The 144,179-nt window shown below is 40.8% G+C and overlaps 3 protein-coding genes across 6 annotated transcripts; 1 reads left to right on the top strand and 2 right to left on the bottom strand.

Annotated features, from left to right (window-relative positions):
* Positions 1 to 11,586: 11,586 nt before the first annotated feature.
* On the bottom strand, positions 11,587 to 20,358 carry LOC147334626 (butyrophilin subfamily 3 member A2-like). Of its 4 annotated transcripts, XM_086273309.1 has the most exons (11): positions 20,202 to 20,358; positions 18,937 to 19,030; positions 16,043 to 16,384; positions 15,403 to 15,696; positions 15,184 to 15,309; positions 14,808 to 14,926; positions 13,731 to 13,826; positions 13,284 to 13,397; positions 12,739 to 12,897; positions 12,422 to 12,529; positions 11,587 to 12,327 (listed from the first exon to the last, which is right to left on the bottom strand). In XM_086273309.1, the coding sequence occupies exons 2-11, from the start codon at positions 19,022 to 19,024 to the stop codon at positions 12,175 to 12,177; spliced, it is 1,599 nt and encodes a 532-aa protein (XP_086129435.1). In that variant the 5' UTR covers positions 19,025 to 19,030; positions 20,202 to 20,358; the 3' UTR covers positions 11,587 to 12,174. The 4 variants fall into 4 exon arrangements, with proteins under 4 accessions (XP_086129435.1, XP_086129431.1, XP_086129442.1 ...); XM_086273305.1 differs by lacking the exon at positions 20,202 to 20,358 and having other exon boundaries at positions 18,937 to 19,042; XM_086273316.1 differs by lacking the exons at positions 18,937 to 19,030; positions 20,202 to 20,358 and adding an exon at positions 16,608 to 17,494.
* Positions 20,359 to 39,088: 18,730 nt separating this feature from the next.
* Positions 39,089 to 40,420, top strand: LOC147334625 (uncharacterized). The gene has a single exon (XM_086285972.1). The coding sequence runs from the start codon at positions 39,089 to 39,091 to the stop codon at positions 40,418 to 40,420; it is 1,332 nt and encodes a 443-aa protein (XP_086142098.1).
* A 10,062-nt stretch (positions 40,421 to 50,482) lies between these two features.
* On the bottom strand, positions 50,483 to 134,108 carry LOC147334624 (uncharacterized). The gene is made up of 33 exons (XM_086285971.1): positions 134,039 to 134,108; positions 128,171 to 128,206; positions 127,649 to 127,751; positions 124,938 to 125,279; positions 124,313 to 124,606; positions 124,085 to 124,216; positions 123,836 to 123,960; positions 116,568 to 116,657; positions 116,151 to 116,237; positions 115,211 to 115,279; positions 113,548 to 113,598; positions 112,349 to 112,417; positions 111,922 to 112,014; positions 109,586 to 109,654; positions 109,162 to 109,245; positions 104,225 to 104,314; positions 103,773 to 103,841; positions 103,346 to 103,444; positions 97,291 to 97,365; positions 96,898 to 96,990; positions 88,483 to 88,557; positions 86,373 to 86,465; positions 84,303 to 84,395; positions 77,743 to 77,817; positions 77,322 to 77,408; positions 75,678 to 75,776; positions 70,123 to 70,176; positions 69,915 to 69,968; positions 57,188 to 57,308; positions 56,438 to 56,526; positions 51,097 to 51,189; positions 50,778 to 50,882; positions 50,483 to 50,685 (listed from the first exon to the last, which is right to left on the bottom strand). Exons 3-33 carry the CDS (start codon positions 127,740 to 127,742, stop codon positions 50,548 to 50,550), a joined length of 3,201 nt encoding a protein of 1,066 aa, XP_086142097.1. The 5' UTR covers positions 127,743 to 127,751; positions 128,171 to 128,206; positions 134,039 to 134,108; the 3' UTR covers positions 50,483 to 50,547.
* Between the last annotated feature and the right edge of the window lie 10,071 nt (positions 134,109 to 144,179).

The raw sequence follows: 144,179 nt of genomic DNA, 5'->3' as shown, positions 1-144,179 counted from the left end.
TAAAACATCAGCACATAAAGACGCTGTCATAGCCGGTCAACGACGTTGATTAGCTGCGCATACATGAATGTGAATCGCATTTTTTGCTGGACTATGGGATAACGTGGCATCGTTCTAATCCCATACAGTGTGGTGGATTTTTGTGTGATATGTATCACTATGTAACTATATACACTATATATCTATGTGCACTGAACATATATATTTTAACTTTCATGTAGAGTCTTAAGCACAAGACATTTTGCTTCACCATGGTTTATTAAGGTTTTACAGTAACAGGGCAGTTAATGCTGTAGAGTTCGCCTGAATATGTCACTCTCCAGCTCCGGTAACTAACCTTCCCTAATACACATTCAACGTCTTGCAGCACAACCAAAGCAGTAACATTGTAACAGAGATACGATATAATCACACACACACACACACACACACGCACGCACACACACACACACACACACCCGCGCACATACTTTGAACTACACTGAAGTGTTTTAAGAACCTATGTAGTTATAAGATTATAATAATTAGGATTAATGTGTGACCTTTGACCATGTTGTGACCTATTGTCAGAAGGCAAAGCAAAGGGCTAACCTGAGGGTGTCCCTTTGGGCAGGGCCCTCAGCCAGAGCCCTGCCCGTACCGTGGCCTGTACCTGACCCCTGCAGCTCTGTTTGGGCATGTGGGAAAGTTACCCCCAGCACTTTTTCCCCTCTGCTGCTACTCTCTGTCCGTCTCTGTGTTGCTCTACTGTCTGTGCTTAAGGCTGTACACCCCGGGGTTTTGCTTTTCTTGCTTTCTGCTATGTAACTATCTTGCTAAATGTCTGTATGTATTTTTCCTGCTGTTCATATGATTCAGTGTATTAAACTCTGTTCCAAGAATTCATCTCCTTTAATTAAAGGATCTTTTAGCCTCTTTTAACAATGCAATTAGAGATGCGAGGGCTGCTTATTTTTCTCATCTGGTTGCAAAGTGCAGAGGTAATCCTAAGGTATTATTTGACACTATTACTGATATTATTACTTCTGCTCCACCTGCTGCCATTATTTCTTCTAATGAAGACTGTGAAACATTTCTTTCGTTCTTTCTAGAAAAAAATAATAATGTAAGGAAAAAATTGTCCCCATCAGCATCTGCATCGTCAGTTCCTGCGCCAGCTCGGCCTGTCATTTTAGAAAGCTTTTTACCCGTCTCACTATCAGAGATGGAAAAAATAGTTAATGCAACAAAAGCATCCTCCTGTTCACTTAATATTTTACCCACATCGTTATTCAAAAATGTCTTCCACTTTATTGGTCCCTGTGTGCTCACCATAGTTAACATCTGGTAAAGTCCCTGCTTATTTTAAAACTGCTTTTATACACTCCCTGTTAAAAAAGCCTATGCTGGACCCATCTCTCACTAGCAATTACAGACCAATCTCAAAAATACCGTTAATTGCTAAGATATTAGAGAAGGTTGTGGCTAAGCAGCTTACAGCAGTTTTAGACAAACATAATGTCATTCTACTGAAACAGCCCATCTTAGAGTTTCCAATGACATTCTGATGCAAAATGATGCAGAAAAGTGTTCTGTACTCCTGATGTTGGACCTCACGTCAGCCTTTGACACAGTTGACCGTTACATTTTGCTTAAAAGGCTGAAATACTGGGTTGGTGTATCTGGGTCTGCCTTAGAGTGGTTCTCCTCATAGCTCTATGAACTATACTTTTCTGTGGCGGTCTCTAAGTACAGGTCATCTTCCACGTCCCTGTCCTATGGTGTGTCACAAGGTTCTGTATTGGGGCCCTTATTGTTTTTAATATATCTACTTCCTCTCCAGCATATTTTGAGCCCCTTTGAGGACATTCGCTACCACTGCTACGCAGACGACATCCAGCTATATATATCTTTTAAACCTGAAGATGTTTCTAAGCTGCAGATTCTAAATGTGTGCTTAGAAACCATCAAAGGTTGGATGGCTGACAACTTCCTCCAACTTAATGAAGAAAAGACTCAAGTCCTTGTATGTGGTCACTAAAGCTCATAAAAACATTTGATACCTTTTCTTGCCCATATACAGAAGGAGGAGTCCAACAGAGATGGGGGGAAGAGGTGGTTGTTGCAGATTGGGGTCAGAGCAGAAGCAGAGATTGAATTGAAGTGACACTGGAATTGATACCATATTTTTAGAGAGGCAATTACAACAATGTTATCTGTAAATTGTAACAGGGAAACAGGAAGGGATGAAACCAAGGCACCAAGTTGCTTGAGGATCATTCAGCCAATATGTATTCTTTTGAATGTTGGCTGCCCAATAGTAAAACATCAAGTTGGGCAGAGCGAGACCCCCATTGAGCTTACCCTGTTGTAGTGAGGTCATACTAATACTGGGGGTCTTATTTGACCATATAAATGATGAAATCTGGGTCAGATATAAACCAGTGAAATAGGTAAAAACAGTGGCATACACTGAAAAGGATAGCGATATTAATCTTGCCAAGAAGTGATACAGGAAGGTTTGCCCACCTTTGAAAAGCCAACCTTACATAGGTCAGCAAAGGGTTAAAATTTAGTTTGCAAAGCTTTAAATGAACTGCTAAGATGCACTCCTAGATATCTAAAGCCTGAAGAAACTAGGTGAAAGTCAAAATTGGTTTGCCTAAGCTCCTGTGCAGCTGGGAAAAAATCCACTTTTTTTTATATTAATCTTGTACCCAGAGAAAGAGCCAATATATTTTAAAGTATTTTCATTATAGAAGTACACCTATGTTCTATACCACCACAAATAACCCCTTGAAACAGAGGTGAGGTTCTGAGAGTCACAGAGAGAAGTTCTATTGCTAAAGTGAAAAGTAAAGGTGAGAGTGGGAAAGCTTGACGTGTATAGAGTAAAATTGTTACCAAAACCAAATTTCCTCAAGACTGCAAAAAAATACCCCCATTCCACTCGATCAAATGCTTTATCGGCATCCAATGAGATTACCACCTCAGGAAGGGTGCTATTATTTTTGGAATATATTATAAGATAAGATAAGATAAGATAACCTTTATTAGTCCCACACGTGGGAAATTTGTTTTGTCACAGCAGGAAGTGGACAGTGCAAAAGTTATGAGGCAAAAATTAGAATACAATAAGAATAAATACAGTACACAACTGTACAGAATAGAATAAAATAAAATACTATATACAGTAGAATAAAATAAAATAAATATACAATAAGATAAAAATAGAATACAAATACAAATACTATATACAACTGAGTAAAAATACAACGATGACAGAAAGGATTATTGCACTTAGTATTATTGCATATGTATGGATGTGTGTGCTTGATCAGTTAAAGTCTTTATTATGGAGTCTGACAGCAGTGGGGAGGAAAGACCTGCGAAATCTCTCCGTCCCACACCGTGGGTGCCGCAGTCTCCCACTGAAGGAGCTGCTCAGTGCTGTCACAGTCTGCTGCATGGGGTGGGAGATGTTGTCCAACAGGGATGACAGCTTAGCCGCCGTTCTCCTGTCACTCACCACCTCCACTGGGTCCAGAGGGCATCCTAGAACAGAGCTGGCCCTTCGGATCACCCTGTTCAGTCTCTTCCTGTCCCCAGCAGAGATGCTGCCGCCCCAGCAGACCACACCATAAAAGATAGCAGAAGCCACAACAGAGTCATAGAAGGTCTTCAGGAGTGGGCCCTCCACTCCAAACGACCTGAGTCTCCGCAGCAGGTACAGCCTGCTCTGCCCTTTCCTGTAGAGGGCGTCTGAGTTATGAGTCCAGTCCAGTCTGTTGTTCAGATGAACACCAAGGTATCTGTAGCTGTCCACAGCCTCAATGTCCATACCTTGGATGTTCAGTGGTTGCAGTGGAGAATGCTTGTGCCTGCGGAAGTCTACCACCAGTTCTTTGGTTTTACTGGCGTTGATCTGGAGGTAGTTCAGCTGGCACCAGTCCACAAAGTCTTGGGTCAGACCTCTGTACTCCTTGTCGTCCCCATCAGTGATGAGGCCGACTATTGCAGAGTCATCAGAGAACTTCTGCAGGAAGCACTGGGTGGAATTGTGGGAGAAGTCTGCAGTGTAGATGGTGAAGAGGAACGGAGCCAGAACCGTTCCCTGTGGGGCCCCCGTACTGCAGACGACCCTGTCCGACACACAGCCCTGAGTCCTCACATACTGTGGTCGGTCGGTGAGGTAGTCCAGGATCCAGGTAGTGAGGTGATGGTCCACTCCAGAGTTCACCAGCTTGTCCTTTAGAACCGAGGGAAGAATGGTGTTGAAGGCACTGGAGAAATCAAAGAACATGATTCTCACAGTGCTTCCAGCGGTCTCCAGGTGAGCGAGGGAACGATGTAGGAGGTGAATGACGGCATCATCCGCTCCAATGCCAGGCTGGTAGGCAAACTGAAGTGGGTCCAGTGATGAGCTTATTAGGCGCCGAAGCTGAGCCAGGACCAACCGCTCCAGGGTCTTCATCAGGTGGGATGCCAGAGCCACCGGCCTGTAGCTGTTGAGGTCCTTGGGGCGTGAAGTCTTTGGCACTGGTACAACACAGGAGGTTTTCCAGAGCTGTGGGACTCTTCCCAACCTCAGGCTCAGGTTGAAGAGGTGCTCCATCACCCCACACAGTTGGTCCGCGCAGGACCTGACGACCCTCGAGCTGATGCCATTTGGACCCGCTGCCTTCTTGCCATTAATCCTCCTCAGTACCCTCCTAACCTGGGTGGTTGAGAGAGACAGGCTGGAGCCTTGTGTTGAGTGTGTATTGGATGCTGCAGTTGGGGGTGGGGGGGAGTGAGCAGGGTGAATAGAGGAGGTGTGAAGTGTCTGAGGTGGAACAGCAGCAGTGGGGGTGGGTGAGTCTGCAGCCGATGTTGCAGACTGCCTCATGGCTGAATCAAATCTGTTGAAGAAATGATTCAGTTCATTTGCCCATCTCACATCCCTCCCAGGCAGAGAGTTCTGCTGTTTGTGGCCCGAGATGGTTCTGAGGCCTCTCCAGACTTCACCAGCGTTGTTTTGTTGAAGCTGGTTCTCCATCTTCTGCCTGTAGCTCTCCTTCCCATTCCTTATCAGTCCCCTCAGCTCTCTCTGCACCCTTTTCAACTCCTCTTTGTCTCTGGATTTGAAGGCCCTCCTCTTCTGCTTGAGGACGGTTTTAATTTCTGGGGTAATCCAAGGTTTGTTGTTGGAGAAACACAGTACAGTCCTGGTAGGTACGGTGTTATCCACACAGAAGTTTATATAGTCAGTAATGCATGTAGTAAGGCTGTCGATGTCCTCTCCGTGGTCATCACAAATCACCTCCCACACAGTCGCCTCAAAACAATCCTTAAGAGCCTCCTCGCTCTCCTCTGACCATCTCTGTACTGTGCGGGTGGCTGGTGGCTCCCTGCGCACTAAGGGCTCATACACAGGGACAAGGTGCACCAGGTTGTGATCAGATCTGCCCAGGGGAGGGAAAGGTGATGAACTGTATGCCTCTTCTGCATTGGCATACAGTAAGTCCAGTGTTTTATTGACTCTGGTTGGGCAGGTCACATACTGGGTGAAGGTGGGCAGTGTGGAGTCCAGTGAGGCATGATTGAAGTCCCCTGATATTATGAGAAGGGCTCTCGGTGATTGTGTTTGCAGTCTGCTGACCACAGAGTGGAGAGAGTCACAGGCTGCATCCGCGTTGGCCGAGGGGGGGACATACGCTGTTATCGCGATAACATGCGAGAACTCCCGGGGCAGGTAGTACGGACGCATGCTAACGGCTAACAGCTCAATGTCTCTGCTGCAGAGTTGCTCTTTTACAGTGATGTGCCCAGGGTTACACCATCTGTCGTTCACAAATACTGCCAGTCCCCCTCCTTTCCTCTTACCGCTGTCTCTGGTCCTGTCCGCTCGCAGCAGCTGGAATCCCGGTAGTGTCACGCTTGTGTCCGGAGTTAGCGATGTTAGCCACGACTCCGTTAGCATCATGATGCTACATTGCCGGTACTCCCTCTGTGACCAGGTTAGCGACGTGAGCTCATCCATCTTATTGGGCAAAGATCTTACGTTTCCAATAATTACAGAAGGAAGAGATGGTCGATAACATCTCCTTCTCGGGCGACGGCGCTCCTTCCCAGCACGACACCCCCGTCTTTTCCTCCTCAGCTCGCTGGGAATATCGGGTCTGTCCGCCGGCAGTACCGCTGCAGGACGCAGCGCTAACAGCTGATCCTTACTGTAAACAAAGGATCTCTGCTCTGGGTCCCCAGACACGGGTGAAAAAAGTAGAAATAAACTGAGAAAAACGACCAGGACTAGCACAAAACGGTAGAACATGGTTGCAGAGTCTAATTACTAATACGTTAGTTATAAAAAAAAAATTACGAGAAAAAAGATGAGAAAGAAAGAAACTCAGAATGAGCAGAGCTGCTGTAACACACGGGGGGCGCTGGAAGTAGAAGGTACCGTATATATAAAAAAAGGAGTGTTTTACTTTAATAAAGCCTGTCTGTTCGTCTGATATAATAGAAGGGAGAACTCTTTCCAAACAGGTTGCTAGCAGTTTGAATAAGATTTTAAAGTCTACATTAAGAAGACTTATTGATCGATAGGAGCTACAACAGGTGGGGTCCTTTTTATCTTTATGCAGTAATGAGATAGAAGTGTGTTTTAGTGTCTGAGGGAGAGAGCCTTGTTTCAATGAATCTGCAAAAACTTGAATTTTGGCAGAGTTCATTTTGCTCAGCTTTCTTTGATTTAGATAGGTGAGATGAATAGGAAATAATTTGGCCTCTAAGGTAAGCTTTAAGTGTCTCTCAAAGTAGAGAATTTGAAACATCCTCCGGTCATTTGTAGTTAAAAAAAAATTATCAATTGCAGACGAGATATAGTAACAGAAAGCTGAATCAGAAAAGAGTAGAGAATTCAACATCTATGGATGCTGAGGTTCATAGCCAGGGGACAAAGCCATATCCAGGACTAATGGAGCATGATCAGATATAAAAATTGGAAGATATTCAGAGTTGCAAACTTTAGAAGCCATGGAGCCATTTATAAAAAAAACTAATGGATGTAAGAATATATGAATATTTGAAAAAAATAATATTTTCTGGCTTGGGGATAAACTCCCCCCCCCCCCCAAGGATCAATGTATCCATTTTGGGTCATAAAGGCTACGTCGGGTATTTTTGAAAACGGAGACTTTCCGTTTTCGTTTAAAAAAATAATCAACACGTAAACGCAGAAATGAAGGAAAACGCTGCTAGGAACATGCCAAAGCAACAGGTGGCGATATATTCCTAACTGTGTAGAAATGTTGGCCAATCAGAAGTCTAGAAGCCTCGGTGGGAAATAGTAAACAAGGATGGGGCATAGAAGCAGAACCGAGTCATATGTGTGGAGGGACAGTAACTGTGTGTGTATATATAAGCATTTAAACACTGCAGAGAGTACAATTAACAGTAACAGTATTGTAGAAATTCATTTCACCGAAACAATAACAGTGGTGCACAGTGTGACGTCAAAAAAGGCGCACACCTTTGACGCTGCGTTTTCTGAGTTTTCTCCGTTTTTCTCGTCCACACGTAAATGCAAAAACGGAGTTTTCAAAAATATCCACCCTGGCTGGAGTTTTTAAAAATCTCCGTTTTCAGTGACCAAAAACACCGTTTACGCGTGGACAAAAGGTGCAAACGCATAGAAAAATCTGCATTTTCAAAAATACCTGGGTACATGTGGACGTAGCCAAAGTATGAGAAAGCCCTGGACATAGCAGATGATGCTCTAGAGCCAGTGACAGATTTCTCAATAGCTGGGTCAATAACACAGTTTAAATCACCTCCGAAGATCAGGAGTCATCCTCAAAAGATTATTAGCAAACAGAGCGTTGTGAAAGTTTGGGGCATAGACGTTCACTAAAACAACTGGGTTATTCATGAGGGTCCCTACAACAATTACATATCCTCCATTTTTGTCAGCAATCAATGTAGAGAGAGAAAAATGTATTTTATTGCTAATTAAGATTGCCACTCATCTGGCTCTAGTATCAGTCTCCTGGAGAAAAGCTACATCTGCGTTGAGATGTTTTAAGTGACTGAGAACCCGAAATCTCTTTACCGGACCATTCAAGCCTTTCACATTCCAAGACAAAAATCTAACAGTACTATTGTTAGTGCTATAACCAGCCATATATATGTTTTAATGAAAACTGGTCTATGACAAGATGACCGTAACTAGGAGGGGAGAAAAAAAACGCAAACAAAACAACAAAAAGAGAAAAAGAAGTAGAAGAAGAAGAGAAAAAAACAAAAAGCCCACATAAAAGCAAAGCAAACAAACACAGGAACAATAACACAAGGTGTAACAACCACATTTGTGGGCCATAGTTTCCACCCACCCCATCTACTTGGTCCCATTTCTGAACTAAGGTGACCGCAGTATATCCCCACCAACTTCAACCTCCTAGCCCAAACTCGTGCTACATAGACACGCCAGACAACCTTAACATTGGAGCACTAAGTATATATTCCAGTAGTAGTAATAACAGTAAGACTTGATGATTAAACATAGGGGGTTACAAGTGGCCGCCCAACAGTCAGCAAAACAAGTCATAAAAAACAGCACAGGTTGTTTCCTTAACAAGAGCATCCGAGGACACACACCCTAATGTTCACATAGAAAGGTGCACACTGTACCTCTATAGTTTCCACTTTTCTTTACAACCTGCTCTTTATCTCTGCATGTCAGAGGTCAACTGAAACAAAGTCCACCTATATAAAAACACCCCATCAGACACACAGTATTTTCCTCATTACTTCACAACTGCTGCAGGGCATATCGTTTTAATGTTTTTCGGACCCTAGACAAGGCGGTGTGAGGTAGTTAGCACACAATTTGGCCATGTAGAAAGCATTTTTTGTTTGGAACACATCAGCAGAGAGGTAGAATTCATTGCTGCTCAAAAGAGTTTAATTTAATCAAACCTAATTTTACTTTTTTTAATTTTTTTCCAGTGTCCCTGCACTCCCCGTGCTCACTGCTCCTTCTCGTCCCACATTCCTCCTGAGGGAAAACAATAGAGGCAGCCATTACACACTTTATCCCAGCAGGCATACACTCACACTTTATGACTATGCTAGAAGACTGACGTGAAGTCAAACGCAATAATTCAGCGTCGGTGGAAGCTCCATCGCTCATCTAAATAGCTCCCCCGACGAGCCCAGATGAGGAGCAGATGGGTGGCAAAAAAACTGGAATTAATTTTATGTGACTGTTCATATTAAATCCAACAAAGAGTGAAAATCCAAAACCTGCTGCAAACTTTTGTATTAATGATCTCTCTCTCTCTCTCTCTGCGCGTGTGTGTGTGTGTGCCTTAGAAGTCAAAGTATACATTAGCCATGCTTAAAAAAACATCTGAACTTCATTTAGAGCTGAGATTCTAAGCTGTAAGCAGAAATCTTATGCTCAGCCAGAAGCATGTTTCCTCACTTTCACAATGGTAAGGTGTCAAATCCACAACCCCCAACAGATGGTTTGTCACACGCTCGGTTCAAACACTCAAAAAGCAGCACAACAGCAGGTTCAAGAAGGGCAAGTCCCCCTTTATTTGCACAGCCTCACACACCATAGATTTTTAAAGTTGTGGTGCACAGTGGTTTAGCAACAGATGTAACTTCTACTTTTGGTAAAGACCACTCCACCTGCATATTTCTTAAGAAATTAAGCATCTTTATTAAGCTATTTATAAATGTCTACACAATAATTAGACACCGTGTGCTCTGTGACATTATAGTCTTCTACTTCTGCTTCGATTGGTTTGCATTTTAAACTCCCAGCCTTACGGGTTGTTGTGAACGGCTTTTATTTCTAACATTTTGTGATGTAAAAATGAACCACACAGCTTTTTTATTTTCTGTGTGCTGGAATCACTTAAGACACGACTTATTAAAACAATTCTAAATGACAGTGTGATGGCCATAGCACTTTATGGGGGTCAAATATGTTAAGGATAATGTTTATCAATGTAAAATTGCAAAGAACTTTTGAATAGGATACAACATCTTGTAAACAGTTACCTCAGAACCTGTACTGTCAGATGTATGTATGTAAGGTAAAACTTTCCACAGTCCTTCCACTTAAGTAACTAAACACATAAAGTCACCCTTACCAATAATCGACTGCTCCTTGAAAAAGTAGCACAAACAGACAACTGAATCAGCAATGATAAGTAGAGCTACCCGAGGCCGATACATAAGCAGAAGAAAATTAAAAGTTGTTGTTTTTGTGGCTCAGAAATTAAAGGGAAATATGTTTAATAATTCAATGAGAGCCGCACCTTCAACACACGTACATTCAAATTTTGGAACAGACTAACATTGCTGTTGTTCAATAGTTTTTATCCACTCTCAAAAGTCATTTTACGGCTTTAATATTTCCAGCTGATAAGGAGACTTACGCCATTTCAAATGTGCGTCCAAAGGCTTTAAACATCTGCTTTGTCTGTAACAACAGTATGAAACTACAGAGCATTGTTTTTACTAAAATTCAACATTTTCAGATGAAAATTTCGCTGCTTTGTTTTCACTGTAACACCCACCTCAATGCCATGTTTAGGATATTCTTGGAGATTACATTTTTCATATTTATGCTTTTGGCACTGAGGGTATCTAATACGCATGTTGTCACTGTGTTTTGTACTACCAGCTGTGAGAGCTCTGCTTTCACTTTGAGCAGTCTGTTTTTATTTTGTTTCGTGAGTGTGTGTTTTTCAAACGAGATCCTCGTCAGTTTGATTTTGTTACCACAAACTTTGTGTGAAGTTCACAACAGAGGTAAAGAGATTTAAACACCCCAGTTTAAGGAGGCAGGCAGGGGTTGGACCACCTGCACATGACAGGTGAAGAAGAGAGTATCAGGGGAGATGTGCAACAGAAACAGAGAGAACTTATCACAAGATGATAAATGGCAGCTTTGTTGACAAGATTAAAAGACACGTCGATCAGAGTTCAGCAACATTGCAGTTTGATTAAATAAAAAGTTTTTAAACTACACAAGGTTTATTTTCTCCTCTGATAGTAATCATATTTAACATATCAGTGATGGAAGAAAGAAAGACTATAAAGAAATATAGTAAATGTGTGTCTAATTAAACTGTTCCTGTGAACCTTAAATCATCCTTAAATATGTTTGGTGTTACAAACTTGAAGAAGCACAGAAAAGATCATCAGACATTAATCTAATCAGTTTTCAGCCTTCATTCATATTGAAATGCTGAAATCTTCCCTGCCAGACCGAAGTGCAGCGTTTGATACCATTGGCCATAACATTTTATTACTGCTATTATTAAATGGAGAGTCCTCTTCACTCACACTGAGGTTAATTATGAAGCTCCACAGGCTGCAAAGACCAGTTCTGTTTACATTATACATGCTTTAGAAGCCATAGCATACATTTTCACTGCTATGCGGATTATACCCACTTTTATTGGTTAAACTGAGGTTATTGTAACGGGGTGTAAAACTCTTAGAAACACTATGGCTAACAAGATCCTTACTCTGGACGGCATTGTCTTGAGCCGTCTGTTGTAGTGATTTGGCAAATTATAAGTAAAATTAAGGCACACAACCCCATCGCACAACATCAACATTTATTTATATACAAAATAAAAATGCTTTTTTATGGAAAAGAATTGTAACTTCACATTTCATCACCAATTAGTTGGGTACGGGGTAAGGCCTCATCCTTATCCCGAAGTTATTCGTTTAATTTCTCAGGACCTTGGAAGAGTGTTAACTATACTAACTACAAAACACCTCCTGTTCTATAATCTGTGCTAAAGGATGAAAAACCAAAAATTACATCTGTAATGCAAATAGTCTAAACTTGGGAGTGGTCGCTGTGACTTATGTTAAAAAACAAATAATAATCACTTTTCCAAGTAAAATATAAAAAGAGATCTTGTTTTCAAGTTTTCACTCATGCACCCTCAGCTTTAAAACACACAGCAAAGTCTAATGTTTGTCCACATCATTGCAGTTAAACTATATTTGTGTTGCACCTCTAAATAATAAAGACTCCTTTTTGAACATCTTTTTATTTACATATTTTTAATTCAATAAAACCACAAAATTTTTAACTGACATAAAATGATATGAAATATATAAAATGTAATAATGCTCTTATTTAATTTATCCCTCAGAAAAGTTACTCTGATTATTTTACATGATCTTGTTTTTAAACAGCATCTGCTCTTCTCCAGTGTTGCTGATGAGGTCGATCTTCACGTCGTCTCCGATGCTCCACTTGACCATGTTCATCCACAGCAGGTCAGCATCAGTTTTAATTGGCTTGTTGACAGCGTCTTGCCGTAACTGTAAATGTAACCAATAAAAAGGTCACAGATGTCCAAGTTAAAAGTAACAATAAGAGAGACTGAACGAAAAATCTAGTAACACAGAGACTCACAAGGAGTGTCTTTCCAACTTTCAGTATAAAGTTTTCTTTAAATTCGTATGTGGCACTTTCTCTGTTGTTGATCTGTAGTTTTAACTTCCAACCTGACAAAAGTTTATTCTGTAAAAGGAAAACAAGAGAATAAAAAAGGGGGAAAATGAATGAGGCAATAATAAAGTTCAGTGTGTGTTAAATCCAAAGTGTTTATAAATGAGTGTGTTACGTCCACATAAGTGAAAAGGACCTTTTTAAAATATTTCTGAATACATGGAACACGTGGTTTGTGTTTAGGTAGTACTCATTGTTCATCAGCATGCAAGCAGCAGTACCTCACTGGAAGTGTTTTTCAGACAGATATAGCTGCTATTTCTCTCGACCTCGACCAACGTGATGTCACCTGTCTTTGAGCTGTGATTGGCTGAGCCGCTCTTATTCTGTTCCTCAAAACTGGTCTGAGATTTCTCAGGAGGTGGTTTGCTTGTGTCTGGCTGAGAGAGAGACGACATATGCAGATTAGTGTGTGCGAGAGGGAGAGATGGACAAGATATTTGAGCCTATGAGAAACAGTGTTTGATTCGATCTCCAGCTTTTATTCACTGTCCAGTTTTTCAAGAAGACGACACGACATTGGGTCTTGTCGTCTTCCTGTTTTTTCTTTGGATAACAGAAAGTTGAGTCTTTGTCTGTGTTTTTAATATAAATCTGTTTTTACACACTGAGTTTGGGTTTTTGTTTTCTTTTTAAGCATTAATAAAGTGTAAAATACATGTAAATGTGCTGCATGTTTGTTTGTTTATGGTTGAGGACAGAGCGAGGTCCCAGTAAATAAATGTGTTTGTCCTGAAGTGTTCAAAACAACAGTCTGTGTGTTTACTTCTTTCTTCATGTTGCTGATCTCTGCATCTTTCTTCTCCAGTTGCCGATGAACCTCTTTCAGTTTTTCATCTGCCTCCTTCAGCTTCTCAACTGCATGTTGGTTTTTCTCACACTAACAGACAAACAGATCAACACAACAGTTTAGCCTTAACTTAACTATGGGTGTGGTCGAACAGTGAGTGCTGCTGTCATTAGGAACATGAATGTTTCCAGCTGTAGCACATTGTGTCTGTTGTTTGGCAGTGTGTTTGTTCATCACTCATTTCAATGGATAATAAATCTGCTTTTGCCCGACTGGAGTTTGGATTGCTTTCTTTTGAGGACAAAATAGAAACTAATGCATACATGTAAATCTGTGCATTTGTTTGTTAGTGTTAGGACAAGGTTTCTGTTAATGAATATGAGTCAACATAATGGAAATGTGGATGTTTATCTGTGTGTTTACTTCTTTCTTCATGTTGCTGATCTCTGCATCTTTCTTCTCCAGTTGCCGATGAGCCTCTTTCAGCTTCTCCTCAGCTGCATGATGGTTTTTCTCACACTAACAGACAAACAGATCAACACAAATGTTCAGCCTGAAAAGCACACCAACATTTTTTGCATTTTTTAAATGTTTTACTCATGCTCATATTTTTTTTATAACATCTTTAAGGACTGTTAAACCATAGCAGTCTGAAAACCATTGAGGCACTTGTGTTTTGTTTCAAATCTCTCTTTCTTAAAAGAGCTCGCACAGAGAATCTGACCTCTAACTGACCCTAAACTAAGGTAACTGTATATGAGAGCAAGAATAAAATATTAAAATCAAACTGAAGACTGACTGAATTAATTTTATTATCTCTCATCTATAAAGTGTCAGTGCTTTTATCAAATGTTCTCTTTAGCTTATGACAAAATATGCAAACTTTAATAGTTTTCATTTAAGAAATTAACAATATGAACCCAGGACTGTGTTGTTGCAACTATGCTAACCACCATCCTGCCTCTATAGCTTAAACATGTTAACATTATGTAAGGTTTTAATTTAAAAGTGAATACATGTGATTTTAGTTGTATCTTTTGTGGATTTGTGGAAATATGGCTTTTTAGTTACAGAAGAACTCTGGACTCTTCTTCATGAGAAACTGTGGAGATTAAGAGTGATCAGTTGCTGAGTTTTGGGAAGTGCTCCAGACTTAAGAGAAAATAGAAAAAGTTCTGTTGTGAGATTCTGCATAACAAACTGCACAATGACACATGACAAAACAAAAGATGTGAATATCAGGACGGCAGAAAAATATCATCTGTTCTTATAACAGAAGATGGTAACTATTTCTCTGTCGTGTATAATTGCTCTAAAAGATTAATTTCACTGTTAGCTAACCCTGGACATGCTATTCATATATTCTTTTTATTTGTGCCATTTTCATTTTCTCTTTTCTTTCCACTCACACTCTTTCTTCCCCATATACATGTAATATCCTGCTTATTTTTCAAAATTTCCTGTCTGTTCATTTTCTTGTGTTTCGTTCATATCACTCACTGCAACGATGTCCTGTGACATGAGCTTATCTTGCTCTTGGTCTCTTTCAGTTTTGTCACTTTCAGGGCGGTTTGCTGCTTCTTGTTCTTTACATGCATCACAGTGAGCTCTCCTGACATCTGTTAAAAGCATAGACAAGATTACAATATGATGTTCTCTTGAGCTAAAATGATAACGCAGCATATAATCATCTCATTTTAAACTAAATGATGAAGTGCATATATTGTGCCTTATCTCATAACACACAATGATGTTTAGCTGCTTATAAAAAAAATAAGTGTAATTTACACAAATGTGTCTTTCTGTTGCTTCAAAACTTGTTAGAATAACTTGAGATATTAATTTAGACAGCATGGTGAATCAATTTGTGTCTTACTTGTTTTGTTTTGTCTCCAGATGAAAAAGACTCCAATCAAAATCAAGATGATGCTTACAGCCAAACTAACAGCCAAACCAATAACAATGGGAGCAGCAGAACAGGATGTGAGCTCAAAGAATTCATCTGAAACAATAAACACAGAATTACATGTTATTTCAACAGATTTTGATTTAGGCTGAAATTAAGCATATCATACATTTTATAACCGATATTTACCTGGAACATGTTTGTGTGTCTCTCTGCTCTTGCTGATTTGCTTCAGTTGGACTCTGCAGTTGATGTTGTTGCTGTGTCTCTTCTCCACAGTCACTCTGCTGCTGACAGTATAGAGGTCATCAGGACCTCTGAGGGTCTCTGTAGGTCCAGCAGAGAGGAGGTTTCCATCACCGTCCAACCACAGCAGCTCAGGCTCTGGATACCAGCCTGCAGACTCACACTGTAACACCACTCCTCCTCTATTTTCGCCAGTTCCCGATAAACTGATGAGAAGTGACCTGGCAGCATGTGATGCTGAATAAAATGAAGAGTTTAGAAAAGTTCTTAGTGGGTGAAAAAACACATATTATGGACAGTAATTCCCAATTATTAAATTATTATTATTAAAAAATTCTGATGCATTTGGTGTGTTGTTTCTAATGTTAATCATGAATAATAACATAATGCTAAATTAATAAACATTTCTGTGATAAAATATTTCCTCAACCTACAGAAATATGAACTTTCACTGGAACTAAATATGAAAATCTCACCATTTGCTCCTCATTGACAGTTCTACCAAAATCCTGTTGGCTGGATTTATGATTTATATCATATCATAATCCACTACACCATGAACATATGACGTGTATCTACTTACCAACCACAAGCTTAACAAAAGATTTTTTCCCCATTAAAGGAATGCTGCATTCATATGTTCCTTCATCAGAGAGTTTTACTTTGGAGAGTTTCAGTGAAATGTTTCCACGCTTCAGTTCATTGATGAACAGTGATGCTCTTCCCCTGTATGAAGGATTTCTTGTATTCACCAGATCCTGACCGGATCGCCACACATGGACAAATCTTGGGTTCAAGTCAGATCTTGTCCACTCCAATATCTCAGCTGTCACATCCTCTGCAGGCTCCATGTGACACGGTAAAATAACATCATCATCAACTAATGCAACTACTGGCTGATGTGGACCAACCACCTGAGACTCCGCTGTAGACAGGAGACAAAAGAAAGAATGAAAGAAAGATGCGTTTATTAATTTTTGTAGCCAGTTTGAATGTATATATATATATATATATATATATATATATATATATATATATATATATATATATATATGTATATATATATATATATATATATATATATATATATATATATATATATATATATATATATATATATATATATATGTACAGCAAGCTGTCCATACCTGAGGCCTTGGAAACTGCCAAGCAAAGACTCACAGCCTTGGCCAGCCACTTGAGGAGGTACACCAGAGAGATAGAAGGCAGGAGAATAAACCAGCTGTTCTCCACAGAACCAGCAAAGGTGTACTCTCAGTGGCAAGGGAACAATAAGAGAACAGCACCACCAAGGCTGGAGACGGAGCAATACTGGAAGAGCATATGGGAGAAGGACGCAACCCATAACGGCAATGCTCAGTGGCTAGTGGATCTGAGGGCAGACCACAGCGACCTCCCTGAACAGGGTCCATCACAGTGGCAGATATCCAAGAAAGGGTTTCCAGTATGAAGAGTTGGACAGCACCAGGGCCCGACATGGTTCACGCCTACTGGCTAAAGAAGCTGACTGCACTCCACGAGCGTCTGGCAGCACAAATGAACCAGCTGCTAGTTAACGAGAGACACCCAGAATGGCTAACCGAAGGTCGGACGGTCCTGATCCCCAAGGACCCCAAGAAGGGACCGGTTCCCTCCAACTACCGACCAATAACCTGCCTCAGTACTACATGGAAGCTCCTGTCAGGCATCATATCGGCTAAGATGAACAGGCACATGGGCCAATACATGAGCGGGACACAGAAAGGAATTGGCAAAAATACCAGAGGTGCAAAACACCAGCTACTGGTAGACAGAACAGTCAGCCGAGACTGCAAGACCAGACTGACCAACCTGTGCACTGCCTGGATTGATTACAGGAAGGCCTATGACTCAATGCCCCACAGCTGGATACTGGAATGCCTAGAATTGTACAAGATCAATGAGACCCTAAGAGCCTTCATCAGGAACTCAATGGGGATGTGGCGTACAACACTAAAGGCCAACTCCAAGCCCATAGCACAAGTCACCATCAAGTGCGGGATCTACCAAGGAGATGCTCTGTCCCCACTGCTGTTCTGCATAGGCCTGAACCCCCTCAGTGAGATCATTAACAAGACTGGCTACGGATACCGACTACGGAACGGAGCAGTTGTCAGCCACCTCCTGTACATGGATGACATCAAGCTGTATGCCAAGAGTGAACGAGACATCGATTCACTGATCCACACTACCAGGCTATACAGCAATGACATTGGAATGTCGTTCGGACTGGAGAAGTGTAGTCGGATGGTAACAAAGAGAGGGAAGGTAGTCAGAACTGAGGGGATTGAACTACCAGAAGGCAACATTGCAGACATAGAGGACAGTTACAAGTACCTGGGGATCCCGCAGGCAAATGGGAACCATGAAGAGGCCGCTAGAAAGGCTGCAACCACCAAGTACCTGCAGAGGGTCAGGCAAGTCCTGAGGAGTCAGCTGAATGGTAAGAACAAGATCCGGGCCATCAACATGTACGCCCTGCCCGTGATCAGGTACCCTGCTGGGGTAATAGGCTGGCCAAAGGAGGAGATAGAAGCCACTGACATAAAGACAAGAAAGCTCCTTACCATGCATGGAGGGTTTCACCCACAAGATCCATAGAGGCTGGGGTCTATCACACCAGGCAAGACCCCAGGTGCAGGCTGTGTAAAGATGCCCCAGAGACAATCCAGCATATAACAGCAGGGTGCAAGATGCTAGCAGGCAAGGCATACATGGAACGCCATAACCAGGTGGCTGGCATAGTGTACAGGAACATCTGTGCCGAGTATAACCTGGAAGTCCCGAGGTCAAAATGGGAGATGCCCCCAAGGGTGGTGGAGAATGACCGAGCTAAGATCCTGTGGGACTTCCAGATACAGACGGACAAAATGGTGGCGGCTAACCAACCGGACATAGTGGTGGTAGACAAACAGAAGAAGACGGCCGTAGTGATCGATGTAGCGGTTCCGAATGACAGCAATATCAGGAAGAAGGAACATGAGAAGCTGGAGAAATACCAAGGGCTCAGAGAAGAGCTCGAGAGGATGTGGAGGGTGAAGGTAACGGTGGTCCCCGTGGTAATCGGAGCACTAGGTGCGGTGACTCCCAAGCTAGGCGAGTGGCTCCAGCAGATCCCGGGAATAACATCGGAGATCTCTGTCCAGAAGAGCGCAGTCCTGGGAACAGCTAAGATACTGCGCAGGACCCTCAAGCTCCCAGGCCTCTGGTAGAGGACCCGAGCTTGAAGGATAAACCGCCCGCAGGGGCGTGCTGGGTGTTTTATATATATATATATATATATATATATATATATATATATATATATATATCGGCAACAAATCATCAAATCATGAAAATCAAAATATGAACAAAATATGTTTGTACCAAATGTAACATATTTAATGTTTTGTTTATATGCACTGTAAAAAAATATTATGCAAGCAACATCAAGCTTACCTCTATTTAAGTGTATTAGTAGATGGAAAACCAAAATACTGAAGACTTTAGGCGGAGAGAGGGAGAGCACATCTATCTGTGGAAGCATCTTCCTCTGAAAATACATCAGTGATACAAGATGTGATGCAAGAGGTCATAGAAATAATAAGAATTTGTTTATTTCATATCTAAAATCAACTTATTCAAGAGTAAAAACATATTTTACATGTTTAATATGTTTTAATATGTTAAGTACTGTCATGAGGTCATCAACATGCACTTAGCACTATTGTGTTCCATTAACTCCAGAGTTAAGACACCAGACATTTTGCTATTGATTAAAGTGGACACATTACTTTACCATGGTGCTAAATTGCAGCTTAGGGAATAACTTTTGGTCAGTGGCATCTTTATCTTTGACGTGAACTCTGCTGCTGATTGTTTTGATTGTGTAATGGGCTGCAAGGAAAGCTTAGCTATCAGATTATTACTTTTCATAGATAGATACTGTATTGATCCACAAGGGAAATTGGTTTGTTATAGCAGCAGGATAAATAATGAAAATAGTGCAATCTGCAATAAACAACAAATAAATACAAAGGGATCTAATCAAAATCTGTGTTCATAGATTACAAGTTCAGAAATGGGTAACCATACCTGATGTTTGCACATGTTCTCCTTTATTTCAAAAGATATCCCATAATAAAAGTATTTTAAAATGTATTATTTATTGTTTCCATCTCATAATTTTCTGTACATGGACAAAAGCTGGTCTCACCATAAATTCCATAAGATTTCCGTTTATGAAGTTGGAATCACAGCTGGTAAACTACAGCCAACAGAGACAGTTTGCTGTGAGTGTAGACTGTAAAGTGACTTTCTAGCTGCTGGACTGTGCAGAGCTGTTGTAAATTGGTGAAATATGAAACATTTACAATGTTTTCTTTATACAAAGTAGAATATTGTAAAAACAGAGAAAAAAAAAAACTTGGAAGAATAACTCTGCCCAGACCTCTACACTATACTTTTACTTTTAAAACTTTCTTTTCTGCTTTCATATCAAATATTTTAAACCTTAGTCATTCACTTGTAAAATGTTTATTTTTATTTACACAGATTTAATTATGTCAGTGAAATAAATTATACTATAATCAGACTTTATAACGAGACACCAGAAAAGCATTTAGAACTTAAAAACAGACAATTCGAAAGAGACTTACTCGTGGAAAGTTGTGTGAGACTACAAGGTGAGGGTGAAAATCATTAACCTTCTGACATTAACTTACTTTGGCTTATAAACTCCAGATCCATCATATATGCTCAGAGTTATGGAAAAAATAAATAGGCTCTTAAGATTCAGAGTTCTTGTTAATCAAAGTGTAATGCTGGAAAAATCTATTTAACATCCATTGTTGATTCTGGTTCAGTTGTACGCTGTCTCAAATGCTGACCTTTGAGCCTGTTATAAAATAATCAAGATGAAACCATATCCGTCTTCGCAGTGTTCAAAAAGAGGGAAGCTTTCACATGGTAAGTGTCATCTCAGCTATCATACTAAAGATGGCAGTACAGGACTGAAGCTTGTATTGAAAAAGGTTTCCTTACTCAAAACTTTTCTAAACAGTCCTCTTTGGTGATATCTGGTGACCAAAAATATTAAGAGCAGCTTGCGTCTACATCTTGAAATAAACTTCTTCTCTATGATTGCCCACTCTACAGAGTTGAGTTGCCAGCTTCTGTTTAATACCACGTGACATTTCTGTGAGCTATCAGGGTGAAGTTGTGGTGTTTTGAACGTGTATTTTATGAAAAAAGCAGAGAAAAATATTTTTGTTTTGTGCATGTAGATTTTTGTACACAAAGGTGTAGAAATGGTGCAAAATACATCAGCAGGCTATGGATGACATGCAAGAGTAAAAGACACACGATTTCAAAAATTTGACTAAAAAGAAAAAAATCCCTATCACAAACTGTAACACAGCCAAAATCAAAAGTCCTGAGTAGGGCATAAGTGTTTTGACAGTGTAGTAAACAGTAGTCCCACCCCTGTGGTTTATCTCTATTTGGCAAATATATTAAAGAAAAGCACAAAGGCTCAGCCAAGGCTGGAGGTGACCAATAGAACACTCACCAGGAACACAGATCAGCTCAGACTATGACCTTTTATTTTGAAATGAACCTGCTCCATAGCAGTGCACCTTAAGCACATAACTAAAACTGAAAGTTCAGAGTTTCTTTAAGTCACCCCGATGAGACAAAGTCCTGCTTTAAGTGCAGGTCTCTGTTTACAAGAACAGTTCTTTATAAACATAAATACAGCTTTTCTCACACTGTGCTGCTACATTTGGAGCTTTTAACAACTGACAGACATTTGTCATCTAGTATGTGCTCACGGTTTCACAGAGAAACAACAGTCTGACTGTCCACTAACATGTAGAAAAAAATCCCCCCCTTTTCTTTTTTTTTACCACAAATTGTAGTGTTTTGTTATAAGCTTCTTTTTTGTTTGTTCTCTGACTCAAAAACAACCCCCAAAACAAAACAAACAAATAGAAGAAGACTTACCACAGATAGACCCCAGAATCAGACACATTCATCCAAACTGTCAAAGTGAAACAAGTCATTGGAGCCGAGCAGGAAACAAAAACTCAATATTAATGAGTCACTGCAAACCAGACATTCCTGTCGGATCAGTTTCTAACGTTCATTGCTGTACATTCCTTGGTCTATCTATGAAATTTCCCACTCGTGGACTAATAAAGGTATCTTATCTTATCAGATAAACACAGGGGCGGTTGACCTTGATTGCATATAGCATCAGATCTGTTCAGATCATGTGTAAACCAAAGAGGTCCTCTGGTTTCAGCAGTTTCTTCTTACCTTCAACAAGGAGCTCATTCTGTCTGTAAACACAAAAGCTCTAAAAGTTTTGAATGTATTCTGATAACACTCTGTAGGGTGTAGAGCATGATCATGTTATAACTATTCATTAAAATCTGGCTTGAATTCACCGAGGTCTTCAAGGTCAACTTCATGATTTTTTGGTGGAAAACAGACAAAAAGCCTTAAAACTTGAAACTATGATTCTTAATAGTGTGCTGTGTAATGTCAACATTTTCAAAGCATAAAGATTTAATATATTGTAATGACCTGGCTGGGGTTGTTAGCCAGGTGCATTCTGGGTATTGTGTTGTCTGTGTTTTCTATCGTTCTGCTAGTTCCTATGTGTTTGATTCGCATGTTGTGTTAGTGTTATGTTAATGTAAGCCACAGTGAAGTTGATGTGTGTTCTGCGGAGTGGGTTGAATTGGCATGGTTGGCTGACACCGCGACTCTATGTGGTGGTAGCGTGAAAGGGGTTCGGTGTCAGCAGCGTTATGTTGATGTAGAAAAAGATGATAATAAATGACTGGTGTGAACCACTACTGCCTCCTGCTGGATCATTTGGGGATTATCAGTCTGCTGCTGAGATGCTCGGGGTCATGTGGTGTATGAGGCACAAGCGCTCTCCATTTGCTGTGAAGTTTAGCGATAGCTGCTAGCGCCCCGCTAGCCATTTTAGCTAGTGAGCAGTTTAGCCAGTTTAGCTCCACTAACCCACGGTCGTTACAATTGGTGTCAGAAGTGGGATTCATGAGTGTCTAGCAGACACTATGGAGCCGACCATAGGCGAATTAGAGCGTGTAATCCGAGACAACAGCTCGCTTCTGGAAAGCATGGCTGCCGAGACCCAGCGGAGAAGACCCGAGCTGGGGCGGCCAGAGGGCCACAGCGCGCCCCGGAACAGCCACCCCCTGCTCTCCCTGCGACGGGAGGGGATTCCTGGGGCCGCACCACAGCTTCCTGGCAGGACGGCTGCTAAGCTACAGCACTACACTGGGGCGACGCAGCTGGAGCCGTACCTGGCCCAAGTCACGCTGGCTGCCACTCACAACGGGTGGGGTCAAGAAGAGACTGCCACCCACCTGGCGCTTGCACTGGAGGGCCCAGCACTCCAGGTTCTGCTGGACTTGCCCCCAGAGGAGCAGCGCGACCTCCGGGCTTTGACCACGGCGCTCGGCAGACGGTTTGGACAGAGACCACCAGCCGAACAGAGCAGGGAGGAGCTGGCTTGCCGACGCGAGGGAGAGAGCCTGGGGTCCTTTGCTGCGGACGTCCGCCTCTATGCCCGACGGGGCTATCCGACATTCCCAGGAGCGGCACGAGAGGAGCTGGGTCTCCACGCCTTCCTGAGGGGCCTCACACCGGAGAGGCTGCGACAGCATGTCTGGCTGTCATCCCCCCGAGACCTGGAGGAGGCATTGAGGGAGGCTGAGGAGGTGCTGCGGGGCGAGCCAGTGACCCGACGATCGGCCAGGATGGTCGAGCGAGAGATGAACGCGTCCCAGTCGGATGAGGAGGCCAGACGAGCCCAATCACAGGCAGTTCCCCGTCGGAGGCGCCGGACGGACTGCTGTTATCGGTGCGGGGAACCCGGTCACCTCGTCTGGAACTGTCCCGCACCTAGTCCTCAGAGCCGAGTGACATCACCGACGGGAAACGGCCACGGGGTGGGACAGTGAGGGAACCCCCACCCCAATCGTTAAAACCTCTCCATGACACTCATCCCGTGGTGGGCCGCTGTGGGTCCACCCGTGGACTGTACCTGGACTGTATAGTTGATGGACGGTCTTGCCGGGCCCTGGTAGACACGGGGTCCACCATCTGCTTGCTGCGAAGGGGGGTGCTCCCGGAGACGGGTGGCTCATTGCCGAAAGACTGGACCCCTACTCACACAGCGTTGTACACTGTCACAGGAGAAAAGACTGTGATGCCGGGGAAAAAGACTCTGCAGGTGGTGGTGGGAACAAACAGTGTGAACCATGAGTTCTGGCTTGCCGACGAGTGCATTGTTGGACTGGACTTGCTGGCCCACTGGGGGGCAGGGGTCGATGTGCCGGGAGTTGCCATCCACCTTTGTGCTGAGACCGTGCAGCTTCAAGTGGGCCGCGGTAGCCAGGGACAGACCCCCACCCCACCAGCACCCCCAAAGCCCTTGCGCCCCGCAGCTCCATGTCACGAGGCACGGCCCAAGACTGCATTCACCATAGGGCAAGGACTGTGGCAGTTTAAGGTGATGCCTTTTGGACTATGCAATGCACCAGCCACATTCGAAAGGTTAATGGAAAGGGTCCTCAAAGACATTCCCCGTGCCCGCTGCGTGGTCTATTTGGATGACTTGCTGACTCATGCTAAGGACTTTGAACAGGCCGTGGCCAACCTACGAGAGGTTCTGACTGCCATCCGCGGGGCCGGACTAAAGCTGAACCCGGCCAAGTGCAACCTTCTTGCTCGCCAGGTGAAGTTCCTGGGACATGTGGTGAGCGAACAGGGGGTGGCTACTGACCCCGAGAAGGTGGTTGCTGTGGGGGACTGGCCTACCCCATCGAACGTCGCCGAGCTATGAAGCTTCCTGGGGCTGGCCTCCTATTACAGGAGGTTTGTAAAAGACTTTGCCACCGTCGCTAGCCCCTTGCATCAGTTGACAAACAAGGGTCAGCGGTTTGGTTGGACGGAGGGCTGTGCAACGGCTTTCGAGCAGCTGAAAACTGCCCTTGTGAGTGCCCCGGTCTTGGCGTATCCTGATCCCAGCCAGCCTTTCCTTTTGGACACCGATGCCAGCAACGTGGGGGTCGGAGCGGTGCTCTCCCAGAGGGGAGAGGCTGAGGAGCGAGTGGTGGCATACTACAGCTGCAGCCTCAGCCGGGCCGAGAGGAATTACTGTGTTACCCGGCGTGAGCTGTTGGCTGTGGTCCTGGCGGTTCGTCATTTCCGACCTTACCTCCTGGGCACTAAGTTCCTGCTCAGGACAGACCACGCCAGCCTAACCTGGATGCTGAACTTTCGCCAGCCAGAGGGTCAGGTGGCCCGGTGGCTGGAAATACTACAAGAGTACGACTTTGAGGCCCAGCACCGACCAGGGTGGCAACACGCCAACGCTGACGGCCTGTCCAGGCGCCCCTGTTCTGCGGATGAGTGCCGGTACTGCAGGCGCCTGGAGGAGCTGGACCGGGGTCCGACATCGGCAGCAGCAGAACCTGAGGGTGTGGATGAAGGGCAGGAACCTTTCACCGCGGCGGAGCTACAGCAGCACCAGGTGAGCGATCCAGCACTGGGGATGGTGAGGGACTGGATGGAGGCAGGGACACGGCCTGACTGGTCCGCCGTGTCTTCCCAAGGGCCCGAGACAAAGTCGCTGTACTCCCAGTGGAACAGCCTGGAGCTCCATGGCGGTGTAATCTACCGGCGGTGGCGAGCGCCAGACGGGGGAGGCAACATACTCCAGCTCCTGGTTCCCTGGGCCTTGTGGCCTGAGGTCCTCCGCTGGGTCCATGGGGCTGCAGGTACTGGCCATTTTGGGAATGGCAAGACATGCGACGGCTGAGACGGCGGTTCTACTGGCCGGGGTGTCGTCAGGACGTGGAGATCCACGTCCACTGCTGTGACGACTGCACAGCGCAAAAAGGTCCCAGCCAGCGCTCCCATGCTCCATTGCAGCAATACCTAGTTGGGGCGCCAATGGAGCGGATCGGAGTGGATATCCTGGGTCCTTTCCCTGTTACTGATGCCGGCAACCGGTATGTCCTGGTCGCGATGGATTATTTCTCAAAGTGGCCAGAGGCGTACGCGGTGCCGGATCAGAGTGCGGTGACGACGGCGCGGACTCTGGTGGATGAGATGTTCACGCGGTTTGGTGTACCGGAGGAGCTCCATAGCGACCAAGGGAGGAACTTTGAGAGCCAGGTGCTGGGAGAAGTGTGTCGGAGGCTGGGGGTGAGAAAAACGAGGACCACCCCCTCCATCCTCAGAGCGATGGTCTGGTTGAGCGGTTCAACCGCACGCTGGCCACCCAGCTGGCCATCCTGACCAGCCAACATCAGAGGGACTGGGACCAACACCAGCCCCTTGTTTTGAGGGCATATCGAACTGTAGTGCAGGAGTCAAGTCAGTGTACTCCTGCAGCGTTGATGTTCGGAAGGGAGCTCCGGACCCCGGTGGACTTGGTGTTCGGAGCGCCCCCGTTTTAGCTAGTGAGCAGTTTAGCCAGTTTAGCTCCACTAACCCACGGTCGTTACAATATCATATCAGATTTGACCTCTGACCTCTCCCTAAATCCAACAGATCACTCCGAAGGTCAGAGTAATGATAATGCTATATAGAGTGGAGCCCTCCAGTGGTCCACCACAGTGTCTTTCTGCTTCAAAAAAGCGATAGACGTGTTTTACTATCAATGTTGGATAATGGTATGTGTGTTCTTTTTTAGAAAAAAATAAAGGTCTTTATGCGTAAAAAAAAAAAAAAAAAAGACACACAAACACACTTTATTTTCAAAACTTCAAAAGTATTTTCTCTTAGAAAGCCACACCGCAATACAAACAAATTAAATATAAAAGCGAGGACCAAAACCGAATTACACTTTATTTTTGCCTTCAAGCTCATTTTTTTTTTATCCATGGCTGCGGTTGAATTACCCCTGCCCCGGAAGTAGTCATTGACGGAAAGCAAACTCAGCCCACCGAGGCACGCATGGTGTCGCTACCCAATCCATACCGGAAACTCGATCGGTACCACGCATGCGCAAATCTTACGTCACTTCCTCTCTTTGCCAGCATTGCGACATTCAATGTTTGAATGATACGGTTGAGTTGAGCTCCTAGCATTTCTCAACAGCTCTGCCTCCTTTTCGACTGCCCGGGATATTTAAACAATGGATAATCTGTATACAAACAAATTCCTGCTTTTCTCCTGAACAGAGAGCGTCCCCCGATTGAACAAAAGCCATTGAACAATGGCACCTAATTACAGACTTAATAATACTGACTTAGTAATGAGTCACATGAAGATTCATCAGCCAGATTAAGTATTTACTGTCAAGTGACAGTGATAGTGGACATCATCATCACTATTGCAACAATCCTCTCCTCACAGTCAAGGATAAACAGACTCGACTATTGCTAAATCAAATTTAACACACATTTGTAATGACGCTAATTCAATTTATAATAGGGTTCATTTGCTCGGTCAGCAGGTGGCGGCATCCTCGTACACTGGGGAGTAAACTGCCATTAAACAAAACAGAAGAAGAAGAAAACATCCGCACATGTGCGGTACGGATCGAGTAGACCCGATTTTTACGGTCCAACTTTGCACATGCGCAGAAAGGATTGGGGAGTCCTGATCTGTAACTATCTTTTTATTTTTCGTTTTTGTCTTCATTATATTGAAATGTTTCATTAATGCAAAAATTTTAAGAGGTACTTATTATTCTTTACATGTTAACAGATACTCTGACCCATAACGATCGTAAAATGCTTCAACCGGAAGTAGACACCTTTTGCACATGCGTGGTACTGATCGGGTTTCCTGTACGGATCGGGTAGTGACATATGGCATGGAGACTTAACGATAGCAGCTGCATTTACAACTAATTTGGAAATTGAGAGCGAAGGGGAGATGGATGCAAGTAGCAGATCACCCATGGACAATGCTCCGCAACGTCCCAGAAACGCCGCTCCCGCTGTGGTGAGTACACATCAGTAGTGCTGGTGTTTTCGTTTTGTGAAAAAGTGAAAAATTAGTATCGTTACATTACCATTCAGTTTGAGGGTTAAAACAGAAAATTATATTTTATCAAAGTCTAAGATGGCGCAGCCACATCCAGACACCTTCCTGACCGCTCCGCTCAGACTATGCGCCATTTTAGTTGTTTACTTTTTTTTGCTCTGTTTTACATCCTCAAATCCTCTAGTTTTATAGTCTACAACAGCAGATCACTTCGAAACATCGGTGACAAGGTTGCACATGTAATCTTGGACACTTTTAAACCCTATCCTATCCTGGCCGCCTGAGATACTAGGCAGCGCGGCGAATAACAATGGACAAGCCGCTCACCCGAGGCGTAGAACAAAGAAGTGCCAGGGGAAACGTGCTTGTGTTCGGAACTTTTTTTTTATACATTTCAATGTGTGTTGTACTTGTATAACTACACTCTAAGAACTAAAACTGATAATTATTTAAATATTTTGGTGCAACACTTTTACACTCAAAATTAATGAGTAAATGCAAAAACAATCACATCTCTTAAATACACCTTATTAATTGAGTAAATCCAACTAAAATGGAATAAGTTCTTATGAACAATTAAAGATGTTACAGTAACATACAAAATTGAGTAAATACAATTGAAAATGTAAGTTAAAACAACAGTAACCAAAAGTTCAAACTACATAAAATATTAATTAGAAAATGCTGAAATGCTTGGCACATTTAACCTACACCATTACAATTATTTGTTTTTAAATAATGGTTCAATTTACTTAATATTTTTAAATTAACTTAAGCAAAAACATTAATTACAATTAAGTGTTTATTTTAGATAGATAGATAGATATAGATATAGACACACACACACACACACACCCACAGGAAAAAAGAACCACGTCAGTTCAACATTGTTCACAATGATTTATTTTAAACAGCTTTTTTGTGAATCACACATTTAGCAGATTCCTTCTCTGAACACAGTGAGCTGAAATCTGTTCTACATTCAGTGGATAAAACTTGGATAAAATTTCAGTCACAACAGCCTCATATAATAAAATTGCATCCAAATTGGCATGCTTGATAAAACTCTGTAAAACTGGCATATTGATGCTAACAACAAGAAAAATGTACCTGCCATACAAAGAATAAAAGTGGCTCAAGTGAACGCAGTGCTTTACCTTTTCAGAAAAGGTCAAATGACAAAAATAAAATTAAGATCCCAAAAAAATATAAATCCTGAAAGAAAAAAAAAAAAAACTTTTGCACTGTGACATAGTTTTTGAACATCTTATTTTGATTCCAAAAAATTGGGAAGATTATAACTAAAGAGTGACCAAAAAACATCCATAATTTAAATAAAAAGGTTTCAAAAAAAAAAAAAACATACAGAAGATACTCTCCCATTTACACCTTAATGTGAATCTGGAAAGTTAATACAAAAACACAGTTTATGGTACAAACATTATTTATGAACAGGAATGTCAACACAATGTAATGCCGCAACTGAACCTTTTGATGAGCATTACATGTCACTTAACAAGTCTAACACTTTAAGAACAGCCCTGTGAAATTTTGTCTACAATGAACAGAGGTCATTTTTCAGTCTTTGAACCTTGACAGAAAGGTTTCCTGGATCCAGCTCCATGAACACTTTTTGAAATGCTTCAAATGTGCATTTGAAATTCTTGGGGTATTTCAGATCCAGAGCATAGCACAGTCCCAAAAGATAGCAACAGGCTTTGCTCAGATTCCCAAGTTTGCCCAGAACAGTAACGCCTTCAATAACAATACCCACATCAGTAGGTTCGCCTGACCTGTCTTGATTCTGCAGCAGGTAAATCTTCATCACCTCCTCAGCCAAAGCCTCTTCAACAAAGACAGCATCAGCACCGTCCTTTAAAAAGAGAAACAACTGTTTTCAGCTCACATATTTCCAAACATTGAAACAAAAAGTTTCATTTGTATGCCATCACCGGTACTCATAATATGTGGACACTGTGCTCCAAAATCTTTGAGCAAATGCTATTCTTTTGTATGCTTTGAAGTGTTTTTTTTTTCTTTAGAACAGTATCTTAAAACTTTTCTATGATCTCACAAGCTAAAATAAACTACTAATATTCCTAAAACAGATTTATTGCACCAACCTTAAACGTTTTGATTAAGGCACTTGGATCCTCTCCCAGATGGTCAATGAGACATTTGATGATGACTTCTCGTTTTTTCCTTGATGGAATTTCCACTCTGTAAAACAGGAAGTCTCAACTGAGGCAAAATTTGCACATTTAAAACATGACTTACCATTTCTAGCTTAAACATAACTATTTTTTTTTCTGTTGTTGACCTGTTTTCACACCCACCATCAAGATAAGAACACTTGTGGAGCTAAAATATTGAACAGAAACCTAAGAAAAGCCGTTTTTAGTGGAAGGGCCTCTTCAATGCTATGTTGGAACGTTTTTGTAGTTAGAAAATGCAATCTTCCTTACCGGAAGCAGAAGGTTTAACTGTGCCCTGTGGCGTTGTCCAGCAGCACCTTTCTTGGCTTGAAACAAGGACAGGAGTTTGGATGAATACAAGTCCAACGATGACATGAACTTTGGTTCAAGGTTCAGGGTCGTGATCCTATGAAACTCTGCACTGACCTGGATGGGAGAGGACAAAAAACCAAGGACAAAAAAATCTGAAGGCCAAAATTCTGATTCAATCAAAAAAAAATCTTTAAGTGGAACTACCATTTTTTGCAACCTGGACCTTATTTTCTAACATGCAAAAGATTAATTTACTCATCCAGACATAAATCCATATAAGTGAAGTTGTTCAGTATGCAGACTAAAGCCTTAACATAAAGTATTATCTTCCACTAAGCTTCTAAATTTTATGTTATGAATTGCTTGCACTATTTCCCTGTGAGATTGTATAATCTTGGAGGGAAGAGGCGGAGCCAGGTTGCCCTCTGAACCATCGTCTGCCAGGCAGCGATGCGAGAGGAACACACCTCTGAAGTGGCTCAAATACAGCAAAATGCCACTGTTTTGCACATGTCTCAACTCTGTATATATATATATATATATATATATATATATATATATACATATACACACATTTTTTTTAAACTATTTAATTTGTAAAAATGTGTATACACACACACACACACACACACACACACACGTAGAAAAACATTTAGTATACACATCCAGAAATGCATACACTATTATATATTGTACATATATTTATTAGTTTCAGATTGGCCATTCTTGTATTTTGCTCGTTTGTGTTGTTGTGTTTTGCACATCTCTGTTGCTTGTGGGGCTCGCACACAAGAATTTCACTCGCATGTGCTGTGCCAGTGTGCCTGCACATGTGATGTGACAATAAAAAGTGATTTGAAATATTCAGAATCGCGTCAGCGGCTTTACAGAGAAATCCTTTCAGCTCTTCTGGCAGCTCTGCTTCCTCCACCTTCCTGGAGATGACAAACGCTAGCAAGGCAGTGTTTTTAGTCACTGCAGCTGACTGAACAGTGCATTGATGTTGCTTGATCAGTGAACCTTGCTATCAGCTGGTCAAGTTTGGCGGGATGGGCCGGTCGCTGTCCAACGACCTTGGTCATTTTGGTGCCGAAAACTGAAGCGAGGCTCGGCTCTAGAGGGGGAACAGGCGGAAAACTCCGGTCTGTGAAGCCCTCTGTGAAGCTGTAGGTAGAGACCGGTGCTCTAATCTTCGCTGGCTCTGCTGCTGCCTCAGAGAGGTAGGTCATCACCGCCGGGAACTGAGGCCAGATGGGATCTGGGCAACGAGAGTGAGCGGAGCCATACCTTTCCGCTAGATCATCTGATGGGGGTGGAGCAGGCTGAGGGACGGAAAGTCCCTTCTCATCACCTGCCTCCTGGATGATGCCAGGCAGATCCAGGAGCAGCGCACCAACAACTGGGAGCGGCGTCCTCGCCGACATGTGAAGGCCAGGGGTGGATGAGCGTCCGCTCATAATGCTAATTCTAGTGGAATTATGCCTTCAAAAAGGTCGTGCAAAAGATCTGGAGGATACCCTGTGACAAAATGGAAATATTTTAATTTCCCTGTTAATGGACAACCTTTCTTCACACCACAAAAATGAACCGAGGAGGAATTTTCCTTTATGGTTTGGACATGTAGATCATAGTTCTCTTTTGTTCTTGGTGGAAAAGCTCCTGAACGAACTTATTTTTGCTGAAAGTCTGAATGGTCTCCAAGGCAAAATCTACAGATGTAATGTCCAGAAAAGCTTTCCACGAGTCCACTAAGAGAATGAGCGCCAAGATTGTCAGCACAAACACAAAAAACAGTGCCCCTGATATATCTACCAAGCTGTGAACAAAAAATCCCGTCTCTCTCTAATGTTATGAGATCCTTTAAAAGTGGCTCGAGAACAGTTCCATAGCTAAAAGTTTTAACATCACTTGCCTTACACAGGAGAGCCAATTGAATTGATGTTAGCTGTGATCTCAGTTCAGTTGGTATATCAGCAAGAACCCAGTACACAGCTGTGACTTTGTGTTTTTTTCTTGAAGTCCCAAGTGGATTACAAATTTCAAAGTCATCCACATAGAGAACAAGGGAAATACTTAAGTCCTCAATAGCACAAAGTTGGTTTTGCTTGAAATATTGTCCATCGTGGAAAGAAGATAACTGTGAAGTGTTCAAATGTCTAGTTAATATACTGTTAACATCTTCTTTACTCAGTAACAGCTGCAAGGACTGAAGAATAGGCACATACTGAAAAGTGGAATTCTTTTCTGGATCCAAACAGTATTCTACTGGTTCAATAACACAGAAGTTTTCCTTGAAATATTTCTGTCTCTTATATCGTGAAGCAAAGGGACCATCAGGACTAACGGCTGCACATAAAGGACTACAGTGAAATATTTTTTCAGCCAATTCACTGACAAAAGACTGATCAATATTGCAGTTATTCTTAATAAGAATATCACTTATTGACTTTGGAATATACTGAAGTGATAATGTGCAGATATAACTGAGCTGTTCCACCAAGTCATCCACACATTTACCAGAAACATTATAGATGCTTTCCAGTTTTAACAAGAGCACACCAACATTTTTCAAAATTTCATTTGTTGTTTCCCTTTCACAACCAAGTTCAATGGTGACATCCAAGTCCTCGTGATCTTCTAATTCCAGTGCTGGTAAGAAGATTTCATTAGATGTACTGACAGTTTGCTTTGAAATCAAGTTAGTTTTAAAGTGCTTCCATGAACAAAATCTGTGCTTTCGACTTCTGTCAGTCGCATAAGTCCCACAAATGTTTGTCTTAAACTCACAACCATCAAAAACACACTCTATGGTTTCATGGCTTTTCAAATGGGAATTTATATGTTGAAAATAGTCTTTTGTGTTTGGGTAAAAAGAGTCACAGATTTTACATCTAATAGTTGGAAGGACCTCACACTCTTCCGTTTCATGCGAACTGAGAGACCTAGACAAGTGTGAGCGTAAGGCACCCCATGTCTTAAAAGAGCAAGGACAATTCAAATGAAGACAGGGTATGGAATAGCCATGACCAAATGTACCATGTTTCACTCGATAATGTTTGAGTAGTGACACTTTTGATGACTCCTCATGTTTGCAGAGTTTACACTGCCATCTCATCGACTGTGACCTAAAAAATTGTGAGAAAATATGTCTCACAGTATGAAGATGACTAATGGTGTATAACCATATTTACGCAGTTTTTGTATGATTAACTGATTGAATAACCAATACTCACTACCAATTCAGGTGGAGGATACAACTTACAAATAAGTCAACATGGAACAAAGTACAATACTTAACCACATTGAAATAATCTGAATCACATCACAAAAGATAGTATGGTGACACTAGATGACAGACCATGAACTCATCAATATATTTACCGAACTGAAAAATTCTCAAAATTTAGATTTGGCATTTGTATGACTAAAATAACCCACCACAAAACCAGTATAAATATTTAGGTGGTATCACCATCCACTACTCAGCTTGTATAAAACAATATCATATCATTCCAAAATTTAACACATCAAGTCCTCTGAGTAAAATTACCTGCTTTACTTTGTAGTTGATGCAGATTTTTTTCTCCTGGTGGTGAAGATGGTGCTGAAAAAATACAAATCAAAACTTTATCATTACAAAACATGTCACTGAGTAATCTGCCATAACATCAATCTCTTATAAGAAATTTTAGCTTGGATTGAAATAAACATTTATTTATGCAAATTGGGAGTAACTATACTGGAAATGATGGTACTTTTGGCTTGACCCAAAGGACCAAAGCTTTTTTTTTTTTCATTATTTTCTGGGATCTGAAAGGAAGTAGGGCCCCGAGTCTAAATTTACTTAAGGCCCCATAGTACTTTGGACCGGCCCTGGATGAGGTAATCTGCTGACCCGGGCGGTCCTCTCAGCGTTCTCTCAAAAACTGGCCCTGTTCGGGACAAAGTTGAAAGCAGCGTCTTATATGCTCTGAAAGACCCCACATAGAACAAGAAAGCTAAGCAGCATGGTTGCTGCTACGAACTGTTCCGCGGGCAGGTCTTCTTAGTTACCAAAGCCATTGATGACGTCTGTTCATCTCCTCCTGAACAACCTGACAGAGTGAGTCAGGCCGCGTGACTACCGCAGCTCCCGCACCGCGACTCAACAGGGCCATTTTCTAGAAATGTCTGAGCACACCTGCTTTCACGTGGTTCCTAAAATGCCCCCGATTAAACGGTCAGGTCGCTGGTACCGGGACATTCCGGTCAAATTACCCGGAACGCAGATAGCGACTCAGAACGTAAAAGGATAAAAGGGCGCGGTTTCCCGCCGCCTTGACTGGAAGACGGGTTGAAAACTTAAATTAACGTGCACAAACACGCTGCGAAAAGTGAGCCACCATGACAAACGCTTTCTTCAGAACATGTTATAAAAGAACGGTGTGGATAAAGACAGCTAATGTAAGAATTGGTCACTTACCTGAAACCGTTACCAAGTCTGCAGTGGATGTGTGTCTGTCTCGTTCAACGTGCAGAAAATCTCCCATGAGGCCATGCTCCTCGCGCGCGCTACATGCCAAAGGTCATTAGTCTTACTCAAAGTTTTAAGTTAGTATTGGGGGACAAAATTATATTGATTTTGAACCATTAATAATTAAAGTTAAAGACAATGATAAGTATGAATACCAGTGTCTCAGTTATTTTGAGTACTTTCTATGAGATATATTGAGTAGATTTAAATAATGCACCCTGTGTTTCAAATACAGAATTTTTTCTTTTAAATAAACTTGAACAAAAGAGCTCAGTTCAACTCAAAAACTGGTGTTGAAAATTTAAGCATTCTTTTCAGTATTTTTAACTCAAGATAACACTTTTGTGATTTTCAAAGATTTAATCAAGGTCATCTAACTTAGAATTATAATGATATTTACTAAGCCCCTGAATAATTTTTCACATGCTATGTGACGTGTCGTGCCAAATTAGGCATCTCCGACACTGCGTTGGAATTACGCACGAATCCCAGTGATGTTTTTGTTTAGTGAAAAAGTGAAAAATTTGTATCGATACATTACCATTCACTTTGAGGGTTACAACAGAAAATTATATATTTGTTTTCACGTGATATCGGACGTGTCGTGCTGGGGACACTGACACTGGGACCCAAACACTATCCCACTGCTGGAGCTGCCGGCAGTGGCGGAAATCACAACTTTCTTCCGATTCCCAGCAACATGTTCATGTTCATCCTTCTAAAATAAATGTTTTTCTGGATCAAAGTGATCTTGTATTGTTATTTACACTATTTTTTTTTATTTTATTTTAGAACACAACAGGTTAATAAGCATTTAGTATAAGCAAAAAGTGAAAAACATTAAATACCATTATTTTACATTTAGTGTGCCTCAATAGTAATTGATCAAAATGAATGTTGGTGCCAATCTTTGGACCATCTAAAGGCCTAATTATAATAACAATCAAATAATACTTGAAATGTACACTGTAAAAAAAATAAAGTTCGAGCCCCAGCTCAGACAGTCTCAGTTGTTATGTCCTTGGGCAAGACACTTCACCTACTGCCTACTGGTGATGGCCAGAGGGGCCGATGGTGCGATATGGCAGCCTCGCTTCTGTCAGTCTGCCCCAGGGCAGCTGTGGCTACAACCAATGTGTGAATGTGAGAGTGAATGAATAGTGGAATTGTAAAGCACTTTTAGGATCTCGAAAAGCACTATATAAATGCAATCCATTATTATTATCATTTAAACCAACTGTTAACTGCATATTTCTGTACATTTAAGTATTATTATTCATACTGTTACCGTTAAAATGTTCCTAATTTAATGTTTAAAAGGACTTGAAAAAGGAAAAATCCCATGTAAAATTAGGGCAAAAACCTGTATTGTCATTACTGAAAATAACCGTATTTTTATGAGAAAGTTATTTTCTGTTATTTTACGGTATTATTTTGGTGCCCCAGCTGCCGGAATATTATCGGGGTTTTTTAGGATTTTTTTACAGTGTATTTTATGAAAAATATTTAAGTTTTTAGTGTTTTTTATGTTTAAAAAAACAGTGCGCTCATGTAAAGAAACTGGGATTTAAAGGGTTAAAACCCCGAACATATAAATCTTGATATGAATATTTTAGGCAGAAGTAGTAGACTGACTCATTTAACCTCCTAGGACCTGGCGTTCACATATGTGGACATCGCATGTTGGGTTATTTAGACTAAAATACTCAATTTTGCTCTACATGGGCCTAATATCCACTTACGAGGACATTATACTGCTACTTGTTTTTGCAGCTCATGGTCAGTACCAAACTTCTGTTCTGTTTGTCCTTGAGATGCTCTCTGGTAACACCACAGTGAGTCAGACTTAATGTTATTGAAGTCAAACTGCACAGGAAGAGGAAGTTTTCATCTGCAGTACCGAGCAGCTGTATTTCAGGCTTAGACATTAAACTGCAGGACAACATGATGGTTACACCTGTCGGCTTCACAATGTGTGAGTTCTCTTTTTTTACATATTTCTGTGTACTTGAATAAAACTTCCACAAACAGTTTTAACAGCATTAACATTGGAAACTTATTTAATTACAGTGTTTCTGTCAATCTGGTCTTTGTCATGTTTGTCAGTATGTTCACAGTTTGCATTAAATAAAACTCACTGAAGGTCTGACAGATTAAAATGTCATAATTTAATAAATATTCAGCAGGAGGTCGTGTGCAGAAGTTAATTTGTAACAGAGTTTATATTTGCAGTAACAAACTCTTTGGCTGATAATTCCTTTAATTTTTCAGTGTTACTTGTATTTATTCTGCTGGCCACACATGTTGAAAACAGGGGTAAGATGAGCAAGTTTCTCTCTTAAATCGAACGATTTTGTCTACAAACTTTTGTTTACTACAGAAATTATTGATTGTTCCTTTACTCTATACAGTAACTACATTTGATCTCTTTCTGGTTAAGATGCTGTGTTTCGCATCGTCCCAAAAAGACTGCAGTTCTTTGAACTGGAGTCTGTCTTCTTTCACTGTGAGGGTCTTGATGGAGCTTCTCAGTTAAAAGGGACACCTTCATTTCAGCGTGTGATGAGAGCTCACCAACACTACTGTGTGCGATTCATCGAGCCTATGCAACAGACAGCGGTGAATACTGGTGTGAGACTGGAGCAGGAGAGAAAAGCATCAGTGTCAACATAACAATAACTCGTATGTTTAACACTTGAGTGACTGAAATATTTTATTATGAAACGATGACGTCATTTATGACCTGATGGATTTATAAATGTAATTCAGAAACATTTTCTAGCATGAAAATGTTCTATTTACATCTATAGCTGTAGTGTTCTGAACTATTATTATTATTATTATTATTATTATTATTATTATTATTATTATTATTCATTGCAAACAGCATTTAACTTAATAATTTTAATGAATCATAATGATTCCATTCAAATGTTGCCACAATACTGATGAATCAAGACACAGTATTTGTTCAATGGTACTTACTATTAATAAAAATTAACATTAAAATGAGTGACTATCAATGAGTCCAAAATTTCGTTACCATGGCAGCTCTTAACTGAAAATGTACCACTTATTATTTCAGTGTTTTTCTTGTTTGGTTTGAAATGTTACAGATTTCTGTATCAGATAAAAAGTCTTGTTTTTCAGCTGGTTCTGTCGTCATAGAGAGTCCTGTTGTCTCCGCCGAAGAAGAAAACAATGTGACTCTGCACTGCAGGAACAAGACAAAGACTTCTAACCTCACATCTGATTTCTATAAAGACGGCTTCCTCATCGGGAACAGCTACACAGGAGAGATGACCATCCACAAAGTGTCCAGGTCTGATGAAGGACTCTACAAGTGTAAGATGTTTGTAGATGTCCACATATGTGGACATCAGATTTTGTTTTGTCAAAATACAACATTTTGCTCTAAAATATCCAGTTACGAAGACAGTATTACTGCCACTGTTCTACCGAAATTTTAAATTTTTAAATTTTTTCTAAGAAACAAAAATCAGGTAAAAAGAAATAAATAATTAAATCAGGTAATTCTTTGTTTTTACATTCATCAGGTCCCAATCAACCCAAATAGCAAAAAGAAATTAAAAATGCATGCCATGAAAGAGTTCAGGTCTTAGTTTGAGGTTAAAGGTTTATCTCAGTACTTCATCAGATTCATGCTTTAAGAATGATGAGAAAATAAAACAAACAAAGGAACACAGACTTGATGGTCAAAAGTTTATTCTGACAAAAAAAAAAAGAAAAAAAAAGTGTAAAGTCACTTTTAAAATAACAAATTGTTAGATCCTCCAGGAGTATGAGGAAGTAACAACAATAAGTATGGAGCTAAAAAACACACCCGAGAAGGATTCTTAAAACAATGTCCATCCATCCTTCTTCTGCTTATCCTGAGACGCGGGGTAAACAATGATTTAAAAATGTTAGGATGCCTGGGTCGTTGACCCAGGGTTTTTGAGTTTATTATATTATTTATACTTTCTAGTTTTTGGTTTCTTTGAGTTCTGTCTTATGGTTTATGTCTCTGTCTTCTCTAGCTGCTCTGTCTCCCCTGTCACCTGCATCCCCTTGTCTAGTTCGCGTCTATGTGTATCCTAAGTTCCTATATCCCCGTGTTCAGTCAGTGTCTGTGTCTGCCCTGGTCCCACGTCTCTGTTCCCTCTGTTACAGTGCGTGCGAGTCTGTGTCTTTGTTCAGTCTGTGTTATGTGTTTCCTGTTTTACTTTGAAGGTTTCTGTCTTTTCTCAGTGTGTTCACTTTACGCTTCTTTGGTCTCGTCAGTTCTGATTTGTCCCAGCTGTGTTTCCCTCCTGTTACTCATTTCCTGATTGCTCCCTCTGTGTATTTAAGCCCTGTGTTTCTCTGTGTCCGTGTCGCGATCTACTGTTTTCCTAGCTGTGTGTTCTGTCATTCCTCCAGTTTAAGTTTGTTTTGAGTTTTTTAGTTATGTTATATTTTTGAGTTCACGTCTGTCTCCGGAGTCTGCACCTTGGGTCCTATTCCTGCCTGCACACAGCCACACCTAACAGAAGATCGCGACCAGAACATGGACCCAGCAGACTCTTTTTCCTTTGAGTTCAACGGCGAGATGGAGCGGCTGGTGCGCCTGCTCGACCGCATCGCCCAGTCCCCGGATTTAAGGACCATGGCAGTGGGGCTGAGCACGGTGGAGGCCATCATTCGGCATAATCCCCGGCTTAGCCAGTTCGCTAAGGACACTGAGTTGGGGAACACCATAACTGCCTGGAGAGAGCAGGTCAGGGCTGGTGAGCTTGCTCTCTCCCTCACTACATCTTCCCCACCGCTGCCGCAGGACAACGCACACTCTGCCTCATCGCCACTGCAGACTTCCTCCCCTTCCTCACGCCAGCTGGGACCTTGTTCGCCTGTCCGTTCGCCTGCCTTTTTTCTGGTGGCTGTGTGGTCGGAGGATGAGGAGGAGGTCTCCGTTTCTCCACCGGTTCCTGTTTCCTCGTCTAAAAGGAAGCGACGCCACCGTCGCTCCTCTCCTCGGTCATCCGTTCAGCCTCACGCCTCGTCAGCTGGAGGGCCCGAGGAGCCCGTTCAGCCTCACGCCTCGTCAGCTGGAGGGCCCGAGGAGCCCGTTCAGCCTCACGCCTCGTCAGCTGGAGGGCCCGAGGAGCCCGTTCAGCTTCCTGTCTCCGCTGGAGGGTCCAAGGAACCGCTTCAGCCGTCTCTTCCTGCTGGGGGATCCGAGGGGCCCGTTCGGCTTCCTGTCTCCGCTGGAGGGTCCGAGGAACCGCTTCAGCCACCTGTCTCCGCTGGAGGGTCCGAGGGGCCCGTTCAGCCACCTGTCTCCGCTGGAGGGTCCGAGGGGCCCGTTCAGCCACCTGTCTCCGCTGGAGGGTCCGAGGGGCCCGTTCAGCCACCTGCCTCCGCTGGAGGGTCCGAGGGGCCCGTTCAGCCTCTTGCCTCGTCAGCTGGGGGTCCGGGAGGACCCAGCCAGCACGTCCCAGTGTCTGCTGATGGTTCTGGCGAGGCTGTTCATCCACCACCGGCTCTGCAGCTCCGCCTGGTCCAGTCTCCGAGTGTTCAGCTTTGTCTGCTCCTGAGGTCTCCAATCTGTCTGTTCCTGCACGTCCCGCACGGCCTGCTCGTCCTGCACGTCCCGCACGTCCTGTCCGGCCTGCTCATCCCGCACGTACTGCACGTCCCGCACGGCCTGCACATCCTGTCTGGCCTGCTCATCCCGCACGGCCTGCACGTCCTGTCTGGCCTGCTCATCCCGCACGGCCTGCACGTCCTGTCTGGCCTGCTCATCCCGCACGGCCTGCTCATCCTGCACGTACTGCACGTCCCGCACGGCCTGCACATCCTGTCTGGCCTGCTCATCCTGCACGTCCTGTCCGGCCGATGACTGGACATCGTTGCCGTCATGGACGGCCCTCTGAACTACGCCGCCGTCATGGACGGCCCCCTGAACTACGCCGCCACCGGTGCCTCCCACCCGGCCGGCCTCCTGACCTGTTTTCTGGGCTCTTGGACCATCAGCCTTCGGGCCGCCCCCCTGACCTGTCCGGGTTTGGACTGTTGTGCCGTCAGCCTCCGGGTCGGCCCCCTGAACTTTTTTGAGACTATTGCCTGGGCCTCTGCGCCTTCGTGTGCTCTTTTGTTTGTTTGCTTTTGGACTTTGCCTGGGCCTTGGTGCTGTTGTTTTGGACTTTGTTCCTGTGTTTTGTTCTGTTGCTCCGTTGTTTGTTCGTTTTTTTTTTTTTTTTTGTTTTTTTTTTGTTTTTTTTGTTTCTGGCTCCTTGTTTGGTTTGTTTCGAGCCCTCCATCCTGTTTCCCCCGCCGCCCACCCTGGTTGGGTTGTTTTTGTTTTTGATGTTTTGGTTTGGGCTGTCTGGAAGCCAGCCCTTAAGGGGGGGGGGGGGTACTGTTAGGATGCCTGGGTCGTCGACCCAGGGTTTTTGAGTTTATTATATTATTTATACTTTCTAGTTTTTGGTTTCTTTGAGTTCTGTCTTATGGTTTATGTCTCTGTCTTCTCTAGCTGCTCTGTCTCCCCTGTCACCTGCATCCCCTTGTCTAGTTCGCGTCTATGTGTATCCTAAGTTCCTATATCCCCGTGTTCAGTCAGTGTCTGTGTCTGCCCTGGTCCCACGTCTCTGTTCCCTCTGTTACAGTGCGTGCGAGTCTGTGTCTTTGTTCAGTCTGTGTTATGTGTTTCCTGTTTTACTTTGAAGGTTTCTGTCTTTTCTCAGTGTGTTCACTTTACGCTTCTTTGGTCTCGTCAGTTCTGATTTGCCCCAGCTGTGTTTCCCTCCTGTTACTCATTTCCTGATTGCTCCCTCTGTGTATTTAAGCCCTGTGTTTCTCTGTGTCCGTGTCGCGATCTACTGTTTTCCTAGCTGTGTGTTCTGTCATTCCTCCAGTTTAAGTTTGTTTTGAGTTTTTTAGTTATGTTATATTTTTGAGTACCTAATTAAAGCCTTTTTGAGTTCACGTCTGTCTCCGGAGTCTGCACCTTGGGTCCTATTCCTGCCTGCACACAGCCACACCTAACAAAAAATCTAAGTAGATGGCCAAGTTGCTATAACTAAAGAAAAGAAATTAAAGGATGTTGGAAAGAAAATTAATATTTTGCAAACAAACTAAAGAGCATCTAAGATGAGTGTAAGATGATGAATGTAAGGATTCCCAATCATGCTTCAGTAAGAAATGTAAACGTGATGCACATGTAGTAACCTGCTACATAGAACATGTAGAAAAGAGAGATAATAGCAGGTGATTGATTTGAGTGACAATGATTTACCTGTTTGAGATTTTCCTGTTTTCTAATCCTCGAGCTGGTTTACCAACTAAAAGACAGAAGAGAGATAAAAACAAATATCACAGTGTTATTTAGAGGAAAGAATCATTTTTGTGAACTTCCAGATTTGCAGTATATTTATCACACTTCACTAAAGCACCAGTCACAGCTCCACTTTATTTAAATTTAACTGGCCTGATGTAAATAAACAAAAACTCCAGAGAAAAAATTTAATTTACATTTAACTTTTCCCAACAATAGTTTAAACTCTTGTTTATAATTTCTCAGTTTTATTACGGCTGAGTTGTAAAATGTTTTAGTTTCTCATGACTGTTTTCATTGATGCGTCAAGTTGTTATTTCATTATGTGTGCCATGTAAAAAGAGATGATCTGTGCCAGTGGGAGCATGTAAATGTTAAACAGAGGGAGTCCCAAGATGGAACCTTGGGGAACTCCACATGTGATACTTGTCTGCTCGGATGTGAAGTTACCTATTGATACAAAGTATTTCCTGTTTTCTAAGTATATTTTGAACCAGTTTAGTACAGTTCCTGAAAGACCTGCCCAGTTCTCCAGTCGTTTGAGTAATATGTTGTGGTCAACTGTATCAAATGCTGCACTGAGATCCAGTAAAACTTAGACTGACATTTTTCCACTGTCTGTGTTCAGACATATGTCATTAAACACTTTTGTCAGAGCGGTTTCAGTGCTGTGGTTCTGTCTAAAACCTGACTGGAAGGCATCGTAGCAGTTATTCTGTTTTAAGAAGTAACTGAGCTGTTGAGAAACTGCTTTTTCAATGATCTTACTTAAAAATGGGAGATTTGAGATCGGCCTGTAGTTTTTCATTTGTGTCTTGTCAAGATTGTCCTTTTTCAGTATAGGTTTGATTACAGCAGTTTTTAGTGGTTCTGGAAACACACCTGATATTAAGGAAAAGTTGACGATCTGTAACAGGTCTGACTCTAAAGTCTTTGAGACCTTTTTGAAAAAAACTTGTTGGCAGGACATCTAAACAGCAAGAGGAGGCGTTCAGTTGACCTAAGATGTCCTCCAGGTCTTTGCTGTTAATCGGGTGAAACTGTTTCATGGTGTTTAAACAGTTTTTCGGTGGACACAGTACATATCCTGGATCTGCTGTTGATGTACCAACTGCTTGTCTAATCTTTTGGATTTTGTCTGTGAAGAATTTGGCAAAGTCATTGCAGGCCATGGTCGAATGAAGTTCAGCTGCCACTGACACAGGAGGGTTTGTTAGCCTGTCAACTGTAGAAAATAAGACCCGAGCATTATGGCTGTTTTTAGTGATGATGTCAGAGAAGTAGGACCTTCTTGCACTCCTCAGTTGTAAATTATAATTGTGAAGTTTCTCTTTATAGATGTCATAATGAACCTGGAGGTTTGTTTTTCTCCATCTGCGCTCAGCTTTCCTACACTCTCTTTTTTCATTTTTCACTAGTGTGGAGTTTCTCCATGGAGACTTTTTCCTTCCAGAGATAACCTTCACCTTAATGGGGGCAATAGTATCCATTACATTTAGCATTTTTGCATTAAAGCTATTGACGAGCTCATTGACTGAACCTTTGGACAGGTCAGGTGTTAATGGGAAGACCTGGTTAAAGATCTCACTACTGTCTTCAGTTATACACCGTTTTGTGATCACTGCTGTTGATATATTTGTGTGGGCTGAGATTTTACTTTCAAAGAAAACACAGTAATGATCAGACAGGCCCACATCAGACAGTAATGTTTGAAATGCTCAGGCTCTTGGAGATCAGTAGGTCAAGAGTGTGTCCTCTATTATGTGTGGCCTCTGTTACATGCTGAGTCAGCCCAAAGTTGCCCAGAGTGTTACTCAGGTCTTTAGTCCCTTTGTCCTGAGGGTTGTCCACATGAATGTTAAAATCCCCAACAATAATTACACAGTCAAAATCAACACAGATCACAGACAGCAGTTCACTGAGGTCATTAAAAAAATCTGTGCAGTATTTGGGAGGCCTGTAAACATTAAGAAACACAACTTTGGATGGGGCCTTCAGCTGTAAAGCCACATATTCAAAAGACTGAAAACTTCCAGGAGACAGCTGCTTACATTGAAATGATTCATTAAATAAGACAGCAACCCCTCCTCCTCTCCTGCTCACCCTGGCCTCACTGATAAAACTGTAGTTAGGAGGGGTCGTCTCGATGAGAACAGCTCCACTGTTACTTTGGTCCAACAAAGTTTCAGTTAAAAACATAAAATCAAGGCTGTGCTCAGTGATTAAATCATTAATTAAAAATGTTTTCCCAGCTAAAGATCTAACGTTTAATAAAGCCAACTTAAGTGTTTTAGAGGCATTACTTGTCCCCTCGTGTTTGGGAGCAGTCTGTGGCACACAAGGTATGTTTACTATATTTAAAGATCTTTTAGAGTGCATCTCTGTGTTTTGACCAGGCCACATGTCTCCTTCTGTCACCTAAAAGTACAGAGATTTTAAAACCTTCTAGTAAACAGGGTCCCAATGTGACTTCGATTGCTCTGTTGAGGGTGGGGCTCGGTGGCGAACCTTTGGCTGCTTTGGTGGGGGGTTTATGGGGGACAAAGAGGGATTGGGCCGGGGGGTAGATCTGAGCCCAGCATTGACCCGCTCCATCATCTCTTCAGTGAATTTCAGGTGTGGGGAGGAGGGAGAAAGGGAGGGGGAGGAGGGTGATGGGGGTGATGGCCTGTCAGGGGTTTGGGGGACTGGGGAAGATCCTGGTCCTGGTCGTTGGTGTTGTTGAGAGAGTTGGAGGCAAATAGGGACCCCTCTTCTTGCCTCTTCTTGCCTCAGATGTCTCTCCTTTCTGAGGCTCTTCCCGGGTGGGAGCAGATGAAGCTCCTCCTCAAGGTTTCTGCTGGGCTTTGTCTGTTCTTGGAGTACTGTTTGTTCCTCTTTATGAGATAACTCCTCGTTTATCTCAGCCTTGGCACCAAGCACAGATGGGTGACGTATGGAATAAAACAAGTTGGAGGTGAACAGTTTCACCCCTGACTTGTTAAAATTAAATCCATTTGCTTTAAACAGATGCCTGCGTTCCCAAAAAATATTAAAGTTGTTGATAAAATGCACTGAGTGGTCAGCACATGCTGATATAAGCCATTTATTCAGTGTAAACAACCTGCTGAATCTCTCGTCTCCTCCTCTGACCAGCGGTACAGGCCCACTGATGAATACAGCTGCATTCAGAGAGTTTACAGTGTTTAATAATCCAATAAAGTCCCGTTTCAGAACAGAACACAAGTCACACAGCAAGAATATCTGTTCAGTCAAATTAAATTGAGAAATTGAAATTGTGAGCAACTTCCACGTGTCCTTTATCAGACTGTGGGGCAGTAACCTTTGTTTTTTAAATGGATCCAGTTTGAAGATTAACAAATCTAATGTGCACATCAGACAAAAACACTGAGAGTGCGCTCAGTGACAAAATAATGAACTGGAATTAAAATGTTTATTTTACTGATCTGTGTGCTAAATATCCAAGTTAATATTTTTCAGCATTTGTCTTTTTTTGAAACATTTTTGCATTTTGCTTTTATGTTTCTATGTTTAGAAGGAAATTCAGCAGTATTATAACAGAGAGATGAAGTCCCTGATTTATGGACTTTTGTTTTTTCAGCTGATTGTTTAAGTCTGAATACTTTTTCTCCAAAAGTGAGACATGAAGAATTGGACCAGATTGGACCACCAGATTGGACACATGCTCTTCTATAAGACATGATATAACAATACAATCACAAACTTCATCAAAGAAAAATAATCAGTTTAACTAGAAGATCATCAGGGGGTCCTTGTGTCCCTCTTTGGGGGGTGTTGAAATCTCCCAATTCTTTGAATCTTTGGGCTGAAGGAAGGACAATACTCGGTGTATAAATGCTCAATCAACAATCATTTATTTCCATACAATTCAACACTTATGAGCATCTGAACCATCATGATGGGGAGACCTGCCTGCAGAGGGTCACAGCAAGTCTCAAACTGGTGACGGGTTACTCAGCTTTTTATACCCTCTAGTGGCCCCCACCCAGTCGTAAAAGCCTAAACATTCACATTCTTTCTCTCACGGCGCCTAAGTTATGACCTCGGCTCCCTGTCTTTCTGCTCTTCACAAAAGGAATGTGGTCTGTTTCTTCCATTATCTGGACAAGGTCCTCTGCACACAACATTCTCTTCATGATTCAGCAGTATGAAATGTCAAGAAACAGTGTAATACATTCAACAGTGTTGAGTAATACAGGTCAAACCAATAGATCGAATGATTTTCACACTCTTTTAAGTCAGAAGTGTAATGCAAACTAAAACTACATACTAATCACACACTCTATGTTAAAGGGTATAATATGATCTACAGCAGTTAACATAATTCAACTATTTTGATTACATATATAAGGTAACATATAATAACAGAATAATATCACAGGGGTTACTCCCACTGGGTTTAAATCTGGCACTCTCCACCATTTGACCTTAGAACTGAAGAAGCTTCTTGGATGAGAGGTGAAACGTCTTCAAGCAACTTAAAGAAGTCCAGACGCTTTTCTTTCCAAGCCAAGGTTATTATTGTTAACGAAAACTAACGAAATAAAGAAAACTAGAAGTGAAAAAACATTTTCGTTAACGGAAATAAAAATAAAAACAATAAAAGGAAAACTAACTAAAACTGTAATGAGCGTTCACAAAACTAACTGAAATTAACTGAATTTATAGCAAAACTGTGTTTAGTTTTCGTTGATGTGTGCGTGTCCTACAATAGTCAAGGGTGAAAATGAAGTTTAGTTTCCAGATTTTTTTCTTGCTGTCTCAGTATGCCAGCAGGTGGCAGTACGTTAGTCGAGTCGTCTGTGTTGCTGCTCCGTCCACGCGCAGAATCATGTCAGGAAAAGTCGGGAGAAAGCGCCAGAGTCCAATTTGGGATTACTTTGAATATGACTGTGTTTTGGACAAAGCAAGTGTCTTGTAGTGGAAAGAGACAAATTATGAGGGACATTTCTAAAGGGAAAAAAATCTCACAAACCTTAAAGTGCACTTGAAAAGCTCACACAAGAAGGCTAACCTAGCTTACCTTGAGAAGGTAAGGGAGCACACTCAACCCTCATCCCCAGAAAACAGAAGCTAACCCCAGGCAAGGCAGCGTGATGCATCCAGAGACAACAGGACGGGGATATCTACACAACTGTGTGAGTCAATTGCCTTCAAAAAGTTTATCAATTCACTTAAACCAAAATTACAAACACCCGGTGCTGCAAGAGTTAATATTCCCATTGGGGCCAAGATATACATTTTATAGTTGCCTGGTATCAATGGTTGTTCATCTGCCCTAATTTATTTATTTATTTAAAGAACCCATAGGTGGGAATGTGAGTTGTCTGTCTCTGCGTGTTAGCCCTGCGACAGACAGGCAACCTGTCCAGGGTGCAGGGTATGGTAGCTGGAATAGCAACATACCCAAGGATAAGCAGAAGAGAATGACTGATATGATGAAACTGGGATTTTGTTACACTTAATTATTGCAAACAACTAAAACTATAACTGAAACTAATCAAAACTAAACGGAAACTGAGGATTTTCCAAAAATAAAAACTAAACTAAACTAGCAAACAATTGGTAAAAAACTAATTAAAACTGATATAAAATTGAAAATCTGAAGTCAAAACTAAATAAAAATAAAAACTAATGAAAATTGCAAAACTATTAAAACCCTGTTCTAAGCTCCTTAGACTAGAAAGTAATATTAAATAAATTCTAACAACAGCTTATCAAGCCTAAAAGTGCTGCTGTTGTTCAGCCGCTGGTTTCCTCTTTCTGGCACGAAGTGAGCGATAATTAAACAAGAGAGACGGACCCGTGACAGAAAAGCCGATCAGTTTCATGACTGAAGTAGCAGCAGGAGAGGGAGGGGCAGAGAGGCAGTCGCTCCATATATCGATTGTTAAGCTTAACATGGGAATGCTTTACAAACATTCAGTGATGAACTTACACACTTGCTTTACTTCTCTCTGGGATAACTTCCTCGGAGATGAAAGGCTGGTTTGGTAGCGAGGCTACAAATACACACAGCCGCATTATCACTGAGCATACTGCTCTGACATGCTACAGTTATGAGCCGAGTTACGCCATGTCGCAAGTTTTGTGAGGTGCTTTTTTGATATTTAATGGATCGGATTACATTTTTTATTTCCCTCCGATATCCGATGCAGTAATTTAGGTCAGTATCGGACCGATACGGATACGTAATATCGGATCGGTCCATCTCTAGTTAGTATCATGTTCCAGATTTTATGCCACACACACACATACACCTTCCAAAAAGTTCAGCTTTTGTGTCATAAGTCCACAGAGTTTTTACCAAAAGTCTTGGGGATCATCAAGATGTTTTCTGGCAAAACTGAGAGAATTTTTTATGTTATCTCTGGCACTGCCCTTGAGCCTGCTGCACCACCCCTCCACTGCAAGTTAGCTATAGACCAAAAGTACTGGCCATACATACATTCAGAAGTTTGCATTTTTCATGGTGGAACTCAGACCTCATACTGCAGATGAGGCCATTCTTTTCTGTCATGAATGCCAAGCTCCATTTAACCAAATTTAAAGTGCTACATATTCTTTATCATACTATTTAAAATTGATTTTATATTAATGGATTGGATTTATATAGCGCTTTTCAAGGCACTCAAAGCGCTTTACAATACCACTATTCATTCACTCTCACATTCATACACTGGTGGAGGCAGCTACAGTTGTAGCCAAAGCGAGGCTGCCATATCGCACCATCGGCCCCTCTGGCCAACACCAGTAGGCAAGTAGGGTAAAGTGTCTTGCCCAAGGACACAACGACCAGGACAGAGAGCCCAGGGATCGAACCGGCGACCTTCTGGTTACAGATGTGATTCCCAACCTCCTGAGCCACGGTTGCTATTCTAAATAGTAGTTTGCAATAATTTCTTAGATAATCTGGACTGACTGGCAAAAATCAGGATGGTTTTGGATGAAATCTGAAAATGGTTAGCTGTATTTTGTTCAGAAGCCTGACTTTTTTATTCTAAAATTGCAATACTTTTTACAAGATTACACGAGAGGAAGCTCCACTGCAGTGGTCCCCAATCCCCGGGCCATGGACCGGTACCGGGGAGCAAGTGTTAGATTTGTATTGTTGATTGTCATTTATGCTTCGAAATATCTAGTCATATATGCTTAGAGTATATGCTTAGAGTATATGCAAGGTACTCTTTGTGTGTATGTAGACACCATATGTTAATGAACCAATGCATATTCCTGTAACAACAATAAAAGGAGTGCTATGGAGAACCTGGCTGAGAGTCCGACGGAGGTCAAGTGGGCGGAACGACATCTGGCTCTGGTCCGGTCTCCCTCATGCATGAGTAACACAAAGAACTTTGCCTACTTGGTGTTCAATGCTTTTGCTGTGTAGTTAAACTGTCTCGTTCCAGCGGTGGGCCTGTGCTAGACAGACCCAACAGCAAGAGTTGTGGCTCGGGTGTGAAATTGATGTTTCTCAGGGTTTTTATTGTTTTTAAACATTACCTTTTTAAATCGTTTTTATCGTTAACTCACTTTTCCTGGGTATTTAACCGCGTGTTATGAATAAATCTTTTTTTTTGGTACCAGTACTGGTTTTATTTTGTTGTATTCATCTGCAACACCTTAAAGGCCGGTCCATGAAAATATTGTATTGACATAAACTGGTCCATGGCACAAAAAAGGTTGGGGACCGCTGCTCCATTGTGTTGGTCGTAAGTTTAAAATGACTTGTCATGGATGAACTGAAATACCATGATTAATAGTGGGACTTCCCTCTGTCATGTAATTTGTCAGAAATGACTTTTTTTGATATTGGACAGTGGAAGTGCCTTATTGTTGGGTCTACTTTACATTATAAAGCACCTTTAGTCGACTGTTATTGTGATTTGGTGCTGTATACATAGAATCGAATTCCACAGTTTATATATGTATTTATTTATTCATTTAATTGGGGAATTGGGGGTGAATTGTTAATTCAATTAAATAATCTTTAGTAGGACTGTTACCACACACACACACAGTCTTATATACTGTTTATACTTTTTTGTTTCTGTACTACAGGCAGCAATAACATTTGACACTCGTGATGAATGAAGCTGGCAGAGAAGAAGAGAAAACTCTTTGAAGCAATTAACCACTACAATGATCAGGTGCCAGGAGAAGAGAAGGTGGAAAACAGACTTGGTGCAGTGGGAGGGGCGTGTGGCACAGACAGTCTGATATGGCCATTGGAGGCAGCAGTATGTAGCAATTTCTCTCCAAAGTTAGTCTGCATTATTGAAGAAAACTTATAATATGCTTACAACGCTAATGTTTACAAATGCTACAAAGATCATTTTTTAAAATAATAAAAAAAAAAACAGCCTGATGATTTTCAATAACAATCCAGCTTTTTTTCATGTGAAGTTTTCACTCATGTAGCTTCAGCTTAAAAAAAAATGTGATCTTCATCCAGGTCATTGGAGTTGAACTACTTTTGTGTTGCACCTCAAAGAATAGAGCAAACTTTTTGAAGATTTTACCTTTTTAATACGTTTTTAATTAAATGGCAAAACTGATTTAAAATTATGTGAAAAATATAAAATATAACAACATTATGTTCTTTCATTCATCAAAAACAAAAATCATTCTAGTGAATTTGCATGACGTAATCTTTTTTGTAAAAAGCATCACATTAGTTGGTGCTCTTCTTTAGTGTTGCTGATGAGGATGATCTTCATGTTGTCTCCACTATTCCAGCTGGGCATGTCCTTCCACAAGTGAGTGTTGTCAGTATACAGGCTTCTGCCTTTATTGAATCGCTGTAACTGTAAATGTAACCAATAAAAATGTCACACATGTCCAAGTGAAAAGCAATAATAATGGAGACTGAGAGAAAAATCTAGTAAAAAAGACTCACAGTGAGTCCTTCTCCAGCTTTCAGTGTAAAGTTTTCTTGAAATTTGTATGTGAAGAGTTCTCTGTCTTTGATCAGTTTTAGCTCCCAACCTGTCATCAATTTATCCTGTAAAAGGGAATCAAGAGAATGAAAAAAGGAAAAAGAATGAGACAATAATAAAGTTCAGTCTGTGTGAAATCCAAAGTGTTTATAAATGAATGTTCTTGTATCTACAAGGACCTTGTGTCAGAAATATTTTCAGAAATATTTCTGAATACACAAAACATGTTGTTTGTGTTTAGATAGTACTCATTGTTCATCAGCATGCAAGCAGCAGTACCTCACTGGAAGTGTTTCTCAGACAGATATAGTTGTAATTTCCGTTTTCCTCTTCCAAAATGATGTCACCTTTCTGTGGTTTGTTCATCTGCTGCTGAGAGTAACACAACAAATACAGATTAATGTGTGTGACAGATCAGAGATATAAAATATGTGGGGCTTATTAGAAACAGTGTTTTGCTAAATGCTGTTGAAAGATTTAACACACATTGAAAAAATAGATTAAGAAACGGGAAAATTAAAAAGAAATAAGTGTGTAACAAATTAAGACAGTGACATGACATAATGCTGAGAAACACGTCTTAGCACTGAAGAAACTTCTCGGATGAGAGGTGAGACGTGTTCAAGAAACTTAAAGAAGTCCAGGTTTTTTTCTTTCCAAGCTCCTTAGACTTTATTATGTGTTGTTTGTCTTAATATGAATCAAAGAATTAGTTAAATATTTCTCCTCCTGCTGGTAATATTTTTTTTATCTTCCTCTTTCAACTTCTCGTCATCTTCCTGTGTTTTAATCAAACTAACAGACAAACAGATCAACACGAAGGTTCAGCCTAAACATAATAATCTGTAATGTTAAACATAACAGTCTGAACATGTTTTCAAAACTGTTCACACATTTTCTACATCTTTCACATCTCTCTTCCTTAAAGAGTTCAAACAGGGAATCTGCTTTTTAACTGTGTCACAGCACTGGATCTGCAACCCAGTGTTTTAGTTTCATTCTTTCATCATTGTGTCTCTGTCATGGTGTTTAGTTTTCACTTCCAATGTGGCATTATGTTCATTCTAGTCAGTTGTTTCCACTTTCCCTGATCACCTCCTGTATGTATTTAAGTCCTCTGTCTTCCTTTTGAAGATATTTTAGCTTACTTTAGGATTTAGAAATGTTTTAGATAAAATGTATTGTAGAGACACTGACATTGCTCTGAATGTAATAAAGGCCTAAACGTGTCATAAAGTTAGGAGTAGACTTTTAGGAGACCCTCCCCCACCTTGGGCTGTGAAAGTAAAACAAAGATAAGCTATAGCTTAGTGGAAATTCTGCAAGGGATACCTGGGTGGAAGTCTCAGTGTTTGTAATCTGTTAACTATGCTTTGTCGAGGAGTCTGGTGTAGCTTGGGTAAGGGGAGATGGACTTTTATGACTGGCAGGAAGTCACATACGCAGAGACACATATACACATGCACACACACAGGGACACGCACACGCACTTACATGCTCGCACATATATACACAAACACAGAGTTTCAGTTTTATGGCACATCATATAGGGTTTACAATTGGGGGTCGATTCTATAAAACTGTGTGAAAAAGACAAAGGGTTGAGATTTGCAGAGGGACTGCCGGGCCATGTACATCTCCTTTCTAGAAGATGCATAAGTAATTGTGGATGAATAAAAGTTTGTGAAATAACAACTGAGTTCTGGTGTCGTCTCTGGAGGCCTGAGGAATCCCAGAACTGGGGTGAAACTGTTTTAAGGTGACACTTTGTTCAGTGTTAGGTTGACTGTTGTCCCTCCACATCTCACAATAGTTATCAGAGTTTAGTCTCACTTACCTTAGTTTATTCCAGGTTTAGGTGAATTTTTGTGAATATGTGTAAATATGACTGTGGATTTATTTATTATTACAGTATGCTAGCTGGAAAGACTTTGGGGAAAAAAAGCTTCTTATTTACATGAGAACTCTCAAGTCTCCTTCATGAGAAACAGCAGAGATGTAACAACATGCTTTACTAACAACAGACACCATTTTCATCATGGATTCAGCTTCATACTCAGCTTTCTTCATCCAACTTGTGTGTGTAAACATGTTTTGAAATTTGACTTAAGTTACGTATGAAAATTGCTGTTCAGTTTCCTACAGTGTGAGTGTTTGAGGTTAGGAACGGTCACACTGTGATATTTTTAATCCCTGCAACAAGAAACATTAATACAGATGTATATATTTAACAAAGCACGCAACTGATTACTAAACACAGTGATACATTTTTTTTGATCATAATAATAATAATAGCAGAGCATTTTGTTCCATGAAGAGTAATCAGTTGCTGAGTCCCTTATGGACTGGCCTCTGCCTCCTCAGCTTTTCAGAAAATGATGGCTGAAATCCTTAAAGACCTCCCAGGTGTCCAGAACTAAATGGGTGACCTTATTGTCTACAGTGCTTCTGAACATGAACATAAACTTAGTGCTGTTCTGCAGAAGCTCAGGGATGCTGGATTTGTGCTTAAAGAAAATAAATTTCATTTTATGAAGACATCCTTATGCTTCTTAGATCATGTTGTCACTGCTGAAGGCATTCTAGCTCATGATCTTCCTATGTTGATGCTGCTTTGAGATCTGGTACTTCACGTTTTTGCCAAACTTTGTGACTTTTGTAGCCCCTATGTGTGGCTGTGCCAGTGACAAGAACACTTTCACATGGACTTCAGATGCACAAGTGAGCTTTGAAGAGTTAAAAAAGTGGTTTCCACTCTCTCTAATTGCCTCCTGTGTGTATTTAGTCTGCGTGTTGTCATTCAGTCTTTTTCAGGATGTCTGTTCTTCTCACCCAGTCATGTACCTCTTGTCATATTTCTCATAGTTTCACAGTCTCGTCACAGCTTGTCAGTTTTTCCCAGTATATTTTTATTTTAGTTCCGACTGATGTTGATCTTGCCTTGTATTTATATTTCTTTTGTATCTGCCCAATAAAGGCTCGCCTTTTGTTCAAGCTCAAATTCTGTTCTCCCGTGTCTGCATTTGGGTCCTCCATTCACGCTCCATATGGTCTGCCGTGACAGTGACATTCCTACCACTAATGACTTTGCAAAAAGCGCATAAAAGCACACTCCAAAACAAAAACATTATACTCCAGAAACACTTTTGCAGATCTGATCAGCTGTTCATCACATTGGAATAAACTTCATAACACTGACAAAACAAACCATCACAGGTCCGTCATTAACTGCAGAAACCGGACGTGACGTCATTTTAAAGCTAGCAGTTTTTCAGCCCCTGTGGGGCCTTTGAAAATCTAGTGGTGCAATTGAAAGTCATGTTTGACTTTGTGCCTTTGTGTATAAACTTTTTTTTTCCTGGAACAGTTTATAAAAATTACTCTAAAAAATTAGATAATGGCGGCACTCGAAATAGCCTCTCCTCCACATTCTCCTCATGTCCTCAAGCGTTTTACAAACCCTGAAAAGTATGACTAACAAGTTAACTTTCCCATTTTAGTGACACCAACAACAAAGAACCCCTTACTGCTCAAGAGACAGAGAGTGAAAGTACAGTATAGATACGTTTTTTTTTGTTTTGTATTGTTTTTTAAAACATAAAACTCATTCTTTGAGCCAGGGGCAGCGCAACAGTGACTCTCTTAGACTGCTTTTAAGTGTTAATATTTTTGTTTTCCTCTGAGATATCTGTTCTGTCACTAGTTAGCTAACAAAAACTAATGCAAGTTTATTAGCAGCAACCAACCACCTAACCAACCCAGCGATGTCACATTGTGTACTTGCAAAAGATATAAACATGCTCTAAAAACGTTAAACTCTTATTTTTTTTTAAATCCAGCATTAAATTTATGTAAAATACAGTTGTTAGAGTAGGGTGTAAATGGTATAATGGTGTAAATTTGCCTAGATACATAATTGAGTTAGATTTCATTTATAGTCCACCAAATCACAGCAAAAATCCCCTTGTGGTATTTTATAATTAAGGTAAAGACCCTACAATAACAGAGATAAAACAAGCAACAACAACGTTTGCTTAGAGAGTTTTTGATATTCATCGGTTCTCAAATGTATTTTTATATCAGAGTTATTTTTGTTTTGTTTTTTGTTTGTTTTAGGCTAGAATAATGCAGTGTCAGGGTTTTGCATGTGAGAAAAATGGCTCTGTTTTAGCCTGGCTAAATTATGCTGAACGCAAAATCTGAGCAGGAGCAGGTTATTCCCTGACTTTTGGTTTAAAATCAGTTTGGAGCATCTTATTTTCACTGATTTGTATTTATAGCATGTTTACTGCTGCATAAAACTGCAGTCATTTGAACACAGGAAACACATTAAGCATACATGTTCAATCAAATTAATTTCACTAAGAAATCAATACGAGGTAAAAAGAGTCATACTTGTTCAAACTTGTCTAATCTCAACCCCAACGGGTCACAGCACAGGCCTGCCCCTCCCAATGTGATTTGGCGCTAATAAAATATAATAAAATAATAATAAATAAATAAATAAATAAAATATAATTCAGCCTGTAAGACAATAAGCTTTAATATTTAACCCTTTGAAGCCGGTCGGAGCGAGCACGCTCTTTTTTGCGTAACTATTTTTAAATCCCGGTAGCACTGCAACCACGTAAGCTAGCGCAATAATTTTTTTTGCATATGAAACCGGAGGAGTTGTACTTACATCTTATACTATCAGCTTGTACTCGGTCACAGTTTCCTTCCACATATAGCTTTGCAAAAACTGCATAAAAAGCACTTGCAGCAACAAAAACATAATATTCCAGAAACACGCTTTGCCGATCCGATCAGCTGTTTGTAACACGTCCTACATTGAAACAGACATCAGCGCGAACGATCGCATGTCCACCATTTCCTGCCCGAAACCGGAAGTGACGTCATTTTCGCGGAAAATGTAGTTTTTTACTTGTAGGCCTTAAGAGCCTATACTGGTGTTTTTATAAGTCATGTTTGACTTTATGCTTTTCTGAATAGTTGCTGGGATGCTTAGAACTTGAATTGCACTGCTGGAAATAATTTATTTTGATGCACCTGCTGTTTTCTCTGCAAATTTGCATCATAGGATTGTTTTTCGTTTTTCCTGCAGTATATAAAAATTGGTGTATCTCAAAAATAAAACTATGAAGACACTCAAAATAAATTTCCTGTTGTTGTAAACTATTTTTTGCAACTTTTTTGTATTTACAGTTTTGAGGGATAAGCCTAAATTTCTCTAACTAGAAATATATGTTAAAAAAGCAAAAACGATTTTCAATTTTTTTGTAGTTTATTGCACTTTTTTGCAATTTATGTAATTACTATGCACTTAATGCATACATATTATTAAAGTATGGGCTATAACAGTTGTATTGATGTATAGCAACTTGAAATGCTCCCAAAAATGGCACTACAGCATGTAAAAATATAAAGTAAGCTCTGGCGGACTTGGTTCTATGGTAGGTCTTAAAGGGTTAATAGTTTAAATGACAAGTGCCAAAATAATGTAACCAGCGGCCAGGTCTCTCTTGGAAATGAGATTTAAATCTCAATGAGACTTTTCACTTGGATAAATAAAGGATAGTAATAATAATAAAAATTTTAGGCAGAAACTTTCTTACTATACCTGATTGGGGAGGAGGGCTCCGACTTGCCCATCGTTACTTGCTCTTCCCTTTGTTTTGCCAGTGGTGTGCAGATGTTGAGAGGGGAAACCTAAGAGAAAACACACCTGTTGGCAATTGGTTTTTAACAGTTTTGTTTGTTTTTGTTTTTTGTGGTTAACTGTCTTTCTTTAAGATGCCTTCACTGCACACCTGGAGTCACATAGGACTGATCTAGCCATTTGATTGAATTAAATAACATTTGGTCATTTTAAACTCCATTTTCTCTTTAGTCTCCCATCTTTGTCTGAGCTTTGGTCATATAATTATAACATAGACTAAATTATTTCCATTATTTTAATAATAGGCTCCTTAATATCAATATCAATTGGTGTACTGTACAATACATTATATTATAATTGCATCACGGAGATGAAGTAGGTACATGTTAATTATGGATTTGACATCAACTATAAAAATATTACCATAATATTATTATGTTATAGTATATAACGTTTTAAAAAATATAATTTGCACCTTCTCTTTCATTGTATAGAATAGTTTGATTTACTTTACATTAAACTCAAAAAGCTATTTAGAGATGCTGCTTTAGCTCACTTGTATGAGCAAGCGACCACTTGCACTATGGCTAAAAGCTTGCTGCCTGTTTCCTCTTCCTCCACTTTCCTGTCACTCTTCACTGTACCTATCCAATAAAAGCCAGAAAAATGACAAAAAAAGGAATTCAGAGGGTTTATAATAGTGAAATGAACCTCCTGATCCCCGTGCTGTTCTTTCTTCATAGTCTCCTGTCTGTTGGCTTCTTCTCTCATTATATCTTACTGGAGCTTTGTCCCCATTTTCCATATCCTCCTCCTTGCTGGTCTTTTCCAACTAGAAGACAGAAGTAAGATGAAGATTAAGATCATAAAAATATAAAAGGGAACTGAATGACTGGTTGGGGGTGTGGCTACAAATTAATAATAACTAATAAATAAATACAGATTGTTTTATGAACATAGAATGTGAAAAAAGGGGTGAGTGAAGAAGTAAGAATTGATTTGGGTGACATAGATTATTCTCTTTTAGCTTTTCCTCAGTTTTCTTCATCTCCTCGAGCTGCGTTAACAAGTCGAAGAAAGAAGAGAGAGAAAAAGAAAGATTTTACATTTTCATTAATGATTCAATTCTAAAAGCCCCATGGTTTAATATTTTGTGAGTGGTTTATGCCATTTTTCAGGTCTGCTTATAGAAGGAAAATGATTAAATCACCCCAGACCAATCATATCAGCTGCTGTGCTACCAGCCAATTCACTTTAAACAAAGTCACAGAGAGGTAAACACTGAGTGTGTGTAGGTGTAGCAAATGTATTAAATGCTTATGAATCACACCAAAACACCCTTTTTAAAAATTAAATATTTTATCTTGTGTTTTAATCTCCTGCCTATGTGTTTTGAGTCTGTGTGTGTTCGTGCGGTTGTGTACTAGGTGATCACGCAGGCACTGCATGTGTGCCCGGTCACAGCTCCTTCCAGCATGGCCGGAGGAGAGCCAGCCTAGCAGACGCACAACACAGTGGTTGACAGTAAAGAGCCAAGAGATCCAGTGCTGGTTTCTGGCTTTTACTTAAACACCAGAACACAACACATTGACAGGTGTAACACACACAAACTGGTTACACAGGTCTGTGATCAGTGTCAGTAAGACAGTGATTACATGTGCGTTAAATCCAGTTTCTAAACTTGAAACCCCCCAAAAATACATGAATTAATTAATTTAAAAAAATTGTGGCCCCACATAATCGGAAAACTGATTATCACTTATTATTGTTGTCAATGTTTATAGAATAATAATGAATTTAAACATAACATAAACATTGTACATCTTTTACAAGAACACTCTTGACTGTCTTGATGCATGCTCAATCATCCAGGTAAGTAAACCCCAAAAAGTTGATTCTGTTCATCTGGACGTATTGTTTTCAGTGGGAGAAACGTTTTGTCACACATCCAAGTGACTTCTTCAGTCTCAGCTGACTGCAGGTTTCCCCAACCTTATAAACAGTACATTTGCATAATGACTGAAACCAGCCCACATGTCAAAGTTTCTGGCTTTGATGCTCAACCCGTTGATAGGAAGCTTTGAACATCACATCCAGAACAACTTAGATTTTGTTGAGAAGGTGAGCGACGTCATTATGGAGGCAGATGAAACAATGGTCTCGTACAATGTTACATCTGTTTTCACTAGCGTTCCAGTCAATGAGGCGTTGGAGGTATTTTGTAAGAGATTACAGGATGACCCCAACCTCAGGACGACTCTCAGCACAGAGTGGTCCAATCCGCCCTCTGCTTCTCCTTCTGGAGATTCTGCCTTGACCCGCTGTTTTTCACTTTTATGTCTGTAGCCCGTGATCCCATCTGCGTAACTATTTTTAAAGCAATGGCTGCAGAATTGCAACCAGATAGGCAAGAGCAACAGTATTTTTGCATATGAAAACAGAGGAGTTTTCCCAACTTATCATGCATTCAACTTGTCCCAGGTCAACTAATGGCTTTGCAAAAATCCTGTTAAAAGCACACGCAAAAGCAAAAATATTATAGTCCATAAACACGCCTTAACGATCTTATCAGCTGTTTCTACTGTATCATAGCACCTCCTGCTTTGGAATAACGTTTTTTATCAGACTTGTCCAGACATGTCCACCATTACCTGCAAAAAGGGAATTGACATCTCAAAAATAAAATTATGACAATACTCAAATTTCCTGTGGTTGGAAACTATTTTATGCAACTATTTTGCATTTACTGATTTGACAGATCTATCTCTGAAATTTAAAGTTCAGTAGTCAAGCACTATATTTAAATAAAAGTAATGTTATTACAAATCCCGCTCCCCTCTGCCCCCCATGACTGCATATTTACAGCAGTGTAATTTCATGGCTGATATGATGATTGTACATTTCTCTGCTGCTATTATGTCTGTTCAATATATGTAAGATCCTGCACAGCTTTTTCTCACTAATAACAATATTTCATAATCCTAACAATATTTCTTTTTTATATTCTCACATATATATTCTTGTATTTTATACCTTTAGATTATGTTTTATTATTTTATTTATTTATATTGTACAGTCTGGTGACAGTAAATGCACCAGAATTTGATTATGATGTGCACTAGCTGTTCTGAATTACAATAAAGTGGTAATTCTATTCTATTTTGTTCTATTCTATATTCATAAAGATATCAAATAAAAGCTATTTTATGTAAATATCAGGGAGGTGATGTAACATGGTTTTAACAATGTTATGTGTTGTGTTTTTGTGATTAATGATACAGAAACTGCAACAATGGAAGGCAAAACACATCTGTGTGATTCCACAATGTAATCACACACTTTCATTCATAAAAAGTTAATAAATTAGGTTCTATGTAGAATTAAAAGCCGGATATGACATAAATTCCAAAAGGAAGATCCCAAGAAAACAACTGTGTTGTGGATAGGCGTAGCTTTGGGTCACGTGGTGTCGGTAATAGTAATAGTGATTGCTATATCACCTGTTCACGTTTATTGTACAACACTGCATGAGACAACTTCCTTCTTTCCATATGAACTCCTGCATGGCAGAAAGATGCATACTAAACTGGACATGCTCCGTTTGCCTTCTACTGTGTCTCCACTGGATGACTTTGCACCTCATTCAGTTAAGAAATATAAGCTGAAGAGGCAACGTTACACTGATGCTAAGCGTAATGTACAGAAGCATTAAAGGAGAGTAAGGATCATGAAAACACATCATGCTGTTAAAGGACACCTCAGATTTCCTCCGCCTGTAACAGTAACAAAAACCAAAGGCTTCTTGCTGAGTGATGGAAAGATCTAGAATGACACTCGTCTTGTATGCTGTTCCTCAGTGACTGTCCCCAAGACTGCCATGTGTCATGTAGCCTGCCTCGCTGTCACAAAGACCATATTGTGCCATAATATTGGTGGTTGTTGTACTTTAGTTTAACAGAATGGATTTACTGCCAACAGTGCACTAAAAACTACATTAAAAACATAAATGGGAATAATAATGTATTTTTCATTTTGCATAGCAGTGCAAATAATTATAGGCTTATTCAGCCTTACTGTTTGTATTCAGAAGACCCTATGAAAAAGACATCGAGGGAACAGTTTACCCTGCCCGGGATAGGGTTACCGGGGCCTCGCCCTGGAGCCAGGCCCGGGGAGGGTGCCCGAGGGCGAGTGTCTGGTGGCCGGGCCTTAGTCCATGGGGCCCGGCCGGGCACAGCCCGAAGAGGAGACATGGGCCCATCCTCCCGCAGGAGGCGCCATAGGGGTCGGGTGCATTGTGTGTCGGGTGGCGGCCAGGAGCGGAGGCCCTGGCGGACTGACCCCCGGCTGCCAAGACTGGCAATAGGGACATGGAATGTCACCTCTCTGGTGGGGAAGGAGCCTGAGTTAGTGCGTGAGGTTGAGAGGTACTGGCTAGATATAGTCGGGCTCACCTCTACGCATGGCTTGGGCTCTGGAACCAGTCTCCTGGAGAGGGGCTGGACTCTGTCTCAGTCTGGAGTTGCCCCTGGTGAGAGGCGGCGGGCTGGGGTGGGTATTCTAATATCCCCTCGGCTTGCTGCCGGTTCGTTGGGGTTTTTCCCGGTGGACGAGAGGGTTTGTTCCCTGCGCCTTAGGGTCGGGGAACGGGTCCTGACTGTCATCTGTGCTTATGCGCCGAGTGGCAGTTCAGAGTACCCAGCCTTCTTAGAGTCCCTGGGGGGGGGGGGGGGGGGGGTGCTGGAAGGTGCTCCACCTGGAGACTCTGTTGTCCTGCTGGGAGACTTCAATGCTCACGTGGGTAACGACAGCGAGACCTGGAGGGGCGTGATTGGGAGGAACGGCCTCCCTGATCTGAACCCGAGCGGTGCTTTGTTATTGGACTTCTGTGCTAATCACAGTTTGGCCATAACGAACACCCTGTTCGAACATAAGAGTGTCCATAAGTGCACGTGGCACCAGGATGCTCTAGGCCGTAGGTCGATGATCGATTTTGTAATCGTATCACCAGACCTGCGACCATATGTTCTGGACACTCGGGTAAAGAGAGGGGCTGAGCTGTCAACTGATCACCACCTGGTGGTGAGTTGGATCAGGTGGCGGGGGAGGACACTGGACAGACCTGGTGCACCTAAACGCGTAGTGAGGGTGTGCTGGGAACGTCTAGCAGAGGCCCCAGTCCGCGAGATCTTCAACGCACACCTCCGGCAGAGCTTCGACAGCATTCCGAGGGAGACTGGGGACATCGAGTCCGAATGGACCATGTTCAGCGTCTCCATTGCCGAAGCTGCTGCATTGAGCTGCGGCCGCAGGGTGGTTGGTGCCTGCCGTGGTGGTAATCCCCGAACCAAATGGTGGACACCAGAGGTGAAGGGAGCCACCAGGCTGAAGAAGGAGTCCTATCAGGCTTGGTTAGCCTGTGGGACTCCGGAGGCAGCCGACAGGTATCGACAGGCCAAGCGGAATGCGGCTCGGGCAGTGGCTGAAGCAAAAACTCGGGTGTGGGAGGAGTTCAGAGAGGCCATGGAAAAAGACTTTCGGACTGCCTCGAAGAGATTCTGGCAAACCGTCAGGCGTCTCAGGAGGGGAAAGCGGTGCTCTACCTGCACTGTGTATAGTGCTGGCGGAGCGCTGTTGACGTCGACTGAGAAAATTGTCAGGCGGTGGAAGGAATACTTCGAGGACCTCCTTAATCCCACTGACACGTCTTCCGAGGAGGAAGCAGAGTCTGGGGATGAGGGGAATGACCCGCCAATTTCCGGGGGCGAGGTCACTGAGGCAGTTAAACAACTCCTTGGTGGCAGAGCCCCTGGTGTTGATGAGGTCCACCCCGAGTTCCTGAAGGCTCTGGACGTTGTAGGGCTGTCCTGGTTGACACGCCTTTGCAATGTTGCGTGGAGATCAGGGGCAGTACCTGTGGACTGGCAGACCGGGGTGGTGGTCCCCATCTTTAAGAAGGGGGACCGGAGGGTGTGTTCCAACTACAGGGGGATCACACTCCTCAGCCTCCCTGGGAAAGTCTATGCCAGGGTACTGGAAAGGAGAGTTCGTCCGCTAGTCGAACCTCGGATACAGGAGGAACAATGCGGTTTTCGTCCTGGTCGCGGAACACTGGACCAGCTCGTTATCCTCTCGAGGATACTTGAGGGTGCATGGGAGTTTGCCCAACCAGTCTACATGTGTTTTGTGGACTTGGAGAAGGCATTCGACCGTGTCCCTCGGGGTGTCCTGTGGGAGGTGCTGCGGGAGTATGGGGTGTCTGGCCCATTGCTACGGGCCATTCGATCCCTATACAACCGTTGCAAGAGCTTGGTTCGCATTGCCGGCAATAAGTCGGACTCGTTCCCGGTGGGTGATGGGCTCCGCCAGGGCTGCCCTTTGTCTCCGGTTCTGTTCATAATTTTTATGGACAGGATTTCTAGGCGCAGCCAAGGGGCGGAGGGCTTTCGCTTTGGTGGCCTCAGAATCTCATCTCTGATTTTTGCGGATGATGTGGTTCTGTTGGCTTCATCGGGTGAGGGCCTCCAGCTCGCACTGGAGCGGTTCGCAGCCGAGTGTGAAGCAGCGGGAATGAGGATCAGCACCTCCAAATCTGAGGCCATGGTTCTCAGCCGGAAAAGGGTGGAGTGCCCACTCCGGGTCGGGGATGAGTTCCTGCCCCAAGTGGAGGAGTTCAAGTATCTCGGGGTCTTGTTCGCGAGTGATGGGAGAAGGGAGCCGGAGATCGACAGATGGATTGGGGCTGCAGCTGCAGTAATGCGGACGCTGCACCGGTCCGTCGTGGTGAAGAGGGAGCTGAGTGTAAAAGCGAAGCTCTCAATTTACCGGTCGATCTACGTCCCTACCCTCACCTATGGCCACGAGCTGTGGGTAGTGACCGAAAGAACGAGATCGCGGATACAAGCGGCAGAAATGAGCTTCCTCCGAAGGGTGGCTGGCCTCTCCCTTAGAGATAGGGTGAGAAGTTCGGCCATCCGGGAGGGGCTCAGAGTAGAGCCGCTGCTGCTCCACATCGAAAGGAGTCAGCTGAGGTGGTTCGGGCATCTGACAAGGATGCCCCCTGGGCGCCTCCTGGGTGAGGTGTTCGAGGCATGTCCCACCGGGAGGAGGCCCCGGGGCAGACCCAGGACACGCTGGAGAGATTATATCTCTCGGCTGGCCTGGGAACGCCTTGGTATTCCCCCGGATAAGCTGGAGGAGGTGGCTGGGGAGAGGGAGGTCTGGGCCTCTTTGCTTAGGCTGCTGCCCCCGCGACCCGGCCTCGGATAAAGCGGATGAAAATGGATGGATGGATGGATGTTTGTATTATTCTGATCTTATGACTGTTGTTCATGATTTAAGTTACACGTGTATTGTTGGTTTGTTAAATGTTGAGTTTGCTACACTCTATTTTCTGATCATTTGTTTGCGATGAAGGCTCTTTCATAAAGAGGGAAGAGATTTTGTGTCCTGTAATGTTATACACCAAACTGCACCACTAGAGGGTGGTGTCATAAAAAAGTAGAAGACTAATGTCGTCCAGGAACATAGTTACAGATAGAGAACATAGTTAAGATAGAGAATTGATAAACACACATTGATAAACACACATTATGTGTTGGTTTCTTAAAGGGAAAGGCAGTATCATTAGAAGACATAGCATACATTTTCACTGCTATGCAGACGACACCCAGCTCTATCTGTCCATGAAGCCAGATAACACACACCAATTAGTTAAACTGCAGGAATGTCTTAAAGACATAAAGACCTGGATGGCTGCTAACTTTCTGTTTCTTGATTCAGATAAAACTGAGGTTATTGTACTCGGCCCTGAAAATGTTAGAAATCTAACCAGATTCTTACTCTGGATGGCATTACCTTGGCCTCCAGTAACGCTGTGAGGAACCTTGGAGTCATTTTTGACCAGGATATGTCCTTCTGTCACGGATCCGGTTCCGGGGACTCGGGGTCCGTGAGCAGTGTGGACTACTATTGTCATTATTATCATTATTATTATTATTATTATTATTATTGTTATTATGGTTGTTTCTGCTGTCCTGTGTTCCGTGTTTGTGTACTGTCAGGTGTTTATGGGTGTGTGTGTGAGGGTGCGGTCGTGGCAGGCACTTTCAGGCCTGATGGGTGTGGCCCTGCCAGCTGACTGGTCACACCCAGGAATCCACACACACCTGGCACCGATCAAGCCTCGTCAGGGGAACTTCAAAACAGTGTGGCTGAGAGCTCCTCGACGCTGGATCGTTGAGTGAATTCCCGTCAGTCTTAGATTAATGTGCAAGGTTAGTGCAAGTCTGCCGTTAGGTTTTGTACTCACGGCTGCCTTTTGTATGCGTGTTTCCTCAGGAGGAATTGTGGCGACCAGGAGGCAGCACACGGATAGTACACAGGGAATGGAGACAGAGCACGGGATAAGGAAGAAGACACGGAACAGGAGTCGGGATCGCACTGGGGATTTATTGTTGTCTGGGTTTACACCACTGTAAATAAACGAACTGCCTTCATCAAGTCCTGCATTTTGGGTCCTCATTCCTCAAATCCCCATGGTCTGCCACACAGACCGTGACACCTTCAATGCATGTATTAAACAAATATGTAAGACTGCTTTCTTCTATTTGCGCAACATCTCTAAATTTAGAAATATCCTGTCTCAGAGTGACGCTGAAAAACTGGTTCATGCATTTATTACTTCCAGGCTGGACTACTGCAATTCATTATTATCAGGATGTCCAAAAAACTCGCTGAAAAGCCTTCAGCTGATCCAAAATGCTGCAGCAAGAGTCCTGACAGGGACTAGAAAGAGAGAGCATATTTCTCTTGTTTTGGCTTCCTGTTAAATCCAGAATTGAATTCAAAATCCTGCTCCTCACATACAAGGTCTTAAATAATCAGGCCCCATCTTATCTTAATGACCTTGTAGTACCATATCACCCTATTAGAGCACTTCGCTCTAGTCTTGGCTGCCGGAGGATTCCCATGATGCATTGAGTTTTTCCTTTTCAGTCACCTTTCTCACTCACTATATGTTAATAGACCTCTCTGCATTAAATCATATCTGTTATTAACCTCTGTCTCTCTTCCACAGCATGTCTTTATCCTGTCTTCCTTCTCTCACCCCAACCAATCACAGCAGATGGCCCCGCCCCTCCCTGAGCCTGGATCTGCTGGAGGTTTCTTCCTGTTAAAAGGGAGTTTTTCCTTCCCACTGTCGCCAAAGTGCTTGCTCATTTTTGTTTGCTCATAGGGGCATATGATTGTTGGGTTTTTCTCTGTACGTACTATTGCAGGGTCTACCTTACAAAAAAATTGAATGTCCACAATTACCTGCAAAAAGTAGGTCAGTCTTCGTACTGGCCAAACCGCTCCACAGAGCGATGTCCTCTGCTCGTTACCTGAGCTTTACGAGAAGAGTCACGTATGAATGCTGTTTGTTAGTTGATCATCCTCCGGGAGGTGGTGAAAAAACTGACCCCTCCCACAGGTATCAGCACCCCCATGTGTATCTGGCTGCTGGTCTTCCTCACTGACAGAAGTCACTCAGTGAGAGTAGGAAACAGGATCTTAAGCTCCACCTGTCTCTCCATTGGCTCCCATCACAGCTGTTTACTGAGCCAACTCCAGTTCATGCTGCTGACACATGACTGCAGCGCTGCATCTTCATCTAATCGCATGATTAGGAACGCAGATGACACAACGGTTATGGGTTTCATTATGGACAACACAGATCTGTCCTATAGATGATGTGAAACAACCGGTGCGGTGTCAACAATCTAATCCTGAATGTCAAGAAGATCAAAGAGTTGATCATCAACCTCAGGACAAAACAGTCCAGTCATTTTCCACTAATGATTGACAACAGTGACAACAGTGGAGGTAGTCAGCAGTGTCAACTTTCTAGGGCTACAGATAACTAAGAAGTTAGACTGGTCACCAAACACATGAGCACTGGTTAAACAGTCTCAGCCGTGTCTGCAGTTCCTGTGTCAGATTAGAAGAGCACACTTTTCTCCTCCATCATCTTCACTTTCTACTGAGGCAGCATCAAAAGTGTGCTGAGAAGCTGTGTCTCCATCTGGTTTGACAGCTTCAAGGCCTCACAGACAATCATCGGGACTTCTCCTCCATCCACCCAGGATGTCGAGCACAAATGCTGTTTCAGCAGAGTCACATTACATCATCACAGACTCCGCCCACCCCCACCATGCACTGTTCTACCTTCTGCCCTCTGGAAAGAGGTTTAGCAGCATCAGGACCAGGACAGCCAGATGTCACAATAGTTTCATTCTCCAACCACCAGCACACCAACCACCCACCCTGACTGCCTCCCCTTAATAAAATATTTCATAATCCTAATATTATATTTCATTCCCTATATTCTTACACATTTATTATAGACTCTTTTTTATATTTTAAACATTTAGACTTCTTTTTATTGATTTATTTATATTCTACAATCTGATGATGAGCAAATGCACCAGAAATTCATTCTGATGTGCACCAACTATTCTGAATGACGATAAATTTAGTATTTTTGAAATTTTGATGAATGAAAATAGGTTTTGCTTACTTCACTTAACTGAGTCTTCATAGAATAAAGTTTTACAAGTTGAACAACTGACTATTTAAACATGAATCATTGACATAACAGACATCAAGTTTCTCCATGATGAAGCGCTTTGACCTCAACCACTCCTCAGTTACATGTTGAGCAACTTCTGGATTAGTTTTGATTGGATCATCTCCGCATCCTAAACCCAAACATAATCCACAACTGCTCTCGGAATCCTGTTGTCAGAGATCAGTTTGTGTTCTTCCTTTTTGTAAATGGAATTCATCACAGCTGTAAAAACTACGGTCACTAAACCTGGAAGACAGATTTAAAGTTTTGGTCCTCTAATATTAGTATGATTTCTATAGAGCAAAATATAAAGTTCAGTGATTATAAGATTAAAGGTTTATCACAGGACTTCATCAGATGCTGTTAGAATGATGAGAAAATAAAAGAAATGCAGGAACACAGACTGGCTGCTCAGAAGTTTATTCTGAAAGGAAAAAGAACCAAGTCTGTGTGAACATTTGCATTTGAATAAAGCACCAAATCCACACTTTTAAGCTTAAATTTCAAAACTTACATTAACTACTGATTTTATCTACTGTTCTGATTTTATCTGTTTTGATTTTATATACTGTTTTGTTTGTTTGTTTGTTTGTTAAGTGGGTTTAGAGCTCTGGGTAGCTCCCCAGCTGGGTCTAGAGAGTATTTTAAATTCAGGGAATTTAAAATAGAAAGTAGCTCGTCCACAGAAGGACTGGTAGCTCCCCTTACGATAAGGGTTCAGATCGCGCGAACAGGTGTGAATGTGAATGTGTGTGTTTAGTTAGTTAGTTTGTTTGCTTGTTTTAATCAATTTTAAAACATGCTTTTTATCTGTTTTTGTTTCTAATGTCTCTGTAAAGCACTTTGAATCACCTTGTTGTTGAATTGTGCTATACAAATAAATTTGCCTTGCCTTGAACTCCGAGTCACTTGTTAAAATAACCCCAAAGTAAGAGGAAGTAACAACAGTAAGTATGGAGATAAGAAATAAACATAACAGAGCAGAATTCTTAAATCGTAGTATTTAAATAGTAGATGGGTAAGTTGCTATGGCTAAAGGAAAAGAAATTCAAAAATGTTGGAAAGAAAATTAACCTTTAGCAAACAAACCAAAGGACATCTAAGGTGAGTGTAAGATGATGAATGTAAGGATTCCCAATAAATAGACTTTAGCTATTATTCAGGCGAACCTCCAGTGCACCTGACTCAAACAGCTTCTTCTCCACATAGTCTTCATATACAGGGGCTTGCAAAAGTATTCGGCCCCCTTGAACTTCTGCACATTTTGTCACATTACAGCCACAAACATGAATCAATTTTATTGGAATTCCACGTAAAGACCAACACAAATTGGTGTACAAGTGAGAAGTGGAACAAAAATCATACATGATTCCAAACATTTTTTACAAATAAATAACTGCAAAGTGGAGTGTGCGTAATTATTCAGCCCCCTTTGGTCTGAGTGCAGTCATTTGCCCATAGACATTGCCTGATGAGTGCTAATGACTAAATAGAGTGCACCTGTGTGTAATCTAATGTCAGTACAAATACAGCTGCTCTGTGACGGCCTCAGAGGTTGTCTAAGAAAATATTGGGAGCAACAACACCATGAAGTCCAAAGAACACACCAGACAGGTCAGGGATAAAGTTATTGAGAAATTTAAAGCAGGCTTAGGCTACAAAAAGATTTCCCAAGCCTTCAACATCCTACGGAGAACTGTTCAAGCGATCATTCAGAAATGGAAGGAGTATGGCACAAGTGTAAACCTACCAAGACAAGGCCGTCCACCTAAACTCACAGGCCGAACAAGGAGAGTGCTGATCAGAAATGCAGCCAAGAGGCCCATGGTGACTCTGGACGAGCTGCAGAGATCTACAGCTCAGGTGGGGGAAATCTGTCCATAGGACAACTATTAGTCGTGCACTGCACAAAGTTGGCCTTTATGGAAGAGTGGCAAGAAGAAAGCCATCATTAACAGAAAACCATAAGAAGTCCCGTTTGCAGTTTGCCACAAGCCATGTGGGGACACAGCAAACATGTGGAAGAAGGTGCTCTGGTCAGATGAGACCAAAATGGAACTTTTTGGCCAAAATGCAAAACACTTTGTGTGGCGGAAAACTAACACTGCACATTACTCTGAACACACCATCCCCACTGTCAAATATGGTGGTGGCAGCATTATGCTCTGGGGGTGCTTCTCTTCAGCAGGGACAGGGAAGCTGGTCAGAGTTGATGGGAAGATGGATGGAGCCAAATACAGGGCAGTCTTGGAAGAAAACCTCTTGGAGTCTGCAAAAGACTTGAGACTGGGGCGGAGGTTCACCTTCCAGTAGGACAACGACCCTAAACATAAAGCCAGGGCAACAATGGAATGGTTTAAAACAAAACATATCCATGTGTTAGAATGGCCCAGTCAAAGTCCAGATCTAAATCCAATCGAGAATCGGTGGCAACATCTGAAAATTGCTGTTCACAAACGCTGTCCATCTAATCTGACTGAGCTGGAGCCGTTTTGCAAAGAAGAATGGGCAAGAATTTCAGTCTGTAGATGTGCGAAGCTGGTAGAGACAAACCCTAAAAGACTGGCAGCTGTAACTGCAGCAAAAGGTGGTTCTACAAAGTATTGACTCAGGGGCTGAATAATTACGCACACTCCACTTTTCAGTTATTTGTAAAAAATGTTTGGAATCATGTATGATTTTCGTTCCACTTCTCACGTGTGCACCACTTTGTGTTGGTCTTTCACGTGGAATTCCAATAAAATTGATTCATATTTGTGGCTGTAATGTGACAAAATGTGGAACTGTGCCACTGTAATAGCAGATGATTGGGTGACAAAGATTTACCTCATTGACTGTTTCCTCAGTTTTCTTCTTCTTCTCCTCGAGCTGCTTTATCAACTAAAGGACAGAAGAGAGATGACGAAAAAGATCACAGCTATGAACTGAAATATGTGGGAAATTTATTTTTGTAAAAACATTCTAAATTTGGATTGAATACAAAGAGATAAAAGACAGATGACAGTAGCTAAACGCTTTGGGTGAAAAGATTTACCTCTTTGAGTTTTCTGTCAGTTTCCTCATTTCTCATCTTCTCAGCCCAGAGCATCTTTTCCAAATAGCAGAGAGAAATTAAAACACAAGTATATTTTTAATGGAAATATTCTTCTAATTACTTTTTCAAATTCCTAATTTATTTAGATTATTTTATTTTTTAATGTAGTAAAATAGATGTCATTCTTAATATAGATCACCAGTCAAAGGTTTTAGAACACATCTCATTTTTAAGTGATTAACTGATATTTAATGAGCTCCTTGATTATTATTAACACATGCTCTTTTTTGTCCATTTTATTTATTTAGTTTTTGATGGATGGATATTTATGGGCTTGTTGGTCGGTTTATGCTGGAATTTAAAATCATCTGCGTCAGTAAATACAAATTCCTTATTTACAAAAATAATCATCCAAAAACAGATTCAATTCCAATTTCTTTTTTACATTACAGTAATAAACAAAGTTGAATAAACAAATTCAGGAAGCTGATAAAGGAAAGATGAACCTTATCAACTTTAACTGGTCCCTCAAATTCTATATTTTCCCTCTCAGCTTCTCTTCTGTGTCACGTTTCTGGGTCTATTGACCCAGCGTTTTGAGTTTTAGTTTATTTGGATGTTATGTTTAAGTTCTTTAGGTTCTGAGCTCATTTGTTTATTTCAATTCCCCTTGTGTCTTCTACAGCTGTGTTTTAGTCTCCCTTTGCCCTTTATGTGTTCAAGCTGTATGTCTTATGATGTCAAGTGTATATTGTCATGTCTGAGTCGTGTGTTTCCTGTTTTATTTTGAAAGTCTGTGTCCTATGTCAGTGTAGTCAGCTTTGCTTCCTTTGTCTTATCATGTCAGTCTAGTGTCAGCTGTTTCCCCATGTGTTTCCACTCCCCCTAATCAATGTTCCCTCTAATTTTCTAATTTTTCATGTGTCTGAGTGAACACACAAACTCCCTGACCGATCCCTTGGACCACTGTGAGCGACATCAGACGTGTGCACTGTGGTCACGCCAGCATCGAATCCATCCAAGTTACATGGTTTATTAAAATAATCAAATTACAGCGTTTACATTTATGTTAGACTACTTTTAATTAACTGCTTTAGCCCACTTCCAATGAAAATGTAAAACAAATCTAGTCATTGACCTGTGCAGTAACAATAACTTGAACTCCAATTTTGAAAACCCAACTTTCTTTTTTTATATATAAAGCTCTGACTTGTATTGTGAGTCTGTGGTCTCGGAGAGAGTCCTGTAACTCTCTCTCTGCAAAATATAGTATATAATGACCAATGTTTGGCAATTAATTATATAGTTACCTCTTCAAAAAAGTTACTGAGTTTTGCAAACAACAGTTTTTGCAGCTGTTTACCTAAAAATACAGCCAAATTAAAGAAACATTTCAAACTATTTACAGAACAATCAGCTGTTTTGCATCATATTTGATGCCACACAAATTATTTGTGCCACTCCAATAATAATTTCTGTCCACTGTGAGATAAAGAAGAACAACAGCCTGATACCTGCAGGTGTGACAACAGGAGATGTATCACTGCTGTAACACCTGTAACATTCAGTAGTCGCCTCATTGTTCTGACACACACAACAAAACTATTGACTACACTACACACTAATACCAATAGGAAAGGGTGGGATTTTTGGTTTTGTTTTTGCTCACAGGCGGAGAGTGCTTTCAAGCGTTTTCCTTATAAAATGCCATTCTTAGCATTTCTTCCCGCAGTAAATATAAACAACGATAACATTCAGGAAGAAAATCAAACATTGCAGATATTTTATCATAACTCTGGTTTTACGTGGCCGATCAACACAATTTAAAAACTGGTATAAAGTCCACACGTTCTCCGTCAATTGTTCCGTCGGTCCTGCTCACATCTTCAATGGTTGTACACGTGGTCATTAAAGTGGCTTCACTCCACATCAGCCGCTTTGCTAGCTGAAACACCGGTGTCGGCACATAAGGACGCTGTCATAGCCTGTCAACGACGCTGATTAGCTGCGTATATACGAATGTGAATCGCATTATTGGCTGGACTATGGGATAAGGTGGCATCGTTCTAATCCCATACAGGAGCAGCCAGTCACTTACTGACTCACACTGCAAAACAGAATTGTTAACATATTTACTTTAATTTCAATTCAGGTTAGATTTTTTTTGCGCGCAACGCAGATTTTTTTTCTGCGCAGAGACCGTGCCAGCAGTGCGCAATTACTCACGTGCGCAGCTTAGAAGGAACATTGCCCCTAATCACCCTTGTGTGTATTTAGTCTGTGTGTTTCTGTTCATTCTTTGTCAGGTCGTCTGTTGTTCACGCCATGTTCTTTACACCATGTTTCTAGGTTTCATATCCAGGTTTTTTTCATATTGTTTGTTTAGATTTCCCAGTCTAGGTTTGTGTTAATTTTGCTTCAGTTTGCCTTTTGTTTGTACCTTTTACCTTTTAAATGGCTCGCTTTTTGTTAACATTCCAGTTTTGTTCCCTGTTCCTTGGAGTCTGCATTTTGGGTCTTTCTTGTCAATTCATACAGTCTGCCCTCGCCAGACTGTGACAGAACAATCTGGCCAGAATGGACCCAGCGGACATCTGTGAGGATTTTTGGGAGTTCAGCTCTCGTGTGACCATTCTCTATGGACAGTGGAAAATCTATTCTGCGCACAGACAGGAGAGTGAGAAGCAGTCGGTTAGAGTTCAGCTGGACCGGATTCTGTCTGCATACCCTGCTTACATGGAGGTATTGTCGGAGGATTTGCAGGTCTTCGACCACAACATGTTGCCAAAGCAGCAGCCCCCCAGCATGCAGACTGAATTACTCCAGCCCCTCTGTGATGCAGCTCTCACTATGCCAGCTACAGGAGTAAAATTTGGCGTGTTGAGTCACCTGTCTGTCTCCATGTCCATGTCACCGCAGCAGCAGACAAGTGCTGCATTTTCCTTGACACAACCAGTGGCTGCTTCTACCGCCAAATTCACCTCAGCCATAGCAGCGGCAGCCTCCACAACCACGGCTTCCAGGCGGAGGCGGCGTCCACGGCATCACCGCGGCTTACAACAGCATGAAGTGGGTGACTATATTCTGGATCCCTGTGTTTTTTCTAAGGCAAATAAAACAAACACTGCCTTGCTGGTTCCTGGACCTGGCTATGGAAAGCCTGTTCATGAAATGAGTAAGACTGGGAATTTGCTAGCCAAGTCTTCCACAGATCATCTTATTCTCTTGCAGAACTATCTAGCATCTCTGTGTGTCGATCATGCTACGAACTATGCTTCCAAGAAGTCAAATTATAAGAATGTTTGCACTGGAGATGCTATGCCATGAGGCACAGCTAAGCCCCTGTAGGACTGAGACCCAGGCCAGGTTGAATGCAGAGGCTGAGTTGGAGGACTCAGTTTGCTCTGGACCCCCCGAAGAGCCTGTTGCAGCTACCATGGGGGTCACTGGACAGTTGGTGCAGCCTTTTCCAGTGTCTGCTGGGGGTTCGGCCGAGCCCGTCCAGCATCCTGCCAAGTATTTGAAATTTTACTCATGGATTTGAATTTTAATAAAAATGATTTAATTAAAAACTTCCCATCTATCAATTTTCTTACACTAATCCAATTTACATAAATCATTTCATTAATCAATGACTTTATTTAAATATGAGTACTGGGGCTAACACTACGGTGCTATGGGGTATTTTTTAACTTGCGTTTCTTGTTTCTTGTGAAAAATTAGCAGGTTGGTCACATCAAAGAAATCATATCAGCATCATAATTTCCACTTTTTGTCTTAATGAAAAGCTGGAACAGAGCTTATCCTCTACATCAGACATCAGGTAGAACGGGTCTGGACCCAGTGTTGAGATTTCTCTGTAAAGTTGAGACTATTCAGTCGGGATTTAAACCGAAAAGGAACAATTCAAGCGTTTTATCTCTTTAATTTTTCTGAAGTTAAGCACTTAATCTAAATGTGGGCAGTTTTCATATTTATATGGTGAGAATTTCAGCAGGCACACATACATATCTGTTCAGTTTTATGTTGTGTCACCAAAAACTGTTTTTGAATTATTTGTTAAAAGGTTTTGAAATAAACAATCGTATGAAAACATCTGGGAACATCTCTCCCTGCATAAAAATTCACTCTTCATTCAACAAAAAGATAACAGTGGCATGTATTTCATTTACTCCTCATTTCCTACATCTGAGTACTGGGGGTTTCACAAACATCTAATTTTAGTGAAGCAGTATTTAGACGTACAGAATGGAGTTAGTTGTAAAAACTGGCTGTGCAACAATTTGGGTATCGTTGTAATTTCACTGATTGTTCAATACTGATTACTTGCAAAACTAAATTAGGCATGTCCAATCATAAGAAAATCTATTTAAATTGGAAACTTTAAAGTTGTGCTTCTCTTTGACACTGAACACTGACAGAACTGGATTCTCAAAGTAATTCTCAAAAGATCTGAAAACAAAGATTGTCAGTACTGTGGTTCAGGGGAAGGCTGCAAAAAGATCTCTCAGAGGTTTGAACTCAGTTTCAACTATAAGGACAGTAACCAGGAAATAGAAGAGCACAGGCACAGCTGTGGTTGAACTCAGGTCAGGCCAAGAAAAGTACAGGAGCTGCATATGCAGCGGACTGTCAGAATGAATCACCTCCAAAACCCTGCAGAGCATCTTGCTGAAGATGTGTATTTGTACATATGTATGGGAGGGTAATGAAAAAAGGCCTTTCTGCACTCACACCACAAACAGAACCGCTCGTTGTATAAAAGCTCATTTAGATGAGACAGATTGAAACTGTGCTGTGGAAGAATAACACCACATTCCCCTGACTTGGATGTCATTGAAATTTTGTGGGATGATTTGAAGCAGGCTGTTGATGCTTTTTTGCTTTTTTGTATGGAAGAAGGATCAAACATGGCTTCATCTAAGATCCAGACACTCATCAAAGACAATCCGAGGTGTCTTGAGTTATATTTGCAAATGAAGCTCAATGAAGTGTTGATGTAATATCTCTGTTGGGGCTCCTAAATTTATGCACCGTCTAACTTTGTTATAATTGTTGAAATTTTGTTGTTGTAATTGTTGGGATTTTTTTATGACACATATTATCTGTTAATATAATAAACTGTCACTGTTGAAATGATACAGTTTCCATAATGACAGATCAGCCAACGATAAACCAAAATCCAAAAACTGAACAGAGGTTTCCTTTTATCTATGACTGTGTGTTTACACTAAATAATAATAATAATAATAAACTTTATTTATAAAAACACCTAAAGACCAAGGGTAAATAATGAGACATTATGATCATCTGGATCTTTGCATCAAGAAGTTCTCTCTAACTGGACTCAATAATAATAATAATAATAATAATAATAATAATAATAAATCAGTGTGTGGTGGGGTAATGTGTATTTATATTGTACAATTTGATGTAAATACTGACACTAACTGTATATGTTCTGAATGACAATAATGTGGCTATTCTGTTCTATTCTGTATTACCAAAGAGAGCCGAGTCAGCAAATTCTCATTGAGTATAAAGGAAACACAAACCTCCCAATTTTTGGACTCCAGCTGATTCTTCAGATTCTCTGCTGTGTCTTTCGCCCCCTGGAGCTGTTTGATGATTTTACTATCTGTCTCACCCTGGAGCTGAAATGTTACATGAGGAAAGAGCAGAAGAAAGAAACAATCATGTTTAAGACAATAATGATAACACAACCAGAGTCAAATAAAAGCTGTATTATGTAAATATTGTTCATCAGTGCTGCCGATTTAATGATTTAGTGTTTTATATTATAAAACTGTCAGGGCTCTGTGTGCGGGCAGGCGGAGAGGAGGATCCAAACGCAGGACTCAGACACTAACTTGAAACTCAAAGACCTCAGCTTTATTGCTGGTACGAAAGCAAAACATGAAGTGAACATGGAATATGGAGACCCGAAACACACAGGTATAATCTGATGGTACGACGCGACACCGAGCATGGGAAAACACAGGGCTTATATACACAGGGTATCGGCAACAGGAGGGAGACACAGCTGGGAGAGATCAGGGCTAACGAGACAGGGGAAACAAAGCTGCACACACTAACATAAGACAAAGACTTTCACAATAAAACAGGAAACATGAATCACCACTCAGAGACACGGACAAAACACAGAGACAGAAAATGACACATGGAACTGAACTATACATGAAACCACAATTCCTAAAACATGGATAACAGAAACTCTAATAATAATAATATTAATAATAACCACCACAAGAGAAAAAAGAGAAAACAATCCATGATGCAAAATTAAACCAAAACAAACTCAAAATACTGGGTCCAACGGACCTAGAACCGTGACAAAAACGCTGCGTCCAGATGATTTAAATCTAATATAAATTTATTCATTTATATTAAAGAGTCTAACGGTGAGTAAATATTAATATGTGCAGTTATTCCATTCATAAATAGAGTTCAGTAAATTCAGAATGTTTATAACAGAAAGACAAACCCGAAGCTGCTTCAGCTTCTCTGCTGTTTTTTTGTTCTGCGGGAGCTGTTTGATGATTTCACTATCTGTCTTACCCTGAAATGTTATATGAAGAAAGAGCAGATGGAAGAAATGTTCATGTTTAAGACACAATATTAATACCACAATAGGATTTAAATAAAGATGGAAATAAAAGCTGTATTATGTAAATATAAGCTGGAAAACGTCAATTAATATTTGTAAATAACACTAAGGAAATACCTTAGTTTCAATGTAGAGTCTCTAAAACTAAAACCAGCTTTTACTTTTTACTTACTAATAATATGCACGCACAGGCCATTGTTCATCAGTGCTGCTGAGTTTGTTTAAGTAATTATGTAAATCTACGGTTTATAAGGTTGGGGAAACCTGCAGTCAGCTGAAACTGACAGTGCTCTATTTGGATGAGTGACAAAACGTTTCTCCCACTGAAAACGTTACGTCCAGATGAACAGAATTAACCTTTTAGGATTATGCATGCACACTGTTTTTTCTTATATTCTTACATGTATATATCTGGGACTTTTTTTTCATAATTGAGATGCTAAGATTTTGATTTATTGATTCATTTATAATGTACAGTCTGATGGTGAGTAAATATTGATGTGTGCAATTATTCTATTCATAAAGAGAGTTGGGTCAGTAAATTCAAAATGTTTATAATGGAAACACAAACCTGATTCTTCTTCTCCAGCTGCTCCAGTTTCTCTGCTGTTTCTTTCACCTCCTGAAGCTGATAGATCATTTCAGTATTCTTCTTCCACTGCAGGAGAAATGTTACATGAAGAAAGAGCAGAAGGAAGAAATGTTCATGTTAAAGACACAATAATGAAACACAACCAGAGTCACATTAAAGCTGTATGATGTAAATATAAGGGAGCTGATGTAGCATGATGCTAACAACATTAAGTGTTGTGGGATGAAGTCAACAATCTTGCAGTGGTAGGATTTCAAAGTTGTGTTTGGTTAATGACACAGAAACTGCTGCTGGACAAAACTGCAGGAATATAAGTGCACAGGTCTGTGATCATTGGGAGGATGACAGCATCACATGTGTCCATGTTTACCTCTGTGTGCTGAGAGATGCTTTCACTGACCTTTGAGTCCAGTGTAGGAAATATTTCTATCAGCTTCTGAATGAATTCATCCTTCTCCCTCTCAGATTTGATCATCTGTCAGAAAAAAAGACAGACAGATGTTAATGTTTGTGGAGTGCTTTGTTTGTAAAAGTGATAAAATTATTGAAGCTTCACACTGTGAGCAACATGTTTCCAACCGTACTCAGTCTGATTGGTGGTTTTCTATGTTTTTAATGATACACACTGTATAGAATAAAATTTCTCTACTTTGTCTAAGAGAAACCAAGATTGCGTCAGTGTGTACGGTGTTAAGGTTCAAAAATTGAGGAAGGAGAGTACAAACCACCATGGTCCAGAAGATCTTGGTCAAACAATGATTTTAATGAATACACACGTGTGGGAAGACAGGAATTGGTCTTCGACTTACTCAAAGCATACACAGATTTTTATAGCATCAGGGTTTGAATTACTGACGCCCCTTCATACGTCACAAACACATTTTATACATACGTCAAATCAAAACCACAATGACTTTTAACACAGTTTAAAAGAACATCGTCTTCTATCTTCATAACAGGTGCATCCTGTCACTGCCGGATGCTCGCTTGTCATCTTGACACCTCAGCAGCAGTTCTGAGACAAACTGCTCTTTTGCAACCCCAGCAAAACATAATTAAACTTTCCCCTCTAAATGATTCTCTGTGTGTGTGTGTGTGTGTCTGTGTGCTAACCACAATTGCACCCTGTTTCACCTCGCCGACTAGCTCCTGACCTCTAACCAGACAGAGAGACAGAAACCACTCTCGTATATGTAATAATCGAACTGAAACTATGGATATGACTTTTACTAAATAAATGTTTTAATCAAGAACCTCTACTAAAGCTTGATACAAGAATATAAAAGTATAACAGAATCTTTTGAATGACCTAGCAATTAAAATAGCCTCGTCTAGCCTGCTCCTCAAAATAACTTTCACTTCTGCAAACTCTCTGCAACTTCCTGTCAGCCTGCAACTTAGTCTTTCTGAAAGACACACACTGTTTAAACCTCTGAATGCAATATAAACTACAGATTATATTTATTAACGCAATGGTGATGATGATAATTATTTAACAATAGCAGTAAAATAATTTCCCTGCTCCACAACGGCCTGCCATCTGACTCTGTTTGTACTAGTGTTTTATTTTATTTATTTGTCTTAAAAATTCCAACTTCCTGCTTGTATATAATTGCCAAACACCCCTGGCTAAAATATCTTCTCATTTAAAACCTGTTTATTGCAGTCGTAGATATCAGGGAACCTTCTCCCCACAATTCCTGTCAGGAGTTCCAGCTGGTCTCTGTTGTACTTCAACTGAGAGGGCATCATAGACGCCGTGGGAAATGCATTGGCTTATTAGTGAGAATGAAGGCTTCCTTGGCATGATTTGCAAAAACGCCTCACGCTATCCTGACTGGATTTGACCGCGTCAACTACTGGTAGTATATGTATATGGCTTACACCTCTTGTTGGGTTTATTACAATAACCTCACGCCAAGCGCTCTCCCCATCTTCGCTCAGGTGAAGTAAACCCTCAGAACCTACGGCCGATAGGTCGAGCACCCACATTGGCCGTTGGTATTACTAAGGATTCTGTTTACATTATACATGCTTCCCTTAGGCAGTATCATTAGAAGACATAGCATACATTTTCACTGCTATGCTGATGACACCCAGCTCTATCTGTCCATGAAGCCAGATGACACACACCAATTAGTTAAACTGCAGGAATGTCTTAAAGACATAAAGACCTGGATGGCTGCTAACTTTCTGCTTCTTAATTCAGATAAAACTGAGGTTATTGTACTCGGCCCTGAAAATCTTAGAAATATGGTATCTAACCAGATTCTTACCCTGGATGGCATTACCTTGGCCTCCAGTAACGCTGTGAGGAACCTTGGAGTCATTTTTGACCAGGACATGTCCTTCAACGCACATATTAAACAAATATGTAAGACTGCTTTCTTCCATTTGCGCAACATCTCTAAAATTAGAAATATCCTGTCTCAGAGTGACGCTGAAAAACTAGTTCATGCATTTATTACTTCCAGGCTGGACGACTGTAATTCATTATTATCAGGAAGTCCAAAAACTCACTGAAAAGCCTTCAGCTAATCCAAAATGCTGCAGCAAGAGTCCTGACAGGGACTAGAAAGAGAGAGCATATTTCTCCTGTTTTGGTTTCTCTTAATTGGCTTCCTGTTAAATCCAGAATTGAATTCAAAATCCTGCTCCTCACATACCAGGTCTTAAATAATCAGGCCCCATCTTATCTTAATGACCTTGTAGCACCATATCACCCTATTAGAGCACTTCGCTCTCGCTCTGCAGGCCTACTTGTTGTTCCTAGAGTATTTAAAAGTAGAATGGGAGGGAGAGCCTTCAGTTTTCAGGCCCCTCTTCTGTGGAACCAGCTTTCAGTTTGGATTCGGGAGACAGACACTATCTCTACTTTTAAGATTAGGCTTAAAACTTTCCTTTTTACTAAAGCATATAGTTAGGGCTGGACCAGGTGACCCTGAATCCTCCCTTAGTTATGCTGCAATAGATGTAGGCTGCCGGGGGATTCCCATGATGCATTGAGTTTTTCCTTTCCAGTCACCTTTCTCACTCACTATGTGTTAATAGACCTCTCTGCTTTGAATCATATCTGTTATTAACCTCTGTCTCTCTTCCACAGCATGTCTTTATCCTGTCTTCCTTCTCTCACCCCAACCGGTCGCAGCAGATGACCGCCCCTGGTTCTGCCGGAGGTTTCTTCCTGTTAAAAGGGAGTTTTTCCTTCCCACTGTCACCAAAGTGTTTGCTCATAGGGGGTTAGGGATGGGTATCGAAAACCGGTTCTTGTTGAGAACCGGTTCCCACTGTTTCAATTCCTTGGAATTGTTTGCCATTTTTGCAAATGATTCCCATATGGAAAAGAAATAGTAACAAGTTATATGTGATTACTCATGACAGTGGCCACTTTCATGAGTAAATCACATAAGGCTTACATGATTTACTCATGAAAGTGGCCACTTTCTCATTACTTTCATATATTGTTTTAGTAAGTATCCAAAACATACAAGTTTCATTATATCATTTTTCAAGGGATCTTATATCTGTTTTCACTCTTATATGCTTTTCATACAAGTTTCACACAAGACAGATACAAACTTTATAAGATTTATATATATATCTTTTCCATATGGGTTGCAGAGCGTCATTTACCTGGCAGGAAACACGGCGCCTAAGCAGCTCAAATGCTCAAAAGTTTGATTATACTTTACGAGAACGGATGACAACAGGGCAACTTGCAATACTTGCAAAGTAGATATTTAATTTAAGGAAACACTACGAACATGCAAAAGCATTTGCTCACAAAACACGTGATAACCTTAAATGAATGTCGTGTTTTTAATTCCTCTCCGGACTCGTGAATCTCAACCCAGCAGCAGCGGTAACGTTTGCACGTCCTCTCCCGTTAATGCGGCAGGTAAATAATCAACTAACAGTGCATATTATGTTAGCGCGATCTGCCTTATTACAAAACCTGCCATTACTGTGCGTTTAGGTGACCATGATGAGAGAGACAGACAGAGTCTGGCTCAGTCGCTGGCAGTTCTCGCTGCAGTCTACCGGTAGCGTCTCCTTTCAAGCCAGGATAGACTAATGTTACCGAGCAGTGACTAAGTTTGTGGTCAAAGGCTTGCACCCATTTGCCACAGCAGATTTACGGTAAGTGAATGTGTTTAATTGTTGGCAGGGACATTACTGGATATTCTTGTGTAATTGCTACATAATAATTTATGTTATACTTTGTTATTGCTACAGAAGAATATTTATTTTATTATTTTACATTTACAATTTTTTTCCCCGGGGAGCTGTAGGCTGTGGATCTCTTAAGATCACTGCTGGGTTTGTAAGGCCATGTTACTCCTAAATTTCTATCTTGTTCAAAGAGAAGATATAAAACAAAGTTCTAAGCTAATCGACCTTAGTGTTCTCCTTTAAAAAAAGAAAAAAAAAGAATCGATAAAGAATCGAATCGTTAAACAGAATCGAAAATGGAATCGGAATCGTGAAAATCTTATCAATACCCATCCCTATAGGGGGTCATATGATTGTTGGGTTTTTCTCTGTATCTACTGTACAATATAAAGCGCCTTGAGGTGACTTTTGTTGTGATTTGGCGCTATATAAATAAAATTGAATTGAATTGGAGGATAAGTCTTTAGTGCTCGATCACTAACAAACAAAAGTTTCCTTCTTAAGGACTTCTTCACTAATCAGGAACTGCATTTAATCCTTGTGATAGAAGCCTGGCAGGGAGCTGGTGTGTCCAGCTGTTTTACGGAACCTTTACCTTCAGTCTTAATTTAAATATCTTTTTTTAAAAAACCTAATCTCGAGTCCCCTTCTCTCCCAAATTTCAGGCCTATTTCAAATCTTCCTTTTCTATCAAAAATTTTGGGAAAGATTGTATTTGTTCAGCTGCAATCTTTTGTAAATGGACACTATGTTCTTGAGAGGTTTCAGTCTGGTTTAAATCCTCTTCACAGCACTGAAACTACAATTTTAAAACTTCTTAGTGATCTTTTATTAGCCACTGACTCAGGAGACTCAGCTCTGTTTTTGCTTTTGGATCTGACCGCTGCCTTTGATACTGTTGACCACAGCATCTCCATCTCATGATTGGAGCATTGCAGCATCAAGGTCATTCCATCAGATTGGTTCAGGTCTTACCTGTCTGACAGGACTTTCTCTGTGAGCTTTGGAGATTTTATCTCTTCCTCAGCTCCCCTTACTTGTGGTGGCCAATTTTATTATCTATTTATGTGCTGCTTCCAGGTCTATTTTTTGGAAAATATAACATGTTTCCATTCATATGCCAATGACACTCAGATCTGTCTTCAACTGAACAGAAACTGTTCTGCCCTACCTGAACCCTTACTTCAGTGTCTTGGTGAAGTTAAAGCCTGGATGTCTTCTAACTTTAATAAGAACAAAACCAAAGTGATAACTTTTGGATCAAGTTGCAATCCCAGCACGTCTCTTGTTAACCTGCACAGTATTGAGCCTTTTATTAAATTGCATGCCAAAAATGTGGGGGTTATAATTGACAGAAAGTTCGCATTTGAAAAAAACAGATTAGCCCAGCGGTCTTTTTCCAACCTTATATCTATCTCTGAAATAATTTTTATCTTTTACAAACTTTGAAAAGGCGATCCATGCTTTTATTACATCCCAGCTGGACTATTGTAACTCCTTATATGTTGGAGTTGACCAGAGCTGCCTTGTAAAACTGCAGTTGGTCCAAAATGCTGCAGCTCGTCTTCTGACACGAACTACACATTGCTTGCCTCTCTTCACTGGCACACACACACACTTCAGAATTCATTTTAAAATTGTATTGTTAACTTACAAAGCCCTGAAGGGACAGGCTCTCAGGTATTTGTCTGACCACCTTCTAGGTCTCTAAGATCAAATGATCTTTTGCTTTTAGCCATACAAAGGTCAAAGCTGGTTCACAGAGGTGATTGAGCGTTTGGGGTCGTAGCTCCTAAACTGTGGAATAATCGACGCCTACACATCAGACAGACTCCTACTGTCAATCTTTTAAATCTTATCTTAAAACACATTTATATTCACTGGCTTTTAATAGAGTATGAGAGTTATTTGGTATTTGATGTTTGGAACTAATATTATAAGCTATTTTACTAGTCATTTTGTATTTTTGTAAAGCACTTTGATCAACATTGATGTTGTAATGAAATGTGCTATAGAAATAAATAAATGATAAAATGTAAAGAATCTAAATTATGTAAAGTCACAAACTCATAAAAACTAAACTCAACCAAAACTGCTGAGGGTTGGTGCTTCAGCCTATGAACTGTAATCAGAACAATAAATAAAAACATAGTGGAAAGAAATTTTATTATTGCTGCCGATATAAGGTTAAAAGAATAATGATGAATTTAAACATAACACAGCTCTTACAGGATACTGTATCTTTACTGAAATGAATGTGCAATATTCTCACTCTTTTCTTTGTCTCTTCACACACAGTTAATAACATCAAACGTAAAAATAAACAGAAGCTTTAAATCTCACCTCCACTTGGTGCTATTTGATCAGGTGTGTGATAACATCAATATTTAATGTAAAATAAACTCAAATTTCAACAACACAAAATGCTGTCAGTTCAAGAAAAATCTATATTAGACCAAATATTAAGCTCTGATAGATTCTTCATATCAAAGTTAGAAAACATTTTGAGAAAACAACTGAGGAGTTGATTGTACATTGTTTCATCCTCTTTCATCAACATCTAAAAATCCCTGAATAGGGAGGAAGGTGACTGTTTATTTACTGAGATCAACAGCAGCATGCATAGCTTCCAAATCCATATTTAAAATATATTTTAGACCTTTACATTTAGTTTTATTTATTTATCTAAATAGTCTGTTAGTGTGTAAATACTGATTTGGACTATTATTTTATTCATAAAGAGAGCTGAGTCAGCAAATTCAGAATATTTATGATGAAAAGACAAACCTGCTGATTTTTGGACTCCAGCTGAATCTTCAGGATCTCTGCTGCTTGTTCCAACTGCTGGAGCTGACGGATGGTTTCAGTTTTCTCCGTCCACTGCAGGTGAAATGTTACATGAAGAAAGAGCAGAAGGAAGAAATGCTCTCTACTGAGATCAACAGGAGACTTTCCAGATTGAAATCTAAACTGGAAAACTGAAAGTTGTTGCTTCTAACATGTGAATGACAATCAGATCAGGAACGATCCTTTTACACAGGAGTGAGTCTGCTCCTCTCCATCAGCCTACGACAGCAGCACCATCACACAAAGCCAACAAATCATGTATGTAAAGTGAAGCAGCAGCTTTAGTTTAATGAGAAGCTGAAACAGAACTGATCCTCTACATGATCACAAACACCAGAAGTGAAGTTTCTGCTTTGACTGTCATGGTCCTGAGTCAGTGACACAGTGGGTCCAGGTCTCTGGACTTTATAATGTTTGAATATTTTATGTTGGTTTCATTTATATTATGCTTTAAGTGTGTTTAGGTTAGAATAATCCCTCCCTCTGTGTTCCCCATCCTCTTGTGTCTAGTTCTGTTTGTTATTTGTGTCTCAGTCTTGTCTCCATGCTTATTTGCCTTTCTGGTCCCCAGTCACGTCTCTCCGTCTCATTTGCACTCAGTGTGTCTCACTCATGTTTCCCATTTTCTTCTGACAGTCTCCTGTCCTGTGTGCATCATGTCCAGCTGTGTTCCCCGGGTGTCTCCTCTCTGCCCTGATGTCCTCTTGTGTATATAATGTCTGTGTCTCTGTCTATTTGGTGTTGTGAGTTCGGTCTAGCTGTGTGTCTTGTCTGTTTAGAAAGTTTCTGTAGTAGTATTTCAAAGAGTTAGTTCCCAGTTCATGTTCACGTCACCTGTTTTCTGGGAATTTAGCAATAAAACTATTTCCAGCACAGTTTTGCCTGAGAGTCCACAACTCTGCCTCCCACAGAAAATTTACCATGACATTGACTAAGGTTTGGTTGTAGACTGCCTCAAGATCATGTATGGATGATATATTTAGACCCTTAGATTTAAATTTGTTTATTTTTCGTTTATACTGTAAAGTCTGCTGGTGAGTAAGTACTGATGGGCGTTCTTAAAGTCAGCAAAGAGGCACAGAAAAGAAGACCAGACACCAGCGAGGGAGGGTAAGAAGGACAGACGCAACAACATTGTCATCCCCTATGTAGCCGGTGTATCAGAAAAACTCAGGAGATTTTTCTCCAAGCATGACATCCCGGTGCATTTCAGATCCAGCAACACACTCAGACAAAAACTGGTTCACCCGAAAGACAAAACGCCAAAACACAGACTTAACAATGTGGTGTATGCTGTACAGTGCAGCGAGGAATGCCCAGACCTCTACATTGGAGAGACCAAACAGCCACTTCACAAGCGCATGGCACAACACAGAAGAGCCACCTCCACAGGACAAGACTCAGCAGTCCATCTGCATCTTAAGGATAAAGGACACTCTTTCGAGGATGCCAATGTTCACATTTTGAACAGAGGACAGATGGTTTGAAAGAGGAGTGAAAGAAGCCATCTATGTCCACTGTGAGAGACCATCTTTGAACAGAGGCGGGGGTTTACGACACCAACTCTCTGCCATCTATAATCCAGTTTTGAGATCCCTTCCCAGACGCCTTAACGCCCACTCACATCCTGGGCCATCTGATCTCAGGAATTCGCATGATAAGGTGGGGCCAGGTTTCACAATGAACTCACCCGAAACTCTGGCTGATTGGGACCCACACCCAGTTTCACACCTTGTCTCAGGCGATTAGAGGATCATCAGGGGGTCCTTTTGTCCCTCTGTGGGGGGTTACTCCCACTAGGTTTATATCTGGGACTCTCCACCATTTGACCTTAGAACTGAAGAAGCTTCTCGGATGAGAGGTGAAACGTCTTCAAGTAACTTAAAGAAGTCCAGACGCTTTTCTTTGCAAGCTTCTTTGACTACGATGACCTGGATGACTGAGAACCTTCACAGACATACCGATGTGCACTTTTATTCTATTCAATTATAGAAAAATGGAAAGACAAACCTCATGAGTTTGGGGCTCCAGCTTCTTCTTCAGGTCTTCTGCTGTTTGTTTCACCTGCACGAGCTGTTTGATGATATCATCATTCTTCTTCCACTGCAGGTGAAATGTTACATGAAGAAAGAGCAGAAACTCTCATGTTTAGGAAACACTAATGAAACACAACTAGAGTCACATTAAAGCTGTATTGTGTAAATATAACGGAGCTGATGTAGCATGATGTTAACAACATTAAGTGTTTTTATTTATTTTTTACTTATATATAAGCTATAATATATAACCCATTAGCTTCCACAACAGTGATTGCTGGTCTCGTGCACAATGCATAAAAATCAAAAACCCTCTTACAATATTTACAATAATTAAAAACTGTGTAAATAGATTTTTTTTTAATTAGGAATAGTAGCTAGTTCTCTAATTGCATAAAACAGTTTATTCCTCTTAAAATATGCTCTCAATATAATAATTTTTTTAAAAATTGCTTTTGGATCAAAGAATTACTAAATTGCAGTTTGTTAAAAACTGTGTAGCATGATTGTGTATTTCATATGATACTGCAGCTGAGCAGAGTGTCACAGTCTGGCGAGGGCAGACTGTATGAATTGAAAAAGGACCCAAAACGCAGACGCCAAGGAACAGGGAACAGAACTTGAAATGTTAACAAAAGGCGAGCCGTTTAATATGGCTAGTAGAAAAGGTACAAACAAAGGGCAAGGCAACTGAAGCAAAATCAACACAAACCTAAACTGGGGAATCTAAACAAACAATAAGAAAAACCTAGACAAGAAACTTGGAAGCATGGCATGGCATGGCATGGCATGGCATGGCATGGCATGGCATGGCATGGCATGGCATGGCATGGCATGGCATGGCATGGGAAACATGGCGTGGACAACAGACGACCTGACAATGACACACTGAAAACAGAGGACTTAAATACACAGGAGGTGATTAGGGGAAGTGGGAACACATGGAGGAACAGCTGACTGACATGAGCCTAATGACAGGACAAGGGAAGTGAAACTAAATACAATGAACAAAGAACACACGACTCCTTCAAAATAAAACAGGACACATGAGACAGACATGATAATACAAACTTGATAACATAAGACACGCAGCATGAAACACGAAGGGTGAGGGGAAGCTTAAATACAGGGGACGAAAACACAAGGAGTCTAATAACCAAATGAACTTAGATAACCTAATGAACAAAATAAACTCAAACTTAAAACGCTGGGTCAAAAGACCCAGGATCATGACACAGAGAAAAAATGTGATGTGTTTAACAGTGTTGCTGTCTTTTTTCTGGACTAACTGAAGTCTGCTAAAGTGTCTTATTAACTGCTGACCAGATGATTGAACAATACTCAAGATGAGATAATACTAATGCATTATAACATCTTTCATGATCAGAGAAGTGATATAGAAATAGCATTTCCTAACCACAGCTATGGCTTGTCTCATTTTCTTAATACAGAGTCTCTATGTTGAGACCATGAGGTGGTGATTATAGTAACACCAATTAGTTTAATCTGGGTGACCTGTTCTTATACTGATTCAGCTATGAAGAATCAGTTATGGACTGTTGACTAAACACAGTCTACTTCCAATTAACATAGATTTAGGTTTAGATTAACTCATGTTATTTTTACTTATCCAGTAAAACACGTTCAGCAAATCTTCTTGTAATATGCTGGTCAATTCACTAGCTGAATAAAACATGGTGGAAACATCGAAGTACATTACAAGATGAGATTTGCCCAAGACATACGGCAGATCATTAATGGAAACTGAATAGAGAAGTGGACCGAGGCAGCTGCCTTGGGATGGACCACAGTTCATATCGCAGCTATCTGAGAAATAACCATTATAATAAACCTTTTTCCTTTTTCCAGACAAATAACTTTTCATCCAACACAGAGCAGCTGGTGACCAGTGTTGGGCAAGTTACTTTGAAAAATTAATTATAGTTACTAGTTACTTCTACAAAAAAGCTGCTGCTTGCCAAAACTGCAGGAATATAAGTGCACAGGTCTGTGATCATTGGGAGGATGACAGCATCACATATGTCCATGTTTACCTCTGTGTGCTGAGAGATGCTTTCACTGACCTTTGATTCCAGTGCAGGAAATGTTTCCATCAACTTCGTAACGATTTCATCCTTCTCCTTCTCAGAGTTGATCATCTGTCAGAAAGAAAGAAAGATGTTGATATTTCTGCAGTGCTTTGTTTATAAAAGTGACAAAATTACTGAAACGTCACACTGTGAGCAACATGTTTTGTGGTGATCAGTGACAGACATTAGACTAACTGTAAAAAACTGTATGCAGTTGTTCACACTAAACCAAAACAACCACCATCTTCCCTCATGCGGCTACCCCACTGGAGCCAGCTGGAGGCCTGCCAAGGTCACACAAATCTCCCCTGATAACAGCACTGCTGTTGGAACTCCTTGTCCTCATCCTTGAAAGCCACCTGGGTCGACTGAAGACTGTTGACTTTCTCTTAACCGGGTGAAGGGACACTTTCTTCACATGTGACAGCCTCTTTTTAAAAGGAACCAAGGGGAAGTGGACAAATGACTAAAAGGCTATTTGATGGATAGGTGTGGACAATTCCTCGGGTATGACATCATCAATTAAACAGATGAAAGGCCTGGACTTTATTTAAGGTGTCAATTTAACAGACCCCCCCCCCCCACCACCACCACCACCACCAGCACCAACCCCTAACTAAATATGCATCTATGTCATCATCTACTCTGATTTGATGCGGAGCGCACACATTCCCAGATCTCTGATGTTGAACTTCTACAACTGTGCCATCAGCAGCGTTCTGACGTATGGATTTCTAGTGTGGTTCCCCAGCTGCACCAAGGCCGATCAGCAAGCACTCCAGCGGGTGGTGAAAGAAGCTGGCAGAATTATTGGAACAAGTCTGCCAGAGATTAGTAATATCTTCCCCACTCGCTGTCTGAGGAGGGTGCACAGTATCCTGCGGGACCAACATCACCCTGCGCGCCACCTTTTCCATCTGCTGCCCTCAGGGAGAAGGTACAGGTCTATACAGGCCAGAACATCCAGACTGGCCAACAGCCTGTATCCACAGGCTGTGAGGCTCCTGAACTCTCTGCCCCCCTCTCACGGACAATAACCATATCCAACTTCTTAATAGCAATGAACTGGTCTGCATTGGTGCATCATATCTTTATTCTCTTCCCCCTCCTGCCCTCCCCCCCCTCTTTCTTAAATAGATAACTATCATATCTGACATCATATCTCACAGTACAATAATATTGAATGGGTTGCATTGTTGTACTTTGTCATGTTTCTCAGGTCTTTGTCTGAATTTCTTATGAACATTACTTGTCATGTTCTTATGTTGTTGCTAAGGATTGTCTTATTGCACTGGAGTCACACTGGGTTAAATATTTACACTTGGGTTTTAAGGGGTATTTATTATTTTCTTCATTATTTTATTTACGGGTTGTATGGAAGCCCCAAACGCAATTTCATTGTTCTCTGACAATGACAATAAATACTTAAATGACAAAAAATACAAAAAATGAGATACTTTTTCTATTTTTCAGCATTCAGTGTTTTATCCTCTTTTACAGTTACAGGAAATTTGTGTTTGATTTCATTTAACTTGAGTGTACTGTTGGTTTGTAGCTTTAAGTTTTTGAAAAAAAGAATGAGTGAAAATTTAAGAAAAAACATATAAACTGTTCATAATGAAGAGAAAAACTGTATCCATACAATTGCCATAAGGAGATGTTACTATTTATAAGTGCTTGTACCAACCCTGTTCATGCTGTACTCATCCCTTTGCAAAGGTTTGAACTTTCTTTTCATAAATCTCAGAAAATCAGTTTTAGGTTTAGAAGCTCAAATTATTTTCAACAGACAAATATTCTGTAAACACAGCTGGTTTGGGCTGATCGCCAGAGGGTAGATGCGTGTTAACAACATTGTGGGCTGCATAAGTGATGACTTAATGGGGATGAATTCACAGTAGACACTAGATGAGATTAAAGTGAACAATATGGGGAGCTTAAAGTCCAAAACAGAAGTATTATATTAACTAGTTCAAATGTCCAGTTTATGAAAACCAAACACGGTGAAATATTGCAGCAATAAAATGTGTGGATAAATTAACATTGGGTGATATCACAGAGCACTTGTGGGCAAATAGTAAATATGATGCGGGGGGAATAAGATGTGATAACATTTAAGCATCAGTATCCATTTAAGTTACAAGCAGTGAATGCAGCAATACATGCCATAGCACCTCAAGTTCCACCAGAAAGCAAAAACTTCTCTGTGAATGATCTGCCTGATCTGATCTGATCTGATCTGATCTGCCTATTTTTCAGTTTAAAAGTTGATCCTGCTCGTCACTTTTGTTTGCCTTCTATTTAAAAACTTTAAAAATGTAAAAAAATTTAAAAACTATATTCATTGTGCAATGAGCCCAAATCAGCCCCCACGTTTTTCAACACTTCGCTTAAAGAAAAGCTGTTAGCAGTCATTCCTCTGGAGGATTGACATTTTTGCATTTGTCAGTGATTTTGTGACCTGTTCTCCTTCTAAACAGGCCTTCAAGATTGAAACTAAAGCGATACGAAATACCTCACTGAGAACAGTCACAGGGAAAGCCTCTCCAAATTATAATGGGCTTTGAGAAAAATCACTTTTCAGTGACACAGGGTCACATTAGATGGTAAGTCCCTCTCTCTAACAACACAGAGAAAGCTTTGACTGACTTAAAACTGACACTACAGACTGCACCTACTTTAGGATGGCCCTATACTGATAAACCATTCACCCAGACAATGGACAAAAGGGTGGATTCTTTTTTTTTTTCTTCTTTTTAAAAAAAATTGCAGTAGCATGGGTAGGGCTGCCACAATTAGTCGACTAGTCACGATTACATCGACTATCAAAATCGCCGACGACTGAATTAATAGTCGACGCGTCGTTTGAAGGAATAAGTAGCAGGATTTAAGAGTGTAATAACAGACTGAAACAGAAGATGGCAGCACTGCATGGATGCCAGCTGCCGTTAAACCCCGAAGAAGAAGAAGCTGTGTCCCAGAAGAATTCATAGGGCAGCCCAGCTCAGTTTCCAACAATGGCAGCAGCTAGTTAGTTTTAATATTACTCTTATTATTCTTTCTGGGTCACAAAATAAATGTTTAACATGTTTTCAGGTGAGAATGTAGCTGTGTAAACCTTAAATATCTGCTCAGTTTATCAAGACATCACATATTTTCAAAAGTGCTCCGAGACGTCTGTTACCCACTAACTCGATAGTTAGCCGGGGTTCAAGGCTCACTAGAGCCGTGAGAACACCGGACTCCCGGCAAATCGTTTTCAAACCCCCCGCCGTCTTTGGCTACTCAGGTTAAACATTTATTATAAATCACTTAGATAAGTTAAAAATGTTATTGTTTGGCTTTTTTCAGTATTTTATTTGTTCCTGGGTAAATTGGTTTTGCTGAGATTAAAGTTATAGTTTTTACACAGCCGAATAAACGTCAAGCAGACAACTGATTATCAGAAGTGTGAGATGCTCGAGAATATACTCCGGTGTCCTGTTATATTTTAGATAGCAAGGAGTTCATTAAACTTCACCGAAACAATCTGCAAATTTCATTAAAATTTAATAAACTATCATCTTATCTTTATTTTTAGTTAGCACATACCTTAAACACTTAAAGCTGTAAGCTAATGATAGTTATATAAGAGCAGATGCTGCTGGTGCAATAAACTGTACGTTTTACGTCCAATGGATGCATGATCTTATTAGTCGACTAATCGCAAAAATAATCGGTGACTAGTCGACTATCAAAATAATCATTTGTGGCAACCCTAAGCGTTGGGAATGGCAAAGACCAGCCATTACCAGCCAGCCTCTACCTGCAAGCAGCAGCAGCTAAAAAGGCAGTTCTATCTTCATATGAGCTTGTGGGCCATTCAGCTGATCCTTGTAGAGCAGGGGTGGGGAGGCTCCAGGCCTGAAGCTGGTGTCCTGCAGGCTTTAGATGTGTCCTTGACCTATCACAGCTAATTTAAATGGTTAGATTACCTCCTCTGTTGCTGTATCCCAATCCAGCGACCGCGCGCTCTGGAGTACGCATTTTTAGACCTATTACGTCACAGCGACTCGACGACGGCTGTCCCAATCCGAAGTGTACTCCAAATGCAGTCTCCAAATGTGTTGTCGATTTTCCCCAAATTTGAAGTGTGGTCCGGTGTGCACTTCGTGGTCCCATATATCCCATAATTCATAGCGCAGCGGTGGGTGTTGATAATTTTGCGGAAAAATATGTCTGTAGCGGAGCGGCCAAAGAGTAAACTTTCAAAAGTAAGTACTGAATATTATGTCACTTATTTATGTGCGAATGTTTAATAATGAAGAACATTAAAACATTACTGTTGGCCACATGTTGGTCACATGTTATGTGACATTAGTGATGTTAGTACTAACTTGGTTTTAAAGCCTTTGCTTTAAAATATACGCCGTTTGATAGTTGACTTTAATCTTGCAGAGAATCTGATGATTTTATGGATAATTAAAGTCAGTCATATATCCACAAAAACAACAAGCTGAAAGTCAGTGATGCTGCTCGGTTTGCAGTCCTGAATATCACAGCACAAGCAGGATTCACTGCACTGTTAATGTTAGCTATGTTATATTGCTGCCTCTGTTCGATGGCGTCGAGCCAAACGGACTTTAAAGTGTGTTTGAACGAGCTGACGGTTCACTCGTTAAGCTAAAAGAAAGATGCTTTAATCACAGGAGTCACACATGTATCCACTGTACCATCTGGGAACTCTTCTTGTTTAGCACTCGTAATAACATAAACACTAAATCCTCCTTCTCTTGTGCTGTTTTGTAGCAGTGTATACACCTGAGACCAATGTTCCCTCTAAGCTGCGCACGTGTGCAATTGCGCACTGCTAGCATGATCTCTGCGCACAGAAAATCTGCATTGTGCACAAAACAAATCTAACCTGAATTGAAATTAAAATTAATACTTTAACAATTCTGTTTTGCAGTGTTAGTCAGTAAGTGACTGGCTGCTCCCGTATGGGATTAGAACGATGCCACCTTATCCCATAGTCCAGCCAATAATGCGATTTACATTCGTATATACGCAGCTAATCAACGTCGTTGACAGGCTATGACAGCGTCCTTATGTGAGCAGGACCGAGGAACAATTGACGGAGAAAGTGTGGACTTTATAGCAGTTTTTAAATTGTGTTGATGGGCCATGTAAAACCAGAGTTATGATAAAAATATCTGCAATGTTTGGTTTCCTTGCTGAATACTATTGTTGTTTATATTTACTGCGGAAGAAACGGTAAAAACGGCGTTTTATAAGAAAAAAGGCTTGAAAGCGCTCTCCGCCTGTGAGCAAAAACAAACTCCACCCCCCTCTCCCTTTCCTATTCGTGCAAAAAAGTACTATGTCGACCAATCAAACAATGATATGGCAATGTGGCATCTAGTTGTTAAGAAACGGGGGGAAGTTTTAGGAGTGACGGCGGTGCTTTGAGATGTGAGAGATTTGAGACGTTTAGCGCAAATCTTGTGTAGATAGTGTGTAGTGTAGTTTTGTTGTGTGTGTCAGAACAATGAGGCGACTGCTGAATGTTACAGCAGTGATACATCTCCTGTTGTCAGGCCTGCAGGTATCAGACTGTTGTTCTCCTTTATCTCATAGTAAGTAAGTAAGTAAGTAAAATTTTATTTATATAGCACATCTAGATAAAAGATCACAAAGTGCTTCACAAGGTATAAAAAAAAAAAGTGGACAGAAATTATTTTTTGGAGTGGCACAAATAATTTGTGTGGCATCAGATTTGACACAGAACAGCTGATTGTTCTGTAAATATTTTGAAATGTTTATTTAAAAACACCTTGGCTGCATTTAAAAAATATAGCTGCAAAAAACTTTGTTGTTTGCCAAACTGAGTTACTTTTTTTGAAGAAGTAACTATATAATTAATTGCCCAGCATTGGTCATTATATACTGTATTTTGCAGACAGGTCTCTCTCCCAGACCACAGACTTATACTCATAATACAAGTCAGAGCTTTATAAAAAAAAAGAAAAAAAAAAAAAAGGAAGTTGTGTTTTCAAAATTGGAGTTCAAATTATTTTTACTTCCAATAGTGTTAACATACTACACAGGTCAATGACTAGATTTTTTTTTTTTTACATCTTCATTGTAAGTGGGTTAAAGCAGTTAATTAAAAGTATTTAAATGCTGTAATTTGATTATTTTAATAAACCATGTAACTTGGATGGATTAGATGCCGGCGTGACCACAGTGCACACGTCTGATGTCGCTTACAGTGGTCCAAGGGATCGGTCAGGGAATTAGAGGGAACATTGCCTGAGACTGTCACCTGTCTGTCTGTCTGTCTGTCCTGCACTCTCTCTCTGTTTCTTTCTCTCTGATTGTGTAATACAAGTATGAACATGTATTTATAAGTTACACTTGTGTTTGAATCCTGCAGCTTATCACACATTTGATTTCCATGTGTGAAAGTATGTATCATCAGCAGCTGATACATACTTTAGGTTTAGATTTTCGAACTGCACGTACTCCAAAGCGTGCAGTCGCTGGATTGGGACACAGCCAACATGTCTTGTTGTTCTCCAGCGTCCTGGTAAAGAAGTAATCATTTTATTCAGGTGTGTTGACCCAGGGTGAGATTTAAAATCTGCAGGACACCAGCTCTTGAGTTCTGCAGTTCCCCACCCCTATTGTAGAGCAAAAACTATGTATTTACTAGCTGCATGTTGGTTATGGTATAACACTGTATTATTGAAAAAAAGTCACAGTTAAAAGGTTAAAAGTACCATACCAAGAGCCAGCTTCAGTTTTCCCTGTGGAAGCAGATTTTGAACCATATGACTTTGTAGCCGCTTTTTCTGAAATCTGTTCAACCAAACTGACCTACAGGACACACTGCTGGCTGAGTGGTGTTTTTATTTTTATCTGGATGGTTCAGCATCACCTAGACACCTGTCAAAGTCCTGGATATACAGCGGTTACAGAACATCTTAGCATTAGGCTTATTATCATCTCACTGTCCAGGTCAAGTTGCTGAGCTGGTAGCACTCTAGATAAACACATGGGGTGATGCATGATTTTGCTGCATTATGGAAACAATCATTTTTAACCGATTCGGGGAAATCCACTTCACATCACAAACTTGTGGCTGCATACTCAATTATTACTCCCATAAACTACAGCTGATTGGAAAGGTGACGTTCATATTAACTCAATGATTCTGTTTCTTTAGTCAACTATAGCCTGGATGCAGTCGCAAAGTCTGCAGTTAAACAGAATGTGAAACAACAGCATCAACATCTAAACCACATTAGCTTCACCTCCTAGCACAGATTTGCTGGCTGCTCAGAGCAAAGCTGCCCCAGAGGAGAACTGTGTGTATCCCATCTTTAATATCCCATCTTTGAGGCTGACTCAAAGGTGTATATAGACACCATGGGTCTTTCTCAAGGGGTGACTGATAAGTATAAAGGAAACAATTAATTGCCTCAGATTTACATCATGGGAACTCTTTGGAGATGTGACAGACAAGCAACAAATTATAGATGATATAAGCAGCAAAGATTCTACCAGCCATCTGATGACCTGACAAAAATTGAACAGCACCAAAGTGTGTGTGTGTGTGTGTGTGTGTGTGTGTGTGTGTGTGTGTGTGGTGATACATGTTGAAACTTTAACCGTAACAATGGTGCTGCTGCTGACTGTTTTCCACATTAGAAACATTAGCTGATGGATTTAAAGATGAACTTTGATAAAGATGTCTCACACCAAATGTTTTCCTTAATTGAACAACAATCTCTCATGAGTGAACAGCTTCATTTAAATCAAGTTTTAAGTCTGTCGTTACAGTTAAACCGCTAATGGTAATATATATTTCCAGTTTATGATGTGTTCACGTAAACTCTGCAATCTGTGAACTTTCTATTTTAATTTTTACTGTTATTAAAATTATTAAAAATACTCAAAAGTGTAGAAATGGGAAATTTGTGTTTCACCTGATTTAACCTCAGTTTGCCGTTGGTCTGTAGCTGTAACTTACTTGAACTAATGATCAGATTTAAAACAAACTAACTGTAAACTGTGTTCAAGGTCATGACTCACTCTGTGTAAATAAATCTCAAAAAATCTGTTTGATTTATTTTTTCACAACTCCCACATCAAAAAATGTCTTTGTCCAGAGAAGTTTCTGCTGTGACTGATGTTTGGCTGTAAACTGTCTCAACGCGTTTAAACTCAAAGATCCAAAGATTCTGTGATTTCCCTCACTAATAATATGCATAGAGACTTTTTTATGTTCTTAAATAAATATAGCCTAGAATTCTTTTTCTACACATATTGTACGGTGTGATGGTGACAAAATACTTGTGTGCACTTTTATTTTATTTATAAAGAGAGTTGAGTCAACAAATTCACAATGTTTATGGAAACACACACCTCACGACTTCTGAACTCCAGCTCAGCCTTCAGGTTCTCTGCTGCTTGTTTCACCCCCTGGAGTTTTTTGCTGCTGTCAGTATTCGTCTCCCACTGCAGGTGAAATGTTACATTTAAGACACAATAATGAAACAACCAGAGTCACATTAAAGCTGCATTATGTAAACATAAGGGAGCTGATGTAGCATGATGCTAACAACATTAGGTCTTGTGGGATGACGTCAACAATCTTGCAGTGGTAGGATTTCAAAGTTGTGTTTGGTTAATGACACAGAAGCTGCTGCTGGACAAAACTGCAGGAATATAAGTGCACAGGTCTGTGATCATTGGGAGGATGACAGCATCACATGTGTCCATGTTTACCTCTGTGTGCTGAGAGATGCTTTCACTGACCTTTGAGTCCAGGGTAGGAAATTTCTGCAGCACCTTCTGAATGAATTCATCCAGCTCCATCTCAGATTTGATCATCTGTCAGAAATAAAGACAGACAGATGTTGATGTTTCTGCGCTTTGTTGATAAAAGTGACAAAATTATTGAAGTTTCACACTGTGAGCAACATGTTTCCAACCATCGTATCCTCTTACTCAATCTGATTGGTGCAGTTATTTTAATGATTAATTTAATTACGGTCACAAACTCACTAAACTAAAGTCAATTTATTTCTTCAGCACTTTATTTAAATACAACAAATGAGGGTTTTTGCTACTCTGCTCCAGGTTATGACCTTGACAATAAATTGCAGACTCTGATGCCAGAAAAAACTTATTATTTCTGTCAATGTGAACTTTATAGAATAATTAAGGATTTAAACAGAACCACAGCTTTTACAAGGATACTTTAGTACAAAGGTGAAACCAGATATTTACAAACACTTCATAAAAAACTTTTTCCCTTTATCGTCAAAGATCAAACTTTTTTGTTTTGTTTTAGATCAATAAATGTTAACATATTTTTTGTATTTGTGTAATGTCAGTATATAAAGACAAAGAACACACAGTTTTTTTAATTACTTTCATGCACTAAGTTTATTGTGTCTTTATCTAACAAGACATCAGGAAAACAACTGTGGACTTCCACATGTGCGGCTCATCTATTGGTGCAATTTCCAGATAACTGAAGGTCCCACGTTCATCAGTTCAGACAATAATACACAAGTATAAAAACATGGGAACGTACAACCATCATACTGCTCGTGTAGGAGACAGATTCTGAGTCCCAAAGAGGAACATTTTTGTGTGAAATGTGCAAAACAACCCAGGACATCAGGAAAAGACCAAACGACTGTTATCTCATGTTAGATGAATGTGTTTTATTTTATTATAATTCTTTCTTGTTTGTCTGTACAAATACGTGTGTGTGAGTATATCTACACATATATTCGTATCCGTAAATGAAAATACATAGATGAGTATATATTGTTTTTTTATTGTTTGTTTTATTATGTCTGAAATAAATAAAGATAAAAAAAAAAAAAAAAAAGATCTTGTGAAGATGCTGACTGACACTAGTAAGACAGCATCACTATCAGTAAAACTAGTTCTGTACCAACACCAGCTGAAAGGTTACTCTGGGAGGAGAAAGCCATCACTGCAAAACCATCATAAAAAAGTCAGACTACAGTTTGCAACATGAGGACAAAAATCTTAATCTTTGGGGACATGTCCTGAGGTCTGACCAAACAAAAACTGAACTGTAATGATAAACTGTATATTTGAGGAAAAAGGAGGAAGCGTTGAAGCCTCAGAACATCATCCCAACTGTGAAGTGTGGGGGCGACAGCATCATGTTGTGGAGCTGTTTTGCTGCAGAAGGGACTGATGCACTTCACAAAATAGATGGCACGTACATGTTTAAGCAACATCTGAAGACATCAGCCACAACGTTGAAGCTTGGGTGTAAACTGGTCTTCCGAATGGACAATGACCCCAAACAAACCTGGAAATTAGTTACAAAGTGTTTTAAAGACAACAACTGATAGCCATTCGTTAATGGGAGACATGAGCCACAGCTGTTAAACCCTCCAAAATGAAACTTCTTTTACTTTTGTCAGAGTGGCCATCACAAAGCCCTGATCTCAGTCCCACAGAGAATTTGTGGGCAGCACTGAAAAGGTGAGTGCCAGCAAGAAGGCCTATAAACCCGACCCAGTTACACCAGTTCTGTCTCTCAGTGAGCCCAGATTCCAGAAAACTGTTGTAGAAAGTTTGTGGAAGTGTAGCCGGATGGGTTACTCGCCTTTCTTTTTCTCTCGGCTGCGCAACTGGGTTAATTGGGCACCTGCATATTGATTGCAGGGTGGCGCCATTCCATATAAAGTTAAGCCGGTGTTCCCCAGGTTTATTCCTCCCGTCCGTTTGGCAAAAAGCAGCAGTCAATGCTGGCACACCACAACGGATTGATCAGCAAGCGAGTAGATCATATAACAGCTACAGGTAGGCTCTCGCTTAACCTCCGATTCCCTACGAGTACTTGAATCTTTAGTAATATAGTTTTGCGGCCTGTTGTAGCGCGGCCGTTAGTGATGGTGAGATGAAGCGTCGTGATGAACTGAAGCTTCCATCCAACTGGTCAACTCATGGTTCGAAGCATTGTGATGATTCATTTGCTCTACTGCACCATGAAGTGGACAATTCAAGTGAAACGGGCTCTGTGATTATAATGATGTGATGTGAAACGCTCTAAACTGAATAAATAAATTACTTTCATCGTTATTTATCCCGAATATTGTCTCAGTATGTCTGATACAAAAGAGAAAGTGGAAACTATCAGGACAGAGTTTTGGTATGATTATGTAACTGTTAGAGCTGGGTATAGCTATCAAAGTATGCTTCTAGCTCAGATTAACAAAAGTAGGACGATTTGCTACTGAATTTCGTGTTGCGCGCATGTGCAGAAACAACGGGTAGGATGGTTTGCCAGGTAGGATGGATTCCCAGAACCGCATTGCGGAGAGAGGAGCTCGAGTTATCTCCACCAGTGAGAGTATAGCGCCTCCAGTCCTGGGGTAAGCCGTTAAAACTACTCTTATTAGCATTCACAATTACCGGAGGCTAAGGTTACATTTATTCTTTGTTTTAGGGTTTGATTGCTGCTTTCACATCTCCGTGGCAAACTGCCCGACCTTAATGGGAAGAGTGAAACGCCTTCCTAGCCGCTGTTGTGAGGGCTCCTCCTCGGTGGAGCCTGTTGTCTTGTCTTGTCTCCTTGGGAAACTGTTTTTATTAAGTAGGCTTACCTTTTTCTGGTTCGCCTGGTTTTATTTTATTTTATTATTATTTTATTCTGGATTGTTGCTTGTACCTCTGTGATCGGGCTGGAGCGATCCTCTGCCCGAGTGTCGTGCTGGGAACCTCAAACTGCCTCAGTTGCCGATCTGAGCCTGTGGGGAGCCAGACCGGCTTGTGATCGAGGCCTGGACAATTACTACCAGCACGAGTTGTAGTTGACTCGTGGGGTGTAAGCCTTCCAGTGCTGTGTGTGTGCGTGCGCGCGTGTCTGATTTCTTTTATTAAAGTTGGTTTTAGTTTTTTATGATCTGTAGTGAGCTTGACGCTCAGTGTCCTTTTATTCTTTTAACGTATTGCTCTGTTTTATTTTAGTGAACGGAGGACGTGCCAGTGGCCCTTGGATCTCAGGTGGTGGGTTGTTTTCACACTTTCCTTTGTACAGCACCGGGAGGGCTGTAGTGATTTTCTTTCTGTGTGATTTTCTTTTGGTTCCACGGCTGCTGGTGAGTCCAAGTTCCATGATTGTTTTATTTTAACTTTAGGACACTGTCAACAAAGACGCTACATTTGGTTTTCTAATTTTATTTAGTTTTACTATAAATAAAAATATTTTAATATTGGAGCCAACCTGCCTCGGTGTGCATCCTTGAATCTGTGCGGCCTCTTTTATTCCTTTTATCTATTTTTCTTAAATATATATTTCCTGGGGTGATATTCCCCTAGGTGGCGTTGTCATTTTATTATTATTATTTTTTATTATTATTATTATTATTATGAAAACTGAAACGTTTGGCTGAAGTGAAACAGTTTGAGAGTAATTCTACTAAATACTAAGTGCATGTTTACTTCTGACTCTGATGAAAGTAATAAAAACCCATAACAAATATCTCTCTTTAATCTGACATTTCACAAATACAAATATATGTTAATATTTATTGATCAGAACAAAAAAGTTTACTCTGATTTGATGTTTGACAGTAAAGAAAAATGTTTTTGTCTTTTTCTGATGTGTCTGTAAATATCTGGTTTCAACTGTATCTTTAATAAAATGAACATGTGCAATATTCTCACTCTTGTCTTTGTCTCTTCGCACACAGTTAATCACATCAAACATTGCAATAAACAGAAGCTTTAAATCTCACTTCCACTTAGTGCTATTTAATCAGGTGTGATAACGTCAATTTCTAATAAGGAATAAGTTCAAATCTCAACAGGACAAAATCCTCTCAATTTTAAAAAAATCCTTTGCTGTGGAGCTGGTTTTACAGTGTTTCATCCTCTTTTACCCTCATTGTGCTTTTGGTATGTGGCTAAAGTTTGTTAAACAAAGAATGAGTCAAGGTTCTACATCCTGCTTCCTACAACTGAACAGATAAAGACTGAATCCACATGATGGCCATAAAAGAGCAACATGTTCTTATCCCAAAGCGCAACATATCGACACTGTGACAAATCGTCGGTACGTTACGCTTTCACCCACCCAACATGTCTGTTTGGTGGGTAAAATGCCTCGTTTGAAAACATGAGAACCGTTTGGAATGAATCTACACATGTACATTTATTTTACTTTCTCATCGCTTTGAAAAACACTGTCTGAGGGTCGCAGATGCCAACAGACTTAATAAACTAATCCGTAAGGCCAGCAGTGTTGTGGGGATGGAGCTGGACTCCCTCAAGGTGGTGTCGGAGAGGCGGATGCTGTCCAAGATAAAGACAATGTTGGATAATACCTCCCACCCACTCCATGACATGCTGGTCAGTCACAGGAGCTCGTTCAGTGAGAGACTGAGATTACCGAAAAGCACCACTGAACGACACAGGAAATCATTCCTGCCTGTGGCCATCTCCCTGTACAACGCATCCACTTAACACACTGTTTGCTGCTACAACTACACATGTTTCTTTTCCAACTATTTATTTATGAGTGACTTATGTATGTGTGTATATATATATATGTATATATTGTACTATTCTTAGTTAGCGTATTGTCTGTCTTGTCTTAATGTTGGTTTAAAATGGAGCACTGTAACAAAAAATAATTTCCCCCAGGGATCAATAAAGTATTCTGATTCTGATTCTGACACGATTCAGGCTGTGGTTAAGGCATAAACAGCTGGATTGTGTCTTACCACCAGTAGCGTATCATAGGATCAAAGAAGATTACATTTCGCATTACTATGATGCCTCAGGATGTGACAAAACGTTGGCATGTTATTCGTTGGGAAAGAGAGCGGTCTCAAAGGAGTTGTTATTATTTTTGCTTCTTTGTCACTGCTTGTAAGAACCCTGTTCATGCTGTATTGATCCCTTTGCAAAGGCTTTAACTTTCTTTTAAAAAATCTCAGAAAATCACTCTGATTTATTTTTTCCACAACATCAAATCCAGAAAGTCTCTGTACAGAGAAATTTCTGCTGTGACTGATGTTTGGTATAGACTGACTCAACATGCAGATTTTAAACTGAGTGGGGAGGGTGTTGGGTCTGTGTTTCCAGAAGCCCCGCTAGTTTAGAAACTTGTTCATCATGAAGAAAACAAGACATGACAGAACATCTTAAACCCGCCAGCGAGGGAAATCTTTGGTCAAGAACCAGCTCTTGGAGTGTGGTCTAACCTCCTCCTAACCTGTCTCCAGCCCAAAGTCCTTCAAAGAGCAGATCGCTGGCAGCTATTTAATGACAAACTGTTACAATACACAATAAAACACAAGCACCTCCCACCGTAAAACCCCCCAATGGTTCTAAGACAAGGCACTATGTGTGTGTGTGTGTGTAAGCACCTGTTTGCATGTGCAAGAACGTGTGTGTGTGTATACATGTGAGTGTGTGTGTGTGCAACCTCCTGCTCACCAAAAGGGTCATAAAAGCAGGACGCTTACAACAGAATAAACAGATCTTCCAGATAGGATGTATCTACAATAAACCCCGCCCCCAGCACACAGTGGCTGGAGAGGTGGTCAGAGACAAAGGAACGGCTTTGATCCTACTGCTTGAACCAAGACTGTACAAATTTAAGGAACACAATGACAACATTCAACAATTAGACTTAACAGAGGGTTAGGACAACGAGGCCCTGAGATCCAGCACATATTCTTACATGTACACATCCTGGATGCTTTTTTTTATATTTCAGACCTTCAGATTTGGTGAGTAAATATTGATGTGCTATTTTATTCATGAAGAGAGTCAGTAAATTTTAAATGTTTACAACTGAAAAACAAACCTCAGGAGAATTCTTCTCCAACTGATCCTTCAGTGTTGCTGTTGTTTCTTTCAACTGCTGGAGCTGTTTGATGATTCCAGTAATCTTCTCTGACTGCAGCTGAAATGTTACATAAGGAAAGAGAAGAAGGAAGAAATGTTCATTTTTAAGACACAATAATGAAACAAAACCAGAGTCACATTAAAGCTGTATTATGTAAATGTAAGGGAGCTGATGTAGCATGATGCTAACAACATTAAGTGTTGTGGGATGATGTCAACAATCTTGCAGTGGTAGGATTTCAAAGTTGTGTTTGGTTAATGACACACAAACTGCTGCTGGACAAAACTGCAGGAATATAAGTGCACAGGTCTGTGATCATTGGGAGGATGACAGCATCACATGTGTCCATGTTTACCTCTGTGTGCTGAGAGATGCTTTCACTGACCTTTGATTCCAGTGTAGGAAACATTGCCATCAACTTCTGAATGATTTCCTCCTTCTCAGAGTTGATCATCTGTCAGAAAGAAAGACACACAGATGTTGTTTCTGCAGCACTTTGTTGATAAAAGTGCCAAAATTATTGAGGTTTCACACTGTGAGCAACATGTTTATGTACAGAAATACTTTGACAGACATCAAATAAACACAATTATTTTCCTTCCTTACTTTGCAACTGCAACAATGGAAGGCAAAACGCGTGTGTGTGATTACACAATGCAATCACACATTCATTCATAAAAAGTTAATAAATTAAGTTCTATATAGAAATAAGAGAATTTGAATGAATTAGACATTTGGTGTCAAATAAACAAAATAGCATCTAAAGTTTCCTTTATCTCTGTATTGTAAAGAGTTGTGAAGAAAATTTTGTCAGCATATTAAAATGTAAGAACAAACCTCGTGACATTTGGACTTGAACTGATTCTTCAGTTTCTCTGCTGCTTGTTTCTCCTGCAGGAGCTGGTTGATGGTTTCAGTATTAATCATCTGTGAAATGAAACACAACCAGAGTCACATTAAAGCTATATTATGTGAATTTAAGATGGTTCGTGTAAATAAGTAATGAAAAAAAAAGTATCTAAATGCCTTTTTTTTAAATTATTTAAATAATTCAAATAAATGAAGATCCAAAAGGATATATTTCATTTTGAATGTAGTGTCTCCAAAAATAAAAGTTTTTTATTTTATTATATTTTATTTATTTATTTATTTAAGTTATTTTACATAAACATACACACATTCTAAAACAAAAAACAAAACAACTATTCACGGTTTATTTATCTTTTACTTGACTACAGCTGGATTTCAGTGTCACTAAAAAGTTGTTGGTGTCTTGTGTTCATTGGTAAAGTTTAACAGCATCAGTGTCAGAATTACATGTAAAAACATAAAAAGCCTCTTTGACTTTTTTTGTTTGTTTCTTCATTCCTCTTTTCCTCATCCGTGAGTTTATTTCCCAGCTGCAGGCAGGAGGAAGAAACATCACAGTTTTTAACAGAGACACATTAGTGTTTTAGTACTTTATACTTTTCTCTTATGCACAAATTACATATAGGATTTTTTTTCTTTTTATTGGTCTGTAGGGCACAAACTTTGATCACAGCTTCATCCATGTTGTCCTGTAATGTTGCATACCACACTGCACCACTAGAGGGTGGTGTTTTTAAAATGTAGAACAATGATGGCGATCTGATAAACCTACATACTTGAATGTGGTGTTCATTGAAAGACACTCGTTCCTTGCTGGGGACTTGTTTCATTATCAGCCACCATTACATTTGGCAACGAGTGACTGCTTGTATTTTCCCCCTACGTTGAGTTCAGTCATCGTGGCTGAAAACGTACATCAATGCAACAGGTAATGTCTGAAGCACAAAGAGCTGCTTTACGTCACTGCTTAGAAACAGAGGGACAAAGAATTTTCTACTCACTTCCACATACAGGCGACACTTTTGCCTCTGCTGTTGCTGCCCTAAAACAACACTTGTGGAAACACAAGCTTTCACAAAGCAAACACAAGCTTCACATGAGACAGTTATTCAGTAAGTGGCCAGCTTGTGTCACCCTGCTTGTAAATGTGAGTTTGATGACAGAACAGAAGAAACGATCAGCTGTTTGAACACGTGTTCTTGCTTGAACCTGATTGACTCTGGATAAAGCTGCTACACTGACAACACAAACGGAACTTGCAGTTCAAACTAAGTCCAGAGATAGAGCACTTCAGTGATACACCACTAAAACAACCTGGTTACAAACACAAAGCAAATAATTCCTGTGATAGGCTGAACATCACCCTTTTAGGCAACACTGTTCTACCCCCATGTGCTGCTCTTACTGCTTCTGTGATCTCTCCCATCACCTGCTTCTTGCATCCCTGCTGCCCCAGATACTGACTGTGTGCATAAAGTGAAAAAACTTTGACAAACATCTTTCATGCCTCCGAACGAGGCATGATTTTCCTGTAAACCAAAGTGGGCCTAGCAAAAAAGTTTGGGAACCACTGCCCTAGCCAAACACCAGGGTCCTCTCTGACGATGGCCGCCGCCCTCACATCTTATACATACACAAAGACATTACACAACTCTTACGTGTCGCCCCATCTCACAGGCCTATATCTTCCCTTCAAGGAGAGACATTTACGACTGTTTTTCACTGAGCCTTCTTTTACAGATGAGCAGGAGGGCCCCACTCTATCTATCTATCTATCTATCTATCTATCTATCTATCTATCTATCTATCTATCTATCTATCTATCTATCTATCTATCTATCAACAGAACAAAAGTTATCTACTGTTGCAAAAGAAGCTCTTGCTTGTGTGTAGACTGCAGAGAAATGGAGAACGTATTTGTGAGGCTGAAATTTCACTCTGTGGACAGACCACCAAGCTCTGGCAACGCTGCTGAGCACCAAAGGGATTCATAGGGCTAGAATGAGTATCACCCGCTGGTCTGTTGGTATTTACCGCCCAGGTTCTCTGAGTCATACAGCTGATTGTTTATCTTGTCTGCCTCTGCTTTTCTTCTCATCTCACTACGGACGCAGTTCTTGCAATGGAAGCTCACATTTTCTGTCACTTCCAGTTGCTGATTTTCACTCCTGCCTGTTTGACTTGACCTGAAATGTTTGCTTTGCTCTCACAAATACAAAGTGTTTTGCCTGCTGCAATCACATCACTTGCACCTCATTACAACATCCAAATGAACTCTCAACTCTAATTATGTTATCAAAGGGTCAAGGCTCATTGCACTAGATTCAGTGGTACCTAAACTGATTAGTGACTTTCATGTGCTACTGCAAAGGATTGTGAACACGAAACACAGATTAATAATAATAATGGATTGGATTTATATAGCGCTTTTCAAGGCACCCAAAGCGCTTTACAATGCCACTATTCATTCACTCTCACATTCACACACTGGTGGAGGCAAGCTACAGTTGTAGCCACAGCTGCCCTGGGGCAGACTGACAGAAGCGAGGCTGCCATATCGCGCCATCGGCCCCTCTGGCCAACACCAGTAGGCGGTAGGGTAAAGTGTCTTGCCCAAGGACACAACGACCAGGACAGAGAGCCCGTGGATCGAACCGGCGACCTTCCGGTTACAGATACGCTTCCCAACCCCCTGAGCCACGGTTGCCCTAATTAAGAGCCCTCTACAGGTGGCATTGACTAACTACTACTCCAAATGACCTGAGCTTATTCAGATCCTCTCGCCTGTCTTTAGTCGTCACCAGAGATGGGCAGTAACGCGTTACTTGTAACTTGTTACAAGTATTTTATGTGCTGGAATGTGCAGAAAATAGGTTTAAATATTAAACAAATTTCTTCCAGTCAGAGAATGTTGCATATAATTAAATTTTTGCTTGATGCATAAAGTTAAAAGATTAAAACTAATAAAACAAGTTTTATAAAGAGACTTTTCCATTTGATTACATTTTGTATGATGGATTATGCAGAAAAAGTAGAATTGGGCTGAAAGATCTATCGCTTTATCACCTATTCAGGTTGTAAATCGTGTTTTTAAAAAGTAACTAAGTAACTAAGTAACTAAGTAATTAATTACTTTTGAAAATAAGTAATCAGTAAAGTAACGGTATTACTTTTTTGGGGAAGTAATCAGTAATTAGTTACTGATTACTTTTTTCAAGTAACTTGACCAACACTGGTCGTCACGGCAACCCAGAGAACATTGTGGTACACAGTTTACCTCTGAAGCGTTCGCCTCATTCCTACATAATAGAGGCAACTCTCACAGCAGAACATGTCTTCTAACCAGCTGCAAATGGAGCAATTGAACAGTTTCATCGTTACCTCTGCACCTGCATCCAGACAGCAATCCAGCCGTCACAGCCATGAAAGCAGACTGTGTTGGATTGGCTTCACGTTTACTGTACAACACTGCATCCAGACTACTTCCATCTCTCCCTATGAACTCTATAGCAGAAAGATTCATACTAAACTGGACATACTCTCTTTGCCTTCTATTGTAAGAAATATCAGCTGAAGAGGCAACGTTACACTGATGCTAAGCGTAATGTACAGAAGCATTAAAGGAGAGTGAGGATGATGAAAACACATCACGCTGTTAAAGGACACCTCAGATTTCCTCCTCCTGTAACAGTAACAAAGACCAAAGGCTTCTTGCTGAGTGATGAAAAGATCTGGAATGACACTCATCCTGCATGCTGTCCTTCAGTGACTGTCCCCAAGACTGCCACGTGTCAGGACAGTTTCTTGAGTCCATGCTGTTCACGCTGCTGACACATGACTCCATCATCCCCACGTTCTACTGAAGCAGCATTAAAAGCATGCTGAGCAGCTGTGTCTCCATCTGGTTTGACAGCTTCAAGGCCTCAGAGAGGAAGTCACTGCAGAGAAGATCATCAGGACTTCTCCTCCATCCATCCAGGATGTCGAGCACAGATGCTGTCTCAGTCCATAGCATCATCACAGACTCCGCCCACCCCCACCATGCACTGTTGATGTTGATGTTTCTGCAGCACTTTGTTGATAAAAGTGACAAAATGATTGAAGCTCCACACTGTGAGCAACATGTTTCCAACCATCGTGTCCTCTTACTCAATCTGATTGGTGTGATTTTAATGATACAGACTGTACAGAGCAATATATAAAGAAAATACATTATTTTGATTACAGTCACAAATCCATAAAAGCTAAAGTCACTTTATGTCTTCAGCACTTTATTTAAATACACCTTCCTATGGTTGGTGCTACTCTGCTCCACCTTATGACCTTCAACCACACAAACCCCGCCCCACAAAACATGGAGGTCTCAAATAAGTCTGACAGCACATTTATTTTACTGTCAGTTTAAGGTTTATAGAGTAATGATGAATTTAAACAAAACCACAGCTTTTACAAGGATACAGTAACGTATCTTTAATGTAATGAACATGTCAATATTCTCACTCTTGTCTTTGTCTCTTCACACACAGTTAATCACATCAAACGTAACAATAAACAGAAGCTTTAAATCTCACTTCACTCAGTGCTGTTTGATCAGCTGTGTGATAACATCAGTGCTTAATAAGGAATAAACTTAAACTTCAACAACATTAAATGCTGCTAGTTAAAAAAATAAACAAACATCCTTTTTTACCCACATCCAGAAAATCTCTGTAAAGGAGGCGACTCTGTTCATTTACTGAGATCAACATGTTTGCATATCAGAAATTCTTTTTCTCATATTTTAGACCTTTAGATTCATGTATTTACATAGTGCAGTGTGATAGTGAGTAAATGCTGATGTTCACGATTATACTATTCATAAGCTGAGTCAGCAAAATCACAAAGTTTATAACTGAAAGACAAACCTGCTGATTTTTGGACTCCAGCTGCTTCAGTTTCTCTGCTGCTTCTTTCACCTCCTTGAGCTGATTGATGATTTTAGTATTCTTCTTCCAATGCAGGTGAAATGTTACATGAAGAAAGAGCAGAAGGAAGAAATGTTCATGTTTAAGACACAATAATGAAACACAACCAGAGTCACATTAAAGCTGTATGATGTAAATATAAGGGAGCTGATGTAGCATGATGCTAACAACATTAAGTGTTGTGGGATGATGTCAACAACCTTGCAGTGGTAGGATTTCAAAGTTGTGTTTGGTTAATGACACACAAACTGCTGCTGAACAAAACTGCAGGAATATAAGTGCACAGGTCTGTGATCATTGGGAGGATGACAGCATCACATGTGTCCATGTTTACCTCTGTGTGCTGAGAGATGCTTTCACTGACCTTTGATTCCAGTGTAGGAAATATTGCCATTAACTTCTGAATGAATTCATCCTTCTCAGATTTGATGATCTGTCAGAAAGAAAGACAGATGTTGATGTTTCTGCACTTTGTTGATAAAAGTGACAAAATGATTGAAGCTCCACACTGTGAGCAACATGTTTCCAACCATCGTGTCCTCTTACTCAATCTGATTGGTGTAATTTTAATGACGCAGACTTTATACAATAACATACAAAGAAAATAAATTATTTTGATTGCAGTCACAAATCCATAAAAGCTAAAGTCACTTTATGTCTTCAGCACTTTATTTAAATACACCTTCCTATGGTTGGTGCTACTCCGCTCCACCTTATGACCCTCAACCACACAAACCCCGCCCCACAAAACATGGAGGTCTCAAATAAGTCTGACAGCACATTTATTTTACTGTCAGTTTAAGGTTTATAGAGTAATGATGAATTTAAACAAAACCACAGCTTTTACAAGGATACAGTAACGTATCTTTAATGTAATGAACATGTCAATATTCTCACTCTTGTCTTTGTCTCTTCACACACAGTTAATCACATCAAACGTAACAATAAACAGAAGCTTTAAATCTCACTTCACTCAGTGCTGTTTGATCAGCTGTGTGATAAACAATGTTCCCTCTAATTTTTCATGTGTCTGAGCGAACACACAAACTCCCTGACCGATCCCTTGGACCACTGTGAGCGACATCAGACGTGTGCACTGTGGTCACGCCGGCATCTAATCCATCCAAGTTACATGGTAAATTAAAATAATCAAATAACAGCATTTACATACTTTTAATTAACTGCTTTAACCCACTTACAAGGAAAATGTAAAACAAAAATGTAGTGATTGACCTGTGCAGTATGTTAACACTATTGGAAGTAAAAATAACTTGAACTCCAACTTTGAAAACACAACTTAATTTATTTATTTATTTATTTTTTTTACAAAGCTCTGACTTGTATTATGAGTCTGTGGTCTGGGAGAGAGTCCTGTCTGCAAAATATAGTATATAATGACCAATGCTGGGCAATTAATTATATAGTTACTTCTTCAAAAAAAGTAACTCAGTTTGGCAAACAACAAAGTTTTTTTCAGCTATTTTTTTTTTAAATGCAGCCAAGGTGTTTTTAAATAAACATTTCAAAATATTTACAGAACAATCAGCTGTTCTGTGTCAAATCTGATGCCACACAAATTATTTGTGCCACTCCAAAAAATTATTTCTGTCCACATAAAGGAGAACAACAGTCTGATACCTGCAGGCCTGACAACAGGAGATGTATCACTCCTGTAACACCTGTAACATTCAGCAGTCGCCTCATTGTTCTGACACACACAACAAAACTACACTACACACTATCTACACAAGATTTGCGCTAAATGTCTCAAATCTCTCACATCTCAAAGCACCGCCGTCACTCCTAAAACTTCCCCCCGTTTCTAAACAGCTAGATGCCACGTTGCCATACCATTTTTTGATTGGTCGACATAGTACTTTTTTAGACGAATGGGAAAGCGAGAGGGGGGTGGAGTTTGTTTTTGCTCACAGGCGGCGAGTGCTTTCAAGCCTTTTTTCTTATAAAACGCCGTTTTTACCGTTTCTTCCGCAGTAACTATAAACAACAATAGTATTCAGCAAGGAAACCAAACATTGCAGATATTTTTATCATAACTCTGGTTTTACGTGGCCGATCAACACATTTTAAAAACTGCTATAAAGTCCACACTTTCTCCATCAATTGTTCCTCGGTCCTGCTCACATAAGGACGCTGTCATAGCCTGTCAACGACGTTGATTAGCTGCATATATACGAATGTAAATCGCATTATTGGCTGGACTATGGGTTCTAATCCCATATGGGAGCAGCCAGTCACTTACTGACTAACACTGCAAAACAGAATTGTTAAAGTATTAATTTTAATTTCAATTCAGGTTAGATTTGTTTTGTGCGCAACGCAGATTTTCTGTGCGCAGAGATCATGCCAGCAGTGCGCAACTTAGAAGGAACATTGGTGATAACATCAGCACTTAATAAGGAATAAACTTAAACTTCAACAACATTAAATGCTGCTAGTTAAAAAAATAAACAAACATCCTTTTTTACCCACATCCAGAAAATCTCTGTAAAGGAGGCGACTCTGTTCATTTACTGAGATCAACATGTTTGCATATCAGAAATTCTTTTTCTCATATTTTAGACCTTTAGATTCATGTATTTACATAGTGCAGTGTGATAGTGAGTAAATGCTGATGTTCACGATTATACTATTCATAAGCTGAGTCAGCAAAATCACAAAGTTTATAACTGAAAGACAAACCTGCTGATTTTTGGACTCCAGCTGATTCTTCAGTTTCTCTGCTGCTTCTTTCACCTCCTTGAGCTGATTGTTGATTTCAGTATTCTTCTTCCACTGCAGGTGAAATGTTACATGAAGAAAAAGCAGAAGGAAGAAATGTTCATGTTTAAGACACAATAATGAAACACAACCAGAGTCACATTAAAGCTGTATGATGTAAATATAAGGGAGCTGATGTAGCATGATGCTAACAACATTAAGTGTTGTGGGATGATGTCAACAATCTTGCAGTGGTAGGATTTCAAAGTTGAGTTTGGTTAATGACACACAAACTGCTGCTGAACAAAACTGCAGGAATATAAGTGCACAGGTCTGTGATCATTGGGAGGATGACAGCATCACAGGTGTCCATGTTTACCTCTGTGTGCTGAGAGATGCTTTCACTGACCTTTGATTCCAGTGTAGGAAATATTTTCATCAGCTTCTGAATTAATTCAGCCGTCTCAGATTTGATGATCTGTGAGAAAGAAAGACAGATGTTGATGTTTCTGCACTTTGTTGATAAAAGTGACAAAATGATTGAAGCTTCACACTGTGAGCAACATGTTTCCAACCATCGTGTCCTCTTACTCAATCTGATTGGTGTGATTTTAATGATGCAGACTTTATACAGTAACATACAAAGAAAATAAATTATTTTGATTGCAGTCACAAATCCATAAAAGCTAAAGTCACTTTATGTCTTCAGCACTTTATTTAAATACACCTTCCTATGGTTGGTGCTACTCAGCTCCACCTTATGACCTTCAACCACACAAACCCCGCCCCACAAAACATGGAGGTCTCAAATAAGTCTGACAGCACATTTATTTTACTGTCAGTTTAAGGTTTATAGAGTAATGATGAATTTAAACAAAACCACAGCTTTTACAAGGATACAGTAACGTATCTTTAATGTAATGAACATGTCAATATTCTCACTCTTGTCTTTGTCTCTTCACACACAGTTAATCACATCAAACGTAACAATAAACAGAAGCTTTAAATCTCACTTCACTCAGTGCTGTTTGATCAGCTGTGTGATAACATCAGTGCTTAATAAGGAATAAACTTAAACTTCAACATCATTAAATGCTGCTAGTTAAAAAAATAAACATTATTCTAAATGTTTCTGCAGCTTTTCTTTTTTTTTGCCCTGCTGGAGCTGATCGATGATTTCAGCAATAATGTGAAATGTTACATGAAGAAAGAGCAGAAGGAAGAAATGTTCATGTCTAAGACAAAATAAAAAAAAACAAAGTCACATTAAAGCTGTATTATGTAAATATTTGCTGTTTGATGAAAATAAATAATATAGAAGTATTTGTAAATAAATGAAGGAAATATCTCAGTTTGAATGTAGTGCCTTCCAAAATAAAAGTATCTTTTACATGAAAAATAAATGCACAAAATCAAACATTTATCAAGTCTGATTTTACACAATAAAGAAAATATTAAACGTTCACAGTTTATTTACTATTTTATTGAGAGGAGCTGGATTTCAGTGTCATTAACAGGTTTTCAGTGTCTTGTGTTTGTTTGAATAGTTTAACTTGATGGAATGAGTTTTAATTTTAAATGTAAAAAGATTTTTTACAAAAGGTATACCTCTTGGAGTTTTGCTTCTTGTTCTGTGTTCCTGTTCTTCTCATCCTGGAGCTTGTTTTTCAGTTGCAGACAGGAGGGAGAAACATCACAGCTTTTAATAGACACACATGACACATATATACCAAATGACAAATATGACTCTTTTCTTTAATGTTCTGCAGGTCACCAAGTTCCTTTCAATGTGCTCCCTCAGAGAGGAAGTCACTCCAGAGAAGATCATCAGGACTTCTCCTCCATCCATCCAGGATGTCGAGCACAGATGCTGTCTCAGTCCATCACATCATCACAGACTCCGCCCACCCCCACCATGCACTGTTCTACCTGCTGCCCTCTGGAAAGAGGTTTAGCAGCATTAGGTCCAGGACAGCCAGATGTTACAATAGTTTACAATAGTTTGCTCAGCAGCTCACTGTGCAGCTGGATACTGGACTTCCTGAGCAACAGACCCCAGAACGTCAGAATGGGAGAGCACACCTCCTCCATCCTCATTCTGAATGTGGGTGTCCCACAGGTGTGTGTCCTCAGTCCCCTCTTATACTCACTTTTCACCCATGACTGTTCACCAATCCACACCAGTAACACCATTATAAAATTTGCTGTTTACACCACCATCATAGGACTGATCAAGTACAATGATTATTCAGCCTACAGACGTTCAGCATCTGAAGCAATGGTGTGACGACAACAACCTGCATCTGAACACAGCCAAGACCAAGGAGATGGTAATCGACTTCAGAAGAACAAAGCGATCTGAGCACTCTACCCTCTACATTGATGGGGAGGAGGTAGAAAGTGTAGAAATAGTCCACATCTCGGCCGGCCTTACCTGGTCCACAAACATCTCCCACCAGGTAGGGAAAACCCAAGAAAGGATGTACTTCCTCAGGAAACTACGTCAGGACCAATTACCCAAGAGACTGCTAGTAAACTTCTACCGCTCCACCATCGAGGGCCTTCTGACTTACTGCTGCACACTCTGGTCCAACTGCTGCACCGCGGAGGACAAGAGGAAACTGCAGTGGGTGGTGAGACCGGCAGAGCAGGCAATCGGCACTTCACTAACCCCCCTCAGAGACATCTATACTGGAAGACTTCAGCCGAAAGCCAGCATCATCATCAAAGACCCCTTGCACCCCTCCGGTCAAAGCCCTACCTCCACCTTGATTGGAGGATAACTGCACTGCCAACACTCATGGACATTACACCTTATTTATAAATCGTATTTCTATTTATACTTCAGTGCAACCAACACCCCGACCTCTTTAAACTGTATTAATTATAACCTTATTTAGTGTATGTGCGTGTATGTAAAACTACATATCTTTCTTGTGTAAATGTAAATTTGTCTGTTATTGTGTAAATACTTAACGCTATTGTGTACTTCACACACATGGAGAAATGCCAAACTGACTTTCATTATTCTTCTAACAGTGACAATAAAAAGCTATTCTATTCTATTTTATTCTCCACCCATTAGCACACCAATCACCCACCCTGACTGCCTCCCCCTCTCCTCTGTTAAAAGTTGTGTTTGGTTGAATTCAGAACAGCTGCTAGTCAAAACTGCAGGAATATAAGTGCACAGGTCTGTGATCATTGGGAGGATGACAGCATCACATGTTTCCATGTTTACCTTTGTCTGCTGAGAGATGCTTTCACTGACCTTTGATTCCAGCGTAAGAAATGTTTTCATCAGCTTCTGAATGAATTCATCCGTCTCAGAGTTGATTGTCTGTCAGAAATAAAGAAAGATGTTGATGTTTCTGCAGCACTTTGTTGATAAAAGTGACAAAATGATTGAAGCTCCACACTGTGAGCAACATGTTTCCAACCATCGTGTCCTCTTACTCAATCTGATTGGTGTGATTTTAATGATACAGACTGTACAGAGCAATATATAAAGAAAATACATTATTTTGATTACAGTCACAAATCCATAAAAGCTAAAGTCACTTTATGTCTTCAGCACTTTATTTAAATACACCTTCCTATGGTTGGTGCTACTCCGCTCCACCTTATGACCCTCAACCACACAAACCCCGCCCCACAAAACATGGAGGTCTCAAATAAGTCTGACAGCACATTTATTTTACTGTCAGTTTAAGGTTTATAGAGTAATGATGAATTTAAACATAACCACAGCTTTTACAAGGATACACTAACGTGTCTTTAATGTAATGAACATGTCAATATTCTCACTCTTGTCTTTGTCTCTTCACACACAGTTAATCACATCAAACGTAACAATAAACAGAAGCTTTAAATCTCACTTCACTCAGTGCTGTTTGATCAGCTGTGTGATAACATCAGTGCTTAATAAGGAATAAACTTAAACTTCAACATCATTAAATGCTGCTAGTTAAAAAAATAAACAAACATCCTTTTTTACCCACATCCAGAAAATCTCTGTAAAGGAGGCGACTCTGTTCATTTACTGAGATCAACATGTTTGCATATCAGAAATTCTTTTTCTCATATTTTAGACCTTTAGATTCATGTATTTACATAGTGCAGTGTGATAGTGAGTAAATGCTGATGTTCACGATTATACTATTCATAAGCTGAGTCAGCAAAATCACAAAGTTTATAACTGAAAGACAAACCTGCTGATTTTTGGACTCCAGCTGATTCTTCAGTTTCTCTGCTGCTTCTTTCACCTCCTTGAGCTGATTGTTGATTTCAGTATTCTTCTTCCAATGCAGGTGAAATGTTACATGAAGAAAGAGCAGAAGGAAGAAATGTTCATGTTTAAGACACAATAATGAAACACAACCAGAGTCACATTAAAGCTGTATGATGTAAATATAAGGGAGCTGATGTAGCATGATGCTAACAACATTAAGTGTTGTGGGATGATGTTAAATCTAACGCGGTGTTCTTTAATTATTTTTACTTCTTTTTTCTCAATGTTGTGCTACCAAACAATTCACATTAAGCAGAAAGTCACAGAGAGTTACACGCTGAGTGCACAGGTATGTGATCATTGGGAGGATGACAGCATCACATGTGTCCATGTTTACCTCTGTCTGCTGAGAGATGCTTTCACTGAGCTTTGTAAGAAATGTTTCCATCAGCTTCTGAATGAATTCATTCCTCTCAGGTTTGATCATCTGTGAGAAAGAAAGACATTACTCTGTACAGTCTGTATCATTAAAATCACACCAATCAGATTGAGTAAGAGGACACGATGGTTGGAAACATGTTGCTCACAGTGTGGAGCTTCAATCATTTTGTCACTTTTATCAACAAAGTTCTGCAGAAACATATAAAGAAAATACATTATTTTGATTACAGTCACAAACACATGAAAACTATCCGTACATTCTCTTCCACTTATCCCCAGCTGTGTAATGAGAGCGGTAATTTGCACCCTGGACAGGTTGCCAGTCTGTCACAGGGTTAACACACAGATACAGACAACCATTCACTCTCACACTGTGGTAGGAAGCCAGAGCACCCACACAATACAATGGAGTGATATATAAAAACTAATACTTGAAGAAGCATTTCTAAATAAATGGACAGGTCAGCAGTCTATCGCAGGGCTAACACAGAGACAGACAACCATTCACAGCTTTGAGCAATTTAGGATCATCTGTTAAACTGACCAAACTAACTGCTTGTCTTTGGACTGTGGGAGGAAGCCGGAGTGTACCCTTACAGGCACAGGGAGAACATGCAAATTCCAGCCCGGTGTTGGAGTCAAACCCAAGACCTTCTTGCATCTTGGCAACGATGCTAACCACCACGTCACTGTGCTGCCCTGTTTGAACATGCTGGCTCCCAAATTAGTTCAAACCCAACTGCACAAAATCTAATATTTATTAAATCTAGTTTGACACGACGAAGAAAAGAATTTGACTTTGATGCGAATTAACTGTTCTGAATGACAATAAAGTGATGATTCTGTTCTATTCTATTCTATTTTATATTCATAAAGAGATCAAATAAAAACTATTTTATGTAAATATGAGGGAATTAATCTGACATGATGTTAACAAAATTGTTGTGGGAGGATCTGAAAAAAAGTGTATAGAGATGGATTGATAAGTTGTGTTTTTTGTGATTACATCAGTACACACAAATGTGACAAATATATAACAAATGACAAATGACAAATATGACCCTTTTCTTCTTAGTCTCTGTTGTTCCTCCTGAAGTTCAAGTTAGTGTGAGTTAATGAAGACAACATAACAGCAGTACTTTACAGTACAGCTTGGAAATAACCAGGAGTGATGAATAAATAATAAGTGAATATAAAAATATCATATGAAACCATGGGTTGGGTCTAACACATGACTTTGTAATTAGGTGTTTAGGCTCAAACTGCTTTGAGCCTAAAAACGATTAAATGAAAGTTGTTATGCTGTTCGTTTATTAATCACTGGCAGATTTTGCATAAAAAGAGATGAAAGAGGCTAAACTGAGCACCATAGTGAGGAGTTAAAGTTGTTTTACTTTTTTGTTTTGTTTGGGGTTTTGTCCATATTGCAGTTGCGATACTTCAGCTAGTCCTACAAAAAGGACGAACATAAAGGGAGTGGTGTGTTTTAAGTGTCAGGTAACTTCAAATGGGACATTACTTTCGGCTCAGCAAACATCAGCAAACAAAACAGTAAATAACTTTGTGTGCAAGTAAATCCTGTTCATCTGGATATTTTCAGCGGAAGAAACGTTTTGTGACTCATCTAAGTGACTTCTTCAGTCTCAGCTGACTGCAGGTTTCCCCAACTTCATAAACAGTTACTACATGAGCATCAAACCACAAACAGAACTATTTCGTACCGAAGACGATTGGAAATCCTAACATCCATGTCCGCAGGAAAATTATTCACCACGTTAGTCTCCTTTACTTACATTACATTCGCTTTTCTTCATTTTTTAATATGAAGTAATCCAGTCAGTAAGATGTTGTGAGGGGGGGCGAAGTCTCCAACAAGTGTGGCATCTCTTCCTGGAGCCTTTTTTCCTTCCCACACATTGACCTACTTTGATGGGATTCCTGATCGTGCTTCGGTAATAAACTTGTTATATTTGTGCTGTGATGTGCATGTAGTGGCTGTTATGTTGTGAAACAGCACTGATGGCAGCAGCATAGTTGCACAGCTCGGTACACTCAGCAGAGGAGGAAAAATCCTTTGTGTCGGTCATGTGACTCAGACTCGCTCTCCTCCACACAGTCCTCATTAATAAAGTGCTTTACAAACCCAAATGTGATCCCCTTAAACTGATTTTTAGTTTTACTGTCGTTATTTTCCTCTCAGATCTCGATTCTGTCACTAGTTAGCGAACATAAACAGGTCGGTGGATGATGCAGTGAACATGGGGCTGCATCACATCCTGCAACACCTTGACCGCCCGGGAACTTATGCCAGGGTCCTGTTTGTGGACTTTAGTTCGGCTTTTAACACCATTGTGCCTGAACTTCTTTCCTCCAAACTCTCCCAGCTCAGCGTGTCATCAGCTACCTGTCAGTGGATCACCAGCTTCCTGACAGACAGAAAGCAACAAGTGAGGCTGGGGGAGATCACCTCTGAAACCCGGTCTCTCAGTATTGGTGCCCCCCAAGGATGTGTCCTCTCACCACTACTGTTCTCCCTCTACACTAACGACTGCACCTCCAAGAACTCGGCTGTCAAACTCCTAAAGTTTGCAGATGACACCACTGTCATTGGCCTCATTCAGGATGGTGATGAGTCTGCATACCGGCAGGAAGTTGAGCGGCTGGTACTCTGGTGCAGTCAGCACAATCTGGAGCTGAACACTCTTAAAACTGTAGAGATGACAGTGGACTTCAGGAGACATCCCTCAACTCTGCTCTCCCTCATCATATCAGACAGCCCTGTGTTGACTGTGAAGATCTTCAAGTTCCTGGGTACCACCATCTCCCAGGACCTGAAGTGGGAGACCAACATCAACTCCATCCTCAAAAAGACCCAGCAGAGGATGTACTTCCTGAGACAACTGGGGAAGTACAGTCTTCCACAGGAGCTGCTGATCCAGTTCTACACTGCGGTCATTGAGTCTGTCCTGTGCTCCTCCATCACAGTCTGGTATGGAGCAGCCACTAAACAGGACAGGAGCAGACTGCAGCGGACTGTACGGGCAGCAGAAAGGATCATCGGCACCCCCCTGCCCTCCATCCAGGATCTGTACCTCTCAAGAACCAGGAAACGGGCAGGGAAAATCATCACAGACCCCTCACACCCTCCACACAGACTTTTTGATCTGCTGCCCTCTGGCAGATGGTACAGAAGCCTGCAGACCAGGACCACCCGACACAGGAACAGTTTCTTTCCCCTCGCCATCTCCCTTCTTAACAGTGGACCTGTCACACTGCTCCCACTGCCAGACTGCAACTGCACCTTATGTACATTTTTTAGTATTCATTTCACCTCATTCATTTCTGTATTTTATGTATATAAGTTTAGATTCGTTATTTATAGTTGGTTTACACAGCTTTGTGTATGTATGTGTAATGTGTGTATATATAGACACGTGTGCGTGCGTGTGTGTGTGTGTGTGTGTGTGTGTGTGTGTGTGTGTGTGTGTGTGTGTGTGTGTGATTTACATTGCTGTGCTTGAGAGCCACCATCTACCGGAACCAAATTCCCTGTATGTGTCTGCACATATACTTGGCCAATAAACACGATTCTGCTTCTGATTCTGATAAACTAATGTAAGCCTATCAGCCGCAACCGACCACATGACGTCATGCTCCATACTGACAGAAGATGGCGCTAAACATGTTTTTAAAGCTGAGCACTTATTTCTTAAATCCAGCTTCACAGTTACATCGATGGCTACGTTCACACTGCAGGTCTTGATGCTCAATTACGATTTTTTGATCAAATCCGATTTTTTTGTCTGCTCGTTCACACTACAAATAAAATGCAACACAAACAGCAAACGCGCTCTAGTGTGAACCCTCAAAGCGGCCCGCATGCGCAAAAGAAGATGTCACACACAACGCGCTCTGTTTAGACCCAGAGCAAACAGTATTGTTTGACTGATGGACCTTAATATAAAGACTTCGGACTTTACGTTTCCCAATTTTTGCTTTAAGTTATTTTGTTATTTACATAATAATGTAAATAACCTAATAATTATCCTCATTGCTGTTTTAGAGAGGAGCGGTGCTTCAAAGGATAGTTGCAGATTGCTGTCAGAATCTGCAGATTATAAAGTACAAATAAAATGTTCACGTTTCTCCAACGTTGTCTTCCCAACAATTTCACTGACATCTACACTGGATGGCCAGGAAGCGTTCGCAATGTCTTCGCGGGTGCTGATAATTGGCGTCTGTCTTGTGTCGGTGACGTAAAAGACGGATTAAATGCGACCTGACCGTTCAAACAGCAGTCGCTTTCTAAAACATCGGATTCAATACCACATACAAAAGTGACTCAGATCGGATTTGAAAATATCGGATTTGCGCCGTTCACACTGTCATGGCATGATCAGATGTGGGTCGCATAGGGTCAAAAAAATTGGATTTGATGCGCTTTCGCCTGCAGTGTCAACGTAGCCTAGGTCAGTATCGGATCTTTGACGTGAACGACGCAAACCGGGTCCTTATCGCGAGCCGTGGGTTTTTGGTTTTTTTTTCCCCTTTCTCTCACCCTCTCTCTCGCACTTTTTTCCGCTTCACTCTGCACACGATCCTTGTGCTTTGCGCTGGGCAGAGGGGGGAGGGGCGTGTAAAAAGTGGAATATTATTTTATGTCATGTTATACCCCTAATTAAAGATTGTGAACTATTAGGTAGTTTTAGTTTGCATTATTCTCCTGAATTAGAAGAAGCTGATAACTATTGCATTAGTTAAACTGATTTGCATTATATTAGACTGCTGATTCATTGTGGATGAATGATATTGTTTCATGATGCATTATACTGCTGAGTTATAAGAAATACTGTTCGCAGAAAGTCATCGCCTTATTTGTCTGATTAGAAGAGAACAGAATATGCTGGAGTTTTCTGCCCCATCTCAGCAGGAGCAGATAAACGGGGAGCCAAGGTCGTAGCTTAGGCGCCGTGTGAGAGAAAAGTATGTGAATGTTTAGGCTTTTATGATAAGGTGGAGGCACCAGAGGCTATAAAAGTTTGAGCAATGCTCCACCATTTTGAGATTTTGAGGCTGTCTGCATCAGTGTCCATCTCCCATGCGTGTGTTCATTAAAATCATCGTTTGACTCAACCCGACCGGACCAGTGTTGTTATTGTGGTTTTTCTCTTGTTTCCATCCCCAATATATGAACTCGTAACAGGCGGTAGTTACACTCGCAGTAGCACAGGAACAGAGCCAGAGGGAGAGACAGAGAAAGGGAGCCAGGGACAACAACATCACATTAGAAAGGTACAGTAATCATCCACAACTATTTTCAGTTGCGGATGATAAAGGATTCAGAAAGTTTATTCATGCAGGTCCATATGACAGAGAATATGCATCTTCTTTTTGTTTTCATATTTTAATTTATATTTAATTATGTTGTGTTTTGCAGCGTTTTGTGTTTTTTCACTTTAAATTAGTTTAAAAAGGAAAAGGCTGAAAATTTGAATAGTTAAAAGTTGAACTGTGACTAGTTGGTTTTTGTATTATATGATTTATTTATTACATTTTATGTGGAGTGAATAAATAAAAGTATATTTACAGTGGCCCCTAGAGACAAAGCACATACAAACTCCGAAGCACGTACAAAACACAACAGAAGTTCTCCAGGATGCTGGGCCCAGTGTTGAGCTTTTGTTACCTAGTGGCTACACAAGCCAGCAAGTACCAATGACCGGATTTGGTGTGTGGTAGTAACAGGTAAATGAACTTGTTTTTTTTAATTATTTGAATATATGTGACTGCTTGTGTATAAATACACAAACAATACACATATGCTTTCATGCTTTCAATCGTGTAATTTAAGTAGTAGCTCTGTTTTGAAGTTCAGTTAACGCTAGAAATGTGTTTTGGAGTTTGTACGTGTTTTGTCTCTAGGGGCCACCGTATATATTTATATATAAAAATATATATAAATAAAACTAATTTTTACATTAGTAATTCATTTTGTGCATAATTTTATATTATTGTTAATAATAAATTAATTAAAGCAACAAAACAACCTAAAGAGCCGGTTCGGAGCCGAAAGAGTCGACTCTTTTTAGTGAGCCGAGCTGAAAGAGCCGGTTCTCTAAAAAGAACCGGAAATCCCATCACTATATGTCAGTGTTTGAGGGCTCAGTGTGTAAATTAGCCTTTATATGGGCAGCTTTCATGTCTTCTTAAAGGCCCAGCTGCCATAAGTCTGACCCTCTACAATGGAGGCAACAAAAACTTTTCAATTTTCTTTTTTTTTGTCTGCTCAATCTCTACATAAGTGATTCAAACTAAATACACTTATTAGAACTAAAATTTACACTGAACTAATGTTTGTATTCCTATTTACTGATATTATTTTATTATTAGTTAGCTTTGGGAAAAAAATTGCTGTTAGAAACGTCTTTCAAAGAGCTACTTTTACTTTCTTACTTTGTGTAAATTTCAAAGTCTGTAGTTTTTCACTTTTATTGAAAGTAAATTGAATCAGTAGTTTAACTTTTACTGAGTATTTTTAACACTAGTATCTGTACATTAAATTAAGTACAGAATATCTCTACTTTTGTCAACTCTGGTGTCGTCATTAGGAGGAAGATTTGTGTCAGTTTGTGGGATTGTACTCCCTTACATTATATGTAAGAGTATAATGTATATTACTTTAAGTGTAATGTGAATTACAGCATGAGCAACACTGGTTAAAGCCACAATCAATAAATCTGCATATATGACATAAAATACAATGATGAGGTAAAAAAAAAACTTTTTTTTTGTATTTTTTGTATTTTTTTAAATCTTTTTTGGGGTGGTATTTTTAAATCAATATGTTTCTTTTTTTGTGTGTGTTTGTTGGTGATGTGTTGTCATCACACAAGGTCCAGTTCCCATCCAGGAAAGGTTTGATTATATTAAAAAAAAATAACAGAGACTGTGGTGACATTACTGGAGTCATAATCTAATAATGATAATGTGAAACACATTATTTCCTGTTTCATTCCTTTAAATCAAAAGAGAATTCTTTCTACTCAACCTTAGTAAATGCCCAAAATAGTTTCTGTGTGGTAACTGTGTGCAGGTTTTTTTCTTCTTTTTTCTGTTGAGCTTTATTTCAGGTAATTTAATAGTGAATTACTGATTAGTGTTTCATCTAATTTCTGAAAATAATGAATATCTTGATATTTAACTTATTCATGTTCATCTACTCACGTATGAAGTCTGCTTCTTAGTTTTGGTAGATGAGCTACTCGTATTTTGTTCCTTTGTCTCTGTTGTCATCAGAAGATACTCAGCATCTCCCCCACCAGGGTGATCTCCTGTCCTTCTGTTGGTGTCTTTTTGAAATTAAAATTAAATAAGAAGGAAATGCCCAAACTTGGATTAAAATATTAAACCTCTCATCAGAGTCTCAATGAAAACTTTGATTCCTACGTAAACTATAATTAATCAGTGACTTACTCATCATGTGTTTCCTCTTTCTACGTAAAAGAACAACAGCTGATAAAATTAACAGCATGATGCAAAGAGCCAAACTAACAGCCAAAACGATGATGACAGCTGAAGAACTGGACGGGATCTCAAAGAAATCCTCTGAAATGGTAAAAAACAAAACAAAACACATTTCTAGAAATCTGGACTTCAGATGTTCAAAAAGTGTTTCTATAAATGTAATAATATAATTTGAACCTGGAACATGTCTGTGTGTCTCTCTGCTCTTGCTGATTTGCTTCTGTTGGACTCTGCAGGTGATGTTGTTGCTGTGTCTCTTCTCCACAGTCACTCTGCTGCTGACAGTATAGAGGTCATGAGGACCTCTGAGGGTCTCTGTAGGTCCAGCAGAGAGGAGGTTTCGCTCACCGTCCAACCACAGCAGCTCAGGCTCTGGATACCAGCCTGCAGACTCACACTGTAACACCACTCCTGCTCTGTTTTTGTCAATCCCTGATAAACTGATGACAGGTGAGGTGGCAGCATCGGATGCTGAGCAAAAGAAAAAATGGAATTTAAAAGTCAAGGGGCATTAATGATATTATAAGATTAAAAAATATACTTGTGTACCTGTAAAGCTAATAGAGTTATGAATTTCTAAGTTTGGTTACTTACAAAGAAATGAACTGTCTCAAATTTTTATGTCATGCCTTAATTTTAAACAAGGAAAAAAGACCATCAACCAAAAGCCCAGAAAAAAGATGTTACAGAATCAATTTCTTCCAATTCAACCTCTCCATCACCATGGGCAAGGACAAAGAGCTTTGAAATGATCCCAGGGACAAGACTATACAATCAAGACCATCAACATGAAGCTACTTACCAACAACTAGCTTGACTAAAGCTTCTTTTTCCAAATCTGGAATAAAGCATTTGTATGTCCCTGTATCGTTAAATTTCACTTTGGAGATTTTCAGTGAAATATTTCCGTACTTGAGTTCATCAACAAACAATGACGTCCTTCCTTTGAAAGAAGGATTTTTTAATTTTTCGAGTTCCTGACTGGCGCGTGAAACGTAGACAAATCTAGGGTCAAGTGAAGATCTTGTCCACTCCAGTGTCTTTGTAGAAAGATCGTATGCAGGTTCCAGATGACATGGCAAAATTACATCATCACCAGCTCTTGCCACCAGGACCTGAGATGGACCTATCAACTGAGGCTGACCTGAAAACAAGTAATCATAATTCTTAAATAAGAAATGGCCAGAAGGGATTGTTTTTAGCATTATCTCACAATATTTTTTTAAATGACTGAACCTAAGGGTGTGATGTGGAGACTCGATGTATGTAAACTGTAAACTTTTATGTTCACCCCAAGTTGTTATTTCCCTTTAAGAGACAATTCACCTCAAACTGTCATGTATTTATGTCTACACTAAATTGGTGCTAGCAGAGGCCAACAGCATCACATGGCCTCTGCCAGTGGATCATGGCAGATGAGCGAAGAGCATGAATTGATTCTAAATATCACAATCACTATGAATTTGTAATGGGCTAAAATTGTTTCAGCAATTCCCTGCAAGATGTAGCTGTGCAGTCAGCCATGTCTCTAACAAGCATATTCTCTGAGTCTAAAACTATTAAGATTATGTTGGTGTCAGAGTACAGTGTATGTTGTAGGGGTGCAACGATACACAAAATTCACGGTTCGGTTCGGTTCGATACTTTGGTGTCACGGTTCGATATTTTTTCGATACAAAAAAAATGTTCATGCCTTTTTAATTTGTCATTTATTAAGATTATAAATATATATTTTAACTCAAAAGTACAGTTTTTAAATTTAACCCTAACCCTTGTGCGTGTTTTTTATTTTGACAGCGAATGCGCACCTGCGGACCACTTATGTGCACCCCTGGTTATATAGCTCGTCATATTGCAGCCACAGAAATTCTTTTGTCCATGAAACCATAAAGCTGCACTTTCTTTGTGCCTTATAGTCTGATTTGTCATAACTTTTCCGTTTTGTGGTAAGCTTTTCTTTGGCTGTCACTTCTTCACCCTGACCTGTCTTATTTGGCTCAGCAGAACTAAAATATATATCCTGCTGCTTTTACACGCGCACTCACATAAGCTCAGCGATGCTCTGCGCGATCAACCTCTCACATGTTTAAGCTTGCTGCGGGAGATTTCACTTGTCATGTTTGCATAGTAAGCTAACGATTAATAAGATGATGTCAGAGGAATTGGTGCACAAATTATCATCACTCACAGATCAGTGCTGTCGCTCTCTATACACAGTTCGCACGATTGCAAAGTGAAAGCAAATTCAAACGCGATTTCAATATGTCACATATTGACAGTGGCTCACCGATGCCAATGACATAATTACCCAGCTACATTTCTGAAAGAATGCAAAAGCATTGACATATATTTTTCCTTCCTACAATAGCCCGACGGGCAGGGAAGAGATAGATTTTGGTAGCCTGACTGAAAAAAATCGCTAGCCCCGGGACGTCGGGCTAGCGATATTGCGAGCCCTGTATCTGATTGAGGAATCACTCATCTTTGGAAAAGAGAGTTTATTACAGAGAAATGGCTCTTTCCAAAATAAAAGCTATACTATCCGCTTCTTCTGGGCTACATTCTCAGCAGCATATTAAACATATAAGGAGAATCATGTGCTAACAGCTGTCTAAATGACTCGGCTAAAGTTAGTAGCATGCTTGCTTGTTTTTGTCTGCTTCCACTTATCTTTGCGCTAGGATGATGTCGGCGTAAATGTGCAGTCATATTCGTTGTGTTCCCACTAGTGCTTTCAGGTTAATCTCGTTGAAATGACCTTAACGCCACAACACGGCAAATCTCCGTTAACGAGCTACCGCCGATCGCCCCGTGCATGGGGCTAGACGGCCAACACGTTAACGAGCTAACTGCGCTAACACACTAGTTCCCACCCATGTAATTGAGCATTGCATGGCACATCCAACATACTGTTTTACTTTAGTCCATGACTCGCTTACCTTCAGGGTCATACGTCACATGAAAACCAAAATAATTCCAAACGCCAGATCTGAATGAGGGTGGGGGAGGTCCATGTTGTAAGGAGAGCTTAACTTCTGTCTCGCTAGCTTGCCCTGCGCTCTTCCTTCTGACGATGCTGTCTGTGTGGAGCGCTCAGTTGATCTGCGCTCGACAGTGCAGCCTAGGCGGAGTAGTCGAACGCAGATTCACTGAGCGCTCCACACAGACAGCATCGTCAGAAGGAAAGTTGATAAAATAAATTACAAATGTTGTATTGTTCGATACATATGCGTACCGAACCGAAAGCACTGTATCGAACGGTTCAATATCGATACGAATATCGTTGCACCCCTAGTATGTTGATGTATAATACTGTATACCTATCCTATTCAAATAACTCTGCTGACAGAAACTGAAAAGCTGTTCTGTATCCTGCCAGTGTGACTTATTAAACATGGATCTTAATGAAGGCATGTTTCAAGCACAAATATAAATAATTATATGTTAATTATAATTATGTGTGCTTCAAGTATGACAAAAAACAACAACAATATTTATTTATGTATTAATTACCATTACAGACATCCTTTAAGAGAATGATGAAGATCAGAACACTGAAAGCTTTGAGCAGTGATTGAGGAAACAGTCCATTCTGCTGATGAGCCATCCTGCAGCTCTGAAAACGGACAGAAAACATTAACACAATAGAAACCACTGCTGACTGGACAATTCTGTTTTGTGTTTCAGTAACATAAGTTGTACAATTAGGACTAAATGAACTCCTGGGAGGAATTCTTGTCTGTCATCTAACTTGCATATCTACATAAATCATGCTTTTTTTTGTAGCAGCACTTCACAGAGTGTAGATCATCCTATCTATACTGCCTTATGCAATTACAGTACTGTCACCTATTGTAAAGTTACAGATACATCTGGTTTATAGATGCACTTTTCTGACCTACATGAAAGCTTCAGAACAACTCACACTTGGACTATATTCTTCAAACCAAGTTTGACTCCAACGGTTTTAACAGTTTTTTAGACAGAAGCTACATGTCCCATTAATAACAACATTAAATTTAGAAGACAACGCACCTGTTGACTGTGCTCTCTCTGCAACTCACTGAATTACTGTGAAAGAAAAACAAGTACAAACGATCAGTGATAGTTTCACTTTCACTGTCTTTGTGTAGGTGAACTTTGAGGCTGTTACTAAGTAACACATAAGTTTCATAAACACTGCGGCGGCAATAAAAAAAAAAACACTGTTAGTGAAGACTGTTTCTTTGTTATCTTATAAAGCTCATAAAGAGTTTGTAGTTATTTGGTGTATTTTTGCTGCAGGGAGCAGCTCCTCCTTGAATCACTACCTTATCGTGGTGGAGGGGTTTGTGTGTCCCAGGGATCCCAGGGGCTATGTTGTCTGGGGGCTTTTGCCCCCTGGTAGGGTCTCCCATGGCAAATTGGTCCTGGGTGAGGGACCAGACAAAGAGCGATTCAGAAGACCCTTATGAAAAGGATATCGAGGGAACAGTTTACCCTGCCCGGGATAGGGTTACCGGGGCCCCGCCCTGGAGCCAGGCCCGGGGAGGGTGCCCGAGGGCGAGCGTCTGGTGGCCGGGCCTTAGTCCATGGGGCCCGGCCGGGCACAGCCCGAAGAGGAGACATGGGCCCATCCTCCCGCAGGCCCACCACCCGCAGGAGGCGCCATAGGGGTTGGGTGCATTGTGTGCCGGGTGGCGGCCAGGAGCGGAGGCCCTGGCGGACTGACCCCCGGCTGCCAAGACTGGCAATAGGGACATGGAATGTCACCTCTCTGGTGGGGAAGGAGCCTGAGTTAGTGCGTGAGGTTGAGAGGTACCGGCTAGATATAGTCGGGCTCACCTCTACGCATGGCTTGGGCTCTGGAACCAGTCTCCTGGAGAGGGGCTGGACTCTGTCTCAGTCTGGAGTTGCCCCTGGTGAGAGGCGGCGGGCTGGGGTGGGTATTCTAATATCCCCTCGGCTTGCTGCCGGTACGTTGGGGTTTTTCCCGGTGGACGAGAGGGTTTGTTCCCTGCGCCTTAGGGTCGTGGAACGGGTCCTGACTGTCATCTGCGCTTATGCGCCGAGTGGCAGTTCAGAGTACCCAGCCTTCTTAGAGTCCCTGGGGGGGGGTGCTGGAAGGTGCTCCACCTGGAGACTCTGTTGTCCTGCTGGGAGACTTCAATGCTCACGTGGGTAACGACAGCGAGACCTGGAGGGGCGTGATTGGGAGGAACGGCCTCCCTGATCTGAACCCGAGCGGTGCTTTGTTATTGGACTTCTGTGCTAATCACAGTTTGGCCATAACGAACACCCTGTTCGAACATAAGAGTGTCCATAAGTGCACGTGGCACCAGGATGCTCTAGGCCGTAGGTCGATGATCGATTTTGTAATCGTATCACCAGACCTGCGACCATATGTTCTGGACACTCGGGTAAAGAGAGGGGCTGAGCTGTCAACTGATCACCACCTGGTGGTGAGTTGGATCAGGTGGCGGGGGAGGACGCTGGACAGACCTGGTGCACCTAAACGCGTAGTGAGGGTGTGCTGGGAACGTCTAGCAGAGGCCCCAGTCCGCGAGATCTTCAACGCACACCTCCGGCAGAGCTTCAACAGCATTCCGAGGGAGACTGGGGACATTGAGTCCGAATGGACCATGTTCAGCGTCTCCATTGCCGAAGCTGCTGCATTGAGCTGCGGCCGCAAGGTGGTTGGTGCCTGCCGTGGTGGTAATCCCCGAACCAAATGGTGGACACCAGAGGTGAAGGGAGCCACCAGGCTGAAGAAGGAGTCCTATCGGGCTTGGTTAGCCTGTGGGACTCCGGAGGCAGCCGACAGGTATCGACAGGCCAAGCGGAATGCGGCTCGGGCAGTGGCTGAAGCAAAAACTCGGGTGTGGGAGGAGTTCGGAGAGGCCATGGAAAAAGACTTTCGGACTGCCTCGAAGAGATTCTGGCAAACCGTCAGGCGTCTCAGGAGGGGAAAGCGGTGCTCTACCTGCACTGTGTATAGTGCTGGCGGAGCGCTGCTGACGTCGACTGAGAAAATTGTCAGGCGGTGGAAGGAATACTTCGAGGACCTCCTTAATCCCACTGACACGTCTTCCGAGGAGGAAGCAGAGTCTGGGGATGAGGGGAATGACCCGCCAATTTCCGGGGGCGAGGTCACTGAGGCAGTTAAACAACTCCTTGGTGGCAGAGCCCCTGGTGTTGATGAGGTCCGCCCCGAGTTCCTGAAGGCTCTGGACGTTGTAGGGCTGTCCTGGTTGACACGCCTCTGCAATGTTGCGTGGAGATCAGGGGCAGTACCTGTGGACTGGCAGACCGGGGTGGTGGTCCCCATCTTTAAGAAGGGGGACCGGAGGGTGTGTTCCAACTACAGGGGGATCACACTCCTCAGCCTCCCGGGGAAAGTCTATGCCAGGGTGCTGGAAAGGAGAGTTCGTCCGCTAGTCGACCCTCGGATACAGGAGGAACAATGCGGTTTTCGTCCTGGTCGCGGAACACTGGACCAGCTCTTTATCCTCTCAAGGATACTAGAGGGTGCATGGGAGTTTGCCCAACCAGTCTACATGTGTTTTGTGGACTTGGAGAAGGCATTCGACCGTGTCCCTCGGGGTGTCCTGTGGGAGGTGTTGCGGGAGTATGGGGTGTCTGGCCCATTGCTACGGGCCATTCGATCCCGATACAACCGTTGCAAGAGCTTGGTTCGCATTGCCGGCAATAAGTCGGACTCGTTCCTGGTGGGTGATGGGCTCCGCCAGGGCTGCCCTTTGTCTCCGGTTCTGTTCATAATTTTTATGGACAGGATTTCTAGGCGCAGCCAAGTGGCGGAGGGCTTTCGCTTTGGTGGCCTCAGAATCTCATCTCTGATTTTTGCGGATGATGTGGTTCTGTTGGCTTCATCGGGTGAGGGCCTCCAGCTCACACTGGAACGGTTCGCAGCCGAGTGTGAAGCAGCGGGAATGAGGATCAGCACCTCCAAATCTGAGGCCATGGTTCTCAGCCGGAAAAGGGTGGAGTGCCCACTCCGGGTCGGAGATGAGTTCCTGCCCCAAGTGGAGGAGTTCAAGTATCTCGGGGTCTTGTTCGCGAGTGATGGGAGAAGGGAGCCGGAGATCGACAGACGGATTGGGGCTGCAGCTGCAGTAATGCGGACGCTGCACCGGTCCGTCGTGGTGAAGAGGGAGCTGAGTGTAAAAGCGAAGCTCTCAATTTACCGGTCGATCTACGTCCCTACCCTCACCTATGGCCACGAGCTGTGGGTAGTGACCGAAAGAACGAGATCGCGGATACAAGCGGCGGCACAGCTGGGAGAAATCAGGACTGACGAGACAAGGAAAGCGGGACACATTCACATAAGACACAGACCTTCAAAGTAAAACAGGAAGTATCACACAGAGACGTGAACTTGACACGGTGGAGACAGCAACTAAGAAACACAGAGACATAAACCATAAGACAGAGGACTCTAAGAACCGAAAGACACAGAGGGAAACTCAAACATGCAGACACACTTACACAGAACAGAGGGGACTATTGTGTTGTACATTTCATTGTTTGTCTTTAACGCTACCTGTTCTAACCTGTCTTCCCAATGTTATGTTTCTGTAATGTATGTATGGTTGGAAGGGGTCCAATTTCGCTGCAGGCAACTGCAAGTGACAAACATAGGCTTCATCATCATCATCACAGAATGTGACAATGATTTGTTATTTAGCCTTTTTTTGAATATATATATTTTTCAAAAGGTTTAACCATGCAGTATCAATTCAAGTTAATCTCTCACAAAATCTAATTCAGCATAAAGAAAATAAAATGTTTACTAATCGTGAAATATCATATGAGCATAAAAGTCACAGACACACACACAGAGACGTATCCTCTCCCAAACACACACATACATCACATATTCAAAGCTTGGATATTTCAATTTCAAATGGATACATATTTCATGTGTTCAGTTTTTTTTATCTTTTGTTGGTGCCATTTTCAGTTTTTGTGCAGTTTGCATTATAAATGTGCTCATTGGTGAATCAGATGTTGATTTAATTTGTTCCACACACACATCCATACAAATCACTCTTGCGTGACCTGGTGGTCACATGGCTCCATAATATAAGTGGCAAAAAGACAAGAATTTTGCATTAGCCTACAATGGCAAAATGGTTGAATCTAATGGAAAAGATTAAAAATGGCAAAAATCATTACTTTTCTTCAAAGTGAAATGGTGACGTTACAGAATGAATGGTTTTATATTACAAGAGAGATTTTAAAAAATGTGGTTTCAATGAAAGTAAATTTTTGTGTGGAGAGGCACAACACAAAAAATAATGATGCGAACAAATCAATTTTGTTTCTTTTCTTTGACATGTCCAAGAATCTAATCACCCCCAATGTCCCATCCTCATCCTATTTATTAGATGGAAAATTAGTTTTTTTGTGAGTTTTTTCAATAAATAATTGATCATTCAAATGTTTAAACTGGCGTTTAAAGGCTTAAAATCCTGAAAATAATTTAATGTTTGATCATTTTAAAAAGTGTTCAATTTGATTAAGTGATTTATGAAAAAAGCAGATTTTGGCAGATTTTGCACGTGTAGAATTTGGTACACAGAGGTGTTGAAAAACTGCCAAAATACATCAGCAGAGTGTGGATGACATGTAAGAGTAAAAGACACTGGATTTAAAAAAAAATGCACTAAAAAGAAGATTTCCAGCAAAATCCATGTCACAAGCTATAACACAGCCAACATGATCACAATGTTTTTTTATTAAAAGGTCCTTAGGAGGGCATGTGGGTTTTAACAGTGGAGTCAATAACAGTCACACCCCTGTGGTTCACTCACAACAGTAAGATTCCTGACACTGTGCTAATGCCTGACTTTCACACTCCCACAACTGATCATGGATGATATGCCACCTTCAGTATAACTGGTTTTGTTTGTTTTTACCAGCATGAACCACAAGTCTTTGAGCTAGTGCTCCCTTTCCTTGAGCTGCCACTATATTTTCCTTTGAAAGTAGAAAAGTGAGCTCTCTAGCTTTGATTGACAGAGCGCAGAACAAACCTGATGACTCTAAATCTTAAAATCAACCAAACACCTCCAGACTTTCAGGATTTTTTCTGAGGAGGAAGCTGACTCTGCCCTCAAACAGCTGAAAAGTCGTGTTAACTGATGATTGTCACAGTTCAACACAGACAGGTGCAAACTCAGTTTAATCTCAGTAAATCCAGAAAATGTGCTTCATCTTCAGTTGTTTCAGACAGCTGAGCTCCAGAGTTTGTATCAAACAGTCATTTTCAAAGAAGAAACCGAAACAATTCATGTGAGTTGACTCCACCCACTCAGCAGCAGTCTGTGGGTACGTGGTTGTCATGACAGTAAGAAAATCTGAGAAACCTGCTGCTGCAGTCAGCTCTGTGTTTTATCTCTATTTGGCAAATACGTTAAAGAAAAGCATAAAGACTCAGCCAAGGCTGGAGGTGACCCAGCAAACACTCACCAGGAACACAGATCAGCTTAGACTATGATCTTTTAGTTTAAAATTAACTTGCTCAGTATCAGTGTAACTTAAGCACATGACTAAAACTGAAAACTCAGAGTTTCTTTTAAGTCACCTTGATGAGACAAAGTCCTGCTTTGAGTGCAGGTCTCTGCACAACTCCAAGAACAGTTCTTTATAAACATAAATACAGCTTTTCTCACACTTTGCTGCTACATTTGGAGCTTTTTGGGAGCTTTTAACAACTGACAGATATTTGTCATCTCGTATGTGCTCACAGTTTGACAAAGAAACAACAGTCTGACTTTATTCAGAGTTTATTCAGGAAGATGTAGAAGTAGGTTCTTTTTTGTTTGTTCTCTGACTAAAAACTAAAGAAAAACAAAACAAACAAAAAAGAAATCAAATAAACAAATGAAGGCAAAGACTTACCACAGAAAAAGACCCAGACTCCGACACTGATCCAAACTGTCAAAGTGAAACGACTTGCTGGAGCCGAGCAGGAAACAAAAACTGAGGCAATGATTAACGAGTCACTGCAAACCAGACACTCCGGTCAGATCAGTTTCTAACGTTCATTGCCTTACATTCCTCACACTTGGTATTTATCAGCTAAACACTGAGCATGATGAACACACGGACGGTTGACCTTGATTGCAAATTGCATCAGATCACATGTAAACCAAAGAGGAGTTCAAAATGGTTTCAGGAGTTTCTTATTACCTTCAACAAAGAGCTCATGTTTTTGGTAGCATTTACATTTCATTCTGTCTGTAAACACAACAACTCTAAAAGTTTTGAATGTATTCTGATAAAACTCTGTAGGCTGTAGAGCAGGATCATGTTATAACAATCCATTAAAATCTAGCTTACATCTACCGAGGTCTTCAAGGTCAACTTTATAACTCGTTAGTGGAAAATTGACAAAAAGCCTTAAAAGTTTGACCTCTGACCTCTCCCTAAGTTCAACAGGTCAACCTGAAAGTCAGAGTAATGATATTGATAATGCTATATAAAGCCGATTATTTAAAACTATGTCATTGTTGGTACTGACAGCATGTAGGGAATAACACATGAGGATTGTGAATATCAGGTTACTTTGGGCCTCTGACCTCACAGACCGCCTTTCTCAGTCTGTGTCAGTGTACCTTCCCCCTGGATTCCCTCCCCAAATTCCCTGCCTTAGTGTGTGTCACTACCCGATCCGTACCGGAAACCCGATCGGTACCCCGCAAGCGCAAATGTTACGTCACTTCCTCTCTTTGCCAACATTACGACATTCAATATATTTGAATGATACGGTTAGCGCCCAGTTAGCTCCTAGCATTTCTCAGCAGCTCTGCCTCCTTTTCGACTACCGTGACATTTAAACTATGGATAATCCGTATACAAACAAATTCATGCTTTTCTCCTCAACAGAGAGCGTTCCCCGATTGAACAACAGCACCGTAAAATAATAAGAATGGTGCCTAATTACAGAGTTAATAACACAGACTTTGTAATATCTCACGTGAAGATTCATCAGCCAGATGAAGTGTTTACTGACAATTGACAGTGATAGTGGACATCATCATCACTATTCCAATCATTCTTCTCCACACAGACAAGCATAAACACACTCAACTATCACTAAATCAAATTTAACACACGTTTGTAATGACGCTAATTCAGTTTACAATAGGGTTCATTCGCTCGGTCAGCAGGTGGCAGTATCCTCGTACACTGGGGAGTAAACTGCCATTAAACGAACAGAAGAAGAAGACAACCCCTGCACATGCGCGGTAAGGATCGGGTAGCGACAGTACGGTCCGACTTTGCACATGCGCAGTAAGGATCGGGGAGTCCTGATCCGTAACTATTTATCTTTTTATTTTTCGTTTTTGTCTACATTATATCGAAATGCTTCATTATTGGAAACATTTTAAGAGATACTTATTATTCTTAACATCTTCACAGATACTCTGACCCGTAACTATCGTAAAACGCTTCGACCGGAAGTAGACACCTTTCGCGCATGCGGGGTACCGGTCGGGTTTCTGGTACGGGTAGTGACAACTTGTTCTTGTTCATTGTGTTTTGCCTTCATTCAGAGATCAAAGCCACGGAGCTTTTCACTGTATACCCTCCTTTGAACCTCGTCCCTGAATCATAGTCACATTACATCAAAGTGTAAATACCCACAATGTGTAATTTCTGTTTCGCTTTATTTACATAATCCTTTCATTTTGTCCTTGTATATAGTATTAGTATTATTATTATTATTATTAGTATTCTAGTGTTGTATTTCCCCACTTGTTGTATTTAGTCCTTGCCTCACTCGAACAAGCATTGTACTGAGATCTCACTTTCACTATTAAATCACTGTCACGGATTACGTTGAGTCTGTGTTGTGTCTGCTCCACGAGCCCAGCCTCTGTCTGAAGGCTTGCACCTTAACAGCCATATCATAACTGCTTTAAATTATACAGAATAGATATCAAAGCCTTAAACAGGCTGACTTCTGCTAAATAGGTCAAAAAAGGCATAAATAATACAAAAACATAAGATCTTTATAAAATATGATATAAAAACTATAGATCAACTTACCTGTAAATAAATCATATAAAGAATTACAGCAATATGATGCAACAAACACAGCAGTACTACTAATCCAAAATACTCAAAGCTTCATAGAACTGAAACAAACATTTATTTTTAGCTCCATTCTGCTGCTGATACATACTTTAGGTTTCTGAATATTAAACTTGTTGCTGCCTTTCATAGTGTGTAACTTGAAGGCCCTGAGTACTTTCTCCCACACTGAAAACACTGGGATGATAAAATTATTTGAACATTACCTAATAAGACTGATTCAGGACAGACAATTAGTTATTTTAAACTTTTCTAGCAGTCCTTCACAAACAGGGAACAGTCTGTCTATTCTCTCCATCTGTCAGCTGCTGCTGGCTCTTCCTCCTCCTCTTCCTCACACGCTGCTGAGTTTGTCCTGGTGGATCATCAGGGGTGCAAAGCCTCACAGATGATGTGCAGCAGTGGGTCCCTCAGTCTGTCCTCACTCTGGACACTTGCAGTTGTCACACATGGAAATCAAATGTGTGATAAGCTGCAGGATTCAAACACAAGTGTAACTTATAAACACATGTTCATACTTTTATTCCACAATCAGAGAGAAAGAAAAAGAGAGAGAGTGCAGGACAGACAGACAGGTGACAGTCTCAGGTGTATACACTGCTACAAACAGGAGGATTTAGTGTTTGTGTTATTACGAGTGCTAAACAAGAAGAGTTCCCAGATGGTACAGTGGCCACAAGTTCAACTTCTATAATTAAAGCACCTTTCTTGTAATTTAACAAGTGAACCGCCAGCTCGACAAAACAAATGTTAAAGTTTGTTCGGCTCGACGCCACCGAACAGAGGCAGCAAAATAACAGAGATCAAATTAACAGTGCAGTGAATCCTGCTTGTGCCATGATATTTGGGGCTGAAAACCAGGCAGCACTCAAAGCCTATAGTCATTTTAGCTTGTTCTGTTTGTGGATATATAACTAACTTTAATTATCCATAAAAAAGTTACAATCTCTGTAAGATTATAGGTCTACAAATATGGCCTCCGAAGGATGCAACCTATGAATTGAGACGCAGCTATTTGTGTTCTAGAGAAAATGTTGGCTCACTTTGCAGTTGAACCAGTTGAACATGTTTGCCAAGTCCTTAAATCATTTGCTAGATTTGTCTTATCTACCTGTCAGATTATCAAAATCTAATCTGTGCCACGTTGTGTACAGCAGTGCTCCACACCTGTTTTCTGGCGTAAAATGTCTTCAGGTACACACTTCAGGAGTATGCAATGTTTTCTGAACCCAATAAGTTGAGTATCACAAACATTGCTTTAATGCTGAATAAGAAAACATTAGGCAGCACGGTGGCACGGTGGTTAGCACTGTTGCCGCACAGCAAGAAGGTCCTGAGTTCAATTCCACCATCAGGCCGGGGTCTTTCTGTGTGGAGTTTGCATGTTCTCCCTGTGTTTGCGTGGGTTCTCTCCGGGTACTCCGGCTTCCTCCCACCGTCCAAAGACATGCAGCTTGTGGGGATAGGTTAATTGGATAATCCAAATTGCCACTAGGTGTGAATGTGCGAGTGAATGAGAGTGCGAATGGTTGTTTGTCCCTGTGTGTTGGCCCTGCGACAGACTGGCGACCTGTCCAGGGTGTACCCTGCCTCTCGCCCTATGACAGCTGGGATAGGCTCCAGTGCCCCCCCGGGACCCTGAAAAGGATAAGCGGAAGCAAATGGATGGATGGAAGAAATCATTAATGTTTAAATAAATAATAAAGATAAATCTCACTATAGTTTTCATGTCACTTAACAGTTTAACAACATTTACAAGTCTATTATATATGTGCATGTGTTTGAGTTATTTTTTCTCTTTATTTTTTGTTATTAGCTACTTCTATAATGGATGACATATAAATAGGAGGATGATCCTCTTCCCAGGCAGCTAATCACCACAGTTATAAAATTCTGCAGTCAGGCACTAGTGAACTGCTTTATTAAACTCTGTCCTCATATAACCTGAAAACATGACAATGTTTACTGGTCAGAAGTAAAGACTGGTGCCTGACCAGGCACAGCCTGAAAAAGGGATATGGGCCCACCGCCATGTAGGCCCAGAGGTCAGGAAGTGGTTAGGTGCAATGTGTGCTGGACAGCGAGTGACTGGGAGATTGAATTTCACCTTTCTGGCTGTAAAGGAGACTAAGCAAGTGCGTGAAGCCAACACAGTTGATTTAAAAAGCTATAATTGTCTGTTTTTTAGTTTTTTTATTTATTTTTTAATATATATATATATATATATATATATATATACTCAGTGTTGAGAAGGCTACTTGTAAACGACCACGGCAGACCCAGTGGCATTTTGATGCTTTTATTAATCCCTACACGGTTGCTGTACATTCGCACTCAGAGCTGCAGCTCTCCCGCTTCCAGCTCAACATAACACCAACAACCCAACCACAGGACCCAGTACAATATTTAATTCGGCGGGGCGTGATTGCGGATGCCGTGCAGGTGCGTCCGCCTCCTCTGCACGGCACCGCAGGCCACGCCCCGCCACACTACTTTTAAAATGTATTCCACTACAGATTACAGGATACAGAAAATGTATTTTGTAACGTATTCGGAATACTTTGGATTGCTTAATATATTATCATGCTTTGTACAACTACATGAATGTACTATTGCTGTGTGAATTATTAATATTACTGAAGGCTACTCGTCATACCAATACCAACTAGATTTTTAAATCTTAATATAAAATGTGGACATTAGGTAAGGCTGCATTTTTTTGCAGCGATCTCGTATATATTCTGCGCTTATATAAAACAGGTCTGCGGCTCCGAACCGTAAAGGGACCTCTGGCTAATACGTTGGGTTCATGTTGGGATTGTAACCGAAAACTTTGCTAGCAAGAGACAGAGAGAGGCGTTGAAAGTCTGCTCCAACGGAACTTATTGTATCGGAGGAAAATACGAACACAGTGTACAGTCAAGTATTAGTAGTTTACTTGACTTGGCAGTTCATTCTCCCTGCAGCACAGACTACACTGCCCATGAGGCTACATTCTTTAGGGCTATGCGTGTAACACTCTACATATTGCCTTCATATTAAATTTTTTATTCTTTTTTAAATTATTCTCATCATCATGCGGGCCGCAGTAGAGGTGACATGGGTCCAAAGGCATGGAATTACCAAAAATAGAGAGGGCATAGCCTAACATATGAAACATATAATCTGGTCTTTAGGATGGGGTAAAATTAGATATCATGTTATTAGTTGACAAAAATAGGGTTCAAATCCAGAAAAAATGTGTGAAAATCTAAGTACAACCCATTTGATAACTTAAAGGAGGACTTTTATCAGCAATAGATTGCTAAAAAAATCATACAGAAAATTATTAGTTCAAATTACTTTCATGTCTTTCATGTTGTTGCGGAACAATTTGGCTCAGTCTTCTGTACTATATCGCCTCAGTTCATTGAAGTTTGTGGTAATTTGTGCACAGGTCTTGCAATGTCCCGTTTCTGAATTTCCATCAGGATGAGGTTTGGACTTTGACTGGACAATGGCAACTCCATCTCTTTTTTAGTCATTCTGGTGTAGATTTTCAGGTGTGCTTGGGTTAAATGTCCTGTTGCATTACTTTGAATTTGTTGAACAGAAGGCCATATATTTACCTCTAGAAAACTTTGGTATGAGGAGTTTATAACTTGAAGATGCCCAGGTCATGTGGCTGCAAAACAAGTCTAAATCATCACCATTCTTAAAAGCTAGTATGAGATGTTTTTGCTGTTATGCTGTGTTTGGTTGGCACTGGGCATGTAATAACCTATTCACTTTGGTCTTTGTTGTCCAAAGGACATTGTTCCAGTAGTGTTTAGAGCAAAAGAGCAAAGGGGGAAAAAAAACTATCAAAACAGTGTCACATTTGGTAATATAGATACATTTTTTTCAAATAAGCAGGTCAGGGCACTCCTAAAAATGAAAATTTAGTGTGTCCATGTTTAGTCAAATTTTATAGCTTGTTGAATTAATTAGGTCCCTATCTAAGAGTTCATAGCCATTACTCTAACCACGCTTTCCCAGTAGCTGCTTGAGTTTGGAGAAGAGAGGAATAAGTGCATAATTGATAAAATTATGAAAAAAATAAAAGAAAAAAGAAAAAGAAGGAATTATGAAAAATAAATACATTTCACATTAACAATATTGCACACAAAAATGAGCATGCCGCAGACTGAATGAGAAACAAAGCAAGGAATTGTTAATTAATTTTGTTGATGCAGTGTTTTCCTTATTACTCCAAAAACAGCACTATATAACAGGTAACAACTGCTTACATGAGTAGTTACCACATGTCTATTCAATAGAGTGCCACACCGTGTGTGCAATTTTTTAACGAAAAGAGTGAGTTAGTGCCATCTAGTGGTAGGATTGAGATAAAGCGCCATCTGGCTCCATCTGACAGAGGGAGGTCAAGCATCATCCCTGGTGGACACAGGTAGAAGTGAAAAATAGAATGAAAATGAAATAAAATAAGAACCATTAATAAAAAACAAATAAATAACTTAAAATTAAAATAATAATTAATAACTCTTTTTTTAGAAAGAGAAAAGAAAAACTGATTAACAAAGACCAGAGTAATTACAAAACATACAGTAAAAGAGACAATTGAAAAATTTTAAGTACTATAAGAAAGGAATTGACAATAATAATATTGAATTACAAATGAAGCTGAAATAAATAACAACAAAATAAAAGCAGGAAATGAATACATAAGAAACAACATCAATAAGGTCTAATTATATAGAACAAATTTAATAGAACAATGAAACAGAAAAGGAAATTAAATAACAACTAAGATTTCTCAAAGAAGAACCAGGACCTCCCAGAAATATAAGACAGCTCAAGAGCTTTGTGAAGAACAAGATGTTGGAAGGAGAAAAGAGACGAAGATACACACATAATTGGAAAGACACCTCAATGAAATATGGAAAATGTGGGGAAACAGAGGATTGATTTCCACCTATCAACAAAGCACAACTCCCAAATAATGATGCAATAAAAGCCCTAAATGAGAAATGAGCCCAAAAGAGGAACACAATAAGGCATGTTTGGCATGGGAATGAGGAAGAAAAACTTGGGGCTCAAGGAAAGCTGACATGAGTAAACCAAGAGGTCTTTGGATGACAATAACAACAATGTGTCGTACTATGGTTAAAGGTAAAAGACATAATTATTCAACACAAAGCCAGAGTTTCAAGGTAACGAAGATCAGACCGTCAGCTACAGAGGCCACACCTATGGTTTGTGAGTCTGCACAGTGTCCCCACATGGGCTCCATGAGCATGTGTTTGCTCAACCCGTTCTCACTCCCAAAGCGTAACATTTTACGCTAGGTGACAAATCGTCACCATATTACGTTTTCGGCTACCCACCACGTTCCTAAATGACGACCTCGGAAAAAGAGGAAATATGAGAACCGTCTGGACTGAACCTACACATGTTCGCTCTTTTTCTTCAAATCGCTTAGAAACACGCTATTTAACATCATTAAAGTCCTGGTTAAGGTCAGGAATAAGGTTATGGTCAGGGCTAGGGATAAGGTTAGGTTTAGGGCTGGAATACAGGGCTGGAACGTCTACTACCGCGGGAGCGTCATTGCACTGGATTCCAGCCATAACCCGCCGCGTACCATAAGAACGCCGAAGGTCTCCTTTCGCGTTCCTCAGGAACGCCGCGGGACGTGACAAAACGTCGACATGTTACGCCTCGGGAGTGAGAACGCTCTGGTTTGCTAGGTTGGAGCTTGAAATCTTAAAATAAATAAATAAATAAAATCAATTACCGTATTTCCCGGACTACAAAGTGCACTTGAATATTAGCCGCACAAGCTAAAATCAGGGGAAAATCCTGTTTTGTACATACATTAGCCGCACCTGACTAAAAGCCGCAGGTGTTTCAATGTTGACTTTTCATATGTAAGAGAATATGCACAAAGGGAATTGTCAGGAAAGAGATGGCTGTTTGGAGATACACCTCTTTTATTAATATTTTGAAAAACAAGTTATGGGTACATATTTGCATAACTTTTTAGGTATATGTACAAGTAGCGGTAATTACAAGTACAAAACATGTACTGTGCTTCATAAATGAGTAACAAATGTAGTACATAACAATAACCTACAGCACACCAGAAAAATAGATTCAGCCTACCTTTTAGGCTCAGGTGCAGTGACACGGCTTTAACAAGAAGAAAAGTCAGTCATTCACCATCTTTCTCTTCTTCCTGCGCACTAAAACCACCAAAGTCCTCTTCTCCAGTGTCGGAAACAAACAGGCTCAGGATGGCTTCATCATCCACTCTCAGCTTCTTTCCTTCGTTGTCACTTTCAAAACCAAAGAAATCCTCGTTGTCGGTGTCAGAGTCGAAGAGCCTCAGAAGGGCCGTGGCGGTGTCCTCCTCTCCATCATGCAGCAGTCCAGCCCTTCAAATCCGTTGGTGATCGTGGATGTTTTCACACTTTTCCACACTGTCAGATTCCACCGGTGGAGTTGAGCATAACTTGCTTTTCGCAAGTTTATCGCCGCTCGTCATCCACGCCTCCCGCTGAACGCTTAGCGCTACTTTGAAGTTTGTTTTTCGCGCTACTTGTACAGCACTATGTTGCCTGGCGGATGGACACGTGACCAACATACCACTCTTGAACCCCGATACTGTGTGTCTGATCACATGCCCTTCCACCAGGCAATGTAGTGCCATACAACAGCGTAACAAACAAAACAAATCGTCTTACGATATGACAAAAATCAGGGACAATCCATAGAAAAGCCGCATCTGACTAAAAGCCGCAGGGTTCAAAGCTTGTGCAAAAAGTAGCGGCTTATAGCCCGACAATTACGGTAATTACTGTATTTCAACCAAAACTAAAAAAAATAAAAAGTATTTGAATGAGCATTAAACAATCATGGATAGGATTGCCAAATGATTAATTGCGCTATCTTAGCATTATGCAGTTCTATTATTCCATCTCAGTGTACTTGAGTTGGAACACCTTAATTAACTGAGGAATTAACTTATTTACTGCAGCTGAGTCCAATTTGATTTGATTGAGTTCATCCAACCGATGCAAAAGTTAATTTATACAGCTCTTTTATGGAGTTTTGAGAACCCTTCCCAGACATCTTAACGCCCACTCATATCCTGGGCAATCTGACCTCAGGAAATCTATTCCCTCTTTTGGTAATTGCACGCTGGTGGAAACCCAAACAAAATACACAATAAGAGGCTCTCATTCCTGTGTTTCAATCTTGCAGCCCATGTCACCTCTACTTGTTGCCCGCACAATGATGTGAAAAAATATTTTTAAAAAGTATTATTGAAAAAATTATTTAATATGAAGGCAAGAGGCAAAGTTTTACAGGGATACCATGTATGAAGCATGTAAATATAATAATAACCACTGCAGCCAAAAAGAGTGCCTGACGAGTCCAGTTGTAAGTAAGCTATTAAGACTCAACTGTTAGTGTTTGTGTTTTCCTCTGAAACAACAAGTTCTGTTGGAGCAGCCTTTCAACGCCTCTCTCTGTCTCTCGCTAGCAAAGTTGACCCAGACAACAAAGTAAAGGTAGTTTTTGGTTACGAGCCCGACACAGAACCCAACGTATTAGCCAGAGGTCCCTTTACTACGGTTTGGAGCCACGGCCCTGTTTTCTATACGAAATCGCTGCAAAGCATGCAGCCTTACCTAATGTCCACCCTACTGTTACTCATTTTATATTAAGATTTAAAAATCTAGTTGGTATTGGTATGGCGAGTAACCTTCAGTAATAGTAATAAAATCACACAGCAATGGTACATTCATGTAGTTGTAAAAAGCATGATAATATATTAAGTAATCCAAAGTATTCCGAATACATTACTCTCATTGAGTAACGTAACGGAATACGTTACAGAATAGATTTTTGGGCATGCATTCTGTAATCTGTAGTGGAATACATTTTAAAAGTAACC

Source organism: Aulonocara sp. 'chitande type north' Nkhata Bay, linkage group LG3, assembly GCF_057382095.1.
Source record: "Aulonocara sp. 'chitande type north' Nkhata Bay isolate Kocher_YH1m ecotype deep benthic linkage group LG3, A_spYH_male_GT1.1, whole genome shotgun sequence".
Classification (NCBI taxonomy): Eukaryota; Metazoa; Chordata; class Actinopteri; order Cichliformes; family Cichlidae; genus Aulonocara; species Aulonocara sp. 'chitande type north' Nkhata Bay.
This window is presented reverse-complemented; position numbering and strand designations above follow the sequence as displayed.

Coding starts and splice junctions, on each gene's coding strand:
- LOC147334626 (XM_086273305.1), bottom strand. CDS start 19,042: ATGTATTTTCAGAGGAAGATGCTTCCACAGATAGATGTGCTCTCCCTC. Junction 16,385..18,936: donor ACTAATACACTTAAATAGAG/GTAAGCTTGATG, acceptor TCCTGTCTACAG/CGGAGTCTCAGGTGGTTGGT. Junction 13,398..13,730: donor TCAGCAACATGAAGAAAGAA/GTAAACACACAG, acceptor TTTGTCTGTTAG/TGTGAGAAAAACCAACATGC.
- LOC147334625 (XM_086285972.1), top strand. CDS start 39,089: ATGGACCCAGCAGACTCTTTTTCCTTTGAGTTCAACGGCGAGATGGAG.
- LOC147334624 (XM_086285971.1), bottom strand. CDS start 127,742: ATGGCTCATCAGCAGAATGGACTGTTTCCTCAATCACTGCTCAAAGCT. Junction 124,607..124,937: donor TTTAGTCAAGCTAGTTGTTG/GTAAGTAGCTTC, acceptor TCTTTTGCTCAG/CATCCGATGCTGCCACCTCA. Junction 115,280..116,150: donor TGGAGTCCAAAAATCAGCAG/GTTTGTCTTTCA, acceptor TATTTCTGACAG/ACAATCAACTCTGAGACGGA.